Genomic DNA, 144,179 nt, shown 5'->3' on the forward strand with positions numbered 1-144,179 from the left:
GGTTGACCCACATGTCATCTTATCCCAATTGCGTAGATCAATGTTCATTTTGTTGATCCCTGGATTGTCTGGTCCAAACTCAATTATTTACAGACCGCCGCCTGGAATGCTGCTAAGTGCGGCGTAAAACTAAACTCACTCACTCGCTTAGATATTTAGTTGAATATAATAATTAACATATGATATTCTAGGTAGTATACAGACAAAATCTAAACACCGAATAAGTTAATCCCTTTAATGCATACTGATTAATTCCATGTTTTTAGATATAAACGTATGTGAGTGTGCGTATGTGACAGACAGAGAAACAGATAAACAGATAAACAGACAGACGGACAGACAGACATACTATAAATAGATTTGACAGACAGATAGATTATGCAATATTTTATCTGTGTATTTCCTTGAACTCATTATCTTATATATTTCAGATATAGCCTACATTATATTAGTCTGTCTCACAGTCCCTGAACCACATTATTTTCCTTCCACTTACAGTAAGTAATTTGTAAGTAACAATTTGAATTTTGTTTCTTTCTAAAATACTACACGTTGGTCTAATGTATATTTGTACAACCGAATAATTATGGTTTGTTCAAACTAAAATCAGGTGAGATACATTACACATCCTACAAATCAGTCGACTTGCGGGTAATGTTAATAAATGGCGCGGACTCGGTCGTTTACCCTGTTTCGCCTCAGGAAACATATTACGACCTTCGTCAACCTGTAATTTATCGTCACGGTGCTCGTCAAACTAGTCCTAACGGTCATATACGTTATATTTTGAGAATCCCTTTTCGTTTTAGCTGGAGGTCAAATGATAAGTTCACACCTACCGTGACGTGATGCTATATTCGTTATCGCAACAATCCATCTTTTGACTGTTAGTCTCTTTGACGTCATCACTTCATGTGGTTCAGTGACGGAAAAGGGCGTGTTACTCGCTTTTCACGTTAACGTTGATAATATCTGTGGGGTGTTCTAAATGCGCAATACATTGTCAGTGTCGTGCTCGCTAATAGGTGTGTTTGGTTAATCCAGCGAACAAATAGCGGAACTTCATACTCAAATGGGTCTTTTACTGTTGGTTTATGTCTTTGAAACTGTCAGTTTGAGCGACGTGCAACTTAACGCTGTTCTGTGATGCTTTGATGCGATTGTTGCTTGAAAAAAATATTTTCATTTACAAAATGAATTTATGAAATTATTTGTGAAATTGAAACATAAAAAGTCATTCAATAATAAAGAATGACGTTCGTGTTTCTGCAGCTTTTCGAATTGCACCGCACCCAGTCTGTTGTCATTAAACCAGAAATACGTATGTGTGGCGTAAACAAAGCGAACATCTGCAAGATGTTATGAACAAGAAGTGCAGTGCTTGGGTTATCATCCTGTAAAGATGTACAATAGTTTCCGGAATAAAATAATTGTAATTTTACAGCAAGGCCACACACCCAGATCATAAACATACACTGGAGAGCAAAACATGCTTTTCCTCTCAGTTCGTTTTATCATGTGTTTGATTTTCAAGATATCTCGAGTTACCAATATTATATTCCGAAACTAAACTGTAATGGCGCGTATTCGCCAGGGGCGGTGCGTTAGTCTAGTAGTTAAAGTGTTCACTCGTCACGTGGTAGACTTATACTAGGTTGATTCCCACATGGGTACAATGTGTGCAGCCCACTTTTGGTATGCAGCGGCGACTTTGCTGGAACATGCTGCTAAATGCGGCATAAACCTATAACCCGTGAAGATCCGGGTAAGAATATTGATCTTCAGTAACCCATGCTTGTCCTAAGAGGCGACTAACGGGATCGTGTGGCTATCCGCCGCCCTGGTTAAAGTGGAAGAAAAGTGCAGGTCTCAGACGTAAACCACATCAAGTGAATAGGTATGGTGTTGACAAACCCGGAAACCTAATAGGCGCCTACTGAGATTTCACCCCACAATCATAGCTTCCTGTTATGTCAAGGAAGCAGCTGTGCACTGACCAAGTTGGCTACCCTTCCTGCCTAAAAAAATATAATAATGTTTCTTTCTTGAAGAATGTTGTGTACTTCACATGAAGTATATACCCGTGAAGGTCCGGGTTAGAATTGATCTTCAGTAACCCATGCTTGTCGTAAGAGGCGACTAACGGGATCGGGTGGCTAGGCTCGCTGACTTGGTTGACACATGTCATCGGTTCCCAATTTCGCAGATCGATGCTCCTGCTGTTGATCACTGGATTCTCTGGCTGGTCCAGACTCGATTATTTACAGACCGCCGCCATATAGCTGGAATATTGCTGAGTGCGGCGTAAAACTAAACTCACTCACTCACACTCACCAGTATGACACGATTAAAATCAGGGTTGCCTGGTTCATACCTTCTGGATAATGCTGATTATGGCACAAGATTGTTTTTAACTTAGTCCCCCTTAGGCGAGTAGCAAGCCATTTTTTTTTTCGTGTAAGCCCATAGGTTGCAAAGCTTTATATTTAGATAGTATTGTGGGCTTGCTCAACCTTTTTTAGTAACAATGTGTAAGCCCGGGCCTTTTTCATAATGGTAGCTACGCCGCTGCCCTTCTTGATATAATGATTGCTGGGATATTGCTAAAAGCGACGTAAAACCACACTCACTCTTGAACAGTTTGAGAGGCATTCTAGAAGTTGTAAGCAATAGGATTGACACGTCTTTATGGATGATCAACTTCTTTAATTACAATACCGACGTTTCGGTATAGATCAAACGTCATTGTAAATACCGTGAATCAGTGCGGTTTCTCTACCACACAGGGGGCGGTTGGGTAGCCTAGTGGTTAAAGCGTTGGCTCGTCACGCCGAAGACCCGGGTTCGAATTCCCACATGGGCACAATGTGTGAAGCCCATTTCTGGTGTCCCCCCGCCGTGATGTTGCTGGAATATTGCTAAAAGCGGCGTAAAACCAAACTCATTCAGTCAGTCTACCACACAGACATTAGAGTCAAATAACTGAAATACTGTTCACTGCGGCGTAAAAGAACACTCATTCGATCCCATTGTCTCGTTTAGCGTCAAATGAAGAATAGTTCACTGAAGAAGTCCACAGTCCTCGCACTCCAGATATAGTTGAGTAAGTGAGTGAGTGTGGTTTTACGCGTCTTTCAACAATATTCCAGCACTATCACGGCGGACACACCATAAATGGGCTTCACACACTCTTGCCATTTTGGAATCGAACTCGAGCCTACGGCGTGACGCGCGAACGCTTTTACCACTAGGCTACCTCACCGCCCCTACAGGTGAGGTGAGGTGAAATCGGGTTTAACGTCGTGCTTGAGAATATTTCGCTCATATGACTGACTGAGTTTGGTTTTACGCCGCTTTTAGCAATATTCCAGCAACATCACGGCGGGGGACACCAGAAATGGGCTTTACACATTGTGCCCATGTGGGGATTCGAACCCGGGTCTTCGGCGTGACGAGCCAACGCTTTAACCATTAGGCTACCCCACCGCCCCTCGCTCATATGACGACGTGCATGCGTGTGTATATGTATGTGCGGCTGCTTGTACTAGCCCAGACTGAAGCTGGTTTTATAGTGCTAGCCCACTGAGATACCATGCCGCAGTGAAGCATGAATACCCCACTCAGACACATTACACTGACTCCGAGCCGACCAGTCCTTGTTGTACCCAGTAATGCCGAGCGCCAGGCAGGGACCAACAAGTACCATATTTTAACGTCTTTTGGTACGACGCGGTCGGGGATCGAACCCGCGACCTTCCGCTCTCCGGGCGGACGCTCTAACCACTACACCACGGAGGCGGTCCCACCGCCCCCACAAGATAGCTGAGGTTAAGCTGTTATAGCTGTGTACATCAGGTTAACTAGTCTGCCTTATCTTGTAATTTGCGGAGGTCCATCGATTTTTGGGAGCCAGGGTTTGGCTTTAACTGAAGACCGGCGCGCGGGTTGTGTAAAACATGCATCACGTCAAATGCAGATGTTGCATCGTGGCTCATATTACGTCACTGGTGCAGTCTGGTCAATTTCCCGGGCGTATTGTCCTGACAAAATGTTTGTAAAATGACTCACCGTGTCAACTGGGCAACAACAGTTCTGAAAGTAAGTGACTGAGTGAATATAGTTTGGTGCCGCAATCGTTTCATTTTTTCCTTTTATGCGTCTCTGTGGAAGGTCGAGTCTCGTGAACACTAAGTGAACTTTGACCGCCTAATCTAAAAGCATGTTGAGTGAGCTCTTGAGCCAATCAGCTGGCAGCTTTCATAGGCGACTTCACTTTTTGTACTTCGATTTCCGAAATTTCACTTTGTTGAAATGAAACCCCTTACTGAGCACGAATATCTCTTTGAGTGTTTCCATTTCTGGCCAGGCGTTGGTGAAAGGGTTGGTTTGTTGTTGAACGTCGCGCTCAGTAATATTCCAGCTATATGGAAGCAGTCTGTAAATGATCGAGTCTGGACCAGACAATCCAGTGATCAACAGGATGAGCATCGATCTGCGCAATTGGGATACGATGACATGTGTCAACCAAGTCAGCGAGTCTGACCACCCGATCCCGTCAGTCGCCTCTTACGACAAGCATGGGTTGCTGAAGATCAATTCTAACCCGGATCTTCACGGGTGGGGGTGAAAGGAAGAAGACACGACAGGTTGTATCAAAAATCCACAGCCACACAATACAATCTTAATGTAACTTTCCCCTCTCTTTTGTATTTATCGTTACGAGAAATATAAACTGAATTATTCTAGTGTGGGCGCTTCGCTCACTCGTACCGATTTTAGAAGCCTCGACGCTGATTGCTGTCCAACTGTCATCAAGGTTATATGAGACTATTTTTAATTCAAATTGTATTTCCAATTATTTTCAATACTTGCCATTTCATAAACAGCAAAGTGAATCTCAAATGCAATGCCGTCAGTCCTACCAGGCTTATTAACAAGCATGTATTCAAATGCCATTTAATCATATTAAGTACGATGCCTCGTGTGTCTGCTTGTCAGATGATTAATTATTAGCTGACAGACGGGATGGGTGTATTTTTTCATCATCTGAAACTGAATCCTTTCGAAACGGATTTTCTCAGAATAGGATAATATTCGAGATTAAGCAAATATAGTGTGTTATCACTTGGGATTAATTTGTAACAAGATCTATATTATCTGTGAAATGATGATGTGAATGTTGATATGAAGTTGCAGCTATTATTAACAAAGACAGATTGGTACTTTGAAGAACAAAAGGTTATTGCATCTCCAATGAGAGAGAGAGGGGGGGGGGGGGTTGTTAAAAGAGAGTGAGGCAGTAGGTTGTTAGGAGAGAGAGAGGGGGTAGGTTGTTAGGAGAGACAACGAGAGAGAGAAAGAGAGAGAGTATTGGTTGTAGCAGTGTGATAATGTTCAGAAAGGTGATACCCCAGAGAACGTGCACACTGTTTCAAGGGACCACAAAGCCCACTCGGATCGCGTCGCAAGTTATCTCGGAAACTATTGAAGGAATCCATTTTTGGACTCATGTGATTGTCACGTGACAAAACATGGCCGCAGCTGCATATCCATTCCTCACCACTCGCCCCTTTCCGTAACCTCCACGAAGGTATTCGGCTTGTCCCTGAATAACACGAGTTGGTCACGAATGTATCCATTTGTCACCACTCGCTCCTTTCCATAACCTCCAAGAAGGTATTCGGCTTGTCCCGGAATAACACGAGTTGGTCACGAATGCTGTATAACCTTATTTTGAACATTCTTCCCATGATACACACATTATACAGAAAAAATAAAAATGGCATTTTTATCAATCAGAAATTCACTTGCTAAGCTCTAATAATTATGAAATAGAAACACTTATGCCTGCTTGCACTACATCCAATTAGCATCAGCCGAGTGTGAATACAAATATTTTTAATACAGGTGACATCTGGTGCGGAATTGGGATTTCCGATTGCTAATAACCATTTTGTATCATATCTGCGTTTTCTGGTTTTTAATCATATTTCGTGTACTGCCGTCATGTTGAATATAAACAATGTACAACGGCTGAACTCTCCATAACCTGACCGATACAGTCAGATGGCGAACTGACGGATATAACGAACTGACGATTTGTCTCGACCAATTTCTGTACAGTTTAGTCGAAATGCGCATAAAACCTACGGATATAACGAACTAAATTAGTAGTCCCTTTGAGTTCGTTATAACCTTAGTTTACTATATAGTGCAGGTAGTCATTGTCAGTGATATTTCATGTGAAACAGCAAATCAGCTTTTACATGAACTAATAGGCAGTGCTAAATTATGAGCGTGAGTTTTGAGTATGGTTTTACGCTACTTTAAGCAATATTCCAGCAATATCACGGCGAGGGACACTAGAAATGGGCTTCACACATTGTACTCACGTGGGGAATCGAACCCGGGTCTTCGGCGTGACGAGCGGACGTTTTAACCACTAGGCTAGCCCACCGACCGGCTACATCTTGAAATAGTTTAGATGTTGTCGTCAGAACTATAAACTAAGAGTAATTTACTAATATGTTTTTTTAAAACAAGCAAGGTTATCCAAATACCATATCTTCAGGAAAAAGGACTTTGGACCTAAGGACTTTAAAACCGGGCCAAAAACCCAAATAGACATTTCAAAATTACATGGCTTGTGCCAGCAATCTGATGATGTATTCGAGCAAGCTCACAAAGTATCTCCTAACTCTCTTCTTCTGGCTCCAGATTGTGCAATTTGCGAGGAATAAAAAACAATATGTCGTGCATGGCGTCAGTAATGACCTCATCAGACTTGATAACGTCCATCTGCCTGCCCCTCCGTACTCTTAACTCCAGCGTTTGATAGATTGGTGTATCACCCAACAGCTCTTTGTTCATCCAGCAGTGTTAAAGATTTTGTCTGGTTTATCGTGTCAAATTTGTACCGAGTCGTGACAAAGACTGGTGTTATTTGCCTTGAAAACAGAATAATTCAATTTACTAGAATGAAGGTAACATTTTAAGATATAACCCTTTAAACTTTATGAAAGATTTCTAATTAAATTTATACATGAGTCAGTTTGATACACATGTTTTCGAATTTCTTTAAACAATAACTGCATATAACTGTCCATTTTCTTGCAAGGGAACAACTGTTGCCGAGTATATTTTATTTTAGGTGTCGTATATTGACACCTGCGCACTGTGAACATATTCTCGATGTTCATTTATTGCTTATCGCCACGTTCAGCAATATTCTGCAAATCATCGAGTCTGGACCAGGCAATCCAGTGATCGACATTATTAGCATTTATCTACGCAATTGGGTTACGACGGGTTGCATTAATCAAGTCAACGAGCTTTACCACCCGATACCGAAAGTCGCCTTTCGAAGATGGGTTGGGTTGATGACCAATTCTAACCCTGATATTCACAGATATCTACTCTTGGTGTTAATGAGTGAGTATGAGTGAGTATTGTGACATTCGTAGCAATATTCCAGCGGTATCACCAGAAATGGGCTTCACAATTTATTATTATTATTATTATTATTATTATTATTATTATTCACAATTTGTGGCCACGGGGAATCGAACCCAGGGTTAGGGCGTGACGAGCAAACAACTAGGCTAATCCGACCTCTTCCTCTCGATGTTATCTAGAAGGCTACGCTGGTTTGTTTGGGTTTTTCTAAGCCGCACTTGGCAGGATTCCAGTTAAATACTCGAGTCTGGGCCAGACAATTCAGTGACTGATATTATGATCATCGGTCTTCCCACCTGGGATAAGATGATCTGCATCAACCGAGTCAACAAGCCTCTGACGGTAAGCATGGATTGCTGAAGATCATCTCTAACCCGGATCTTCACGTGTACGCTGAGCTCTTTCTGGCGCCAATTCTTTCTGACGAACTGGAGGCGTTGAGGTAGACAAGTGGTTACAGTGTTCGCTTGTCACGCCGAAGATCCGGGTTCGATTCCCACATGGGTACAATGAGTGAAGCCCATTTCTGGTGTCCCTGGGCGGGATATTGGAGGAACATTGGTAAAAGCGGCGTAAAACTACACGCACTCACTTTGGGGAACTGAGTGAGAATACCACCACTTTGAACCCGCGCATGGTGCTGAGGGACAAACCATTGCAGTTAATGTGAATCTGTGATTCGGCCACCATTGGTTCCTGCTGCGCAAAAGGGTAAGAATTCTGCACGGGGAAATCGCGACCCTCTGGACCATAAATTAATGGTGAAACGAAGAGGTATAACCAGATTGGTGAAAACGGCGGAAACGAAGACCACGCAACACCATCAAGACTTCAGCAACGACGACGGAAGCGGTGTCTTCTAGTGATAAAACGTGCCTTTCGATTAATTTCCCTAGGATGGTCCAGCTTCCTCACAGAATACTTAACGCTATGACCATCGAAAACAAATGAAGCACAAAGAAGACATATTAAAGCTGTTAACAAGGTCGGATGTACTGTTGTAAAGTGACTGGCAATCTATAAATATGCCTTTGAAATATGTAACTCCGCATCCCAATGACTCTGATCGTTGCTCGTACTGCCATTGTCGATTATATACTGGCGACCTCGGTGAAGCTGGAATATTACTTACTTTGGCAAAACACAAAATTAATGTATTTTTGTCTAAAATGTTATCTTACAGAGCCAACTGCTATCTTGGTATGAACTTTTGCACAGCCATTAATAAATCTAATTCAATAGTTAATTCCCATTCTGTTGGTAAACAGGGGCGGTGGTGTAGCTTAGTGGTTAAAGCGTCCGCTCGTCACGCCGAAGACCCGGGTTCGATTCCCCACGTGGGTACAATGTGTGAAGCCATTTCTGTTGTCCCCCCTGCTGTGATATTGCTGGAATATTGCTAAAAGCGGCGTAAAAGCACTCACTCACTCTTGGTAAACGAAGCAAACTCTTATCAATCATGATTGAGCTTCCGGGATAGAACTGGTTACCGTCTACCTATCATTACTCGGTTTTGGGTAAACATAACAGTCTCAAATCTATGTGACTGAAACAATGCCAATGGGACTTTAAAATAAACTCACCCAATCACTCACTTTAAGCAGAATAGATGATCAATATTTGTGTCGCGGTCGATTACGGGTCATCGTGTGGGGAAGTGCTCATGATATCAACCCTTCTTTTTCTGGACGCTGTTATGAACACGCTGGGAGTGGATGAGTTTAGCTTTACGCCGCTTTTAGCTATATTCCAGCAATAGCACGGCGGGGACACCAGAAATGGTTTCACCCACGGAACCCATGTGGGGAATCGAACCCGGGTCCTCGGCGTGACATGCAAACGCTTTAACCACTAGGCTCCCTATTTACACACTGAGTGAGTGAGTGAGTTTGGTTTTACGCTGCTTTTAGCAATATTCCAGCAATATCACAGCAGGGGACACCAGAAATGGGCTTCACACATTGTACCCATGTGGGGAATCGAACCCGGGACATTGGCGTGACGAGCGGACGGTTTAACCACTAGGCTACCCCACCGCCCCCTATTTACACACTGTATCATGAAGAGGGAGTATGGCGTTAAACAACAAACAAACTCAGTAAACAAATCTATCACGGTATTGGGGTCCATCCTGTCAAGTGACAACTTTCCGGTTACGGAATGAACTCAGCGAAGCATTACAAGTGTCACCGAAAGTCCGGATGTGCAGTTTAGCTTTGTTAGCAATAAACGTGAGTAAATACATTGAAAATATGTTGTCTGTGACGGGTAACATGCGACAAGGAATGTCACGTACATGCACGAGCTGTGTCACGTGTTAACGTATGCTAATTAACTCGGGACATGACGTAGGTTGTGGTTTGTCAAGCATTTCCTGGTAGCTTCAACAACACATGGGATTATAGGAGAAAAACAACGGGAAGGAAATTGTAAGTATTCTCAATGTCCCATGTGTTTAGTTAATAATATTAACACGAAATACAATGGCTTGAACGGACAAAGACTTATGTACATCGCAAACATCAACATATTTGTTAGTGTTAGACGAGCACAGTGAACTTGCTCCCAACACCCGCACCCAACCGCTGTGAGTAGATTATATTACAACAGATGGCGCCCCTCGGCATTCAGGTTCTCATTGTCTTTACATCTCTTGGTTGAAATTTCGACACTATTACCTGGCTCGAAATATTCTCAATTCGAATTCGAGATACCGATACACCGTGTTCGTTGCCCACGATGTACTTTTATATCATTTTGGTCCTCGATATGAGGGGGCGGTACTATGTAAGAGGTGCGGCGAGGTAGCCTAGTGGTTAAAGCGTTCGCTCGTCACGCCGAAAACCCGAGTTCGATTCCCCACATGGGTACAACGTGTGAAGCCCATTTCTGTTGTCCCCCGTCGTCATGTTGCTGGAATATTCGTAAAAGCGGCGTAAAACTAAATTCACTCACGCACTCATTGGTATGTGCTCGTACTATATGTAAGCACAATAATATTCAGCTGACGTTAAACTCAACGTGCTATACTATAACTTACTCCTCGATAAGCCTACCCCAAGAATGAACTCGAGGCAGGTTTCTCAATCTACAACCTTGTGTGTAGGCTCGTCTAAATCACGGTGGCACGGTTGAGTCAGTGGTCTGAAGTACTGCTTTTCTCAGTGAAGGGTTGCGTCCCTCAGATCTACCAGGATCCTCTGAACTTTTGCGCGATCCCAATACCCAGACCGAAAATTAGTCTGTCGACAACTATCTATCACGAAGCTTACCTTACCTTAGTTGTATAATAACAATAATGTTTGGTCGTGGTTCGAATCTGAGAATCGCACTGACAATCCTTGCTTTGCTATCATCATGCCCTCCTCGAGGGTGTCAGGTGATAAGCACTGACAACTTGTGCCAGTCAAGGACCGTGATATATGTGGAAATATATTAAAAAAGGCGTTACCCCATCTACTCGAACAGTTACACTATTCGACTTTGCTTTTCAACACTATTTGAGAGTGGTTTGTAAACACATGCAGCACGATGAACATGAAATATAATCGACTCTGCTTTTAGCAAAGATTTCTTATGACTATGGAAATGTTTTTTGTCATACACATTTGTTAAGGTCATTCCCTAGATATAAGCAGTTCACACTTGTCACAAGTGTTGAGGATACTTCATACAGGCAAAATGACTATGTCCAACATATTATTGCTTTTGTTTTGCCTGCTTTTAGCGCAAATCCATCGGTCCTCCTGCTAGAGTAACTGATCATGACCTTCGTCAAAGGGAAGCTACTCTAAATCTAGTCGATAAAACGCCATGTTTGTTTCGGGTCTGCCTGTTCTGTTTATAACGTTACGAAGTACACTCAGTCATATGCTTACACATCGTCAAATGAAACAAGGTAAATTTCGGATATATTTCGCCCTCAAACAACTATTTTAAGTTGGAGAAAAATTTCAAGGCTGTAGAGCCCAAAGCACAGATATGGAAGCTTGTGTCCTCTCAAAATCGTTTCGCATAGCATATTATGTCCAAACCAGCCCATACTTGTAAAAAGTTGAAGCTACGTCCAAGATATTTTTTAGACTGCTGTTTTGATAATGGTAACACTTATTGCAGTGGTTTCTCTTGATTCAAGATGTCTAGATATTCTGACTCCGATTGACATGTTTGTAAACACTGAAAGTAGTCTACCTACCTTACCTTTCATATTTGCATCTTTATCCGTAGATGATCCCAACGGATGCCGTTTTCATCCGTTGGTTGCCGAGAAACCTAACCTTATAATATATCAGAGTATCCCGAAAGTCTCTGTATGATTATGTTATATCCAAACCGTATTGGGAGAACTGCCCAAGGCAAATCCGAACCCGAAACTTGGTGTGTAGAGTTGTGTACCTTGGTTTCGAGGATCCTGGGTTCGAATTCGCTAAGAGTATGACCTTTTGATTGTCATACACTGTAGCTGTAGTTCTCCAAAAATGGAAAATGTCTTCCACTTGCGACACTGTATGTTTCTTTCTTTTCAGTAACTGAAACACCGTCACAAATACCCGTGCAATAAAACACAACTTAGTCATCGATAATAGCAACGTATAAACCGACGGGTGCTTCCCCTCATCATGGCGTCAAATAGTCACAGCTTCAATGTTATCTGAAATGTTTAATGGTAGCAGAGGCCAAATCATGCAACTATTATTCACGGATCTCGTTATCAGATCTATTTGCGTAACGTTGTTGCTTCAGGAACGGGTAGACCTATCCAAATATTAGTGTACATATCTGTGTCTGACGATTATGTCGCCCCCGCTGATGTTGAGTTCGTTACCTGGGAACCGCGCGGGGCAAAGGACTTGTAGGCCGTAGTCGATCTCACAATAAGCTGAAGCTGCAACAGCGATTTAACTAAATCCTTTGTCATCAAGTCAGGAACAAACTGATGACGTTGCTGTCTGATTCAAGAACAATTTAGTGAGATGCTTCTGTCTCTCACATGCAGTTTTATGACGTTGCTGTTTACGACAATTCCAATGAGTTGACGTCACTGATTACGTCATAAACAAAAGTTGGTAGCGTAGCTCTCGAGTGAATTGTCTATTTTAGAATTGTCTTTCACTTTGTGTGTGTCGTATGTATTTTCAAAGTGTATACAGCATAATCTTTTGTGGTTTGGGTACAACGAATAGTTTAAAACAATATCATTATTAAATGAGAAAGGTGCGTAAAGAAATACACAACGAAAACGTGTCGAATTACGTTGACATCAAGTACATCAAAATGAGAGATTCCGAAGGTGTTAACGAACCTGTATCGATTTCAAAGATCAGTTGTAAGATCGATTAAAGATTATGTTAACGACATGTCTAATACAAATTAAGCAAACTGATAGATTGATATGTCTGTCCCCTTAGAGAATATTCTTGAACCGACATGCAGACATTTCCTTCTGTATTCTAAAGGGTTGGGTTCAAGATTAAGGGGCCTTAATAATCACTGTATTTATGAGTGTTTGGGTATTCCAAGGGTATCCCAGCCGTGTTAAAACGCCATTTCAGGAATACTGGTGAAAAACGTACAAATAGCTTTAAAATCATTCGGCTTCCACAGATATCAGTCGCTAAAACTGGACAGTTAGCTCCCTTCGTTCCATGATCCACTGAGTTCGAATCCCTGATCTTTGATTATGTGACCTTCAAACAAGAATCATAGGTTTCATGAAAACGATAAATGTTAGAGCTAAGAACTATTTTGCTTTGCCCATTTCTGATGTCACCCGCCGTGATATTGCTGGAGTATTTCTAAAAGCGGCGTAAAGCTAAACACACATCTCTCACAATTACGACAGCATGGAGCCATGTTATATAACTGTTGTGATACATCGGCCAAACCATATACTTGGCTCCTCGCTACCTATGCTTGTCATAAGAGGCAACCGTGGCAATTGTAGTCAGGCTGATTGGTTGATAGGATGTGTCACCGGACACTGGTCATAATATCAATCACTGGTTGGTTGGATTTTAAAAAATTTCAATCGTTTCAAAACAAACAAACAAACAAACAAAACACGTGAACAAGGCAGAAATTCTCGCTCCTTCCGCAGTATCCGACTGTATATCCAGTGTGTGCGATGTAACCGGGCCTATATGACGTATGCGACTGCACCTTACGCTGTTTTGGTAGACTGTTTTTATCCGGGTTCTAGGTTTACTGTAGCTCGCAGGAATTAAGCATCATTCCCAGTCAGCCTCTTGTCAACGGAGGCTGATACTGAGGAAGAGATAACGGAGACGAACACAGGATGTGGTTGGGCGTGACGCGGATACATTCTCGTGACATTTGATTTGTACTTCTGGTCCTTCTGAAAGTAACGTGGCCCTCGGTCTTACAGGGATGGAGATACGTACCATTTAAACAGCAACTCTACCAATAGACACATACATACATACATACATACATACATACATACATACATACATACATACATACATACATACATACATACATACATACATACATACATACAAATACATACATACATACATACATACATACATACATACATATACATACACGCAATACATACAACTTTTTGTCAAAATAACTAGGAGATAAAGGAATACATGACGCCACACTCTCTCACATACATACCTATCTACATCTTGTAAATATTTTATCAAAGATAAATTACGATACAAATTACATACATACAAAAATAACCAGATACATATGATGCATGCATAAGAATACGCAATGTCATTAAGAAAGTGGGAATATGTAACATAAGTAATTTTTGTGAAATACACTTTGAGAATATTTATTGCCTCACCTTGAGAGTGTAGGTTCGAATCCGGAATGGGACTCCAAAAGTACTACAATCTGAATTTACTGAGAAAGTGTAAACCCAAGTTTGGCCTAGGTTGGATACATAGATGACAGAGATGAAAGCCACATGGACAGGTACATGGATAGGTAGATGGGTAGGTAGATGGAAAGGTAGATGGGTAGGTAGATAGGTAGGTAGGAGAAACGTCCTCGCGCTTTAACTATGAATGGGGGTATAGAGAGATGCAGAATCTATTTGTCAGCTAATTTAGATATATGACTATTTTACAATTTCGCCAAGCAGGCAAACACCCATGACCTTCTACTGCATCCTTCAGGCGTAGACCCAAACTAACCCGAAACGACATAAGATATAGGATATAAGTGTTAAATGTGATCTTCAAGCCCAATCCATGAATATAACAAGCAGTCAGAATCGATTTCTGTCCATTGAGTGAGTGAGAGTGAGTATGGTTTTACGCCGCTCTATAGCAATATTCCAGCAATATCACGGCGGAGGACACCAGAAATGGGCTTCACACATAGTACCCATTTTGGGAATCGAACCAGGGTCTTCGGCGTGACGAGCGAACGCTTTAACCACTAGGCTACCCCATCACCCCTTCTGTCCATTGACTGTCCACTGTCTGTTTGTGGCATATATCGTGATAACCGTGCACATTATACATGTATTCTGTATGTGTGTCAATATATATGTGGGGCGGTGGGGTAGCCTAGTGTTTAAAGCGCTCGCTTGTCACGCCGCAGACACGGGTTCGATTCCCCACGTGAATACAATGTGTGAAGCCCATTTCTGGTGTCCCCCGCTGTGATATTGTTGGAAGACTGCTAAAAGCGGCGTAAAACCATACTCACTCAATATATATGTTCCAGTTAGTCTGACCATATGGTGTTATATACTTAACTTTTCTACAATGTTTATGTTGGTTCAAATCGACTTAGATACATCATATACTGAGAATCTCACCTGTATATATATTTTTCATTTTATAATTTCTTTATTTTTTTTGCATTTGTACATAGTTGCACATGTTTATAAATTGTCTATATAAACAAAAGGTGACAAGATGACCAGAATTTAGTTAATTGGTTTAGATGTCCGTACATTTTTGCTGTGTATTTCGTGAAGTAATAAAAGCATGTGAGTTCTTCCTGAATAATCAGAAAATTTATTGTTTTTTTATATGTTCTGTTTTTGAAAATAAATTGTTTGCATACAATTATTAAAATATTTATTGGTCCAAAAATTTGGTAGCATCTTTTGATGCATACTATATTCAACACGAGTCGATACAAGGTTAAAACTCCCAGGCTTACTCACAGGCTTACGCTTTCGATAAGTATGTTTAACATTCCGTTGAATGTCGAGTCGGAAATATATGCTTCCATTCTTCCACAAAGTTTTGGTTTCCAAGAAGTAACAAGACTCCAACTTCAGTAGTGATGTCATTGGATTCTGACGTAATGTAATCGATGACGTCACAGTGGCCTTCAATGTATCATTGGAGCGATCACTCTCCTACCCAGAGTTCCATGCGGCAAGCCAGCATTATGTTAAGTCATCGCTGTGCCGGAGTGTGTGATGAGCGATATCAGAGATAGCTTGGTCTGAAATACTCAAGTGAAGGAATGTGTAGGTTAAGTATTAAGATGATTTTAGCATTATTTCTGTCACATCACATTGTACCCATGCTATGATTCGAGTTCGTGTCTCCGGCGTGACGAGCCAAATACCGGCTACATGACCTGCGGGGCGGTGAGGTAGCCTAGTGGTTAAAGCGTTCGCCCGTCACGCCGAAGACCCAGGTCCGATTCTCCACATGGGTACAATGTGTGAAGCCCATTTCTGGTGTCCTCCGCCGTGATATTGCTGGAATGTTGCTTAAAGCGGCGTAAAACCATATTCACTCACATGACCTGCCCTAAATTACATGAGTGTTGTGGCGAATAAAGACTAGCAAAAATAGATTTGTCCAGGATGTTACCCCTATTTTCTTTTTCAACGTACATGAACGTCACATAAACACATTGTCATGACGTCATGGCTATATTAATAACAGCAACAAGATGTTTGGTCACGCCATAGACCCAATGATTGTAACTTTTATATGTCAACAATTAGTTCCACGAATGTAGGCTTTCATATTGAAATACATCGCGATTACATAAAACGAACAATGTGTATAATTTGTACGCATTTCCAGTCAATAAATCTTCAAATGAAATGTCATCTCCACGAGATCAATAGACGTGCCAACGTATTAATTGTAGAATCTGCCAAACACGATCGTTAATACGGAGTTATATGAAAGGAGATCTGCGACACATATATGACGAACCGGAGCCTACAGAATAATTCTATTATATATGTCCGATATATTATCATTAGCCACCTGGCAAAGATCGATATCAGTGACGGACCTGAGGAAGAAATACATATCATTTTACTGGGTTTATTCATCAATAAAATGCTTTATTGGCCTGTTGTGGACATGTGCTCGAGAATGCTCTTTATAGTGTGGGCAATATAGGTGTGGTTGATATGGGAATATACTTCACTGACAATAGTGTAGGGGCATGTGACAACAAGCTGTCGACTGACTGACGGATGACATTGGAAGTGTCTATTTCATACCGGGTCACGGCGAGCGGGCTGTCTGCTAGCTGGAGACAGAAGTAAATTGTCTTGGGGCCCCGTTGATGGGGGCGTACTTCTCAAATCGAGAGGGGTCTTAAACACTCACTAAACTTTTGTACTTTATTTATTCGTTTTCTTCCTATTGAGATTGTTTGTTCACTTTCCCATTCCAATTTGTTTGTTGACAAAATTGTATTTTATGTTCCTCTGGGGCTCTGGTCTTGGGCACCATGATTCAGTATAAATGTTTGTGTCCCTTAGCCGTTCCATAAACTATCTTGGTTCGAATCCAGACACATCCTGATTATGTTTCCAGGTTTCCCTGTACCACGCCAGTGCTCGTGGCTTTCGCTTAAGTGGTTGGGGTTTGCACCGCTTTTAGCAATATTCCAGCAATATCACGGCGGGGGACAACAGAAATGGGCTTCACACAATGTACCCATGTGGGAAATCGAACCCTGGTATTTGGTGTGACGAGCAAACGCTTTAACCACTAGGCTACCATACCGCCTCGCTAAAGTGGTAAAGTGCCGATATGTGTAAGACATCAAGTTTTTCTATCACATTGTTACATAATTGAAACACTGTTCTCTGTTCATTTTGGGGTAGCCTTGTGGTTAAGTCGTTCGTTCGTCTCGCCATAAGCTCGTGTTCGCATCCTGATGTTGAAATGTTGCGTGGCGTATCCTGTTGTAGCGCTAAAAGCAGCTCAAAACAACACTCACTTCATTTTATTCATTTTGTTTATTCACCTGCTCGCTCTCTCCATTCTCGTCGTGTGTTCACATTTATTCATCGGCCACGTGGGTGTTGTGCTTTACTGAGCTGAGACATATCTGAAATATTTGTAAGATGTGTAAATTCTTTCCCAAGAAGGGGCGGTGGGGTAGCCTAGTGGTTAAAGCGTCCGCTCGTCACGCCGAAGACCCGGGTTCGATTCCCGACATGGTTACAATGTGTGAATCCCATTTCTGGTGTCTCCCGCAGAGATATTGCTGGAATATTGCTAAAAGCGGTGTAAAACCATACTCACTCATTTTCGCCAAAAAGAACGAAGCCTTCACTTCGTTACGCATATTTTGTCGACAAACCGCACGTGACTGATACAAACGTCACTCTGTGTAATTAATATTCACTGCTCGCTCTAGACTCTGAGCAGAACATATCAATAAAGGTCGGTGTGGGCGACAAGACGTCTTCTATTCAAGCCAGTTAGCCTTTTCAAAAAGGGACACCCGCTGTCTCAATTCCATTTCTAATTAATTTTCGTTTTAGGACTGCGTTTGAGTAGGCCTACTCGGCATTGCGATGCCAGCATCAAATGTGCGTATTTTGACAAATGAAACTTCTCCAACATATTTGATGTGCTAACATTAATCTGCATTCGTCTGTGTGAATACATTGTTAAAGTGAAATTGTAATTATGCCGCATTTACCATTTACTCACAGCGGTTGCGGAATCAAACCCGGTCCTGGGACATGGCCACAGCGCTACCAGATCGTCGCCATTTAACTGCAGGGATGGTGGGGAAGCCAAGACGTTAAGCGGCTGCTCGTCTCGCCGAAGACCGGTTCGACTCCCCATGTGGGTACAATGTGTGAAGCAAATTTCCGTTGTCCCCCGCAGTGATATTGCTGGAATATTGCTGAAAGCGGCGTAAAACATACTCACTCACTCACTCACTCTGAATCAACTGGTGCCATTTTTCTTAAATGATTCGACTTCATTTCTTAACTACCTGGATAAGCCACATATGATTGACACAAACGACGCTTGACCATAGCAATTTGAATCGCTCGTGACTCTTGACACCCTCCATAGCAATCCATTTAAAGGTAAATCTGATAATTTGCGATGATTTTCCAATTTAAATAAAAACCTCGTCATACTGTAAGAGAAATTCAATAATATGTGTCGAAAGAAATTACTTCTTCTCTAAACTTTCAAAATAAAAAAAACAAACTTTTTATATCGTTAAAGGGAATTTAATCAATACCGACAGGCATGGCTTTCTCTTCCTCTGATCGCAAATTAACCTTTTTAGAGGACAAATTGCACATAATTATACCATGGTTGGCGGCAAGATCAAAGACGCCGACTGTTATCAATGACATAATCGATGATGATGTATATTACCTGGATGTCACCAACACTTCAACAAACTGTATGCAGGTGTAAACATGTTCCTGTTCTTATATTTGTTCCTGTGAGAAACCAAACCATGTAGATTCTGAATAATAGTGCTGATGTGTAGGAATTCTTTGGAATGCGTTTGGTATAATCGATCGCTCCTTTGAAATTCTTTTCAAATAGTACTACTTTTTTAACTGGATATAAATCAGACAAATATGATGTTGATTAATAGCACTTCTTTTAATTCCATATGTGTGTGAGTGAAGTTTTACGCCGCTTTTAGCAATATTCCAGCAATATCACGACGGTATACACCAGAAATGGGCTTCACACATTGGACCCATGTGGGGAATCGAACACGGTTCTTCAGCGTGTCGAGCAAACGCTTTAACCACTAGGCTACCTCGCCGCACCTCTTTTACTTGATAGTAGGATGGAGAGAATTAAAATGGAAGTATAACATCGTCCAAATGTTGTTGCCGAGTGTTAAACATCCGTGATCAGCAGTGTTAACCCTTGCCTGCTGAAGGTCTCAGCCCTCCCGATTGAGTTCATGTCAATCCCCTAGTTTGCTTTCAGGGCAGTTCCGCATAATTAACTCGAACTCCTCAAAGCGATTTTGTATCATGGGTTATAATAATCGCCCCAGATTAGTTCATGGCTCTAATTAGTTTTCATGTTTCTCACGCACGAACACACATGGAACTCTAAACACAAACAGACAAACGCGAGCGTCTTATCATACACATACGCGCATCTTAACTCACGCATTCGTGTCTATGAACACGCACGCACGAGTGAACCTTTATTTCACTCATTCTCAGCTAAATGCAAAATTTGAAAATTCAAATGTTAAAAAAAAGTATTCGGATATTGCAAGAAACTATTGATTTTAAAAAATACATCATCTAACGTTTTTGAATCCATCATTGGGGGACCCAAATCGTACCTCAAATTTAATCACTGAGTGCATAAATAATATGGGTAAACATCTTTGTAGTCAGATACGTTACGCGCCATATACCTGTTTAGTCTCAGATATGATACACTCGTCCAACTTCTGTATTAAAATAAGTCTTTTGTATGAAGAAGAGGTTCGTCCTTAATTTGGAAAAGTATACAGTCTATTAAAGACTGATCACAGAGGCTCATGCACAAATACAAACTTTTATTTTAAAAGACACCTTTTACAAATCTTAAAATAATAACAACACAACTGACTGAACTGTGATGAGCCGTTTAATCATAATGAGAACAGTATGAATCATACGTCAAAAGTATCACCCATGAAAACCAGTACAAGTTCTGGGTATATGAGAAATAATATACTCAAATTGCAATGAAATTCTGCAACTGTCAAAACGTAACGTATTTGATGAAATTTTAACTATAACTGAGTTTTTGTTGTTCGGAAACGAATGAGAAAATGCCTTTTCAATACATGTTACATCAGCTGATTTCCCAATGGCAATAGGGTCCTCAATGAAGCAAAGTACATCATCAAATGATCCAGATTTCATCAGAATGAGTTGGCCACTTGTATGTGTCAATGTTGCCCTTGCCTTGGGATTTCTCCAGGAAGGTTACTTTGGCATCACGGTTATCAGTGTCAACCTCAAGAACCTTCCCAACATACCATTTTCCATCGCAAGTAGCAGCAAGATATTTTCCAACAACTGGGATGGAAGGCAGTGAAGGTGACGAGACATCGGGTTCAGAAGCTGGTTGAAAAGTTTCCCCATGTCTCTGGGATACGGTCTGGGCACCATGGTGACAACGCCAACTTTTAAACAACTCGAGAGACTGACTGACTGAGTTTGGTTTTACGCCGCTTTTAGCAATATTCCAGCAACAGAACGGCAGGGGACACCAGAAATGGGCTTGACACATTGTACCCATGTGGGGATTCGAACCCGGGTCTTCGGCGTGACGAGCCAACGCTTTAACCACTAGGCTACCCCACCGCCCCACAACTCGGAGACATCCGGCACAGTAGCAAGAAACAATGTTTGAGAAGAGCACACCGTCTTTGATCAGAACTGCATGTTGTTTGCGTGTTCTTGGAACTACTTAGGCTTTCGACATTTTAGGAGCTGTGCAGTTTCCTCAATCTCAACCGTGGAATAGAATCTATACTGTATAGATGTTTTATTCGTATTGCCCAGTTATAAAAGCCTCGAGCATCCTGAATCGTCGCTTTGCCTTATTTCACTGCTTCTAACGCTTGTCGTTTACAAGAACCCCCCAGTCCAGAATATTTCTATGAGGTACTTGTGAATTTCATCAAATACGTGACGAAAATCATACGTTATGTGACCATGAACGCTTAGCTTGATATTGCATATTTAGAACATATGTTAGTCTTTACATGTTCTCTGATACAAATCAACATGAGACGAATTAAAATAAATATGATCACTGTTTATCAAACATTTTTACCCTGAATCATAGGTTCCTCAAATACGTTATGTTATCATCAAATACATTATGTTATCATCAAATACGTTATGCTGATAAAGTTGCTCATATGGTCAAAATGGATAACCCTAAATTACTTAACTTTTCATGATCCTTTAAAATAATATCACGTCATGTAATTTAACATCTAAATTTGAAATTTATGGTTAGATATCATTTAGAGTCAGATGACACTTGCTACTTACCAATTGTGAATGTAATGTTGCCAACATCAAAGCGAGTTTGATGCTGCCATCAGCGGAAATCGGAAGTAGAGCGACCAAGAAACACGTGACAACTCGTTGCATTCGGATTATATGAGCGAATGTTAATCACCGATGTTTTACTGATTGTGGTTTGGTAAGTGTAACGTAACTGACGAAAACGTATTTGACGATGATGTCAATGCTTTTACACAAATGTGAAGATTTTATTTACATGAAAGTTTACAACTGGTCTTTTCCTATGAGGGACACAATGTTCTATGGAAATACCATCTAGATTGGGATGCATTTGCGCTATCTGTGTTCTACGACCGTGAATGTGCATAACGTATATGACGAAAACCAGCGTACCCTATGGCAAGAATGTGTTATCTATTGTGGTCATCTTGCTATTAGTCGACTCTCAGAAAAATGTTAACAAGTTAAGGATTTTTTATTTTATTAACATAATCGTATGAGCCATTGTTTCAACCACTGTTGATAAAAGTCAAATGTGTCCAAACCACATGAAAATCTGTAACGCATCTGATGGTAAAAGTTGGGACAACTGAACTTTAAACCACAGTAATCTTTTACAGCACTGGAGGCTTCTAAACTACTAAATGTGATGGCACACGATTGTAATGTAAACGTAGAAATTCAACGGTTTAGACTATTGTTACTTAATAATGTTTTATTCATCTGTCAAACAATACACCCTGCAGAAGGACACAGTTTTTAACAAGTTGCTCTTTGATATTCCCTTCGTGTTTTTATAAAATCTGGCAAGAGTAATCTAAAATTGTTTTTTATTTTTTCCTCAACTCAAGGGACATCATATTAAACAAAATGGACATTTCAAAGTAAAGTATTAATGACGCTCTATCAACGGGACAGCGATTTTGTTAAATTTGATATTTATCTCAGAATGAGTGATTTGTAATAAAAGTGCTGTCCACTCCAAACCGGAAGTTGGGTGGTAGCCATCTTTTCGCTGGGCACAGAAACTGTATTTCCACTCAAGAGTGAATGAGTATGGCTTTACGCCGCTTTTAGCAACAACATAACAGCGGGGGACACCACGAATGGGCTTCACACATTATACCCATGTGGGGAATCGAAGTCTGTTCTTTGGCGTGACGATCGGACGCTTTAACCACTAGGCTACCCCACCGCCCCTCCTTCCAACAACATTGGACATGAAGTATTAAGTCCGTTTGAATTAATTATTTTGAACTGAATTTTAATGTATTGGTCTATTAGGATTTGATCAGTGTATAACTGTGTGATACATAGATCATGACACACATACTGCTGCCGTGCGTTGCCTATGACGTGATGTGAGGTGTGGTGGCCTCATGGATAAAGCCGATGCTCGTCACGCCGCAGGCCTGGGTTCGATTCCTGATATGGGTTTACGGCGAGGAGCCAATGTCTGCATGGTTTTCCCTGCTGTGGTATTGCTTGAATGTTGCTAAATGCGGTCCATTTCCGGTAAATCTAAAGGTTTATCTATACAATGTTAAACCTCTTGAAATTTATCTACAGACTGAAACGTTTCTCCGGTCGGCCATATGTGTCGTGTTATTCCGCCGTGATTTGTTTGTCTGTTGTTAAACGCCGTCCGATATATCATGACGTAAAAACAACATATTTACATGTAGAAACTTACGTGTATTTCAAAAACATGTGCGTATCCGCATGCACTGTGTGTACTTCACACGACACACGGTGAATTGGGACAGGATATTAAGACACGCGTAGACCTTTATATGTAACATCACAGATACGGGCTGTCCACTCCAAACCGGAAGTCGGTAGGTGCAGCCACCATCTCCTTGCTGGGCCGCACATGCTGTATTTTCCTCCAAGAACATAGGGCATGAAGTATAGAGCCCTTTTTTAATTAATTATTTTAAATTTAATTTTAACGTATTGAACTGTTTTAGTATATGTTATAATTTATGGTGATGATGATTTTAAGGGGGGTCACCCATTTTGTCCTAGGGAGGTAAGGTGGGGGGAGCAATTTTGTACATAAAATAGTAAAAAGCATGCTTAAAATTATAGGATGGGGGGATTGCTAAGGTTAATGGTCACATCCCACCGGGTGCCCATTTTCTGCTCAGTGAACAGGACAATTTTGACCAAAATCACATGCCTAAGGTGAGACCACATGTATCACATGCATGTGCTTCGTTGTGGCGCAGGACTGAAGTCCTCGAAACTCTCAGGAGTCAAGCTGCCAAACACGGTCACCCATCCAAGGACTCTCCACGCTCAACATTGCTTAACTTCAACTGAACTCTGGACCAGACAAACCCGATACTGATATGACCAACGCGAAACACATCGGAACACGAACTTTCATTCAGTATAGCAATCGGTCCTCACCATCCGAATCACTTAACCAGGAATCCCAAGGTGAAACATCTGAAAGAACATGACAGTCATTCATATCTGTAAGGTATATTTGAGACAAACTTGTTACTGACCTGACGGAGATTGGAAGTATAGTCCTACGAACTATATCAAGAAACTCTCAACCATGCATGTTACGTTTTTTCTCAAAGTTTACCATTGACAAACATCAAAGTGTAGCCATGCAAAGTTCGTGCTTACGAACAATCGATGTTCTGCTATTTCTGTAGACTGACAGTTAGTCTCAGAAATGAGCATATTTTACAAAAAATATAAGTTTTTAAATTAAAATTGTAAATACAATAAAAAGGAGCCCAGGGATTTTCTTCATCTAGACTTGCCACATTTTCTAGACTTGCGTGGGCTTTCTTGGGTATATTTGCTTCGGGGTCTGTACGACAGACTACTATTTCTGGTAAATCTAAAGATACGGGTTTTTTAACCCCCTTGAAAACTGACCGCCTCCGTGGTGTAGTGGTTAGAGCGTCAGCCAGGAGAGCGGAAGGTCGCGGGTTCAATCCCCGACCGCGTCATACCAAAAGACGTTAAAAAATGGTACTTGTTGGTCCCTGCCTGGCGCTCGGCATTAATGGGTACAACAAGGACTTGTCGGCTCGGATTCAGTATAATGTGTCTAAGTGGGGTATTCATGCTTCACTGCGGCATTGTATCTCAGTAGGCTAGCACTATAAACCAAGCTTAAGTCTGGGCTAGTACAAGCAGCCGCACATACATATACACACGCATGCACGTCGTCATATGAGCGACATATTCTCAAGCACGACATTAAACCCACTTTCATCTCACCTCACCCTTGCAAACTGCGATATGTTTTCGCACAGGAAAAATCCCGATATTCTTTAAAAACAGAATATTTATTCATACTTACAGAAAATCGCAGTGTTCTTTCATTCCATAGATGGCGATGTTTGTCTATTTCCGGTAGAAGGTTTATCTATGCGATGTTACTCATCTTGAATCTTATCTACACGTGGAAACATTTCTTCTGTCGCCCTTGTTTTTTCCGCCCTGATTTGTTTGTTTGTGTTTCAACGCCACCCTAGACACACAGACCGATGTATGACGATGTAGATAAACAACATGTTGTGTGTATTACAAAAGAATGTGTGTATCCGCATGTACTGTGTGTACCTCACACGGCGCACGGTGACTCGTGACAGGATGTACATGTACAACTTCTTTGAGTGGTATTTAAGAAGTTGGGAAGTACAATATAGAACAATCTTTATGGATAACAACTTCTATTCGTGAGTGCGACGTTTCGATACAGATTCTTGTACCGTTGTCAAGCATAATGGAACATGAAGAAGGGGGAAGTATATATATATACTGGATGTATATTCATTCCATCCGCTTATGATGCACTCATCCACCAAGCCCAATCTACTGTATAAACTCTGCTGTATAAACATCTTATTATTATTTGTACATCATTGGCTTCCACGCCTGTCCTTTGTCTACTCTCTGGCTTCATCAACTTTCTGCCTAGCCAATAATGTTAATTATGATTTGTTTTTTTGTTAAATTGTTACATTTTTATATACCAGGGGGTGTTATTTGTCAACAGCTTCCTTTAACAACTGGTTATTCAGTATTATTGCCAGGAACTACAGAAACGATTTATGTGTTTAAAACATCTACTGGAATCAAACCCGTTCCTCTAGGTATGAGATGAGCAAACACTGAGACCACTGGGCCACTCGGCTTTTGTTCTCGATGAGCAGTCTTGTATTTAATGGTGCTCTAATTTATTCCTATATATATTGTATACGTCTTCGGGAATCGAACTCGAAGTTATTACATAACATGTTTAACCTTGGAGTGAGTGAGCGAGTGAGTTTGGTTTTACGCCGCTTTTAGCAATATTCCAGCAATATGTTTAACCTTGGAATAACCTGTCGCTCTCATTAGAATTATATTTCATGAGATTCACATTCAGGGTGTTATCCCTGATTCTATAAGTGAGGGAGTGAGTTTAGTTTTACGCCGCATTCAGCAATATTCCAGCCATATGGCGGTGGTCTGTAAATAATCGAGTCTGAACCAGACAATCCAGTGATCAACAGCATGAGCATCGATCTACTCCACTGGGATACGATGACATTTGTCAAACAAGTCAGCGAGCCTGACCACCCGATCCCGTTAGTCGCCTCTTACGACAAGCATGGGTTACTGAAGATCAATATTCTAACCCGGACCTTCACGGGTTACCTGATTCTATAACGTATCATGCATGGTGGTTTACGTCGCGCTATTGTTGCTGTAGATGATTTTCTGCTAGCATTTCATGACCGTTCGAGACATACATTTTAAAAACGCGAAAAACTGATGCAATCGTAATTCTTTATGCAAAATTATAGAGACTTCATACATCAACCGTGGCAGGGGTGAAGTTAAAGAAATCACTCATAGAAATCACTCGAAGTTAGTGAATCCGGAAACAGAATCAAATCGGGTTTGGTTGGTTCGGGTTTCGCATTCAACAGATTCTCATGGTTTGTATATTACTAAATAGTAGTTAATACTATAGAATCGACCCTGTGTCACCAGGGTGAGGAGCGAACGCGTGTACCGCAAGGCCACGTCTCTACAAATCACCATCTAATAGTAATAACTAATACCGACAGAAAAATACATTTTCTCGATCATGTCCTGTTCAGTTCCTTGAAAACAGGATGACAGGAGACATTGATTCGAGATTTACAATACTCATTGTTGTGTTTCCCAGAACATTCAACCAGGAAGACAGCCGGATTACAAAAAAATCGATTAAAGTTGAAAGAATGTTTCCTTCACTAAATATCGATAGACGCTGTCCTCTCATTTTCGTTTGAAAGGGTTTTGGGGTTCTGGATAGCAGTATTATTGTTGTGATGATGATGATGATGATGATGATGATGATGATGATGATACAAATTCTGTTCACGTGGTTATGTTGAGTATATATTGGCAAGGTATTAGTATAATCTTTAAGGATAATCAACACTCATTACAACGATGTCAATAATTATTGTCCATGTCCAAAGCATACCGATGTACAAGCACTCCTTCTAGGAACCCGGTGAAAAATGGCCCTAGTTATAATCCATGCTTGTCGATACAAGGGTACCCGGTAGTCGGGCTTGGTGACTTGACTAGTATCACGTCATCGGTCCCCGACTGAGAGGTCCTTTTTCACTCTGATTTGCATGGTCTAAACTGTATTTACTGGCGATCGTGGTATATAACAGATGAGCGGCGTAAAATTGCATTTAATTACACGTTCTCGCGAAGCGGTGAAAAAGAAAATTAAAAGAGCTTTGAATTCATAGTTCGCCAAGCTTCCTTATTTTGAAGGTGTCGTGATATAACAGATGTGCGGCGTAAAACTGAATTTACTCACACGTTCTCGCAAAACGAGCAAACTAAAAGGACTTTGAATACAAAGCTTACAAAACTTCGCTCGATTATTTAGAGTGAGTGAGTGAGTGAGATTAGTTTTACGCCGCACTCAGCAATATTCCAGCTATATGGCGGCGGTCTGTAAATAATCGATCCTGGACCAGACAACCCAGTGATCAACAGCATGAACGTCGATCTACGCAATTGGGATACGATGACATGTGTCAACCAAGTCAGCGAGCCTGACCACCCGATCCCGTTAGTCGCCTCTTATAACCACAAGCATGGGTTACTGAAGATCAATTCTAACCCGGACCTTCACGGGTCTCAACCATTTAGAGGATGTTTTGATATATATATAGTTGACGTGCGTACTAAAACAATATTCACTTTCACTCTGCAATACAGTGGAAACAAGAAACTGATTGAAAACGCTTTGAATACAAACGTGTCGCTGAACACAACATACACTAGTAGTACCTTCGCTTTGATCTCAAAGATGGCGTCAATACACCATGAATGCGAAATGTCCTGAGATTTGCTTGACATGAAGATCGAGGTTGTTCAAAGGAAAACAGATACACACGTCACATTTCCCGTCAGGGGACTTTTAAATGTTGTATTACTTTCATTGATTTATGAATACAATTTTATCGTAAATGCTTTCAAAAAAGAAACAGATTCAAGTCCACTCTAAATCCTTTTAAGATCAGAATGGTAATAAAATTGTGAAAACACCATTACGTCGGAGGTAGGCCAAACAAACGTTTTGAAAACACAATACATGTGACATTTAAGCCGTATTCTATTGCATTGGGATAAAATCGCGTTCAAGTATTATAAAACACTTCCGATCAAGAAAAATAGGTGTGTTTGGTAGTGGCTTAAAATGAAACAAACAGAAAACAAATACTAGAGTGTGATGCATTTGATACAGCTATCTTTTAAACCTGGAGTTTACGTAGCATTTCGACGACTGTTTCAGGCTAGTAACGTTTTGATTATGTTTGTGATTTGAGATCAAATCACATTTTCAAGTTTACACTTTCTTTTGCCCGACAGTTTACATTTTTAAAGAACGGGAAATATAACGAAGAAAAATAACATCATAGCCATTTATACCACATTTAAAGCTTTAAGTGAGTGAATATTCCAGCTATATGGCGGCGTTTAAAGCTGTATTAAAGACAGTGTAGATACACTAGCCATGGTGGGCACTATTTGCGAAGCCCATTTCTGGTGTCCCCCGCCGTGATATTGCTGGAATATTGCAAAAAGCGGCGTAAAACCAAACTCACTCACTCACTAGCCATGGGATATTTCAGTTCAAACGGATAAAACCGGTTAATCTGAGTTCCCGAAAGAAGCGGTAAGGTAGGATAATAGTTGAAGCGTTCGCTCGAACACCCGGATTCTCATTTGGAGACAACGTGTAAAGCCCATTTCTGGTGTTCACTGCTGGAATGTTACTAAAAGTCGCGTAAAACCATACTGTCTGTCAAAATGACCGGACACAAGGGTGTGCTTGTTTATCGTGTTAAGCCATAATGCCCGAAGCGCTTGCCCATGTAACGGTGATCTGTATAATCGAGTCCAGGCCCCGATTTCTCAAAACAAACTTAAGTTTTTACTCAAATTTCAAACTGAGTTTGACAATTTGAAACAGATGAATTTTGAACTCAGCTGCATTTTTATAATAAAAAAGCCCAAACAACTTAAGTATTCTATTCACCAAACTCAAATTGTCTACTATGTTTGAGTTTAATATCGATTTCAGTTCATTCTAGGAAATGCGTTTTCTCAAATTTGAGTAAAAATTCGAACTTAAGTCAAAACTCAGACTTAAGTTTGTTTCGAGAAATCGGGGCCAGGCCAGACAAACCAGTGGTTGATATAATTACCAACGCTTCGCTGGGAATACTGTAACACACAGTGAACCAAGTCGTCGACAAAGAACTCCTGATCTAGTCGCCAATGGGACCATATACTGTTATTATTGGGGACCATTTTGAACCAGCATCTGGTAGGGACCGACATGGCGAAAAAAGCCCCATATCCTTAACGTTTTGAATTTTGTCTGTGATAAGAATTCAGTTGAAAAGATCACCGTCACTTTATATGTTGTAGTATATCAATTAGAGCTTTGAGAACATTTTTTAGAAACTGTATTAATTAAAATTGATCGTTATATATATTGAGAACATTTTGAAAAAGTGTAATGATGAAAAATTATCGGTATAAATGATACTGATTGTTCAATAAAGGTCCAGGAAATTGGACAGTTATTTGTTGTAGCAGTAATTTCTGAAAAATGAAAGCAACGTTCACAGATCGCAATACTTTCGTTGCTAAGCGATGCTAAACTGTTAGGCACTGTTTTAACAAGCGTTGACTTGAGATTCTCGACTGTGGACTAACAATTTCATAATGTTTACGAGCGGCTCGCGCCTTCCCTATTTGACGCGGAAACTAGGGTAAGTGTGTGGCTTACTGCACGAGATCCGTTGAACGCTCGTGGGGCTTCATGCGTGAAGCGAAATACGGCATACCACGTGATAACAGTCGCTCAACCAGGGCAAAAATTCCCTGCTAGCGATAGAATGTTTTAGTGGACTGTCATGGGCGATTCGCAGTTCAACGCGGACACGTTAATGTTCCTACCAAGCCTGGGTTTCTATGCCGATGTGTAGTGGATAGCAGTTCAACGCTGGATATGACAACAAGGATATACATCCAAATTATGTCGGTATTTTAACACAAAGGAGTTTGACAGAACGCGGAAATCTAGTTCAGCATATACCATGTGCTAGCAAGCGATCGTCAGTGGGCTTGTGTCATGTGGCTTACTACATAGGCCGATAAGAGGATTCGAGTCGAAGTATGACGACCAAAATTGTTTATTTTGTGGTTGACGGACGAAATGAACAAACAGAATTCCGCGGGAACGATGACACAGAAGATATGCGAGGTAAGTTTGTTCTGACTACGAAGCGCTGAGCAGTTCCGTACTCAACCAAGTGCCCTGCGAGCGTTGAACGTAACCCACTTAATAGAAGATGTACACTCTAACGTTTCGCTGTCGGTGCTAAAGAAATGTGGGGTCCTTTCAGTTTATGACGAACTTTATAGGATTTAAACCTGTCAAAGTGCCATGACGCTTTATAACGAGACACGTTGGGACATATATCAGCTGAATGAAAGAGCGGGTCGGTAAAACCCCCATTAGCTGGAATAGACTTTTAAAAAGTTTATGGTTTAAAGGGGTTTATTTGACAGTGAGGAAATTCCTTCATTTTAGAGATATCCTATCCAAATCAGCATTAGCGTGAATGTGAAACAAGTTACGATTAAACCGACAATGAATTGTCCATAGTGAATAAATTTCATCTCGCATATGTCTGTTCGATCGGTTAAACAATGACAGGTGTTCGTATTATCAGCTTGCAAAATATCTGATGTTATTTTCCGTGTGTTGTCGTTTCCTGAACAATACACGGGTTTGTTTCAGTTTTTAATTCTTCAAAGGGTTATTTAGAATTAACAACTGAAATATCCGCAATTTTCGACGCAAGATCACCTGTTTCATTTGACGGCGTTCCTGTATCGGGGGTAGCGGTAATCTCTTTCACCTGAACGGCGTGTTATGTAACTAGTTGTCAATTACATTCGTTAGCGACAGTAGTTGAGTTGCTCGAAATGATTGACAGCCGAGCCACACACTGTTGTCTATAGCTGGTATCGTGGTAGTATCAATCCGATGATGAGTTCACTGCACCGTGGATATTGCCACAACTGCATACCTTTGCTGAGAGTTTTGAGATGAATCGAACTTGGAGGCATTCACTACCCTTGTTGATGATGTGCTGTTCAGCTTCTTATAATTTTGTATTTGACAGAATAATAGGTTGTGATAATTTAGGAAATCACATTATCGTTGGGAAAATATACTCAGAGTTTTAACTGTCTATCAGCTGATGTTGAGGGAGAGAGAGAGAGAGAGAGAGAGAGCGAGCTGATGAGAGAGAGAGAGAGAGTATTTTAAGGTGGATCATTAAGTTATCTTTGATTAATATTTAGAAACTATGCAGAGAGAGAGACTCTGAGAGAGAGAGTATTTTAAGGTGGATCATTAAGTTATCTTTGATAAATATTTAGAAGCTATGCAGATATGTCCTTTGATTAACATACAACATTTGAGGCAACAAAATTCAAATGAAAGTTATTTTCTGGAAAGAGTTTCGATTGTATTAAAGATGACAGAATTTGTCTCCTGATATAATGTTTTCTACCATTAATTTGTTTTTTCCTTGACACTTATCCATCTTGGATTATTTACTGTTATGAATTATAAGATTATTGAATTAATTGTTGTTTTATGAGATATTTATTCCTTACCACAGATGTTGTCATTACTTTCGTATTAGTACAGGGCTGTTATGAGGCATGTGCATATTTGGTGGATTGAACTTCCATGTATACAGATTAATTGTTGAAGAATAAAACAAAATTTTAGACCAGTATTTAATATTATTTCCAAGTCATTTATAAACAAAATAAACCACTAGCATGAACCTATGTAACACACTGACTTCTTAAAAATTTCTTAATGTCTCTGCTTGCCAATTTGGACTTAGTAGGGATTGGATGGACAAAATGGCTGATGTCAGTGGAGGTTGCTTGCTGTTCTTGTGTCTAACATGAGCATGTCACATTCCTTCTGTACTTTTATGCATGTGCTTGGGTTCGCAAAATCAAAAACAAGGTAAGGCCAGACTAATTGTATTTTTAATTCACTGGCAGGGGTGGAAATAACCCATTGCCCTACGCCCCAGTCCAGTGTTTTTTTCTGTCGGGCAAGCAAATTTGTATATCGCAGTGTACCGGTGTCCAGTTGACTTTCCAATGTTAATTATGTTGTTTATTTAAAAAATTAACAAGAAAATCGGCTAGTATAGTGGAAAAATGATCAGGGCAAGTGATTTTACATGTGCCACTGTACCGGAGTACACTAGCAATTTTAAAGTTATTTCCACCCCTGACTGGACATATATATATATATAAAAGAATAAGAAAAAAATATAAATTAATTTTCCCCGCTCAAAAAATAAAATCCTTAGGTTTTTATTGGCCAAAAATGTAAACTTTCATAGGCTGTCAAAATTCCAAACACTGAAATCAGTTGATGTTGCTAACACTTTTTATATCCATATTTAATACCTCACCATCAAATGATACTTTTTGCACGTTTCGTGTATAGCTTCTATCAGATATAGCTGCATACATATTGGCCCAGGGCCTTATCTAATTACACATATTTTTAAAGAATTTAACAAGTTTATGCCAGAGACAAGCAGTACCTGAAATTAAAGGCCGAGGTTACTTTAATACTACAATGATACTAATTACAGGTAAACACAGGTATGCATTTATTGGAGGAAATATGGTACGAGCACTTACAGATTTGTAGTGGTGATATTAATTGTTACTTTAAGCCATGTCAGTGTCCACCACAAGTGCTGGCCTCCAGCTGAAGAGATGTTATCTAGTTGTGACACTGTTCTGGCCATTATAGTGGCCATTAGCTGACCACAAGCTGTCTGCCAGGGCTTAATGGCTTGCAGGTTGCAGCAAAGCTGGGAACAGGTTTAAGGTAGCATATTTTTTGTTTTATCGTTTAAAGAGACTTTTGCTTGCTATTTTGATTGGTAGATTGAAAAGACAAAATATGTAACTCAGTGGGTTAATATTTGTTTTGCTATAAGTTGTTTGGGTTGATTGTTTTAAGTATATGTAAAATAAAGGCAGATATTTTGGACGTCTCTTCAGGCCCTATGGGAATTTAGCTTATAAAAGGTACTTGGAAACCTTTGCTTGTCATAAGAGGTGACAGAGTGGATTGGATGTGTGGTCAGTTTTAGTGGTCAGTTTTAGTGACTCAGGTGATTCTGAGTCCGTGTACCCTGCATGTAATTGCTGGACACAATCACTGGATTATCTGATCTGAATATTTACAAGCTACCATCACATCACATTGCCAAATGAGGCTTAAAATGGCAAAACATAATTTTCACTTCGGACTTTCCCCAATCAAAGGCTGGTGAATAAAACTACTAGAAATGAAACACTGTTCAACGTTTTCAAAGTAATTGCAACAAATATATATTGTGTGGATATTGACACAGATTTTATACCATATTCAAGTCCTTATTCCAAGTCACCCACACTATGTCACTTATCATAAAGTTTCTTGAGGAAATTAGGAAAAAACTGCACCAAATGACTGACTGACTGACTGAGTTTGGTTTTATGCCGCTTTGAGCAATATTCCAGCAACATCACGGCTGGGTACACCAGAAATGGGCTTCACACATTGTGCCCATGTGGGGAATCGAATCCGGATCTTCGGCGTGAAGAGCCAACGCTTTAACCACTAGGCTACCTCACCGCCCCGCACCAAATGAAACAGGCTGTCTACATTCCATTTCTTAACTGACTCGCATATACACTCTGGCCATCAATCTTAACAAAAGTCATAAAAGCTGTGTGGACAACTTACTTGAGTAGACGTGATTAAGTTTGAGTCTCTGACGTTTGTGTAGCATCACCATAGTAGTCATTATTATTACACAGAAGTATGTTCAGTTTAACACAAATTATAGAAGCACAGGTTTGTATAATTAATCACCTTCTCTGGTAAGTGCTTTGACGTCACCTTATCATGTTCAATGACGTACAAGGATAAATCGCGATGGAAGTTTGTCAACGGCTTGGAGTCTGGCATTGATTCATGTAGAGCAACAGGAACTGAGTCCAACTTGTGATTGGGGGAAAATCCTGGATTTTAGGTAAAACCCCATTTAGTCTAGTTTTAAATGTGAGTTAATCAAACATTTATTTGACTGTTGTTAGTGCCCATTCTATAAAGTGATGTTAATGCTTCGACTGTTTTAAATCATGGTTGTTATACAATGCGATCTTAGAGCTAAGGTGGTTGTTATTCACATAGCTTACATCGACTTAGGACAGCTGTACCCAGATTGTTTTGAACAATGGCAAATGTACTCGGAGACAGGCTGTAATTTCAATGGAAAGACAACTTTATGGAATGTGTTCTGGATGTACAGACATGGCAGTTCTTTTTGGAAATGATTGTGTTTCTCGCAAGATGGGATTTTGTGATGAAATTATTGTTTCATTTCTGACATGTCTTCATCTGTCGAGATGCTTCCGATTCCTATAGATTAATGTTACACTAATGATTGTGTGATAGATAGCTCATTATTGTCTGAAGGAGTTGTTTCTGATGAACGTATAGTTGTTCCATATTAATAATAATTGCACCTTTTATTCTGTTTTTTATTTAAATTTTTTTTTAGTAGAGACAAAATTCTGGCCTTTAATGCCTTTTGGAGCACAGTTTGCCAAATCCTCTAAGTTGCAGAGTTCTCTACCTTGCTCATGCTAGGATAAGCTGATTTCTGGTGATGATGATTTTTGCGAGTGATGTATCTGTTTAGACAGCTACTAATGTACAAGTCCAGGTTGGAAATCATATGTAAAGTGGTTTTAAAAGCATTGTTTTATTTATCAGCGCATACCCTTATTGTGGCTAGTATCAAGCTCAAAATTAGACGGAAATTTAACAGATTTGAGCTTCAATTTTTAGGCCAAGGATGAGGATATCTCATGGAATTAATTAAATTTTTATCTTTTACATTTCAGCAGTTTTAACAATATTAATTATATACCATGGACTTATCAGTTTCCAAATTAAGTTCCCTTGCAGGTCAATTAGGAAAAAAATAGTGCATTCCAAATTTCGATTCTTTTATATTGTTCTAGTTTAGAGGTATTTTGAAATTGCTTTGAATTAATAATGTAAACTGGATGATAAAAACCTTGTCCTCTTATTAGGTCTTATCAGTGAAATGCAAATCACCTTCACCAGGCATAACATAGTTATGTATGCGACAGGAATTGGAAGTTTTATATTCCTTTTGGGGAGTTTTAACAGACATTGTTCCAATCTTGGGATTGAAAGTCAGTCTGAGAGAAGGTCGAGAAGAACTGTTATATGTGGGATCATCAATAATGTATCACACATATGCACTACTTGTATACTGTTCTCCATCAAACTAATGATATTAGACGTCAGATCCCTCAAACGTTCAAGTCATTCATAAGACGAAGGCATATTTAGCATGTTTATGGGGCTAGCTTATCAAAGCTGAACACTTTATAATGCTTATGAGGGTTATAAAGTTTGGTTTGTATAGCTTAATCTCACAATCACTTAATGTGTGAGGGGTTTAGGCTAGCAGACTCTAGTCTATATAAAGTTTTTAAATCTCCATTGTTGTACGAGCTCACGTGGTCAGAAAAGAGAGTTTTGATCTGTGCATGATAGATAGATTGGGCATGTTATTCAAGCTTATGTGAACCCATTGGCTAAGTTACAAAGTAACAGCCTTAAGAATCAAGGAAGTAATGTAGATCCTTGGTACAGTAGTGTTCAATTGCCTTAAGTAGTGTACAATGCAAATAGTTGTGTCTATTGAGGCTTCCGCAGTTTTATGGCTGTTTATAAAGGATCTTTTTCACACAGTGATGATCTAAAGTTTTGTTTATCAGCACTAAACACGTATCGATTTTGGACAGCATTTGAAAGGAAACAGTGTTGACATTTATTCATTTTGTAGATAAAAATAATACCTGTATCAACTTGTTCATGGTGATTATTTTGAAAGTGTTGTAGTTGTCAATATTATTATGTATGAACCACAAGTACACAATGTATGGTTCCCCTACAGAACCTGTAAGAAATAATGCTTGTCGTAAGAGGCAACTAACTGGATCAGGTGGTCAGGCTCGCTGACTTGGTTGACACACGTCATCGGTTCCCAATTGTGCTGATCGATGCTCATGTTGTTGATCTATGGATTGTCTGGTCCAGACCTGATTATTTACAGACCGCCGCCATATAGCTGGAATACGTTTTAGACATTTGTAAATCCAGGACTAGTGACAGCTTTTCTATCACGTTTTTTTCTGGTGTGAGACAAACATTTAGTCAAATGATTTTACAGAAAAAATAGTTGTTAAATTATCAAAATAAACTATTCAGTGAACAATGTTTATAACATTTATAACTAACTGACTCAGAGCTGTCAACCTCTGAGAGTTCCAATGAGTGAGAATCTGAGGTCCAGGGGGCGCACTCTCAGTCAGGCCTTGGTGGGAGGTTGTACCAAGATCGTTTTTTAGGTTATTTAAAGATAATTTTTATGTCATTTGGTGCTACTTTATAAAAGTTTTCAATAATGCGTGAGTTTAGGGAGGTAATGCATGAGTGTGTGACACTGAAGTAAAAGGCGTGAGTCTCACACAGGATGCGTGAGAGTTGACAGGTAGGACTGACGAATATAATAAATTGTATTTTGGGGCTGCAGCACTTTTATCATTTTTCAGTCAAAAAGAAGAAATTGAACTACAGTCATATAACTTATAACAAACTAAATTTAGTGGTCCCTTCGAGTTTGTTATAACTGAGCCTTACTGTAATTCACATAAGGCCAGACACTCTTCGTTCAGGGAACCAGGAGTATTCTGGACCAGCCAACCACTATAGACTTGCTTAGGCTGTACAGGATTTATTTCTTACAGTGAGTGAGTGAGTTTAGTTTTAAGCTGCACTCAGCAATATTTAGATTCAATGTTTTGAAAAGAAAGGGATTTAAATATCTGTATCTGTAAATAATGAGCACTTAATGTTGTACAGCGGTTATAATTCAGATAGAGAATAATGTGTTTCTCAGACATGTCATGGACAGTGTTACATGTGCAATATACTAATATTTAATGAGAAAATTAATGTACCGTAAAGATTTTAAAAAGATGTTCCCTAAGTTAAGGATTTGTTTAGTGACTGTTCTGGAAACTTAGTAAATATTTTCAGATCATTAAGGTTTCAGCGCCTCGAACATTTCTATACTATGGTTACATGAGTATGGTAGGTATATATGTTATGCCAAACAAACGCTGATTTTATACAACTCTTCATTTTGAACATATGTTTTAAAGCAATGCTCTGGTTATCAGAACGAATATGGTAGGCGACATGTTCTACAAACCAACATCCATTTAATACAACTCTTAACAAGTCTACAATCTGAACATTTGTTTCGAAGCCATGATGTGGTTATGAGAACGAATACGGTAGGTGTATAAGTTGTTCAAAACCCACACCAGTGTTATACAATGCTCTTCCCAAGTGTTAAAGTACTTGAGGCTTTTCCTAAGGCACATGGACGAAGGAGCCAGGAGAACAACCCAGTGGGAAGCCACCCGCTCAGCTGTGAAGGTTACTTGTCATTCATTCATACTCCTTTTCAGGGCTTTATCCCGTATCAATAGGTCATAAAATATAGGGATTACCGCCTTAGCAATCTTTACACACAGCATGACCACTGTCATTCACTATATTGAAATATACAGTCTGTATTTGTTTAACTTTGCACAGGCATGAATAGGTCTCATTTGCAGTCCAGTCTCGTTGAGGCTTACAATGCCCAGAAAAGGCTGTCAGTTCAGCTACTGTTGGTATACTCAGCTGTAAAATAAATGCTACAGTTATTATTCTCAAATAATGTGTGATGATATCAAGAAGTGGGTTTGTAAGTTCACAGTAGATAATAATATTGACACAAAAGTGTTGAAATGAATAGTTTTGTAATATTTTTAAGTGTTTTTAGACTATGAAATAAGGAAAGGACACCATTACTAATAGATGTGATCAGTGACATAAAATGGCTGAAACAAGGCGTCTCAAGTTTTACTTATAACATTTTTAATATATTCCTTGTTTGGTTTGTAAATTGTTTGAAATGCAGTTTGTAATAACGAAACTCAAAGGGATCAACACCCAATTTAGTTGTTTAGCTGCAGTTCTCGATACTCATATCGACTTTAAGGCCGAAAAAATGCTTTTTAAAAATAGTGTGGGTGGGTAGATTTGGAAAGGGTCGGTCGGGTAACCGAAAACGGACATATTTCTTTTTTTTGTCTAATGTACAACAAGTAACTGGGACTCCATTCTCTTCCCACAGGGGTTACTCGCATATCTTCCTGCGAACCTCTGTTCTAATACGGCCCTTTCATGGAGCGAGTGTTCAGGATTCGTGATTGGTTGCAATCAAATTTAGTTGGGCAATCAGCCGCGTTGTTTCAAAAGTGATCATTCGCACGGCCTCGGTAATTTTCGTATGCTTCTGGAAAACTAGAACCTCTTCCCCTGCGAGATGCGCAAACGTTTCTTCGAGACAGAACTCAGTCATGTAAATGCGGATCAATGGCGACTCCATCGCCCTCGTTGACAACGGACAAGCTTGCCATTAAATGTCGTGTGTGTCACATCAACACAAGTCCCCGGCAGAGAAGAGGGATATTTGTGGCCCCATTTTAGGATTTAAGTCGATGTAACACGCGTTCTGATTGGATAGAAAGAAGGGAGATAATTCTTGTTGTGACTTTTTGCTGCTAGGGGATTTTACGAGAACCGGGAAATATGTCCGTATTAGAACAGAGGTTCGTAGGAAGATATGACAAGTAACCTCTGTGGGAAGAGAATGCTGGGACTCAAACAAGTGTTCGTTATATCCAGGAGTTTGTTATGAGTGTTTACGGTATAAATACAGTTTATTGTAAACATACTTAAATAAAAATCAACATGTGTGAGTGTGATAGTACAATCCTAGAAACCTTATCTATAAAAACCTATGTCTTGAAGAAATAGACTTTTGTGGGTGTACATTATTGTCTTGACAATCAAGGGTTTTACCTGGGTCAGACGTTGTGTTTTGCTCCAAGCAACTTTGAGACGTGTCAGGTGTGAACAAGATGGGGGTCCAAACTGGTGACATGACGTAAACTTCACCATTAACTTTATAATAACTTTACTGATCTCATATCATTGCACATGCATTTAACATAAACAGGAATATCCTAACATAAACAGGAATATCTGTGTTATGAGGATTCCATTAATAAAAATCTGTGGGAATCTCCTGATTTGAGTGATTTCTCTGACATAAGCCGTGTTGCCATGCTTTGATGGATGTATAATTTCTTTTCGTCATTTAACTAAAACATTTTTCCTTGACATTAGCCTATGACAAGTATGTCATACCTCAAAGACATTAGACCCATGAAGATCCGGGTTAGAATTGATATTCAGTAACCCACGATGTCGTAAGAGGCGACTAACGGGATCGTGTGGTCAAGCTCGCTGACTGGGTTGACACATGTCATGGTATCCCAATTTGTGTAGATCGATGCTCCTGCTGTTGATCCCTGGATTGTCTGGTCCAGATTCGATTATTTACAGACCGCCATCATATAGCTGGAATATTGCTGAGTGGGGCGTAAAACTAAACTCACTCACTAGTATGCAAATTAGATAAGCTGAAGGGGACTTGTTTTAAGATTAGTATCAGTGAATTTATACCTGAGGTATAATCAGATGGATCAGAATTGTTGTTGAAACTGTTATAAAAGTTTGAACTATTCTGCAAAACTCTGTTCTAGTTTATTATTTTGTTAATAATCCATGGGACTTTTTTCTCAGTGAAGGAATATGCCAAAAAGGAGTTTAGAGATTGTACTTTTGGTTCACACAACAGTTGAAATCATGCATCACTACGCATGATACATATGTAATATATTGACAAGTTTCTGATGGTAACTTTAATGCATCTTTTTCTTAAAAGGGAAACAGTATCGTAAAAATAATAATTCATCATGGGTGTTTTTTAATATGGGAAATGTCAACCACGTCCCGTTAATTAGTATTTGCTGAGCCATAGGTTTCACAAGGTGGCAGGGTAGCCTAGCAGTTAGAGCCTTTGCTCGTCATGCTGAAGACCTGGGTTCTATTCCTCGTACGTGTACTGTGTGTGAAACCCAACCGTCATATAGCAGGAATATTGCTAAAACAGCATAAAACCTTACCCACTCACTCACACATATGTTTCCCCAAACTCGTAAATATCCACGCATGTATCTTTGGACTTCCGATGAAGATGGCAAGGCGTATGACTGAAATGTTTTCAACATGGCCCTAATCTATCTTAACTTACTAAAGTGGAAAATCCTTTAGGAACCTGAGTGTCCAATTTTTGCAATTCCTCAAAATTTCAACATCTTCAGGGGTGGAAATAACCCATTGCCCGACGCCCGAGTCCAGTGTATTTTTCTGTCGGGCAAGCAAATTTGTATATCACACTGTACCCGGTGTCCAGTTGATATTCCAATGTTAATTATGTTGTTTATTTAAAAAATCAACAAGAAAACGGCCAGTATAGTGGAAAAATGATCAGGGCAAGTGATTTTACATGTGCCACTGTACCGGTATAGTTATTTCCACCCCTGATCTTTTGTAAATCTCATGTAAAATAAAATTCCCTTGAAAAATGAAGCACAAAAAGAAATATAACCATCACTTGGTAACTCCAGTTCAACTGAATCACTAACGTGAAGGAAATGCTGATAAAATCTTTGTGGAACCTCAGTGTAAGCTACACCTACGCTCTGCGGTTTCTGTTACAAAGGTGTTATTAATTAATCACTTCAACAGAAATCTCTGAAAAATCAATTAGGACCAGGGGCTGCCATTTTGAAGTAAATGATGGAGAAGGGAGATAACTGCCTGATGTCTGAATCCTGATGTCGATGACATGTTTGATAACATGACCAAATCGGTTTCACGTGTTTAAATGTCACTGTTATTTTTGCTTCAGTAAAAGGATTAATGCTCAGGTAGATTGTCGTGCCATTCTTCATTCGCTTGTGGCACAAACTAGATGTCAGTGGTTTCGAAATCTTTTTCAAATGGCCACAACAGTGGCACCTGTGGACAATCCTCAGAAAAGTCTGTTTATAGAACTGTAGAACTTGGTTGGAGAATAATGGTTTTTAAAGGTCAATGTGTAGTAGTATGCAAGCTTTCATTAGAAATTGAGGAAATACGGTTGATTTTTTTTTAATGTTTATACTGCTCTGCAAGCTGTGACTTCATGTATTAAATTTCAATGAACTGTTGTTTGATTTTAAAGAATACAGGTTTTAGTCTAAATTTATTGTAAACAATAATGGTAGTAATGATAAAGGTCATTTGTATGGCGTATTACATAGTGTATATATAACAATAAGAAGATCATTATATACTACAATAAACTATGTTTATAACAAATAAATTAAAATGAACTGATGGATAACATGTAAAAGTTATTTTGTCACGGCCATTTGCTGCATATTTTGGTCGAAATGCATATGGTGAGTGAGTGAAGAGGGTTTTATGTGAATGAGTGAGTGAGGTTTTACGTCGCTTTTAGCAGTATTCCAACAATATCATGGCATGGGACACAAGAAATGGGCTTCACACATTGTATCCATGTGGGGAATCAAACCTGGACCTTTCGGCTCGAACGCTTTAACCACTAGACTACCCCACCACCTCTAGATCATTTGGAGAAAGTAGGTTGTAAGTTGTGAGCAGAAAGAACACAGTTCGCTGAAGTCACAGAGGTTTCCAAGACGGCTCCAGGCAATCATAAATGTAAAAAGTATGCACGCACACATGTACACGATCACAGAAGAATTAAACACAAAATCAACACACGACCAAGAAGGGATGTTTAAAAAATATTTTGAATGGTGTAAACAAGTTCATCCGAGGATTTATTTTCTGAAAGTTTGCCTTCAGTTAAGGGACAGATTTACAGTGCCACAGAAGTTGAGCAAACATGGTGTGTTTGTATAATTGCAGCCATACCCTTTTAATCCTCTCCAAGTTCTTTGTGAAGAGCTGTCAGTTTGGCTAATACACTCAAGCTTGTTTATCAGGTAGTATATCATGGTGTATATCATGTAGATTGGGATATACTACGCAGATGAGGGCGGAACTCAGTGCTGGCGTCTCATGAATTAATCATGATAATGACGATAACGCTTGACAAATATTGATCAATTAGGAATGACCAAGCATGTTTTGGCATGACAGAGATATTCTTGAGTAAAGTATTTCCCTAATGACAAGCGTATGTTGATGGTGACCTTCACAGATGCACCTGGTCTGCTGATTCTTCTCATTAGGTTCTGAAACACCTGTCGAAGTGAGAAGCTGATTGTATGTTACACTAATGCTTAGTCTCTGAATATTCCATTATAATTGAAAAGGAGCCCCAGCAAATTTGGAGATTGAGAACCTGAATCTGAGGAAATCTAGACTTGTTGGGTCGTAATTTATCTAATTTGTTTCTTGGCTCACAAACATAAATTTTTACACTTTCAGGTGAAACTATTGATGGGTATTGTTTCTCCAGTAGCTCCCCACATTCATATATATATATATATATATATATATATATATATATATATATATATAAAGAAAGTGATGAGAATACCGAGCATACAGTAGTACATATATAAGAAGAAGTTTCTGAAATAATCACACGACACGGATCTTCTCCAACATGTTTCACTTTTACTTCTCCCTGAAGATAAAAGTGAAACATGTTGGAGAAGATTCTTACACGCACGCACGCACGCACGCACACAGCAGTAAGAGAACGTTCTCAGGTATCACATTGTTAAATCTTTGAAAGCACAAAACTGAAATTTTCTTGTCAGGAATTGAACCCCGGCGACCCCTGACGCCAGCACTATAGTCATCCTAACCGTTTTAACAAGTTGTAAATGTCAATCTGTGTCTCTTCTTGCTTTCCTTCCGTCCTTAAGATCCGGATGTCACAGAATAGATCTTCACCAACCATGCTTGTGTTTAGAGGTGACCAATGGTCTTATGGATGGTCAGGGTCTCTGACCTGGTTGATGCCCCTGCCAGTCACTGGATTGTCTGGTGCTCCCGTTTATTTACACACCACTGTCATGCAGCTAGAAGATGGCTGAGTGCCGCGTTAAACAACAAATAAAATCTTGTGTTCTTCAGATGTTTAACTGAAACACTAATGATATAGGACTGAAACGTTGAGATATAATGGAAAAACTGATAAACTGAAACAGTGTGGGATAACTGAAACACTAGGATATACCTGAAGAACTGATATGACTGGACTGACTGATTTTAGTTTTACGTCGCTTTTAGCAATATTCCAGCAATATCACGGCGGGGGACACCAGAAATGGGCTTAACACATTGTACCCATGTGGGGAATCGAACCCGGGTCTGATATGACTGGAAGAGGGAAACAGATGAAACACTGTTCAACATAGATGTAAACCTGAACTGATATGACTGGAACACTGACATAAATGAAACACAAAGCTGTAAAAACTTCTCATCTGAAAGTGTACCTGCTTGACAGTTTCATGGAAGAACCTTTTTAAACACAGACATTCATTTCCGCTGGTCTGTTTCCTGTCAATGTACGTATTTATTGACAGCAAGGTGTTACTATGTTGACTGGGATGTTATTTCCCTTGACTTTGTGGAAATATTAAAAAGTATTCAATCACTTATATCTCCGCCATGCATGACAAAGCAAACAAGTTTATTGTTGTACTAAGCTACTGTATCAGGCACCTGAGCAGGACTTGAGAGATCACGGCTCCGATTTAATGGCGTACAAGTTACTTGCCTGGTGTATTCTTCAGCTGGGCTGTGTAAATATTTCTGTCTGTTGAGGGTTGTAAATCTGGGATTTGTGTGGATTAGGCAAAGACAGAACTACAGCTGGCACTGCTTCTTGAGATCTAACACAGATTCATTACCAGACACGCGTAGCTTCTTGGAGACCAATTCTAACTCAAAGGTGAGATGAAATAGGGTTTTACGTAGTGTTCACAGTTGTTGTGCTCATATACTACAGTGAGGTAGCCTAATGGTTAAAGTGTTTGCTCATCACGCTGAAGACCTGGGTTCGATTCCCCATATGGGTACAATGTGTGAAGTCCCTTTCTGGTTTCCCCTGCTGTGATATTAATGTTGCTAAAAGTGGCGTAAAACTAAACTCACTCATTATATACTACAATAAACTATGTTTATAACAAATAGATTAAAATGAACTGATGGATAAAATGTAAAAGTTATTTTGTCACGGCCATTTGCTGCATATTTTGGTCGAAATGCATATGGTGAGTGAGTGAGTTGGGTTTTATGTGAGTGAGTGAGTGAGGTTTTACGCCACTTTTAGCAATATTCCAGCAATATCACAGCGGGGGACACCAGAAATGGGCTTCACACATTGTACCCATGTGGGGAATCGGCATGACGAGCCAACGCTTTAACCACATTAACCCAATGTAGACAAGCATCAGCAGACATATTTTGTTGTATTTGTCATAGTTTAATGTTGAACATTATTCCATGTGTTGACAAGATTAACATTTGTACATCCCACCTTACTCTACAGGCAGTCGGTGACATAATGCAGACGTGATGTTAAATTTTGACTCGCACAGCAGGACGGTATTACTAGTGTACATGATTTGAATTTAATGAGCATGTATCACAATATGATTGGAAACTTTAGGGGTTTTGTGTTTTCAAATTCATGTATATTTAATCTCCTAATGGCAAGGTTTACTTAAGTGACAATGCTTATTTCTGAAACAAACTGAAATTTTTGTTTCAGAAATAAATCCATGATTCGTTTGATAAAACTTTTAAATATATTTTTTAATGTTTATGGTGTCTATTACCCATGCATTATAACCACAGCAACACCTAAGAGAATAATGGTCAGCCATTGTCAAAATGTAGGTTATCTTCAGTTAGATTAATACAAATTACTGATGAAAGAACACATTAGGACATTTGTATGTGTCATAATGAATCACAGCACCACCGAGGTCAGGCCTGTACCCGTCACAACCACCACAGATATTACCCCTAGTCTTAAAGGCACTATATCACTCCAAATTTCTCTTAAAGTATATACCGTATATTACCGTCTATAAGACGACCCCATGGATAAGACGACCCCCAAACTTGACCATAAAACTCAGTGTCAAAATGGTATAAGTCTATCCCCCCACTATGGGGTCCTAATTGCGGCAAACACAGACCACAGACAACTGGCAGTTACCAAAAATTATAACTTTGGTCGCCGGGAAACATGTGCACAGCTGATTGCTATTTCCGGCTCAGATACACACGGTAATCTTAATACCTGCAAATAATACAATGCCCAGCAAAAACAACTTATAACTTAAAAGGTAAATAATCTTGTCTAGTGATGTTTAATTGCAAATTTAACGTCTCTACTAACAAAGTCGTCTTCTGTTGTTTGTTCACGCGAAGTGATACGATGTTGTTTTCTTACCGCTGGAAAAAAGTTTGACTAAAGCGTAACCCATGGATAAGACGACCCCCTTCTACAGACTGCTTTTTTGGGTCCTCAAAATTCAGCTTATAGATGGTAATATACGGTAATGCATTTCTCTCAATAATACTATCAGCCCTCAGTGTAGCTACCATATCATTTATTCCCCCAAACTTTAAGTATTTAGATTACAATATTAAATTAAAAAGTTTGAATGAATTAATGCAAGGTTGCATTAAATCAACTCTCACGCCCCTACTGGCCGAACATTATTTCAAGCGAAGCCCATAGAGTTATGTCCCTTGGAGCGCTCTTAACGAATATCCTACGCACAGTTTGTGATTGAAACCAGAATATCCTACGCACAACTTGTGATTGAAACCAATTTGGCAAACACCGACAACACCACATGCGACAGTTTTCGATGTACGGAGCTATTGTTCACATTCCATATATGGCAAGTGTTCTCTGTTTGGAAGCTGTTCGTCTCAAAGTTTAAATTATCGATTTCAGGCAAGTCGTAAGGGATAATAAGTCTTTTATTGCATCAATAGGAAGCTAAAGTGAGTGCATATTATAAGCCACAAAATTGTCGAAAATGTGTGACATTGTGCCTTTAATCCTGAAAGAAATAAAAATGGAACTTGAAGGAAGGAGAATTGGACAGAAAAGAAGAATTCTTATAAAGAAATGTCATGTTAAGATTATATTGCTGCATCACAGATTATATCTGTGATGTGTATAACAAATATCATCTGTGATGCAAAATTTTAATCTCCACATGAAATGTCAGTTTTCATAAATATCCTTTTTATTCTACATCTTTATCCTTCAAATTTCATTTGTTTTTTTTCACTGCAGATTTAATGTGTCATACACAACAGATAGAATCTTTGATGGTGAAATAAGCAGGGGTGGTTTCTGACTCACTCCAACACGACTGTTAGTGTTGGAAACCTGCTGTTGGTGGTGGCGATGGGTTTTAAGTTTCCTAATAGGCTGTTGCAGCATTATAGCGCTCAAGGTTGCCAAGCGTTACCAGATGTGGGTGGTTCCTGAGGTTCTGTATTACAGGCATATGTTAAATTAGGTCAGTTATGAACCCAAACTCACAGTTTTAAAATGGGATTTGTTGCATGCATTGAAACGTTATTATGGGGTTGTTGGAAAAGTGAGGTTCCCTGGGAAGGATGAATTGGAGTGAGTGAGTGAGTGATATTTTGTTCTACATATTAGTGAGTGATATTTTGCTCTAAATATAATAATAAACAAAATTAGTAAACATTATTTGATCTGGGTTGCACATATATATATTGTCCAGTACTACCAATTACTAAATTTGACATTTATTTGTTTATTTATTTATTCGCCCACCTGCTCTCTTACTTGTTTAGGCTGAAGCTTAAAAACACATTAAAAGTACATACAGCCTAACTTCACAGAATGTGTTTTTAGAAATCTGTGTTGTAAGCACAACATATATATTGTCCAGTACATTTGTACTATAAGTGCAGACATACTCTTGTGATATAGGTAATCTTAAAGCATCAGAAGAAAAAAAGCAGCCTCCGTATCAGCTTCCTTGTCAGATACCAGTCCTGAGTGTGAATTTCCGATGAACACGGTTCCAGATCTCCCCGCTTATTTATCACCATACACCCCTCAGTGCCTTCTGCTATCAACACTCGTCCATTTCACTTCCTTGCATACCCATGTTTATTTACAAAAGCAAGCAAGAAACGTTGCTATGACGTCAGACAAGCATCACATGATAACGTGTAGTGTATACACTTATTTATTTAACGCAAAAAACATTCCTTGGCCTGTGACAGGAATCTAGTCTCATCTGAATAGGAAAGATTATGTATTTTAAAATCTGGGAAAATATTGGATCGAAGTCAACTGAATATTATTAATTTATTTAAGCTCAGAAATATTTGAAAAGAGATAATCTTATATGAAAGTCAATGTTTCTATTTTATTAACAAATCCATTTAAATAACATTTTAGATTATTTTTGTAATTTGTGATTATAAATTCAGGATGAATATGTTAATGCAAGAAATGATTTGGTTTGGCCTTACAAGGATATCAATTTACAGACATGACTTGTGAAAGTAATTAAACAGCTGTAATGAAATGAACATCAGATTTTAATGGTATGCTGTTATTGAGCTATTTAAAACATTCATCATTATGTCTGCTCACTTAGCATGCTTTTAACGAGAACATCGGTCTAATGGATATGTACATGTATGTCCATGTCGTGTAAACAGATAGATGATATGGTAAAAGGGGTGATGGCTGGGTAATGTAAGCATCTACTTGATGTACTGTACTGATTATCTGGAGACTTGATTATTGGGGAGTTCACTATATAGCTGGAATGTTTATGAATGATTATATTGTCCCATGTGTTGCTGGGGTGAATAGTTAACTTGTCTGTCAGTCCGAAAGTTAATCATTTTGTTTCCGGAGCATAACTCAAAAAAACGTTCAATATTTTCAACAAAACTTGGTAGATATATCAAACAGAACCTAAAGTGGTGCCTTTTGCTATTTACAGATTTTTGGCATTTTTATTTTTCTTGGTTTCCATGGAAATGTTTTGGACTCAAAAAGGAGGGATTGGTTTCATTTCCGGAGCACAACTCAACAACTGTTAAATATTTTTCAACAAAACTTGGTAGATATATCAAACAGAACCTAAAGTGGTGCCTTTTGCTATTTGTAGATTTTCGTCATTTTTAAAAAAAAAATTGGGGTTTCCATGGAAACGAGTTGAACTTAATCTCAAAAGGGAGGGGTGGAAACGTTTCTGGAGTTCGAAAACTTCTAAATATCTTTCAAAACTTGGCAGATAAAACTTGCCTTTTGCTATTTGCAGATATATTTTTCCGGTTTAAATGGAAACGATTCAGACTTAGTCCAAAAGGGAGAAAGTGGTGCCAATATTTTTGCTAGTTTTGACTTTTGGCTAACAGAGTGGTTTTTGCATTTTATATTTTTTTTCTTGGTTTTGGACTTATGGAAACGTTTTGGACATAGTCTCAACAAAGAGAATGGTGAAGCTTTGCTATTTCAGAGCACAACTTGGTTTCTATGGAAACGTTTTGGTCAATATTTGTTCACAACTTCGGAAACCGGACTTGGTAGATATAATTTTTATCAAACATAACCTAAAGTGGTGCCTTTTGCTATTTACAGATTTCTGGCATTTTAATTTTTCTCGGTTTCCATGGAAATGATTCTGACTTAGTCTCAAAAGGGAGGGGTGGGTTACGTTCCGGATCACAACTCGAAAACTGTTCAATATCTGTCTACAAGACTTGACAGATATATCAAATAGATCTTGACATTTTTATTTTTCATGATTTCCATGGTAATAGTTTGGACTTAGGCTAAAAAAATCAAGTTGGACTTTAAGTAACAGTCAGTTGATTTATTCTTTCAAATTCATGGGGGCCGGGGGGATTCTGATGACTTTTGTTTTAGATTGTCGGAATATTGCTGAGTGTGGCATAAAATTTGATTAATTTAGATTGTCATATTGGTGGAATATTGCTGAGTGCGACATAATATTTGATTATTTTAGACTGTTGTCATGAAGCTGGAATATTGCGGAGTGCAGCAATAAACTTGATTATTCACAGGACGCAGTCATACAATATGAATAATGCTGATTGGATGTAAGTCATGATAATTTATAGACTGCTGTCATAAAAGAAATTTTGCTTAGTGAGTGTAAGCAGCAAACAAACAAAGTCTAGCCTCTTTCTGTAAATGTTTGTGAATGTTTGTGAATGTTTGAGGTGATCTGGGACGCTGCCAATCCTTGGAGTTCCTATACAGTAGTGATCAGGTCTGATATTCTGATTTAGTGTCAATCCACCCACGAATCCTGCTGCTACCAGACACTGGCCTCTGTCATATACTTTGTTTACAATCATCACATTTCACCAGAGAGCCTTTGTTTACCTATCACCAGCTTAATATATGGCCTGTTTTTTTGTCTGAAATTGGGTTGTGTTTCCAAACTGGTGTAATTGACGACGGAAGTAATAAGGCGTCAATGCGAATGGGACATGACTGAGCATGAGGTATTTGATGGACAATAATATGGATACGGTGTAGGAGCCGGTCGTCCATGCTTCGTGATGTTTGTCCCCAGATTAATTGTTCAGATGACTAAGGTAGATGGTTGTGTATTAGCATAGCAGCTGACAGATGGATCTATGTAAGTGATAAACACTGATAGCTGAGTGTGTTGTTACACAAACGACAAACAAGCTAAAAAACCAAACAAACAAACTATGTGACCGTGTTTGGCAGCTTGTACCCCGCCGTGATATTGCTGGCATATTGCTAAAAACAGCATAAAGCCATACTCACTCACTCACCCATTACATAAAAATAATTACATGCTGCTGTATATTGTGTATACCAGCTGGTAGGGATGTCACAGTTATGTTTCATGAATCATTACATATTACGATACCCATGTCACGATTCGATACGTATTACGATACCTATTTTCGTGGCATTATTGCGTAAATTTAGTTACATTTTGAAGATTAATATTTCATATTATAATTGTCCATGAAATGATCAACATTTTTTATTTTCAGAGATTAAAAAGTTCTAATTTCCCATCTTTGTGCATGAAAAATAATCATTTATGATTCTGCTAAAATAAAAAAAACATGATACAAGCTGCAATATGTAAACGATACATAAGCATATTTAAACCGATACTTTAAGAAAAAATATCGATACAGTTTGAATGTATCGATAATTGTGTCATCTTAGAAAAAGTATCGATGTATCGTGGCATCCCTACCAGCTGGCACAACCAAATAACGGGTAATAAATGGATGGCTACAATTTTTTTACGATGTTTGTTAAAATTGTTAGTTTAGGAGCCAGTTTTCCCAGATTATCTTAATGGGCACTCAGGTCTGTGTAAATAAGCATAGCTCTTAACTTCACCTATCAGTAATGAACAGCTGTTGCAGCATTGAATGAGTGATGGTAGATGTTTACAGGTGGGTTTTGGACCATGTGATGATGTTCAGTGTCGATTTTCCCCATGCGATCACAATCACACGATAGGTGAATCAGCTTTAAAATGTAATACCACTCGTTGCATGTCTCATCCGTGAAACAGGAAACTGGCTATCGACTGAATCCAGTCACTTTATAAAACAAGTATCGGTGTAGATCAAGGAAGTAAAGACGCACTATTGATTGTTGTTTGTCTAACATGAAGCGTTAAAGCTGTACAGTTTGTTTGATGTCATTTAACATATCGGCTGTTATGGAATGTGGTTTTAATGGTCATTGATTTTTGTTTGGTTGTTTGTCGGTTCGTTTGCTGTTAAGATGCCACAATCAGCGGACCAGACATGAATCTGGACCAGACAATCCAGTGATCAACAGTATGAGCATGGATCTAAGCAATTGGGATATGATGACATGAGAGCAGGACAATTGTCACCCTAGGACAATTACCACCTAGGACAATTGTCACCTCGGACAATTGGTACAATTGCGACCCACGATAATTGCCACCCAGTTATAGTTACTATAAGTTCGAGGACAATTGCCACCAAGAATTTTGGTGTAATTTTATTTGAGAAAATCAATGCAGGTTGTCAATAAACTTTTGATGATGAAAAGTCAATATTTTCTTGGCATATTCATTTTCTGAATTTGATCAACTTTTAACCTTGAAGTAATTTTGACTTTGATGAAATATTGACTTTTGTCCAGGTGGCTAGTATCCGGTGGCAATTGTCCGGTGGCAATTGTCCTAAACCCCGATGACACATGTCAACCAAGTCAGCAAGGCTACCAACCCATTCCTGTTAGTCGCCTAGGTAGCTGAAGTCAAATTCTAACCCAGATCTTCACAGATTAATGGTGATTGGTCGCAGTGCAATGTCTTTCTTTCTCACGTGAAGTCTTTCTCATTGAGACCCGATGAAGATCCGGGGTAGAATAGGTCTTCAGCAACCCATGCTTGCCACAAAAGGCGACTATGCTTGTGGTAAGAGGCGACTAATGGAATCGGGTGGTCAGACTCGCTGACTTGATTGACATATGTCCCGGTTCCCTGCGCAGATTGATGCTCATGCTGTTGATCACTGGATTGTCTGGTCCAGATTCGATTATTTACAGACCGCCGCCATATAGCTGGAATATTGCTGAGTGCGGTGTAAAACTAAAACTCACTCACTCTTGAATAGAATCTTGTATGCTTGTATCATGACTTCTGTTATGACACCAATCAAGTATTTCTGTGTCATGACACCTATCAAATAGGTTTTTGTGATGACACCTTCCATAACAAAATCTGACTCTGATATTTTGTATTTCTAACAATGTTCTTGGACTCATCCCACCACCACCATCAAGTTAAAACACTCACGTGTTCTACTTATTGACATTAACCGATCTTGCTTCCAAGCACAACAGAGCACAAATATGAGAGGTGAGGTGAGGTGAAATTGGGTTTAACGTCGTGCTTGAGAATATTTCGCTCATATGACGACGTGCATGCGTGTGTATGTGTATGTGCAGCTGCTTGTACTAGCCCAGACTGAAGCTGGTTTTATAGTGCTAGCTCACTGAGATGCCGTGCCGCAGTGAAGCATGAATACCCCACTCAGACACATTATACTGACTCCGAGCCGACCAGTCCTTGTTGTACCCATTAATACCGAGTGTCAGGCAGGGACCAACAAGTACCATTTTTTAACGTCTTTTGGTATGACGCGGTCGGGGATTGAACCCGCGACCTTCCGCGCTGTCTGGCTGATGCTCTAACCACTACACCACGGAGGCGGTCAGTACAAATATGACACTTGAGCATAAACATTGAACTAGGGTGGTGGGGTAGCCTATTGGTTAAAGCGTTTGCTCTTCACACCGAAGACCCAGGTTCGATTCCCCACGTGGGTACAATATGTGAAGCGCATTTCTGGTGTCCCCCGGCGTGATATTACTGGAATATTCCTAAAAGCAACGGAGAACCATACTCACTCACTCACTGCAAGAGCAAGAGAGTACAAGCATGACCCTTGAGCATAAACATTAGGGCAGTGACCTTTCTGGACTCATTGAAGGTCGTACCAAATAACTCTCACCAAGTGTATTGTGCTTATGTTGAGGTGAAGTTACAGAATGGACTTGTCAATCTCATTAGGAGTTCCAGAAACCTGTTAACTTTGACGTTGGATGCTGTGAGAATTTAATTAGGGTCAAGTACAGGTAACTGGTGGCAGGTGGACTGTAGAGTAGCCAACAGGTTGAGGTGATTGTTGTTCACACCTTAGATCTGGTTTTAATTATCTTCTGTCCTAGTTGACTCATTCTCTCACTCACTCACTCACTGGATATCTGAATAACGAGATAAAATAACTAAAACAGTAGCTCCCAGTGTGTGTGTGTGTGTGTGTGTGTGCGTGCGTGCGTGCGTGCACGCGTGCGTGCGTGCGTGCGTGTGCATGCGTACTCAAACACTGTAGTAAAAATATTGTAAGGTATCACTTTGCCAATTCTTTGAAAGCACAAAACTGGAAATGACCGTTTTAGTCATATCATGTGTACTGATGTTTCATTGGGGAAAATATGTCCCAATGGCATTCTAAGGAAAATTAATTGGTTGGCATTCCAAGACTTATGGAGTATTCAGTAACCCATGCTTGTTGGAGCCATGTTGAGAAACCATAGTGTTCTGGTAATTATGACAACTTCAGCATTTATCACATGAGAATCCACCATTTTGATTTGGTGGGAATCAGATATGTTGCGCCACCTTCTGCCAATACAGTAAGGTGTAATATGTCATGATATTTGTCCAAAAATGCTGAACAAAACAGTTAAGGATCATAATATCATGAAGATCCGGGTTAGAATTGATCTTCAGTATCCCATGCTTGTCGTAAGAGGCGACGGGTAGCCTTGTGGTTAAAGCTTTCCCTTGTCACCTGAAGACCTGAGTTCGATTCCCCACATGGTCACAATGTGTGAAGCCCATTTCTGGTGTCCCCCACCGTGATGTTGCTGGAATATTGTTAAAAGTGGCATATAACTACACTCACTCATTCACTCATTAAAATTTTGTGTCTGCATTTTCTGAGCACGATTTTGATAAGGAAATAGCAGGTCCGTCAAGAGGGAAGAAGGAGGGTTTCTCAAATGTTAGACATTCACACTTTCAAGGCACCCGTGAATCACTATCAGGTGAAAATTACGCTATCTGTAGCTTGTTCAGTTTGAAAAACTGTCAAGATGTTAAGAATGAATATAATAAAACACATTTCTAGCATGATTAATAATTTATTGTGACATTACCGATTTTACACCCAATTTACCTAGATAAGTCTGTTTGTCACAGTTTGTGATTGCCATCCAAAGATGCATGGAAGTTTTGGAATAAAAGACATGGGATGAGGCTTAACTTGTGTTTGAACGCATGTAGTAAATAGGTTTGTAAGGAGCCTTTAAATGATGGATGTGACAATGTTTGTTCGTTCCCTGTCGCTTGCTGAATATTTTAGTTGAAATTTGTATAACAAACAATTTGTAACAAACAAGTATTAGTCATCCTTTGAGTTCGCTGTAACCGTATTAAACTGTATGTACAATAATTCAGCAGCAACGTTTCTGAGTCAGTGTCAGATGGCCATGAACCCACATAATTACTACCCAGCTGAGAGGGATATAGCTTCTGTTCTGATAGTGATTACCTTGCTACTGATTTTGTATACGGCTAGACTTAGTTAGTCAAGCTTGATTAAAGCACACTGTTGTCGCATTGGTGTCTTATATGAGAGCACTGGATTGATACACCTGTTTTTGTTAGAATAATGATAGAACCATTCAAATCCATGCGCTATATACGACTGGTTGACTTGTCCGGCAGTAGGATTAGTGGTGTGTTAAATAGTATTATGTGTCTGGATTGTTTATTTATTCCAAAGCTATCATAAGCCTATTGTATGCTTGTTATTCTATCTTGATTATGTAAGTGTCTTTGTTGTGTCTTTGGGTTTAGCCTTACTGAGGTCAAATATTTCCTGATCAGTGACATTGAGATTTGGCAAGGTTAGATGACTTCTGAATGATTAACCTTATCGGATCTGTAACCTGTGTCAGAAAAAGAACTCGATATGCTGAGTGGCAGGATTTTTTAGTCTCTGAGTGTATTTCAGTTTTGCTAAAACTACAAAATGAGTTTTAATGATGGTTGAACGTCTTTTTTAACATCATTTGTGTCTGGTTTTGTCAAGATTTTTGTTTCAAGATATGTGTTATATTTTCGTGTCAAGATCTATTTTAAATCTTTTTTTTAAAGTTTATTTCAGATTTTGGTTTCAATATCTTTTATAGACTTTGTTTAAGATCTCTTTGAGACTTATATTTCATTCTGAGATATATCCCGGTGTCAGGGGTTTTCAACGATGTAAGACAAAAGTGTATTTTTTTATCTTAATATCATTTAAAGTTTTTATTTTACTGACCTTGAGTTATAAACGATATATTCATCTATATCACGAATGAGCATCGATCTGAGCAATTGGGAACCGATGCCATGTGTTAACCAAGTCAGCGAGCCTGACCACCTGATCCCATTAGTCGCCTCTTACCGACAAGCATAGTAGCCTTTTGTAGCAAGCATGGGTTGCTGAAGACCTATTCTATCCTGGCATGGGTCCAAAATCAATGAAGATCCCTATTCTACAAAATTCCTGGATCTTCATGGGTCCAAAATCAATGCACATGCTTTTGATCACTGGATTGTCTGGTCCAGACTCGATTATTTACAGACCGCCACCATATAGCTGGAATATTGCTGAGTGCGGCTTTAAACAATAAACCAACCAGCCCAGCCAAGAACACTAAACCGTTTAGGTTGCTAGCTGAGACACGTTGATTGCTGTATATCAGAAGCATTTTAAGAATACACCTGTCAATAGCCACTTTGTACATAATTGTGACTCCCCCCTTGCTAATATGGGTGATAGCCATGTCTGCCACTTACTACCATGCAGTTTAGGGTCAGGATCCAAGCTGTGTGGGGTAATACGATATCAACAATCTCTGTACTCTGGCTTCTTGCTGTTCTGGTGTGGTTAGCTGCAAATTTTGTAGGATTTCTTCAAATTTTGTTAAGATGGCAAATTTCCAGTTTACAATTAGTATGTCATGTACACCATACAGTTTAGAGGCTTTACTGTTACATACATTAAAAAGATTCGGGGATGGGAGAGCAGGAGTGATGAGGGACTCCCTTGTCCTTGTTTAATTATTTTGTAGGCAAATTTGTGACTCTTTTTCTGTCTATATTTTCCTTAACTTGGTCTGTATGAAGATGTGGTTGGTTTGTTGTCTAACACCACTAAAACATCTAAAACCAGTGTCACTTTTGGCTTATTAAACATGTTAAACCAACCTTGCTTGATCTTAACCTCAATTTTAGGCAATCATTAAGAATGTCTGTTTATGAAAACAACGCTTGTTTATTCTTTTATTTTTATCATCATCTGTACATGGTCAGTTGGAGGATCAGACCTGTGAAGGTCCAGGTTAGAATGTGTCTTCAGTAACCCATGCTTGTTGTAAGAGGCGACTAACGGGATCGGTGGTCAGGCTCGCTGACTTGGTTGACACGTCATTGGTTCCCAATTGTGAAAATCGATTCTCATGCTGTTGATTACTGGATTGTGTGGTCCAGATTCGATTATTTACAGATTATTTGCCATATAGCTGGAATATTGCAGAGTGCAACGTAAAACTAAACTCACTCACTTACTCACTCAGTTGGAGGATCAAGTGATGTTTAGGGTTACACCAAACCGTTTTGTTTGTTGTTTTATGCTGCACACAGCAATATTCCATCTATATGGTGGTGGTCTGTAGATAATCGAGTCTGGACCAGACAATCCAGTGATCAGTAGCTTCGATCTACTCAACTTGGATATGATAACATGTGTCATCCAGGTCAGCGAGCCTGACAACCCGATCATATTAGTCAGCACTTACGACACGACACAGTTATACATGTAGCTTAGTGGTTAGAGCTACTCATCACGCTGAAGACCTGGGTTCGATTCCCCACATGGGCACAATTATAATGTGAAGCCCATTTCTGGTGTCCCCCACCATGATGTTGCTTGAATATCCCCACCATGATGTTGTTGAATATTCACTCACTCAGAATGCCAATTAAAACCCAAAGATTTTAAGTGTGAATAGTTGACCATACTCACTCACTCACTCAGAATGCCAATCAAACAACCCATAAATAAGGATTTTAATTAGTGAATAGTTGATGTATTTTAATGGAAACTTTATTTCATCACAATATGTTATGTACTCTATTATCAATGACACTATTTTCGTTAATAATTCTTCCCAGCAATGATATTTCCGATTATTGATCTTCTGTCCCTGCCCTGCTAGATGCACGTTTCAGAGAAATAAAAAAATGCTGCAATGGTATGACAAGTTTGGCATGTTTGCATACATCTCCAGATATTGTTGTTATTTTCTTTCCGAGAGCAATAAACACCCATACATTCATGCACTTGTTAGACCAGGAATCTCGTAATCAGATCATATTATGTTTCATTCATTGTATATTATGGATGATTGTAATCAGTTTCGGTCATCAAGTACTATTTGTGTCCATAAGACTACCACAGGACTTTCCTTGATCATATACACTGCTTCATTATGACATCAAAGAACCTGTTATGGCATGGTTATAAATTTGTAATTGACGACTTTGTCGTTAATATCAAAATTGTGTGACTGGCCCTTTGATCGTGTTGGTGGTGTGATCTATCAGTTCGGCATCACGTAAAGACAATCCGTAAGTATATGTCTCCCCCCGGGGGTACATAACCCCCAATTAGCTGCGATCTTGCTGGTTGTCCGAAATGAGCATGATATTGACGAAATTTGGAAATTAATGGACGCTGCGGCTGTGAAGGATTAATATGCCCGAGGCGATGCACATATGCCTCTTCCTATCGGCTGGATTAATTGACACAAGGTCGGTTACCTACCGGTCGCAAATGAGGCTCCATGCAATATCATGTTAAGACTATTTGGGCGTAATGTGTCGCCTTGGGCTTTCTGTATGTGATAAATGTACATATTGGCATGTATTGACATCATCACATATTTAAACTCGCTTGGTGATATTAATGATTGTGCAATGGACTGTGTTGCACATTTCAGTGTTAATCATGTTGATCTCAATGTGTGCTTGTTCTTTTTGTCATATATTCTGAACAAAAAAGATCATAAAATGTTGTAACATTCCATACACATTTAGAAATGGTCTTCAGTTAAAAAGCATATCACAAATGTATTCATGATCAATAATTGTAATTCTGGGATATTGTCTATGAACGAAGGAAGTTAAACCCAACTCACGTTTTTGCCCACAAACCCACACACCCACAAATCCACACACCCACTCACTCACAAACCCACACTCACTCACACACCCTGACACACTCACTCACTCACAAACCCACACACTCACTCCCTCACACACCCTCACACACCCTCACACACATTCACCCACTCACTCACTCACTCACAAACCCACACACTCACTCACTCACAAACCCACACACTCACTCACTCACAAACCCACACACCCACACACACACACACTCACTCACTCACACACCCACACACTCACTCACTCACTCACTCACTTTTAATTCATCCTGGTTATATTTCCGGGTTCGTCAGCACCATACTCACAGTAGTTGGTCCAACAGTTGTCGCCATCTTGCATTGTCTGGTGTCATGCTGCCATGTCATGCTAGACCTAAGACCTGTACAACTTCTGGCCTCTTCCAACATCTAGGTGACACAGTCAGGGTGTTACCTCAACTCACAAACATGGGGTCCCTAATTATTAGTTTTAAGGGTCCTTGCAGGCACTATGGGGGTCCGGGGCGGTGGGGTAGCCTAATGGTTAAAGCATCCGCTCGTCACGCGGAAGACCCGGGTTCGAATCCCCACGTGGGTACAATGTGTGAAGCCCATTTCTGGTGTCCCCCGCCGTGATGTTGCTGGAATATTGCTAAAAGTGGCGTAAAACCAAAACTCAATCAGTCAGTCAGACTATGGGGGTCCTGGGAAGTAACAGTGTGGAGAACTGTACGTTTTGATAATTTCTGTAGAGCCTGGAATATCACTGATCATGTGGACTGATGGATGAAATGATGCAAGTAGCTGCTCTGAAAGAAACAACCAAACACAAAGCAAAGTCATATATGTGTTGCAGGTACAGTGAATAATATTGAGTGCCCCTCTGGACACAGGGAAGTATTTTGAAATTATCTACATTTGTGTGTATCACGTAAAACCTGCTCACTGTATATCTAAGATCTGTACCACTTCTTGCCTCCTCCCACATCTTGGTGAAACACTGAATATCATTCAAACAAGTGTAAAATGCAGCTCATTCTGAAATACTGTTCAAGACAGTTCATCGTTTACCCCATGATTCCTGGGATACAAGCTATTAATTTACCTTGACTTAAGTATCTGTAATTTGAACCCATGTAGTGCTGTCATTATATGTAGTGAAGTCTTTCCAAATTAACCAACCCTGTCATACATTAAATGTGCCAAGTTCTACTAATCTAGTGGCTAATTCCTATCATTGAAGACCAATTTTCTAAATCCGTTCCTTGAGAAGAAAGCATGCAGGTTACATTGGCCCAATTGGCATTGAATAAATGAGAGGATAAGAATCATTCTCCACGAATCGTCTACAATCACATGCCCTTGTCTGGGATTCTACCACTTAATGGTTCTACTTCCAGCATATTGACAAGAAATTCCTGGACACCTACCGATGGAACCTTCATAAAATTGATGACTGAATCAATGAGCCTTAGTCATGAGCTTTAACATTTCACATAACAAGTCTTCATTTGGCAGAGTAGATCAGAAAGAATCAACCTTTCCTCTGAAACAATATCAAATAATTTGTGCAATTGTTGAGAGGGGGAAAGAGCTATTTTAAGCTGGTACAAATTCTGAGGAGGTTGCGAGAGATAAGGGGATCTTGCTAATGAATTATTTGTCAAAGGTTTGCGATTTGTTCCTGGTTGGTTAGTTCTTTAAGATTGCACTCAACAATATTCCAGCTATATGGTGGCTGTCAGTAAATAAGGACCAGACAATCCTGTGATCGGCATCATGAGCATTGACAGGGGTTAAAAATCCCATTCGCCCGATGCCCGGGACAAGACAGTTTTCATTTCGGGCAATCAAATAATGGTATCTTACTTGTCCGTGAGCTACTAGATAATTTCCACTTATGGTTTCAAACTGCAAATAAACTTTGATTTAATTTCATATCTGCTCAAAACGTAGCTATTAAATTTTGCAATGATAATAAAGTAGAGTTATCTTTCTTTGCTATTTATCACTTTTTAATAAATAGTCCAGTAAACATTAACATCAAATACCATGTTGATTTCTTCTTTCATAATTATATCATCATAATTATGTCATAAAAATCAGGGCAAGTGGATAATTAGTCAGGACAAGTTACTTTCTTAAAGTCACTTGCCCTGTGGCAAGTGGCTTTTTAAAAAAAATTTGAACCCCTGATTGATCTACACAATTGGGGTACAATGACATTTGTCAACCAAGTCAGCGAGCCTGACCACCCGATCCTGTTAGTCGCTTACGACAAGCATGGGTTGGTTAAGGCCATTTCTAACCCGGATTGCTGAGTGTGGTGTTAAACAACAAACAAACAAACAAACAAACAAACAAAATCAGCCAACTTAAGAACTTCTTGCCATGTCATATCAATGTATAAGGAAATTTTAAGCATTTTACTCTGAATTATTTTCGTTTTTGTTTCGAATACTCTTACTCAATGGTGGGCAATATTCTGAACATTAATTCAGAAAATGTCTGTACTTTGCATCCAGTGCAAGTCCTAATGGTCCAATAACAAATTCTTGTCCTGAAAGATGTGGAATAGAGTCTAAGACTAATTTCCAATATCAGACAACGACGTTCTTCTTTGACAAGCATTAGGACAAGCTGCAGGAGCAATTTTAGGTTGTCAAGGAGATTTTTTGTCTAGTAACAGGGTTGTTTCGTTATGTGTTTAGGGATGTGTCGTAGCGTAGTATTTAACATGAACGCTTTTAGGTGCAGATTAATCCGTCTCTGTTCATGCCGTTCACAAGGTGCTCTAAGTCCAAACACTTAACAGCTGATTTTAAATGCTTGCTTAAACAATGTTTCAATATTATAATTAGTTAAGTTTTGAAAGTCATCAAAATTATTGGTTAGCAATGTTCTGTGGCATTTATGATAGGAATATTATTTGTGAGGTCACATATTGATACAAAATGGTACAAGTATGTATCAGAATCAGATACTTAATCATATGAACATAAATTTTATAAACATTAAGATTACCTGTCTGCCCAAGATGTGTGTAGGGTATTACCGGTATTGAATAGTCCAATACATTTTTAAACAATATGTGTTGCATAACCTTCTCTTTGTTCTGGTAGTGGGTACACTTAGACCGCCCCCGTGGTGTAGTGGTTAGAGCGTCCGCCTGGAAGCGGAAGGTCGCGGGTTCGATCCCCGACCGCGTCATACCAAAAGAAGTTAAAATATGGTACTTGTTGGTCCTGCCTGGCGCTTGGCATTAATGGGTACAACAAGGACTGGTCGGCTCGGAGTCAGTATAATGTGTCTGAGTGGGGTATTCATACTTCACTGTGGCATGGTATCTGAGTGGGCTAGCACGATAAAACCATCTTCAGTCTGGGCTAGTACAAGCAGCCGCACATACACATACACGCGCATGCACGTTGTCATATGAGAGAAATATTCTCCAGCGCGACGTTAAACCCAATTTCACCTCACCTCACTTAGTGTGATCTGTTTTGTGATTATATGTATAGTTTAACCTGAAATTTCTATAGAAATTCGTTCACAAATGAGGTTTTCCGCTATTTGTTGACAAGACAGCAGAAACATTGAGGAGATTGTGTTCTCACTCTGCTGTTACGCCTTGTATCCATGACTACAAAATGGTGGTGACTGGCGATGATGTATTTGATGTCTGTTCAAATTAGAGAGGAAACTCGTAGTTTTGGTGCCACATTGTTCTGAATAGATGACAATATCTCCCAGTATATCACAATACATATTTATGTTTTCAAATATATTGCAGTATTATTTGGGGGTCACTAATCAGCACAACAGATCTACAAAAAATGTTTCATTAGGGATGTTACTTATTCCATTTGTTGATGGAATCACGTATCTTTGAATGTTTCAAGGTTTAATGCATCATTTTGGAGTCTAGTTCTACTATCCTGATGCACATCATATCCTCAAAGTGGATTGATACAGATCTAATTTCTTAAATTATTATGCCTGAGTGGCTCTTGAGTTTGGCAACTGACAAGAAAAATCACCCTTGGCAATAGTAAGGATCCGCTGGTCATGAGGTTGAATATGATTGCCCACATTGACTGCTGTCTTTGATGTTTACCACCTTGATGAAACTCACGGATATGAATATGGTGCTTATGAATATAAAAACTAGGGATGCAACGATTCACCAAGACCTCGATTCGATTCGATTGTCGATATTGGACCCTCGATTCGATCATTTTCGTTTTATTTCTTCATACAAATAAAAACATCAGATTTAATTTAGCTTTCAGAGTCGGCTTTTATATCATGAAATCCATCGTCAACTTGGCGATGTCTACTAACAACAAATGTCATTTTATCATTAGTCCGGCGTCAACCAATGAAGTTTCGCCTTATTTCAGCGTTCGAAACTGCTCGAGTTGGAGTCAAAATTACGTTCTTGCTGTGTGGAAATAATTTAAATAGGTATTCAAATATTGAATTGAAACACTGATAATGGTTATTGAAAATCGTAACTAAGGTGTGAGATTCGATTTTCGATGAATTGAACCAAATCATTGCAGCCCTAGTAAAAACACAAATAGGTTGAACCAGGATTTATACCACCATCATGGGTTTCTTGCCTGAAGGATCCAAAGCTGCACTGCCAACTTTGTTAGCGCTATATTTATCTGTGTGGTAATCTTCTGCACCTTCTATACCCGTGAAGATCCGGGTTAGAATGTGCCTTCAGTAACCCATGCTTGTCATGCCGTCTAATGGGATTGGGTGGCCAGGCTTGCTGACTTCATAGACGCATCATCGATTCCCAATTGCGTAAATCGATGCTCATGATGTTTATCTGTGGATTGTCTGGTCCAGATTTGATTATTTAGACCACCACTCTATAGCTGGAATATTGCTGAGTGCGGCATAAAACTAAACCCGCTCACTCACTCACTCACTCACTCACTCACTCACTCACTCTCACTCACTCACTCACTCACTCACTCACTCACTCACTCACTCACTCACTCACGCACTCACTCACTCTGGCCTCCAGCCACAACTACGTGACACACATGATATTGTTAGATTAATGCTGTACATGGTGTAACCACTCACTCACTCACTCTTGTAAATCCTGCTCACTCCTGTAAGTCAGTCTCATGTAAACAGTAAAGTCCAAAGACTTAAAGTGTCGATGGTAAAGTGTGTTGTGTTAAAGACTGTAGATGGCAGCGTTTACTGTGATCATTATACTTACATGACCCTATACAGTACATATTGACATATAAATGGATTGATGTCATGAATCATAGCTCTGTCAACAACGCTTGGGTTCAATGTCCAGGCCATTTTTTTAATAGCTGAATTGCTGATTCACCTAAACATCATCAAATATTTTCTTAAAAAACACATAATATGCTTATTTTGTAAATGCTTATGAATAATTATTTCAGTTTGCAGTCATCAAAATGAATTTATTTATATAATGAGTTTTGTTAAAGTGTTCATGTTGATTTACAAATATAAAGAATATAGCAAAATACAAACAAATTAAACTTTTTTCACTAAGAAACTTTTTTCAGTAAGAATCGTTTCAGTTTAAAACAGCATTGAACTGTTACATTCAAAATGTTTTGCAGAACTTGCGTTGAAATGGGTAGACTAATGCTTAGTCTCTAAATATATATAATGTTGACTGTAACGCATAAACCCATTTACAAAAACAAAAATTGAAAATGAGCCGCAGTCAGATGGGAGATGAACCTGGGAAAATGTAGACTTGCTTCACTTAGCGTTTTTTGGGGCAGTGGGGTAGCCTTTAAGTGGTTAAAGCGTTCGCTTTTCACGCTGAAGACCCGGGTTCAATTCCCCACATGGGTACAATGTGTGAAGCCCATTTCTGGTGTCCTCCGCTAATATTGCTGGAATATTGTTAAAAGCGGCGTAAAACTAAAACTCACTCACTCATTTAGGGCTTTAGCCTCACAGGGAAGGCTGGCAGTAAGCAAAATAATGTGGTTCAGGGACTGTGAGACAGACTATGGAACATGTTCAAATTTGTATGGCCTTTATAATAAGCTCTGTAGATTATTGACGTGTTCCTTGGACAACCATGGGTTCAGTTTGAGGGTAACACTCCAGCACCTCATTATCTTACATCATAAATCTCCCCGAAGTTCAATCAGGGTGTTAACATCACCGTGTGTGCTCCAGCGTTTATCCCATGCTATGTTATCTCTGCTATCGCTGCCGTTCTGTTGGCGAGGCTCGTGTTTGTGTGCTGTATTTCTTAATATAACATAACGTGAGGTAAGATAGTGTTTGATGGGCTGAGTCTGCATGATGTGTATCGTTTTTGTTATAATAGCGGGTAGTGATTTAATGAGGATTGATGAGGGTGGTGTGATTTATGTAATTTCTCCTTGGGTGTAGCTCTTGGCATAAGATATTAATTCCTAAGGGTATGATGGTAGAGGAAGTTGATAATTGAGTAGTATTTGTTAACGATTTGTGCTGAGGATTGTGATAATTAATTTCAAATTAAATTATTTTCATATTTTATTCATGTAATTGAATATCGATACAGCTTTTATATGTTATTCTGTGGCCAAATCAGAGGTGCGCGTGCGTGTGTGTGTGCATGTGTAAGTGCATGTTTGTGTGTTGGAGCACTTTTAGGGAAGGAGGATATGAATGACTTTGATATCACTTACTTATTTGAAGTAGCCGTTTATTTCTTTTGAAATAATATTGTTGATTATCTCCCTTTTGTTGTAAATAAGACCCATGAAGATCCAGGGTAGAACAGGTCTTCTGCAACCCATGCTTGCCACAAAAGGCGACTATGCTTGTCTTAAGAGGCGACTTACGGGATCGGTAGGTCAGGCTTGCTGACTTGGTTGACACATGTCATCGGTTCCCAATTACGCAGATCGATGCTCATGCTGTTGATCACTGGATTGTCTGATCAAGACTCGATTATTTACAGACCGCGCCGCCATATTGCTGGAATATTGCTGAGTGCGGCGTAAAACTAAACTCACTCACTCAATCATTGTTGTAAATAAATAGATGGGAACGTTCTTTTATTACGAAAATAGATAAAGTATGCTACCTAAATGACCAGGTATGTATGATAATTATGTATAGGCACATGTACAAATGTTAGTTCTAACTAAAGAGATCTAACTAAACACTGCTATTCGTGTGTCATGAATCGAAACCAATATTTCCACATCCTCTCCTCAACAACGGCATAAAACGCAACTCACTCACTCACGCACTCAAAAGTGAAAAAAAATGCCCCCTCAATAGGGCATGGATGAGAGCACAGAAAGTTCTTCCTTGAAAGATACCCTTGTTAGATTGTGTTCCTTCTTTTGTACCAGAGCCACAGATAACTTTGTAGGTCATTGAGTTATGTACTCGCTTGCAATTATGTTCTCAATTGGGTATCCTAATTTTCCGTTGAGTAACCAAATAAATTGTACCCACCTCACTCAAACTTAATTGGGTATTTTGCCATTTTCCATTAATTTTAAAAATATAGTAAATTTTAAATGTCGGTTTACGTGTTTGTTATAATATTTGATCAGTAATATGAGGAATGATAAGAAAGACTGCAAGTTGTTAAGTTCATGTGCTGAAATAAAACCTCTCAATATACCTGTTATTTTATCTATACTCTGTACCACATGGGTACAATGTGTGAAGCTCATTTCTGGTGTCCCTCGCCGTGATATTGCTGGAATATTGCTTAAAGCGCCATAAAACTAAACTGACTCACTCACTCACTATACTCTGTAACCTCCAGTAAATTCTAGGAGGTTTGGTGACAGGGATTTTTACTGGTATGCGAGCTAACATTTGACATTTTTGTATGTACGCATGTAAGATCCAATTTATTGAGTATTTACAAAATTTCAAGTGTACTTGTATGCAATAGACTTAATAGGAATTGACTTGACTTTTCACATAATTATTTGTGTAATTTACGCAGATACGCAGCTTATCTGTACCTCTGAGTACCTAACCACAGATACAAATGAGAAAGTGGCATCCTAACACTGAAGTACGGTTTTATCAGTTTAAACAGTCGTGCTGAAGCTCAACTTAACCCCTTCTTTCTCATCGCTCACTTCTAAAGTTAAATAGGTTTTAGATGCTATTACGTCAGGGAAACACATTGCATGGCAGTTTTTAATTTCTGTAGGAAGACAAATGATGATCCTATCTCCATGCATTTTTAACACTGAAATGAATGTCTGCCCACCTGTTCTAATAGTTCCATATGTTTGGCATCACAACCAGTTTGCATTTAGTACGTGTGTGTGCATGCATGTGTGTGTGTGTGTGCATGTGTGTGTGAGAGTCTGTGTGTGTGCGTGCGTGCCTGTGCACAGAAAAAGTAAAGAAAAAGGTCAGATTTGATTTATTTAATTTGTCTTTAATACTCCATTATCCTTAACAAAGAAAAATATATTTGAAATAAGCACATTTTCAACCATGTGCAAGATGTAAGCAGTTTTCATTTTTCACCTATAGTGTACAGAAGATTCATTGTGCCTGTAATTGTATTTTGAAATATTTTTTTATCCTAAGCTGACAAATGTTGCGTTTTTTAGTCATGACAGCTAAATACAATTTTATCATATACTATTGTTTTGCACACAGTGGGTTACACTATAAGACAAATCTTATTAACATTGCAATATATTCAGATAGCATGCTTTTTTACTGAATAAATCCTTAAACAAGCCACTGAATAAAATGAGACCTAAAATATTTGATGGGTTACTTAAGAATTACAGCTTACCAACCAAGTGGTTAAAATATTTCCCATGCCACAACTAACACCATGGAGGTCTGGCTAGAGGTGGGGAAGATCAGAATGGGTTATTCCTTTACATGGGAAGATTTGGCCAAAGCTATTTGTTCATAGGGAAGAGCTGTCCTTTGTGCAAACCTTCCCCAGGGAAGAGCTGTCCTTTGTGCAAACCTTCCCCAGGGAGGAGCTGTGTCCAGGGGAAGGTTAAGCCTGGTGATGACTCCTGGTCTCAAATCCTCCACAATGGTACACATGTCTGCTGTCCTGTCCTGTCCTGATACAGCTGGAATAATAGTATAAATAGCATAAAATGCTCTCACTCACTCACTCACTCACTCACTCACTCACTCACTCACTCACCCACTCACTCACTCACTCACTCACTCACTCACACACTCACTCACCCATTCAACCATTCAACCATTTCAACCTACTCATCTACTCACTCAATCACTCCATCCCTCACTCACTCACTCAACCAACCACTCCATCCATCCATCCCTCCCTCTCTCACTCACTCACTCACTAACTCAACCATTCAACCACTCAACCATTCAACCACTCAACCATTGATCTACTCACTCAACCACTCCTTCTTGCCCTCACTCAACCACCACTCACTCAAACTCAACCAGCCACTCACTTGTGATCCCACTCACTCTAGTACTGGATCTGCCATGGAACAAGAAAATAAGTTAATCTCGCCTAACATACATAAGCCATATCTATCATACCTGTTCCTTATGATCTTTTGGTGTGAAGTAAGGACTAGCGGGTATTTAATGAGATATTCTTGGCAATAGGGATGAGGCATGACCTCCAGCCGTCTGTCATTAATGGACGCTCTAGATGAAAGGAAGTAGGTTTGATAACACTGATCGTAGTTACATGTATGCTGGTGTCAGTAAGTGCGCTGCTCTATTGCTGACACAATCATGCAATTTAAGGAGCTTCCTGATGACGTTCCTATTTAAACAGTTTTTCAATTTGAAGTGCAGCTAAATGATTCTGTCATCGTATGCATGATACATAGAGAATACTACACGAGGTCTCATTACATACGAATTATACGAAACGAGTGTCCTTCCCATAGGAAGGACACTTGTTTCCTATAATTTGTATGTAATGAGACCTCTGTGTAGTAAGAAGGTAGTAGGAAGGTCACAATTTTGATATAATTCGTATGTAATGAGACTGAGTGTGGTATTTTATTTATTACCCATGTCTTACATCGTGTACATCTTACTCGTATGACGTACCGAGATTAGTATGCAACTACCCATACGTTGACAATTTGGGTAATAAAATCTGATTTTGAAGAGGAAGTGTTTTGTGCCTGTTGTGTTTTGGGTCTGTTAAACTAAAAAATATCACTCATGCAGACCCTGAAACAAAAATGTTCAAAAACCAAAATAATGATGTGAGGCCCTACCCACAAAAGGTTCATAGCACTATGCCATTTGTTCGATCGCGTCATACCAAAAGAAGTTAAAATATGGTACTTGTTGGTCCCTGCCTGGCGCTCGGCATTAATGGGTACAACAAGGACTGGTCGACTCGGAGTCAGTATAATGTGTCTGAGTGGGGTATTCATGCTTCACTGTGGCATGGTATCTGAGTGGGCTAGCACTATAAAACCAGCTTCAGTCTGGGGAAGTACAAGCAGCCGCACATACACATACACACGCATGCGTCGTCATATGAGCAAAATATTCTCAAGCACGACGTTAAACCCCATATCACCTCACCTCACCTAAGCCATTTGTTAGCTTACAATAAAGTATAGAGTTCCAGTAGGTAGTAATGTTACGAACGCTTTGTGGATTGGGACCCAGTTCTACAATTAAAGAAGAATCTCTTATTCTGTTTATTATTTAATACAAAACAATTGCTGAAAGAAAATAATGAGGTAGTTTTATAACAGAGATGGAACATGTTTTTAAAACAAAAGTTACTTGAATTTCACTTGACCTCAAAGTATTTGTACATTTTGTTTAAAGAAAATTATTCACTTCTTTCATGGGCAGTTTAGAATGCTTTAGAATGCTTCAGTTCAGCATGCTTTGATATATGGTATGTATATTTCAGGGCAAGTAAGTCAAAGTGCACAATATGTATCACAAAATATGAATCATATTTGTGATATGTATCAAAGCATGTATTTCTTTTTCAAATTTTGTCTGTATTTTTTAGTTTCTTTTTTAAATTAAAAAAAATCATTTTAGAAAAATGCTACAGTTCAGCTTTATTAGAATTTGTTAGAATGTGATTGTTGGATACAGTCAAAGTGCACATTGTGTATGAAGCAAACTAATATTTAAATTTCATGTGAGAGAGTTAAAATTAAACGTCACATCGGCAATATTTCACCCATTTCGTAATGTTACTGACAGGTAATGAAGCATGTTCACATGGTTGGGGTGCACAAAGTAGTTTTACTTAAACACATCAGTAAATGTTTTTTTAAGATTGAAAGCCAATCTAATTCGACTGCTAAACAGTCTATAATAATGTTGTAAGTATCTTTGAAATGAAGACTGACAGCGTTTAATTTCTCAGAAACCTCGTGCATGCTGAAAAAACAATTCCCGCCATTGATGGAAAACGAGACCATTCTGTGTAGGTGAATGGGCAGGAGAGTCTATAAATACAGGTTTTTGTCTGGAGAAAATCAGTTTTCCATTAATAAGAGGGTTGTACATCAAACATGGCTTATCTGCCGGAGACCCAAGTGGCCAGGCTCATGGACGTATCTCGTCAGTGGTTGCCATGCGGACATGCTGAGCTATAAATCAGAGGAATCTTGCTGGACATTTGGTTACTAATCTAGGTAATAGGTCTGTGGGTGATTAGAGTCGAAATTAGCCTGCCAAGGCCACAAAGTTATATGTTTGGTTTACAGATTCAGTCTGGCCAATTTAGTATAATGTGTACAAAGGGCAGCGGGGTAGCCCGGTGGGTAGGGTAGTCGCTAGTTATGCTGAAGTCCTGTGTTGATTTTGTATCACACATGGGTACAATGTGAAGCCCTCTCACTCACTCACTCACTCACTCACTCACTCACTCACTCACTCACTCACTCACTCAACCACTCACTCACCAAACCATTTACTCTCGCTGTAATGTAAATATATTACAAAAAGAAGTGAAAGAACCTTGATTCATTTAATGCAAGTGGCTCTGTTACATCCAAGGGTATGGTGGGGTAGCCTAGTGGTTAAAGCGTTTGCTCATCATGCCAAAAACCCAGGTTTGATTCCCAACATGGGTACAATGTGTGAAGCCCATTTCTGATGTTCCCCAACGTAATATTGCTGGAATATTGCTAAAACCGGCGTAAACCTACTCCTACTCACTCTTACATCCAATCTGTTTTTGTGTAGGGGGCGGTGAGATAACATATCAGTTAAAGCCGTGCAAAGAAAAACATCAAGAACCAAGCAAATCTTATGATCTAAAAAGGTGAATTTATTTTCAGGTTTCACAGTAATGAAAGTAACCACTTTACTCAAATGCTATATAGAGTTTTTGCAGCCTACCTCTCTGGTAAATTAAACAGTTTGGTGTGTTTTTATTTTGTCAAATAATCTGTTACAGAAATTAAAGGACAAAATAATTTGTCCTCTGTTTTAAAAAAAAAATGAATACGGATCTTCAGATGTTCTGGAAAATTGTCTGTTGTGGGAAAAACAAAACGACTGTTGGATTCTTTCTTCAGAGAAAAAAATGTTATGTTTTGAAGCAGCGACATTTAAAGACTGTGTGTCTAGCAGAAATCATAGCCCCCTCCGCTGAAAATTAAATGGTCAGTCCGAAAATTAAATGGTATTCCCTCACGGAAAACCAGTGCATCCCAGCAGGCATATTGGTTGGCATTTCTTGGCTGCAGAGTTCCAAGTCTTCCCACTCATATTGTCAGAATGCCTGGAGCCACTCACCCAGGTTATTACAGACACAGTTTGCCATTGATAATATAACACACCCCTCCCCAGGCTGTGATGACCAGAGCGTAACTGTACCTACAGGTCACTGCCTGGCATCAATGTGGTCAGATTTATAACTTGATTAGGTGTGTATCCAGTGTATGTGGGACCTGTTTGGTCTTGGCTCTTGGCAATGTTAGCAGTGCAATAGTTGTGAATCTCATTGGCTGTTGAGGGGCGGTGTGTAGCCTCGTAGTTAAACTGTTTGCTCATCACAGCAAAGGTCTAGGGTTCTAGGAAAATGAGCCGCAGTCAGATGGGAGATGAACCTTGGAAAATGTAGACTTGCTTCACTTAGGGTTTTGGGCAGTGGGGTAGCCTAGAGGTTAAAGCGTTCGCTTTTCACCCTGAAGACCCTGGTTCAATTCCCCACATGGGTACAGTGAGTGAAGCCCAACTCACTCAGTCACTCATTTGCTGTTGACCATGTGATGGTCATGATGGTTGTATATTCATTATCGCATGTTAAAGGCATACTATCACGCCACAGTTCTCTAAAAATGAATATTGCCTTTCTCTAATTGATACTAACTATCAGCCCCCAGTGAAGCTACCATTTAATTTATTCCCAAAAAAATTTTGCATTAAGATTATGATATGAAATTAAAAAGTTCGAATGAATTAAGGCAATGTTGCATTAAATCTACTCTCATGCCCTCTACCGGCTGAACTTTATATCAAGCGAACCCCTTGTCCCTCTTTTGGAATATCGTGACATTGTGCCTTTAATAAATGAAGGGACATTGCAATAAGCCATGTACTCATATTATTTCATCTTGTTGGAAATGTGAAATGTTCATATATCTGTTGAGTGAGTTTAGTTTTACGCCACACTCAGCAATATTTCAGTTGTATGGCAGTGGTCTGTAAATAATCAAGCCTGGACCAGACAATCCAGTGCTCAACTGCATGAGCATCGATCTATGCAATTTGGATTCCATGACATGTGGATCCGGGTTAGAATAAGACTTCGGAAGAGGCGAGTAACAGGATCGTGTGGTCAGACTCGCTGACTTAGTAGAGACATGTCATCATATCCCATTTGCGTAGATTGATGCTCATGCTGTTGATCACTGGATTGTCTGGTCCAGACTTGATTATTTACAGACCGCCACCATATAGCTCGAATACTGCGGCATTAAACAACAACCAAACAAAACAAAACCTAAAATAGTTTTGCCCTATGGGTATATTTGTCTCTGTGGATAAATTGAAGTATTTGCGGCCTATCACAAGTGTATGTGACAGGATACACTACCCTTGCAGGGTCAAATCCTGCATGTCTCCAGCGGCCGGTATTCAATTTAAGGTTGTCCTATTTCCTTGTGACAAGCAAACTGTAGTTGCTTATGGATAAAGCTGAAAGAACGCAATAAATCATGTAAACACTAGTCGTGTAATTCTTTTAACGAGACATGATGCTCCATTGTTAATTGTATATGTCACTAGAAGAGGCAATCCATGTCCATGTTTGTTTGTTAAGCACGATGTACTTTAAGGGTTTTGATTTATGTCCATTTTTTTTGTCAAAATGAGTTTGTGCTTATTTATCAAACCGCTAAAGCAATGAAAGTCACTCAACTCTAAGTGTTCGTTTTTATGAGCATTTGTTCAAGTACTGTAGTCGCTGTTTCAAGCCTCCTGATTCAGTAAATGCCCACTGTTACATTTTCTTCATTCTCTTCCACAGAGGTTACTTGTCATATCTTCCTACGAACCTCTGTTCTAATATGGCCCTTTCATGGTGCGAGTGTTCAGGATTCGTATTGGTTTGCAATCACATATAGTTATGCAATCAGCGACATTGTTTCAAAAGTGATCATTCGCAAGGCCTTGGTAGTTTCCGTATGCTTCTGGAAAACTAGAACCTCTTCCCGCGATGAGCAAAGGTTTCTGTAAAAGACAGAACTCAGTCATGTAAATGGCGTCTCCATTGCCCTCGTTGACAACGGACAAGCTAGCCATTAAATGTCACATCAACACAAGTCCCCGGCTGAGGAGGGATATTGGTGGCCCCACATTTGCTTGTATTAGTCAAGGTGGATCTAAGTCGATGTAACATGTGCTCTGTTTAGATAGAATCACGATTAATGCTTTTCTGCGTTTTTCTGCACAGTGGGAAAGTTTTCTTTAGTAGGCCTGGAATGGCATAGCGCTATGATGGTGTTGTGGATAGTCTCTGGAGGTCAGGCTCACTGATACTGGTTGTTGTGTATGATCTTATCCAAATCGCGTAGATTGATGGCGTGACGTCATTCACTGGATTGTCTGATCCAGCGTCGATTACAGACTGCTGTCAAATAGTTTGAATATTGTAGAGTATGGCATTTAACAACAAACAAACAATCAATCATCTCCCATTGACCAAAGACATGAATAAACCAAGCCTGTCACCACTCTTCTCAGTTTGACATTTACACAGACATAATATGTTTTCGTAGATTGCTGCGTACACGAAATATTTCCCCTCGTTGTAACTTCAGTTGTCATAATGTATGGAGATGTTGTGTCAGACAGTTCCTGTGAGAGCCAAGTAGTGTTGCCTTACCTAATGCCTTGTATTGGAGTCACAGCACAAGCCATTTCATATGTAATGTCACCTGCAAATGTCCTTGCTGTGAATGACAGGGGATATACTATTTCCCTGCAAAATGTCAAGAAGAGTATCACAGTCATCTATTGCAGTGATCATTTTACAAAGGTCAAAGCACAATCACATTCAGGCTATCGTATACTATTTGTGCTGGATAGTCTTTCAGTTATTGCTCTTTGTGTTTTGTGCTAGAGCTCATATTTTCTCTGTGCGAGTAGTAAAGGAAGAAGTAAGATTCAAGGATGTTTCCCAAAAATATTTTTGGCTTCATGTTGAGCGATATTCTAGCAGCTCTGCCTTTATAGTCTGTTTGCAGTGAAAACGTACAGGTGAATTTCACTTTAAACAAAAATGTAAATCGAATAAAGTGAATTTAAGATTGCGAATCCTCATAATTCTACCTTGCCAATTGAAAATTTAAGTCTTAGATTTTTATTCTACGTCATGTTTCAAATCGCTTATATTGGTTTGTATTACAAGGGGGTAAGCGTAGTAGTTGGAACAGTGAAACAAATGCATGTGCAGTACGTGATGAGTGTTAACTTAGACCAACTCTCCTTGTTCTTGGGGTTTGATTTAATGTGCATACCATACCCCCTTATAATACAAACCAATAATACCGATTTGAAACTATGATCGTTTGTTAAACAACTTTTATCCTAAGCTGAATAAAATTCTGAGATTTAAATTTTTATATGGCAAGGTAAAATTATGAGGATTCGCAATTTTAATTTCACTTTATTTGATTTAATTTTTTGTTTAGAGTGAAATTCATCGGTACGTTTTCACCGCAAACAAACTATAGTGTCAACAATGTGCTACATGTGAGGTACAACCGAGCCTGCACTTACTGTGAGAGATTCTTCTTTGTCTCTTGTTTAAAAGGTGCTTGGTGAGGATTACAACAACAGTCTGGGAGGACTTTGATGTGGTTTGCTGTGAAGAGTTGTGTCCCTTAGTTGTGCCAGAATCCTATAACTGGCCCGCCCTGATTGTTTCTGGTATTCAGACATTCCTATTTTTCTGAATCCAATAATATCAGCCGCTTATTGATTGTTATGGTACACAAGTTATCAGTAGTTGTCATGAAAGCATCCTGATTGTAATTAATGGAAGTAGTCTTGAGGGTAATAGAACATTACTGTCTACAATTTAGATAGATGATGCCATTATATATTAGTCAACAGTGTTTATGATTATTCATAGCTATAACTATGGAACATTTGCAGCATATTTCCAATAATAAGAATTCCGATAATGGTACTGATGGTATTTAGTGACAGCAATGTTGTACTCTGCGATATGATATGGCCACGCATTGTGAACAAAGTTATGATGATTGAATCAAGGTGTTGTATTTGAATCAGCATTATCTTCCTACAGCTTATCAATTTGAACAAGTCACACCGAAGGCCTGGGTTCGATTCCCCACATGGGTACAATGTGTGAAGCCCATTTCTGGTGTCCCCCACCGTGATATTGCTGGAATATTGCTAAAAGCGGCGTTAAACCATACTCACTCACTCCCTCATTTAAACAAACCTCCGCAATTGATTTAAAGAACTAATAATATTCTTTCCAAGAAAAATATGTATTTTTTTAATTTGTGTCACAAGAAATTCCTATTGATGTTTCTGTATCAACTTTGAAATTAAAGTGTGCAGATTGAATCATTTTGATCTATCTTACAATTAAGTTAATTTTAACAAGCCTGGCTAACTTTTATGCAGTTGTTATTTTCAATACATGCAATATCAATATCCCCTGGAACCAACACACATGCACCCCACCCCCACCCCACCCCACAATACATATGTTGTATGTTACAATACAATGTAATAGCTCGTACAATACAGAATGCGATGTGTCTTAAACGTGAATGTCAATTCCAATTTCCTCTCACCTCGGCTGTCAGCTTCGTCATTTTTGAGGTGGCCGATTTTGTCTCTGGCATCTCTGGTATGGATTAATAGTTAGAGACATGATGGCTCAGCATTTGTCTGGTCCAATTAGCCCAATTAGACATTGCAGTCTGTCGCAATTAAGTCATTTTCCTGACATATCACAACGTAGATTCAGTCTTCAACTGCATGCGTTGCTGTGGCCTCGAGCACTCGATCAGTTCCTGGGTTTCGCTGAAGTAGTGAATATTGCTACCATGGTGTAGTGGGAAGAGTAGCTGTCCAGAGTGAGTGAGTGAGCCTCACTCGGCAATATTTCAGCTATGTGGCAGCGGCCTGTAAATAATTGAGTCTGGACCAGACAACCCAGTGATCAACAGCATGAGCATCATTCTACCCAGTTTGGATACGATATGTGTCAAGCAAGCCAGCGAGCCTGACCACCGATTCCGTTTGTCGCCTCTTATAATAAGCATGGGTTGCAGGAGATCAATTCTAACCCAGTTCTTTACGGGGCAGCTGTCCAAGAGTTGAATATCAGTGTGTCATGTCTTGCTTGATATGAAATGTTAAGGTACTTGTTGTTTCCCTGCCTTGTTTTAGCATCAATGTTCTGGTTGGCTGATTGGTATACCGTGTCCTGAGTGAGGTATCTGTATTAACATGTAAAGTGACAGCTCAACGTGCTAGTTCAGCAGGGGCGGATGCAGCTTTTTGAGAATGGGGGGTGCACACTTCATTTTCACGAGAGTTTCCATGGTCATTTAATAAACTTTCAGGACAAAAATGGGTGTGTGCACCCCTGTACCCCCCATCTGGATCTCCCTATGGTCAGACAAGTACATGAAAACACAAACTGATACTTTTTATCCCCCTCGGCATGTAATGCCGATGCCTCAACGCCTCGTCTGTCCGTCCATAATCATTTTGTTTCCAGAGCTTAACTCAAAAACTGTTCAATATTTTTCAACAAAAATTGGTAGATATATCAAACAGATCCTTAAGTGGTGCCTTTTGCTATTTGCAGATTTTTGGCATTTTTATTTTTCCCGGTTTCCATGGAAACGATTCAGACTTAGTCTCAAAAAAGAGAGATTGGTTTCATTTCCGGAGCACAACTCGAAAACCGTTCAATATCTTTCAACAAAACGTGGTAGATATATCAAACAGAACCTAAAGTGGTGCCTTTTGCTATTTGCAGGTTTTTGTCAATTTAATTTTTTCTGGTTTCCATGGAAACCTTTTTGACTTAGTTTCAAAAGGGAGGGGTGGGTTTCGTTTCCGGAGCACAACTGGAAAACTTCGTAATATCTTTCAGCAAAACTTGGCAGATTTATGAGTCAAATCTTGAAGTGGTGCCTTTTGCTATTTACACATTTTGGGCATTTATATTTTTCATGATTTCCATGGAAACAATTTGGACTTAGTCTAAAAAGACATCAAGCTGGACTTTAATTAACTGTCAGATGATGATTTGTTCTTTCAAATATGTGGGGGCCGGGGGGATATGTCATCTTCTGATGACTCTTGTTTAAAATGGCTGCCATGGCTACAAAAGTTACAGCACTATCTGATGTCTGTGTTTCTATTCCAGAAACTTTCCGAGCTGCAGCAGAAGCAGGTCCAAACGACATCCTGAAGTTATACAATACGCGTGGAAACCTCATCAACATTTCACCGGCACTGGCGGAAAATACGCCGGACACGCGGTACAAGCTGGAAGTAGTTGCGTCACACTGTACGGGTAAATGGACTTCTCCTTGTTAAACTTCGTTCTTCCTACGTGGCACGATCGGATTCATTGCATGCTACTAGAATGTTTTGAAAAACATATTATTTCCTCATTTTCTTTGTCTCTGTTTCTAAGGATGCTTTGTGAGATGTTTAATTAGGTTATATTTCTTAGAGGTGGTACGAGTTTATTGGTGCTGAAGTGAGAGTGTATTGATGCTGAAGTATTAGGTGTTTTATATTTTGGCCCTTGGTTCAATGTTCTTCTGACCGGTAATGTGGAAAAAACTTAGATACCAGTTACAAGGTTTCTTCTAATGACTATTTGCTTGATTATCCCACTGTTTAAGAAGCATGACGAAGCTTGACCCTGATTGGCCCAGATTATGCTCTATTGATCACTTCATCATCGGGTGGGGTAGCCCAATAGTCATGCTGAAGACCCGGGTTCGACTCCCCACATGGGTACAATGTGTGAAGACCATTTCTGATGTCACCTGCTGTGATATAGCTGGAATATTGATACAAGTGGCGTAAAGTTATGCTCACTCACTCACTCAGTGAACCTTCACTGGTCTCTTTCAGTATCTGTGAATTCAGACTGACCAACTTCTGTGGTTAAATGTATAGAGTGGTGTGACTAGAGTGTGGATGGGTGCTTGTAAGACCTTCTGGCTGCATCATACAAGACATGTTGAAAGATGGTATGTGTCACAAATGTTGTTTTGCCAGATTTTCTGTAATGAAATAAAACGATGACTCTGCGGTATACTGTGTCCAAATTGTAGTGGTGTTCCGATGATCGAAAATAATCGAAAATCGATCGAAAGAAGGATTAAAAATGATTATCGATTGTAAAAAAACATATTTTCGATTAAACTGAATTTTGTCGTTTTAGTATTACACACCTGAATGAAGTAAACTAAGCAATAAATTTGACAAATATTCACGAACAAACATGCGCAAGAAGATTATGCTATCATGTTTTTGTTTGAATGACTGTGCCTTTTTTCGTCAGTGTTTGAATCTGTTATCTAGTATGTAATTAATGTTTTCTGAATCTATAGCCATACTGAATACTGATGTTTGAAGGTGGTTGTGGGATAGCCTAGTGGTCACAATGTTCACTTGTCACACCGAAGACCCGGGTTTGATTCCCCACATGGGTACAGTGTGTGAAGCCCATTCCTGCTGTCCCCGGCTGTGATATTGCTGGAATATTGCTAAAAGCAGTGTAAAACCAACCTCACTCACTCACTTATGTTTGAAGCCCCATATTGGTGTCCATTGGTATGATATTTCTCCACTGTGTCTTCAGGGGCGGTGGGGTAGCCTAGTGGTTAAAGCTCTGGCTCGTCAAGCCGAAGATCCGGGTTCAATTCGCCACATGGGCACAATGTGTGAAGCCCATTTCTGGTTGCCCCTGCTGTGATATTGCTGGAATATTGCTAAAAGCGGCGTAAAACTAAACTCAGTCAGTCCATCAGTCACTGTGTCTTCAAGCAGTGTAGAACCATTCTCTCATCTATCCAACGTTGCTTGTGGTAAGGGGTGACTATTCTTATCATATGTGGGGACTAACAGGATCAATTTCTCTGACTTGCTGACTTGGTTGATTTGTGTCATTGTATCCAAAATATCACTGGTTTCATTATCACTCCCTTGATTATGTACGGAACACCTATTATATGACTAAAATGTCAATGACTGCAGCAGCAAACGAACAAATAAACAAACAAACAAACAAATCCAAATAATCCCAGTGATCTCTCCAGCCAGCTATGAATTATTTTTGGAAACCTTGCATTGATTGTCTCAGCAATGAGTTTTCTCAGTTGTCACATTTTCAACATGGCAACCACGGCGGCCATCTTGAAAAGCCTTTGAAACCATTTCCTGTCTATTTCTTCATGTATCACATGTGTTTATCACCTGATGCTAAACTGTTTAAGCAGAGGATGGTGTAATAAACAGCTTCAGGACTCCACACTCTAGCTGTTGCCATGGCGGCTATACCTATACAGCGAACTTGACCCTTTAATACTCAAGCTCTTGTATTCTGTTCAAATTTTACACAGTGATATTGTTGTGTAGTGTTCACTTCTGTCTTTTTTAAGTGCATGACTTTAATTTCAACCTTGATATCCTTATCCTTCTGAACTGGCATTTTTCCCAGGTCAGCGTGTTGTTTTTGAGTTTGAAATTTGGAAAATATATTTTGTATCTAAGTGAAAATGCAGTTTGTCGAATGACGAGGAACATGTATTCCGAGATCGTTCTTTTATCAGCGATCGTTGTGTGCTTTATCATTTTGCATACATCATGGCTGTCGGGGGGATGTTGACAGATGGCTGCAACTAAGGAAATGGGGCAATTTATCTGTGTTTAATTTTCACTGGTTTCTTGGCTTTTACAAAACATCATTCAGGTGTTTTTCATTCAGGTGTTTTTCATTCAGAATTGATCTAATTCCAAAATGACGGTCCTGATCAGTGGAATAAATCTAAGTTGACATTCCTGATAACAGACAATTTTTGGGTGACATTATGAATCAAATATTTTTATGAGGTGTCTGGTTGTACTGACATGCACAAACACTGCTGATAAGTCTGTTTAATTCCTGCTTTATGGATACAAAATATTTACAAAAATATTAGTCATTCAAAATGCAGTTTCAGTATGAGAAGAGTGGAAAAATACAGATTGGTCTTCTTTCCTGATGTTGGTTTTGAATTTGTTGAAACGAGACTAATGTTTTTGTTGTCTCCAGGTTAAAATTGGTCTTCAGCAACCCATGCTTGTCATAAGATGCTACAAGCAAGGTCAGGTGGTTAGGCTCGCTGACTTGGTTGACACGTGTATGTCATTGTATCCGAACTACTTAGATCAAGGCTCACGGTCTTTGAATGGCATTTAGAAGTGATACACATGAGGATTAGAGAGTTTTTTGGGATGTCATCATCATTCACCTGATGAAGGAGTAAATATATACTCCGAAATGTTGCGTTCCTCATAATAAAGAAGTTCACATCCATAAAAGCTCTCTTTCGCTTAGACCGCCTCCGTGGTGTAGTGGTTAGAGCGTCCGCCCGGAGAGCGGAAGGTCGCTGGTTCGATCCCCGACCGCGTCATACCAAAAGACGTTTAAATATGGTACTTGTTGGTCCCTGTCTGGCGCTCGGCATTAATGGGTACAACAAGGACTGGTTGGCTCGGAGTCAGTATAATGTGTCTGAGTGGGGTATTCATGCTTCACTGCGGCATGGTATCTCAGTGAGCTAGCACTATAAACCCAGCTTCAGTCTGGGCTAGTACAAGCAGCCGCACATACGCATACACACGCATGCACGTGCGTCGTCATATGAGCGAAATATTCTCAAGCACGACGTTAAACCCAATTTCACCTCACCTCTTTCTATTATGCTCATGGTATTGATAACTGGATTGTCTGGTCCAGACTTGATTATTTACAGACTGCTGCCATATAGCTGGAATATTGCTGAGTGTGGCGTTAAACACCAAACAAACAAAGCATTGATGAGATTATGGCAGTAGATGTGTCTCTGGTTGTGACAATGATCGAATGTGCAAGACTGAAAACTTATGGTAAAATGACATGCATTTGTGTCATGTTTTTATTGGTCACAGCAAATGATAACCCTGGGACCACCCACAGCATCGTGACTCAACAAGCATCCTGTGTGTTTTTATCATGAAAAATCTAAACATGTGTTTTCAAACTTCCATATCCTGAAACAACATGATACGTTACAAAATGTTTGATAGCCTTTTAGAATTTACGATTGATTAAAGCAAAATATTTACAGTTGATAGGTTAATGCTGGACAAAATTATTTACTTTACCCTGACTTAATGATAAAATAAAAAATATGTAACAGTTTCCCTTAGAACACACTATTCAGAAAATTTGAATTGTAAAATTATATTTACTTCATGAGTAAATTTTTTATCTTTTTAATTTTTATTCAAATTAACTTAAGATCAACATAAAGCATTTCAGAAACAATTCCACCCACATCTTAGAATATTATTATGAAAGGGGTTATCTGAATATAAAATTCAAAAGTGAATGTAGTTTTATGTAACTGTAAATGTTTTTGATATCTCAAACAAACCGTAGTAAACAGCATATAAAATATGTAAAATAACTACACTAAAATTGGTCTGGCCTAAAATAGGAACGGTAAGCTGTTAACACAATTTGATCTGTCCAACAAATATGGCATGATTGGTCAGTAGTATAAGATGTAAAACTATGTAAAAAATACACTGAAATTGGCCCGGCCTAAAATAAGAATAGTAAGCCATCAACACAAACTTGGTGTGAGTTGTCAGTAGTAAAAAAGCTATGAAAAAATACAGTAAAATTGGCCCGGCCTAAAATAAGAACGGTAAGCCGTCAACACAAACTTGACGTGAGTGGTCAGTCTACCTTTGATGGTCCCCGGGGAAGTTGTCTCGACCGGTGAGGTGATGAGAAAACAGTAGATGACAGAATGTGAAATATCTCCGTTAATCCTGTCTGAGCAGCATGCTAGCTGAGGCCATTAATCTTCCACCGCCTTTCAATGAACAATCCATAAGCAATTCCTGCTATAGCGCCAGACATTGGTCTCTGTACCAAGATGGATGTTTATGGTAAGACCCTGTTAAAACCAGAGGCTCTAATTTCATCACTACTGGCTGGATAGATGGTTTTTTTTGCCAACCTGGAATAACATAAATATTCATTTTGGGAATGTGTCGACTTCAAATGCCTTACCTGAGTTCTTAATTATTTTTGTGGTCATGAGTGTTATTGATTTTCAAATTAAAACTTCCAGATGTATTAGGCGCGGTGGGGTGGCCTAGTGGTTGAAGCGTTCGCTTGTCATGCTGAAGATTCAATTCCTGTTTTCGATTCCCAACATGGGTACAATGTGTGAAGCCCATTTCTGGTGTACCCCGTGATATTGCTGGAGCATTGCCAAAAGCAGCGCAAAACCACACTCACTCACTCTCTCTCATTCATTCACTCACTCACTCACTCACTCACTCACTCACTCACTCACTCACTCACTCACTCCTCACTCACTCACTCACTCACTCACTCACTCACTCACTCACTCACTCACTCACCTCACTCACTCACTCACTCACTCACTCACTCACTCACTCTCCTCCTCCTCACTCCTCACTCACTCACTCACTCACTCACTCACTCACTCACTCACTCACTCACTCACTCACTCACTCACTCACTCACTCACTCACTCACTCACTCACTCACTCACTCACTCACTCCATGCCTACCAATGAAACATTCTCAACCAACCTGACTACTGGAATCAGGAATTTGGCAAAAAATGTCTGCTTTCTACAGCACTCCATTATGCTGTTAGAACATTAAACTCCAAGCAAATTGAAGGTCAATGGTTATTGTAAATAAAGAATGTTTCCATTTGCTTAGTCTCTTTGGAAGAAAACTTTTGCTGTCTTTATCTAGCAAGATTGGAACGTTTCAACTGTTTGATCAAACTGGGTCTAATGAAGAAGATAAATGTCTGAAAATAGTCTGCAAGATGTTCATGATCAAAGCCTGCTTTAAAAGCAGATGAAGGTTTAATGTGTGAAACGTGTGTATGGCGAAAAAGATTTGATGATCGGAAGCATCATCGTTTGGATGAAATATTCATGATTATCGATATGAAAGTTGTGTCTTCAATAGGGAATTATTCTGATGAAGTAAAGTTTCAATATGCCTCAACAGACTTTTAATTGTTGTTGCTGCAGACCAAAAGTGAATGTATTTGTGAAACAAAATGTCCGTAAAATAATCCATGCATAAATGTGTCCCACTTGCCAATGCTGGAAATATGTTGCTTTTTTTAACTCCTTGGGTATTTTCTCAAAGTTATTGTATTTATCGATGGTTGATTGATATTTAGTAACTGATTATCGATCTCTGTGATCAGACTATATCATCAGTTAGCCAGGTATATATGGATTTGAAAGCACTTTTTCTGCGATTATTGACATCACATGGTGGTGTCCTCCCATTTGTGAGAACTCCCATTTGTGAGACACATTAATTAATGGTTCAGTGCACACAGGTGGTGCTTCCCCATCCCTACGATGAAAGTGGGAACAGCCCTGTTGCTGAAGAGTACCCGCAGGAGGCATAGTTCATTAATGTGTTAATTAACACAGAAGACATTGTTCGTTGAAGAGCTAGATTTTTCAAACACGTAAATCTGAGTAGGTAAATTAATTTCTCTTTCAAATGATCACGAAGTTACCTACACAAAGTGTTATTTTTTAAAGCCATTTATCTGAGTAGGTTAATTACTTTATCTTTTAGAGTTTCATTAAGTTACCTCCACAAGATTCAGTTAAATAGCTAATCCATAATTAGCTGGGGTTAATCCATTCTATCAGACAGGGGAGTATGGTGTGTTTTCTTTGGTAATTACCTACTCCACTGTCTCATAACTGGGAGTCTCACAACTGGGAGTTCTCACAAATGGGAGTAGACCCACATGGTTGTCCAGGTGCATATGCCCTTGAAGTTCCATTATTCAGGTCAGTGAACATCACCTGCAGGGCATTTGTCGACAGGTAAACGCTATTTTTCTACGAGATCGGTAGATTCTATTGTTTCCGTTATGTTATAGTAATCTACTGGGGTGAAAACTGTCCACTTAGTGGTTTTGATGTCCGTGAATTAGTGGGGGTGTGATATTGATTTAGCGTGTTGGTCGACAATGATCATATTTCAGCGTTTATTGTTCACGTATGAATGACCAGTGTGTTTTCTGGAGCAGAATGAGGTCTGACGCAAATTGTATTGTGTGTGAGAATGTGTGACCTTGATTGTGGGTAATTCTACCCTGACTTTGTGGATCGTTGTCAATGCTTTGTAGCTGCTGGTACTGATCAAGTGTCATTTAGGATATTTTCCATTCTTCTCAAAATAGATGGTTATAATACTGAGTTATGTGATGCACATAATCTTTTGATGAGATGCATGAGATGCATGAGATGTATTTACTTCGTACTGTGGTGTCATAGATAGAGCGTAAGTCTTAAGTATCATCCCTGACTGTCATATCGAAGTAGATGGGGTAGCCTAGTGGTTGAAGCGTTTGCTCGTCATGCTGAAGCCCTGGGTTTGATTCCCCACATGCATACAATGTGCAAAGAACAGTTCTGGTGTTCCCACCATGATATTGCTGGGATATAGCTAAAAGTTATGTAAAACCTCACTTACTCACTCAACCTATGACTCTCACTCATTCACTCACTCACTCGTTGACTCACTCACTCATTCTCTCACTCACTTGTTGACTCACTCATTGACTCAATCACTCGTAGACTTACTCACTCGTTGAAACAATCACTTGTAGACTCTCAAGTTGAAACAATCACGTGTAGACTCACTCACTCACTTACTCATTGAAACAATCACTTGTAGACTCACTCACTCACTCGTTGAAACAATCACTCGTAGACTCACTCACTGACTCGTTGAAACAATCACTTGTAGACTCGATCACGTATACCAAATGACGTTAAAATGTGGAACTTCTTATTACCCACCTTAGTACTTGCCATTAAGGGGACACACCTGGCCCTGATATCTCAAAGTCTGAGTTTTAACTTAAGTTAGAGTTTTTACTCAAATTTGAAAAAGCGCAGGTAAATGCATTTCCCAGAATAAACTTAAATCAATATTAAACTCAAATTTAGCAGACATTTTGAGTTTGATGGATAGATTACTTAAGTTGTTTGGGCTTTTTTTATTTAAAAAATGCAGTTGAGTTAAAAATTCAGCTGTTTCAAATTGTCAAACTCAGTTTGAAATTTGAGTAAAAACTTAAGTTTGCTTCGAGAAATCGGGGCCTGGACTCTGTATACTGTGTTTAATGATAGGTATCCTTCTTTAACTGTGACATGATGTCTCAGCGGGATATCACGTTTAGGGCAGCTTAGGTCTGGATCAGTACAATCTCCCCCTAACACACAAAGATAACATAAACGTACACGATGCTTTATCAGTGCAGTAATCTTGAAACGTTAACCCCTATTTCACCACACATACGAGCAATCATTATCTTACTCTAAAAAACATAGTCCCACTGAGACAGACTGAAAGTAGTTCCTGCATGAAGTCCTGTTTCACTGCACATGTTTTTTTCTTCTTCTTTTTTACAGAGAATTACAGTGTTTCACCCAGCATAATAAACTGTCATTTTATCATTTCACTGACTCGCTCTGTTTGGAAAGGTATCAGCTTGATAGGGTCGTGGGTATTCAGCTGCTTGTAGTTTCTACACAGCAGTTAAAGTCTGCTGTATGTGGGCCACTTCAGGCTGACCTCCAATATTAAGGTGTAATGCTGTTATGTGACTTAATACCATTCTAAACCTCACTCACTCACACATTTACTTTATATCATTCAATTTGTTTGCAATATATCCCAGCGACACATGGAAATGGTGTGTCTTTTGTCATGATAAGACGTGATGATGATGATGATGATGATGATGATGATGATGATGATGATGATGATGAAGGTGATGAATGTGATGACAATGACAGTGAAGCTGACGATGATAATATGGATTGTTTATGGAAAAGTTGATGAAGGATATGATGAATGTGATGATGAATGTGATGATGATGAAGGTGATGAATGTGATGACAATGACAGTGAAGCTGATGATGATAATATGGATTGGTTTATGGAAAAGTTGATGAAGGATATGATGAATGTGAGGATGATGATGATGATGATGATGATGATGATGATGATGGTGAAGGTGAAGGTGATGAATGTGATGACAATGACAGTGAAGCTGATGATGATATTATGGATTGGTTTATGGAAAAGTTGAAGGATATGATGAATGTGATGATGATGATGATGATGATGATGATGATGATGATGATGAAGGTGAATGTGATGACAATGACAGTGAAGCTGACGATGATAATATGGATTGGTTTATGGAAAAGTTGATGAAGGATATGATGAATGTGATGATGATGATGATGACAATGATGGTATGGAATGGATGATAACGATGATGAAGAATGTGATGATAATAATATTGATGAAGGAATGATGATGATGATGGTGGTGGTGGTGATAGAAACAGTCACTTATATCATATCTCTATCTTTCTATCCCTTTCTCTCCTGTTATGTCTGTTAAATGTTTCTTCTGTTCTTCATATTTTTTGTTTCTTTTTTTGTGTTTATCTTGGAACATGCTGTTTTCATGTTTGCAGGTAAACAAACAACTTTAGTCTCTCACCTTGGTTTTGACATGAACTCGTTAGAGCAAAGGTAAGACAATCTTAATTACTTCTAACCTGTTGGGTAAAAGAAAGTGAACTCTTGAAAACTGCATTTGATAAAACATTTGTAAAAGTTATCCAAAAAGTACCGGGATGGCAACAGTAGCTGAAACAGTGTAACTTAATGTCCAAAACAGACTTATTCCACCAGTATCAAATACACAATATTTTGTTTGTTTCCTTTAAGTCACCATTCAACACATATGTATACTTTCTTTTGTCCTTCAGTATATATGTGCATGCAAAAAACAAAAAGAGATTTCTGTGACAGGATACTTTTAATGCTGTAAATACTGTTATGTACGTTATATAGCTGCCATTACAAAGGATATTTCTCTAACAGATCAGCTCCATGAAAGTTGGACTTTAGTAGTGAGAACTTAACCTGCACACACACTGTAGAAATAATCACCGATTGGGATATTAATATTTCCTACTTGTTTCACTTGAAAGCCTGAAAGTCTTAAACAACATTGATATTTTAAATATTTAAGTTAAGTTTAATATAAGTTAAGTTAAGTTAAGGGTGTCATTGCTTTAAGCATTGGCGTATCTGTGTATATCTTCAACAACTGGAATTTCACATGTTTGCTCCAAAACCGTGACATGCAAATTTGTCTGATGTTTTTGTGGATCCTTGCTTGTTCTCTCAACAGCTTGTTTTCAGGCTGTCATGTTAACAGTGTGTCATAAAGTGACATTCACTCAAGATACAGCATTGAATCCTATTTTCACAACACATACACACGCATGCACGTCGTCATATGAGCGAAATATTCTCCAGCGCCGCGTTCAACCCAATTTCACCTCACCTCACCTATTTTCAGATGCTGTAACTCTAACAAAATGCCAGCAAGTAGTTGACAGGGCGTGAAACGTTTTGAAATTGAATTAACATAAAAACTTGAATTGTAAGAATTTTTGAGTCCCGTAATATGTTTTGTCCTGTATATTCAGTTACTATAGTATGTAGCATGGACTCGTTCACCACCAAGATGTGGAAGAAAAGACATCACCATCATCTCCTCTACAAGATTTTAATTTCAAGAATAATATTGTACAGACACAAACATGAGCATTAGTGAAGATCTGGGTTAGAATAAGTCTTCAGTGACCTATGCTTGCTGTAAGTTGCAATAAATGGAATTGGGTGGTCCGACTCACCGGCTTGGTTGATGTCATTGTATCCCGATTATAATGATTGATGCTTTTAATATCAATCACTGGATTGTCTGGTCCTGACTTGCTTATTTACAGACCATCATCATATAGCAGTGTTAAACAACAAAAAGGAAAACAGGTCAGACATGTTTACCATGATAGAATGGAGTGGATTTGTGCTGCTGTTAGCAATATTGCAGAACAACAAACATGGGCTTCACACATTTTACCAATGTGGAAAATCAAACCTGGGCCTTCGGTGTGATGAGCCAATGCTTTACCACAAGGCTACCCCACCGCTCCAGATATTATGGGATGGAGGATGGAATGGAGGATGACCCAGGATGACCCAGGATGACCAGGGATGACCAGGGATAAGGGCAAACAGACAAGTGATTTCTCAGATGAAACTTCCTGTATTTTTCAACAATGTCATTCATATCAGAACTTATGAACACAAGTGGTATCTCCCAGCTGGAACATGTAAGGTGGTTGTGTTACCCAATGATTTGGCTTCATCTTTTTCTGCCTGGATTTCTAAAGGAAAGAAAACCCACAGAAAACACAAACATACCCTTAATAGTAGACATTTGTGGATGTAGCTGCCTTTGCACTTTGAAGTGACTGTGAAGTACTCATAGCAATATGGCTTCTTTATTTTGGTTTCAGAATATATTCATTTTCTTTTTCCTTTTAAAGTTACGGAAATCAACATGCTTATAAGGACAAACTTTATGGATGAATGACTTCTTTATTCGTTGATGCGATGTTTCGATACAGATTCTTGTATCGTTGCCACTCAAGGAAGTTATCAACATGCTTGTCCAAATGCTTTGCTCACTCTTGCATGGGATTTAAATATCTGGAGGCTGATTATCTGATTATCTGATTAGAATGTTCCCCTATGCAAGCTCCTATCCTTCAATCTCTCTGTGTATTTCAGTAAAATATATGATCTTCATCCGATAACGTTTTCTTATTGCCCTTGTTGACATCCACGTACGAAATAACCCCGCCGATCTGTAGCGACAATTCCCATGTGAATGTATTAACATTTATTTTGATAGAAGTATATAGAAGTAAAGGAATGAGAAGAATGGGGGATTATATTTCTGCATTGATGTTGCCAGGTACACTGACTTTCATCAATAGCAATCTTCCCGATAACTGTATCTCTCCTCTATCGAGTATTGTAATGAAACTCAGGTATCAGTTTCGCTGTGTAGATCTCCATTAATCACTGTGTGATTGTCTCGTGGGGGGTCACTCAAGTACAGATTGGATGGCAAGCTTAAATTCGTCCTTGGTGGAGTTATATATGTTTATTGTTGATGTGTAGGAAATTATTTTGACATCGATCTCTAGTTGATTAATCTTCTGATTTGGGATGATTTTTCAGTAGTGAATGATTCAGACATGAGAATTTTCTGCAGATCCGCCGATTTTCCGGGATTTTTTTTCATTTTGAACGATTTTGAGATCGATGTAAATCTGCAACTAAAGACCCCCAAGACCCCCGGCTAAATTTTCAGTGTTTTCTGTGCTTTGCCATTCTCATGTCTTATGAAATTGTTTTTGTATGAAGTATTTGTCAATCTGTATTATTAGGATCTGTAAAAATGGTGCCCGTGTAGGTGGACCAGTGAGTGATAGCCTGCCATTGAAGTATGATGATACACGATCATCCTGTTTGTACTTTGTGTGAAAGGGCTGCCACTGTGATAAAATGGATACAGTGTGTGCCAAGAGGGTGGAAGATCAGTGGCTCAGTCCCCTGGCCACATCACAGACACACCACAGACACACCACACATGTACCACACCGTTATGCCACACCATGCTAAACCACAAAGACATAACAGGGACAACTGTGGGGTTGAACTGAGGCTATGTTTCTAGTGCTGGTGATTTCATCTCAGTAAATCTGCTTCACCTTAAGCTTTACTCCATTTTTAATCCCTCACTCACTCACTCAGTCACTCACTGCTTTACCTTAGCTTTCCTCCATCTAAAATCCCTTGCTTGTTCCCTCCTTCCTTCACTCACTCACTTGGCCACTAACTCACTCATTCACTCACTTATGCACCAGGGGCGGTGGGGTAGCCTAATGGTTAAAGCGTTGACTCGTCACGCTGAAGACCCGGGTTCGAATCCCCACATGGGCACAATGTGTGAAGCCCATTTCTGGTGTCCCCCGCCGTGATGTTGCTGGAATATTGCTAAAAGCGGCTTAAAACCAAACTCACACACACACTTATGCACCAAAGCCCACTCACTCACTCACTTAACCACTCAACCAACCAACCACTCACCTACTCACACTATCACTCACCCACTCACTCACTTAACCACTCAACCAACCAATCACTCACCTACTCACCCATGTAAACCACTCACTCTATCACCCACTCACCCATCACTCACCCACTCACTCACCCATCCACCATCCACCCACTCACCCACCTACCCACCCAACCCACTCACTCACTTACTCACTCACTCGCCCACCCATCCACCCACCCACTCACTCACTCAGTCACCTAAAAAACTCACCCACCCACTCACTCACTCACTCACTCACCCAACCCACATTCACATGGCAACATGTATGGTAGGCAATGGAGCAACCATTATTTTACCCCGAACTCAGTGGGGCATAGGAGGTACAAGAGCATTGCACTAAGAATCTTTGAAAATGAATTTAATAAACAAATTCCCGTACAATTTTGTTGATGGAGCATCAAAATTGTGCAGACACTGAACCTGCTTGATTGATTAGAAAATTATGATAAAAGAATGGCCTAAAAAAAAAAAGAATCGTCTCTTTTTCAGGTGAGAGATAAATGTAATTTGTTTCCTGCAATTAATCAGTGAGGAGATTGATGGTAGTGTTTATGTGATTATTACTGATAGTGGCTGCTTTTCATCAGATATAATTACTGTTATTAGTTAACTGGCTCTTGCAGCATGGTCAGAAAAGCCATTAATTACAGCATGGGTGTGAAAGGTACAACATGAGATCATCTTTAAGCGCTGTTAATTCAATATATACCGCATCATACATAGTTATAACGACTTGTGAATTAGATGTGATGTTATCATTAAGTCATAACTCAGGCATGTGGTTGTGAGATAATTTGCTAATGGTGTCTTGGGGAATTCAATGCCGAAGAAAGTAACTTTTGTTTCTGTTGTCATATGATGTAAGGATGCAGTGTGAATCTAGTGATTATTGTAATTAGGCCAGACCAATGTTATTTCTTGTTTTACGGATCTGCCGGTCATATTTTTTCAAGAATAAGAAAAAAATAATAAAAATTCCCCGCTCAAAAATAAAATCCAAATGTACATGTGATATAAGTGAAATACTCTTGAAATCATTGTGAAGCTTAAACTCACTCAACTTCCTTTTAGTTGATACAAACAAACCGAAAGAGTTAACATGGAAACTCTTGTGGGTTTTTTCTTTGACTGGTGATTTTTTTATTTTTGCTTTTCCCTCCTGCCTTTAGGTTTTCTGAGGACAAAAACCTGTAAAACAAGAAATGAAATTGGTCAGGGCCCCGTTTCAAAAAGGTCTAGTAAGCCTAAGATCTCGTAACTTTTCTTGTAGCAGTCGTATATCCTGTGAGATATAACCCATGCTTGTCGTAAGAAGCAACTAACGGGATCGGGTGGACAGGCTCGCTGACTTGGTTGACACATGTCATCGGTGAGCATGTGAAATTTTGTACTAGTATTCCAGATAGAAGTGACATGTGCAGTGGATACTCTTTAAAATATACCCGTGAAGATTTGGGATAGAATGAACCTTCAGTAACCCATGCTTGTCGTAAGAAGCAACTAACGGGATCGGGTGGTCAGGCTCGCTGACTTGGTTGACACATGTCATCGGTTCCCAATTGCTCAGATCGATGCTCATACTGTTGATCACTGGGTTGTCTAGTCCAGACTCGATTATTTACAGACCGCCGCCATATAGCTGGAATATTGCTGAGTGCGGCGTAAAACTAAACTCACTCACTCACTCACTGAGTGTTGGACCTTGTTGGAGGATGAAGGTGATGTGTATTTTGCACTGTTGATGATGGGAATGATCCATTTGGGAGGTGTTGTACAGTTATTTGAAGTATTGCCCCTGTGGCATGCATAATATGGGTTCTTCTTGAACCCCATTTGAGATTCTGGATGGAATGGGTGCTCAGGACCTCATGCTTGTCTTCCTGTTAAACCTGGAATCACCAAGGGGAGACCAGCATGGGGTACAGGGTCACTGTTCCACCTAGAATCACCAAGGGGAGACCAGCATGGGGTACAGGGTCACTGTTCCACCTAGAATCACCAAGGGGAGACCACCATGGGGTACTGGATGGAATGGGTGCTCAGGACATCATGCTTGTATTCCTGTTAAACTTGGAATCACCAATGGGACACCAGCATGGGGCACAGGGTCACTGTTCCACCAAGAATCACCAATGGGAGACCAGCATGGGGTACTGGGTCTCTGTTCCACCTACAATCACCAAGGGGAGACCAACAAGGGGTACTGGGTCACTGTTCCACCAAGAATCACCAATGGGAGACCACCATGGGGTACTGGGTCTCTGTTCCACCTACAATCACCAATGGGAGACCAGCATGGGGTACTGGGTCACTGTTCCACCTAGAATCACCAATGGGAGACCACCATGGGGTACTGGGTCTCTGTTCCACCTACAATCACCAAGGGGAGACCAGCATGGGGTACTGGGTCACTGTTCCGCCTAGAATCACCAATGGGAGACCACCATGGGGTACAGGGTCTCTGTTCCACCTAGAATCACGAAGGGGAGACCAGCATGGGGTACAGGGTCTCTGTTCCACCTAGAATCACCAATGGGAGACCAGCATGGGGTACAGGGTCACTGTTCCACCTAGAATCACCAAGGGGAGACCAGCATGGGGTACAGGGTCTCTGTTCCACCTAGAATCACCAATGGGAGACCAGCATGGGGTACTGGGTCACTGTTCCACCTAGAATCACCAATGGGAGACCACCATGGGGTACTGGGTCTCTGTTCCACCTACAATCACCAAGGGAGACCAGCATGGGGTACTGGGTCACTGTTCCGCCTAGAATCACCAATGGGAGACCACCATGGGGTACAGGGTCTCTGTTCCACCTAGAATCACGAAGGGGAGACCAGCATGGGGTACAGGGTCTCTGTTCCACCTAGAATCACCAATGGGAGACCAGCATGGGGTACAGGGTCACTGTTCCACCTAGAATCACCAAGGGGAGACCAGCATGGGGTACTGGATCACTGTTCCACCTAGAATCACCAAGGGGAGACCAGCATGGGGTACAGGATCACTGTTCCACCTAGAATCACGAAGGGGAGACCAGCATGGGGTACAGGGTCTCTGTTCCACCTAGAATCACCAATGGGAGACCAGCATGGGGTACTGGGTCACTGTTCCACCTAGAATCACCAAGGGGAGACCAGCATGGGGTACAGGATCACTGTTCCACCTAGAATCACCAAGGGGAGACCAGCATGGGGTACTGGGTCACTGTTCCACCTATAATCACCAATGGGAGACCAGCATGGGGTACAGGGTCACTGTTCCACCTAGAATCACCAATGGGAGACCAGCATGGGGTACTGGGTCACTGTTCCACCTAGAATCACCAATGGGAGACATTTAGCACCTGTTCTTCTGAGAAGAATGTGGGTGGATAATCATTTTAATGATAGTCTTGAGAGCCAAACATTGTGTATCACCTGGTAATGAATCAATCACCAATTCAGACCCAGATCAATAAATTCCTGTCATTATCCACAGAAGAACTTTCTACTTTGATTAATGTAAGAGTTCAGAAAAAACAACAGCCCAACAAATAATATTATATTTATTTTGTCATTATGTTTGAAGAGGTTATATGTTGAAGTCACGTTAACTTGAACATCATTTATGATGTAATATTTGTTGTGAGCAACTGCGGAATCTATCCCAGATAGAGTGAGAACCGACGCCTGCTCATTAAGCCGAGGAATGTCCAGGAGCAGTGTGTGCCAAGACTCATCATACCTGGATAGAATTGATCGATCTTACATCAGCCAGTCTGGACTGATTACTTACATCCCGGAGATGATATTGCTGACATCTTAAAATAACATTCACTCAGACGGCTGTAAAAGAGTGTGATGGTTAGTCTGGGTTAATGGATGGGTGGGCTGAGGAGGTTGGTCGTTGCTTGAGGAGGTTGGTTATTGCTTTTCAGAGTTCATCATTGCTCGTGGAAGTTCATCATTGCTCGTGGAAGTTCATCATTGCTCGTGGAAGTTCATCATTGCTTGTGTAGGTTGATCACTTCCCACAGATGTTGGTCATTGTACGTTGAGGCTGGATATTATGCTCTAATGTCAGCCATTGCATTGTGAGATTGAACATTACGTGCAAGGTTGATAATGGCCCATTAAGGTTCGTTGTTGTAGTTGAAGTTTGTCATTGCTTCTTGAGATTTATCATTGCACTTGAAGTTTATCCTTGCACCGAGGTTAATCATTCTACTTGAATTGATCATTGAATGTTGAGGTTGGTCATTGCACTTGAAGTTTATTGTTGACATGTAGGATGATCATTCTCTTGAATGTGAACTTGGAGGTTGATCTTTTGCACTTAAAGTTCTTGCTGCACATGGAAGATGATCAATGCAAGTGAAGTTTATCATTCCACATTGAGGACGATCATTGCTCTTGAAGTTTATCATTCCACATTGAGGACGATCATTGCTCTTGAAGTTTATTGTTGAACCTTGGAGGTTGATCTTTGCAGTTAAAGTTTCTTGCTGCACAAGGACGTTGATCATTGCTCTTGAAGTTAATCCTTACACAAGTAGGATGATCATTGCATGTGACATTTATCATTGCACGTGAAGTTTATCATTGCACAAGTAGGGTGACCATTGCTCTTGAAGTTTATCATTGAACTTGGAGGTTGATCATTTCACTTTTCTGCACAAGGAGGTTGATAATTTCTTTTGAAGTTAATCATTGCACATGGAGGATTATCACTGCACTTGAAGCTTATCATTGCACATGGAATTTGATCATTGCACTTGAAGTTTATCATTGCACATTGAGGGTGATCATTGTTCTTGAAGTTTATTGTTGAACCTTGGAGGTTGATCTTTGCAGTTAAGGTTTCTTGCTGCACAAGGAGGTTGATCGTTGCTCTTGAAGTTAATCCTTGCACAAGTAGGATGATCACTGCATGTGAAGTTTATCATTGCACGTGAAGTTTATCATTGCACAAGTAGGGTGACCATTGCTCTTGAAGTTTATCATTGAACTTGGAGGTTGATCATTGCACTTGAAGTTTCTTTCTGCACAAGGAGGTTGATAATTTCTTTTGAAGTTTGGAATTTGATCATTGCACTTGAAGTTTATCATTGCACATTGAGGGTGATCATTGCTCTTGAAGTTTCTTGCTGCACATGGAAAATGATCACTCAACATTAGATATGGATGTAATTCATTGAACATTTTGAGTTGCAAGATTTGATTTGTCAGCATTGTGGTGAATGCTTCTACATCTATCAAATCTTTTCCAATAGCCATTAAAGTTCTTCCTTTGACCATTTTCCCTGTCTATCACAAACATCAAGTTATTGATGTGTTGCAAGACATGTTCCTCTGGGGCCTGGCGGCATATGTTTCTACATTCCTCCCAGACAACTTGGTGACATCTACACCAGCTTTTAGTGTCAGTATCCCAGTCACAAAGACATCATCGGTATTGATGTACTTTGCATCTTCTGAGGAATCTAATATTTTGGCCACTACGTCGGTGGTAACAAAGTACCCAAACCCTAGGCATGACTTCGGCCATCTGTAAAATGGATACACATGTTCTGGAACATATACACGTGCTCTTGGGTTGCGAGACGGAATTGATAATGACTCTAATTGGTAACACTGAAAAAGATTTTTAGTTGACTTTTCTTTCAGGTAGTCGACTATTTTGTAAATATTCACCAATGTGTCATCATCAATTTTCAGGATGAAGTCAGCATCATGACAGTGTGTATTGATCCAGTGATAGGCCATAATGTGTTTGTAGGTTAGATTTCTGTAAGAATCTATAAAGTTACCTTGTACAATGTCCTGAAAAAGTCCTGATTCTGTTTCTATAGATTCCTGTTTTGTAGAATTAAGTGTCAGTCCAAGCATGAAAACAATCCTTATTGATTTACTGTCAATTCTTTTGATGGAGCCCAAGGTTTTTCGGATTTCCTGCCGATGTTCAATGTGATCTGGCGCTGAATGAACAAAACCAACAAGAAACGGACTTCCTTCACAGGTCCCAGGATCCAAGTTCAATGAAAATTCATGTAAATTCAAAAATACGTCTTTGGGTGAACTCGGAGACAGGGATATAAATGTTTTTATTCTTTTATTAAGTTGATCAGAATCTGCTTCAGTGCTTATGAAATGACTTAGGGTCTTAAGAATCAGCTTTGACTCTTCCAAACTGCTGAGATCTGCAAATTCTTGCTTTGAGTCATGGGCTCGTGCCAGCTCTTCCTGAACAAATGCTTCTATTTCGTTCTTAAATTCAATTTGAGTTTTTCCAGGTGATGAGGTTATGTTCATTCTTGATAAACGGTTTATCATTTTTTCAAGCTTGTTTGTAGCTGTAGGCTGGGTTGGATGTGATTGTTTCCAACAGCTAACTGGCCCCGCATTAACTCTAGCTAAGGTTGTGTTTGATCTTGAAGTTGCTGGTTGGTCTGAAGTTTCTTTGAAGAGCATACTGTGGCTGGCCAGATATGGAAGTCTTATCATATACACTTGAATAAGAATTACACCAAGACTTCCTATGACAAGAAATGCCCACAGAGTGATTAGTGTTTCAAGTCCTGGTAAAACATTTTTTCTAACATGTCTCATTGTTCCTTTGGTTGTAGCTCTGCAACAAAGACATCACAATGTTTAGAAATGCTATAGGTTTTTCAATGGTGTACATGGTTAGTTATTGAGAATAAAAGTTTGTGTTTTTCCCACCTTTTATAAGCAGTATTCTAAGAATATGGTGGAGACACCAGAAATGGTTTCATGGGTTGTACCCATGGTGGAATTGAACCCTGGGCAAGGAAAACTTTGATCATCAGGTAAACACTAGTCAAACCCTGAGTCAACAAGGGGCGGTGGGGCAGCCTCATGGTTAAAGTGTTTGCTCGTCATGCCGAAAACCTAGGTTCGATTCCCCACATGGGTACAATGTGTCAAGCCCATTTCTGGTGTCCCCCGTCGTGATATTGCTCGAAAATTGATAAAAGCGGCGTAAAACCAATCTCAATCACTAACTAACTGAGTCAAAAAAACTGTTTTCTAATCCCAATCAAATGATGCTGAAGGTGCTGCTGTTGGAAGTAGTATTTCAAACAGTATTTCACCCACAACACGATTCAGGCAAAAAAAACATAACAAGCAATAGATTCAGAGGAAAACATTCAACAAGGTTTTCTTCCAACTAGTTCCGACCACTTCATGACAAGTATCCAGGTTATCTTGGTCCAGTTCCACGTTCAGCATCTGGTTTAGTTTTCACCGTGGTATTCACCTCATCAATATTAGATACAATAACAAACTCTTGTGAATACAGCATTTGTGGGGAGAGTCGGTGGCAGCATGTGATATGGCATGATAGCGCTGGGTGAGACAGCATGATAGCGCTCTGTGATACGGCATGATAAATGAAAATGTAGCACACAACATATGTGTGGTGTCTTGTTCCTCAATTTATTCCTGAAATTTTCATGTCAGGTTTTGGAACGTTTTTTCGTAGTCATGTCTGAAGGCATTTTTTATTAAAAGATCATGAATTTATTTTGATTTTGGACCACCCAAGTAAAGTTTCGGTTTGTAGAAAGCCAAAGTAAATTTTAATTAAACTGAATTGAAATGTGATTTATTCATGCATTTATACAGAATTTCACCATGGCTCCCATCATTTTGATTGGTCTGCCACTTTTATCAAGTCTATTTCAGAAAAAATCATGTTAAAGATTTTAGGATGTCATCACCACATGTTTTTCTCCCCAATATGGCTGGTAATGAATGCTTTGACTAAATACATTTTAAAAACACCATAGGTGGTTTCTTCTGTTGTAGAAAAAAGTGACATTTTTTAACAGAAAACCTGACAAACATTGACAAAAGGAATTCCTGTAATTTTTGTAACTAATTGTGAACAAACAAAATATTTTTGCTCATTCAAGACTATTGAGAATGCTGTGGTCGTAAAGGTTCAAGTAAATTACATATGCAGATTGGATAATTCTTTAGCATCAATAAGTTGTATGTGAAAGTAGTATTCAATAAGTAATAATTGTACAACGTCCTACCTCCTGTCCATGGAATGTCTTTCTTTGGTAGCTTGTTAACCTACATCTGGAGACTCTTGGTTCTGGCACCAGCTGTCTCCCAGCAGTCAATTTCACTGTGATGTTATCTACAGTCTAATACATTTCATCTGATATTGACGACAACACATCAGCTGTATTCCTTGATGAAGAAGTGAACTTTATTAAGGCCAGACCAATTTTATTTCTTGTTTTACGGATTTTTGTCCTCAGAAAACCTAAAAGCAGGAGGGAAAAAAAATAAAAATAAAAATCACCAGTCACAGTAATATTTCTTTTAAATACTAAAAGTGTTTTACTTTTGGCAATTTATGGGGCAAAAAACAATCACAAATTTTTGTTGTTGTAAGTTTACATATTTGGCCAATAAATATGTGAGGATTTTATTTTTTGAGCCTGGAAAATTAATTTATATTTTCTTCTTATTCTTGAAAAAATACGACCGAAGGATCCGTAAAACAAGAAATCAAAGTGGTCTGGCCTAAGTTGAAGTTATTTTTAGACTCGTCCCACATGCCTTTGTTATGACGCGGATCGTGATCAAATCAAATATTTCGGCTAAATGATCACGGTATAGACTGCACGGTATTACCGGTATACCGGTATACTGCAATGTGCTTTTCAAACGATACGTATTGTAATATTTTTTCTGAGAACTGGTATATTGGGTAATTAACATATATGGAGCTTTTGTGATTATCTTTGTGGTTTAAAACAACAGATGTTTTCCTTTGTTATTCAATGACAAAACGGAAAGCTGTAAAACTATAAATTTATGAAAAATGAAAACAGAATCCCTGACTATGCAACCTTGGTGCATAGAGACTGCTGTTATTGCTGAACCATAAAATATATTAGGGACATAAAAATTTTAGGGACTCATTAGACCAGACCAATTTTATTTCTTGTTTTTCGGATTTTTGTCCGGCAGGAGGGAAAAAAATAAAAAATAACAATCACTCGTCAAAATAATTTTCCTTTTAAATACTAAAAGTATTTTATTTTTGGCAATTTATGAAGTTTATATGGGGCAAAAAACAATTAAAAAATGGGGTTTTTTTTAGTTTAAAACATGAGGTTTTATTTTTTGAGCGTGGAAAATTCATTTTTATTTTTTTCCTTATTCTTGAATAAATACGACCGGCGGATCCGTAAAACAAGAAATAAAATTGGTCTGGCCCAATGTAGAATATTGGATCAACATGTACAATAACTGTCACCTACTGTCAAACACCTAAGTTCAGAATATATAAATCAATACGTATCGAAATACACGTACCTGAATCGCAATATATTGCAATACAATTCATTTGCCAATACACAGCCCTAGGTATCGAGCAATATGTAATACATGGAATGCAGTTTGTACAAATATAAATTTCTCTCAGTTATTCAGCTTGTACTTTGTGGAGTGAGTGAATTTAGTTTTATGCCGATTTTCGCAATATTCCAGGAAGATCACTACGGGAGACGCCAGAAAATGGCTTCACACATTGTACCCATGTGGGGAATCGAATCCAGATCTTCATCATAATGAGTGGGTTGGTAGTGTCCCATTTTTGACAGCGTCTTGGTCACTGATTCGTTAAGGTGTGAAGTTTCGCTGTCAAAACTGGGATAACTAGCTATACCAATTGAGGGTAATTTTGTAAATGCAATCACCTGAGAGAAGTACGGAACAAGTAACATTCTTGAACACTAATACAATAATCAACTGAGAGAAAGGACGCGAGAAGCAGCATAATCCGTTGAGATGTTGGAATGCAATACTAGTATTTAAAAAAGGTTATGTCATGAGCAGGATGGGAGAAGTAGCTTTACCTGGTGAATTACTTGCAAAGTATATATACCCACATATGCATCACATTTTCTCATGAGTGAATGCTTGAACCACTAGCTATGGGCTACCCACCTGCCCGCATGTACTCTGTAGCTGTACTTTATGACTGCCTGACTGACTGAGTTTGGTTTTACGCCGCTTTTAGCAATATTCCAGCAACATCACGGCAGGGGACACCAGAAATGAGCTTCACACATTGAACCCATGTGGGGATTCAACTCGGGTCTTCGGCGTGACGAGCCAATGCTTTAACCACAAGGCTACCCCACCGCCCTGTACTTTATGAAGTCTATTGTTCAGTCTGATTCTCATATTTGTTGATTTCATTGAAGGGGTTAACGTCTAGAACCTGCATCACCTCAGGCCATCCTTCCACGTGAAGCTGACATGCTCAAAGCAGCATTACACACAACTCACTCCGCCCTGTTCAGTTTAAGGCTGTATTGCTAGTTTTTGAAATATTATTTAATTTTTTGACTTGCCAATTTTTTTTCAATTTTGTCTGAAATTATTGATCGTCAGAGTGCATGGGTAGCCTGGAATGTCCAAAGAAGTGCAGATCGATCGCTGTGTAGAGTTTTCTTCCTTACATGTGGCAGTTACCTAACATGCTTATATACCTTTGGGATTTTGCTTTAATCATTGTGATTTATATTCTACAAATTATGGGGATTATCGTACATTAATGAACTATAACAGAAACAATATTTATAATTCATTTGTTCAAACACTGCTTTGCATTTTGTAGTTTACTCCTTGCACTGCATGTAAACAACGTGTAGATTAGCATGGTATCCAATTTGGTTTGGTATTGTAGGGAGCTTGTAATTTAGGTTACACTTAATACCATATTATTTTCGGAATTCTGTCGAATAACTGATGGGTGAGCATGTGAAATTTTGTACTAGTATTCCAGATAGAAGTGACATGTGCAGTGGATACTCTTTAAAATATACCCGTGAAGATACGGGATAGAATGAACCTTCAGTAACCCATGCTTGTCGTAAGAGGCGACTAACGGGATCGGGTGGTCAGGCTCGCTGACTTGGTTGACATATGTCATCGGTTCCCAATTGCGCAGGTCGATGTTCATGCTGTTGATCACTGGATTGTCTGGTCCAGACTCGATTATTTACAGACTGCTGCCATATAGCTGGAATATTGCTCAGTGTGGCGTAAAACTAAACTCACTCACTCACTTTTGAAAATAGCATTGATGTCCTTGTATTGATGGAGAGCGATAACAATTTGAAACAACATACAAACTACGCTGGGTAGCTAAGGTTATTACTGTCACTACCGTAAAATTACTGAAAGTTACTCCTTTATTGAGATATCACTGGTAGGGTATTACTTGGGTAGACACATGCCAATGATGGTTGGTTAAGAGCTTGATTTCCCCTGATAATGCAGAGCTGTATAGCTAAGGTCATTTCTGTCATTACCGTAAAATTACAGGATGTTACTCCATTAAAATATTACTGATCGGGTATTACTAGGGTAGACACCTGCAAGTGCTTGTGGGCTGAAATCCCGGTTTCCATGATAATGTATCAATGTGTGTCATCACCATACCTAAGCACGTGCTTACGGTGCATATCTCTCAGATCACAAATCAACTGAAGTTAAGCAACGTTGAGCGCAGAGAGTCCTTGGATGGTGATCGTGTTTGGCAGCCTGACTCCTGAGAGTTTCTAGGACTTCAGTTCTGCCCCACAACGAAACACATGTGACACATGTGGTCTCACCTTTGGCAAGTGAGTTTGTTCAAAATTGCCTCTGTTCACCCAGCAGAAAAATGGGTACCCGGTGGGATAAGTCATGTGACTATAACCTTCTAGCGCCTCACAGGCAGCTTGGGTTACCCCGGGGTAATAATAATCAGATTGTAACAAATTTGTAGCGCTTTGAGCATGCACTAGTGCATTGAGTTTAGCGCTCTACAAATACACTGTATTATAATTATAATGAAAAGTTGTAAACATCCGAGACCTGTGTGACATTATGCCGACAAATTGTGACAACTGACACAAAGTGGTATTGAAGTAGACTCACAGTATGTGATGATACAGATCATAGCCGCCATTAGTGTATTGTTCCAGCCTGTGAATGTATGGCCATAAAAACCATGTGCTTCTAAGTATATTGTTATTGTATGCTGATAGAAAGGAAATCAGCGGGATTAATATTGAAGTGGGTTTACTCCACGGAGATGGCAAAACAAACACTCGCGCTATAACCTGACATATCAGTGCAGATGTATTGCACTCTATGTGAGATAAAGTGCGCTGTGTTTGGGTTAAAATAATATGCCTAAGTGCCTTTAAGTGGCATTTATATTCTCCTAAGGCCACAATGAATATTGTTTTTATTTACATCCTTTTCAGAAATAAAGGCAGCTGATATTTTGGTTATTATATTTTTATATTTGTCATCTTTTTCATTTTTATAATAAAATATCAATGGTATATCTGTACATTATTTGTTGATATACATCGTTCATAAAAACACTGATGTATGGGTGAACTATCGTGTTGTGTATTGATAGTTCACCCATAGAAACAAGGCAACAAATTTGCAGATTTTCTTCTTCTTTGGGTGCTGGGGCACCTTGCCCCTCAAACATTTTCTCTGAGGAGCTCTGGTACTCTGAGGGATTTGTGTTTGGTAGTGAGGTAGATATTTGGTAGTAAGGTGGATGATTGACAGTGAGGTAGATATTTGGTAGTAAGGTGGATGATTGGTAGTGAGGTAGATATTTGGTAGTGAGGTAGAGAGGTAGATATTTGGTAGTGAGGTGGATGTTTGTAGTGAGGTGGATGTTTGACAGTGAGGTAGATATTTGGTAGTGAGGTAGATATTTGGTAGTGAGACTATGTTTGGTTGTGAGACTATGTTTAGTAGTGAGGTAGATATTTGGTAGTAAGGTAGATATTTGGTAGTGAGACTATGTTTGGTAGTGAGGTAGATATTGGTAGTAAGGTGGATGTTTGGCAGTGAGGTAGATGTTCGGTAGTGATCAGTTACATCATATTGTGCAATAGTGAAATATTGGTCTTTCTCTTCCTCTCAAGCTTCATTGATGCAGCAGAAATCAAATACGTTTCTTAAACTGGGCACCAAGGTCTGGACATTATTAGTTGGTCCCACAGGGGCTTGTAATGCTAAAAACTGCCATCAAGGTATATACTGTCACTGACGGGGTTTTAGTACTATATAAAAGGAAAGGGATGTAACGAGGTCAACACACCAAGTTTGTTTCAGGGCGAATTCAACAATGCTCACTGTATTTATCCCATTTAAAGTATGCGCACATTTCAAGCCAATAGATTTACCTTCACAATGAGACATACAGCACAAAAATCGAAGCAGTACTTTGGGAGCTGGGGTCTTTGGAAGCTCGAAAAATCGTGATTTCTCAATTCCGAGCCAAAATCCGTGCTCAGAATTTGTAGCGGTAACTCACCCATTTTTTTTGTTTATTTCACAGTATACACATACAACATTCACCAAAACATGTTGAACTGATGGCGCCCGTCAGCGTGCTTAGTAAGTCGCCATTCTTTCAGAGACACTTACACCTCACTGTCATAATGAGTTTACGTACATTTATTCATTGCGAACAGAATTGTGTCGTGCCTGTTTGCCATTGACGACCTTGGCCTTAACCTGCCCCGCACTTAATAGGGCAAGGGAGCTCATTGGCTAAAAATAAATATGTCCCATCAAATCGCTGACTCTTTTCGTTACATCCCTTTCCTTTCATATGGTACTAAGACCCCGTTAGTGACAGTATATACCTTGATGGCACTTTCTAGCGTTACAAGCCCCTGTGGTTGGTCCAGTATAAACTAGACCTCTTAATAATATCAGCTGTTTCAGACCCCTCAGTTTTACAGGCTGATTCTCAGAAGTCGACTCTGAGATTGACTCTATTTCTTTCCACATGTGATGAGAGGGCGGGTCTTAGTCTAGGAAACTCTATGGTATTTTAATCTAATAGAGAGGAAGCACTTGCTCATGTAGTGTATTTTGATATGTTGACTTGGTGAACAGAACTGATTATGTGAAAGGGGCGGTGGGGTAGCCTAATGGTTAAAGCGTTGGCTCGTCACGCCGAAGACCCGGGTTCGAATCCCCACATGGGCACAATGTGTGAAGCCCATTTCTGGTGTCCCCCGCCGTGATGTTGCTGGAATATTGCTAAAAGCGGCGTAAAACCAAACTCAGTCGGTCAGTCAGATTATGTGAAGTGCTGTTGTCAACATTGACAGCTAAATGGGAAGATTTTACAGTCTCTTCAAACACCTGGGTTATTATCCAATTCACTGTTGTATTCACGACTGTTGTATTCACGATTGTTGTCTAGCAATGTTCCAGCCCTATGTTTGTGGTCTTTAAATAATTGAATCTGGACCAGACAATCCAGTGACTGACATCATGAGCATCGATTTTCGCAATCACATCAACCAAATCTGACCACCTGATTCTGTTTCCCATACAACAAGCATTGTTGCTTCTTACAGAAAGCATGGGTTGCTGAAGAAAACATCAGGCTCCATTCTTCACAGGTTTAAACCAAAGAGGAGATGTATGAAGTAGAGATGGCGGAAAATATTGAAAATTGGAAATATAGTTGATGGGAAGATGATGGTTAGTCAGGCATTTGCAGATGTATTTGTTTCCTATGCACTGATGTATTGAAGGTGTGTCACGCATTCACGGATGTGTTTGTTTCCAGGTTACAGAGGCTAGAGAAGCGGGTGTTTGTGGACAACGGTGACATCCCCTCCATCGTCCACGACATGAAGGAGAAGGTGGAAGACTTTAAGGAAAAACTAGAGGTATGTTTAGGAACATGTAGAGATATGTCTTGGATCAGAAGTGTCCCATGTGCACCATGAATTCTAGCAACTCCATCAACGTGGTTCGGTGGCCCTGTCATTGATGTGATTGCCTGTGAGGGTCAAGGTCAGGTTGCATCCCCACATGACTGTGAAGCCAACTCCCTGTTTCTGTATTGATATTGTTGCAGAAATCTAGTCTTGATTACTGTGTGTATATTAGCAAAGTGACACTTGCTTGAAACCAGTGTTAGTATCTAAACTGAAACATTGCATATAGTGTAGTAAAGATGTTGTATTTCTGGGGAACTATCCCGTGTGGCGTGTGGTCCTGTGCACAGAGCTCAGGTCACGAATCAGTTGAAGTTAAGCAACGTCGAGCTCGGACAGTCCTTGGATGGGTGACCGTGTTTGGCAGCTTGACTCCTGAGAGTTTCTAGGACTTCAGTTCTGCCCCACAACGAAGCACATGTGATACATGTGGTCTCACCTTAGTTAGTTTGTTCAAAATTGCCTCTGTTCACCCAGCAGAAAATGGGTACCCGGTTGGATAAAGTCATGTGACTATAACCTTCTAGCGCCTCACAGGCAGCTTGGGTTATCCGGGGTAATAATAATCAGATTCTGATTAAGAGCCGCGAGCAATCACTTGGTGTTTGGAGACTGTGCGCTATAGAAGATGACTTATTATGATTATAATTATTATTGTTCACCACACCAACTTCTAAATGCCAATCAAAGAAGTACTTAGATGACCATAACACTCAACTTTAACAAAAAACCTACGATATAGATATCAATAGTGCTATGATCGCTTTATAGGACTGGGTCTTTTTTTTTTTTTTAATTTTGTATTTGTTGCATTTTTCAACATTTTATACAAACAGTTAACAATGATATTCCAGTATACATGATGAACAGTCAAATTGTTTTAGCAGAATAAATCATGACATGACGACCAGAACTTGTAGAAAGCATTGATATCACAACTAATTATTGACGAACACTTTGTTAGCATATAATATTCGAACAGTTTATGTTGAAAAAGATGGCATAGTGTTGTTAAACTTATTTCGAAAAATTAGTTCTTTGAAAAGAATTAAGATGATATTTATTGGATTATTGTTTTTATTTGGATAACCAAGCAATACATGTTTCTTTTCAATTTTCAGTTTTATTTGTGCTTTAGCATGTAGCCAGTTCTCAAGTTGTTTCCATATATGGTTTACCTTGCTGCAAGACCAGAAGAAGTGGATAGTTGTTTCTATATCTTCGGAGCAAAAACTGCAATTACTAGTGTCTTTATATCGTATCTTTTCTAAAAAAATGTTTGTTGGTAAGATATGGTGTAAAAGTCTGTATTGGAACCATTGTAGTCTAGTATCTTTCGTACATCTAAAGGGAATAATATTGTAAAGACTGGGTCTTAGTGTTTTTAGTTTTATACCACTTTTAGCATTACTCCAGCAAAATAACATCGACGGACACCAGAAATAGACTTCAGTCATTGTATCCATGTGTGGAATCGAACTCGGGTCTTTGGTGTTACAAGCTAATACTTTACCCATTATGCTACTCCACTGCCCTGAAAATATGGTATGAAATGGATACAGATACTGGTATGACGTAACTACAGATACATGTGTGAGTTGGTATTGGAGGAAAGATGTGCCGTCAGTTCCTCTGTAGTATGGAAACTTCACTTTCACTGGATATCTTGTTTCAGGGTGTTGAACATTTAAGCTGGCTAGGTCTGTTCAAGGATATCTCAAGTGGTACATCATTACAGCCATTTTGGGACAAACAGAAATCTCTCAAAAAGAGTGAGCAGCATAACCGACGGGTTTTTGAAAAGTTTATGAAAATGAGGTGAGTATATCTTTAACCATCATCTTAATTATGCATGTGTGCTTTGTTAGGGTTTGCTTTGGTGATGAGAAAATATGGTTCCATGACATGTGTTGATGAATAATGTGTTTATGTGCACAGTAAAATGATGGTGTTCAGTGGTGTCAGGGAATTGATTTTACGTGAGTAAATAGGTTTATGATCATGTACGTCAGGCTTGATGACATGTTTGGTGCTTGTCGTTGTATCCCTTTTGTGTAGATGTATGTTCATAATGCTAGCTACAGATTTGTCTGGACCAGATTCAAATCCTGCTTCTTGAAATTCCAAGAAAAATACATTGGAAAATAATATTTGTCATGAAGACTGTTAATATTCTGTAGCCTTCAGGATAATTACAAATGACAACTTTTTGCAGTCAAGTCCAGATGACAGATGAAGTTCGTGACTATTTACGGAAGCCTACATTTGACAACTGGCAGTGGGACGACTCTGAAATGCTCATCCTTCTCCGCCAGATGTACATAGATCTCGGCTTTGTCACAAAGTTCAATATCGAAGTAAGTCATTGCAAAGAATCTTCCATAATACTGCATAATTCTAGTTTACATGTATTCTCACCAATGTTTGCACAAGAAGGGCATGCAAACGTGTCTGTGTACCAGGCTTTGATGTACCAGGTTGTGATTATGAAATATTACAGATTGTTGTGATGTCGTAAGTCGATGAAATATTGAGGAACGGGACCCTTGGCTAGAATTGGTCTTCAGCAAACCATGCTTGTTATAAGTAGCAACTTATGGAATCGGGAGGTCAGGCTCATTGATTTGTTTGATGTATATCATGATGGTGGTAATCAAACAATCACATTCTGCCTTCCATATAAAACAACATTCATTTTTTCATGAAAGGGTTCGCTCCCAGCCATGATGGTATTCGGTGTAATCGTATGTAAGAAGCGACTAACGGGATTGAGTGGTCAGTCTCTCTGACATGGTTGACACATGTCATCGTATCCCAATTGCACAGATCAATGAATATCACTGGATTGTCTGGTCCAAACAGCCTTGATCTAGCTGGAACATTGCTGAGGGCAGCTTTAAACAACAAACAAAATAATCATGATGATGCACAATGAAATGGCACGTCCTAATTGCTTTGAACAAACGATGATTTAATGATGTTGCCCTAATCATTAAGTGGCTTTATATCACGTGTAGGTTCCTGGTGCATATTATATGATGTGATGGTATGTTACAGATGCTTGTATTATGATATATTACCTGTTACAGATGCTTGTATCGTGATATATTACCTGTTACAGATGCTTGTATCGTGATATATTACCTGTTACAGATGCCTGTGTTACATCAGTGGTTGTATGAGATCTACAAGAACTACAATCAAGTGCCTTTCCACAACTTCAAGCATTGTTTCATGGTTGCACAAATGGTAAGTTGGCAACGATAGGAGGTGGCTAAGTGGCACAAGCATTTGCTTGTCATGACTAAGATCCAGGTTTGAGTCTTGACATGGGTTCAATATATGGAGCATATTTCTAGTGTCCCTCACCATGATAGTGCTGCAGTATTGCTAACATTGCATAAAACAGTACACTCTCACTCCCATACTCCCGGAAGGTCGAGGGGTTGATCCCCGACCGCGTCATACCAAAAGACGTTAAAATATGGTACTTGTTCGTCCCTGCCTGGCGCTCGGCATTAATGGGTACAACAAGGACTGGTCGGCTCTGAGTCAGTATAATGTGTCTGAGTGGGGTATTCATGCTTCACTGCGGCATGGTATCTCAGTGGGCTAGCACTATAAAACCAGCTTAAGTCTGGGCTAGTACAAGCAGCCGCACATACACATGCACACGCATGCACGTCGTCATATGAGCGAAATATTTTCAAGCACGACGTTAAACCCAAATTCACCTCACCTCACCCCATACTGACAAAGGGGTGGTTGGATAGCCTTGTGGTTAATCACAACAAATACCCATATTTGATTCCCTGAGGGTATTCAATGTGTGGAAGCCAATACTGGTGTACCCAGCTGTCATTTTGCTGGAATTTTCAGGGCTCGATTTAAGAGATGTTAACCTACTTGCACCAGGTGCAACCTAAGGTAAAATCTTGCACAGCCAAATTCCTGTTGCACTGCAATATGTAATGAAAGAAATATGCTGTTGAATTATTTAGATGTTTTATTCAGAAGTTTACCCACTCAAAAGTTGACTTGCACCTGGTGCAAGTTAAACTAATAACTAGGTTGCAGTTTGTAATATTGGGATGCACCAGTGCAAGTAACAGAGCCCTAAATAAAGCCCTGATATTGCTAAATGGGGCATCAAACCATGGTCAAGGCCTCTCATACTGATAGAGTGGCGTAGGTAGCCTAGTGATTAATACGTTTGTTGGGCAAAGGGTGTAGGTTCTGATTGTCCACATGGGTACAGTGTGTGAAGTAATTTCTGGAGTCAACGCCATGATATTGCTGAATTATTGCTAAAACCATTTTCACTCACTTCCATACTAAAAGCTGCACAGTCTAGCTGCAGCATTGTTTTAGGTAAGCTGATATTTAGTGGCTTCATTGTTTTGAGTTTCAGGTATATCAACATATATTCTAATGTGCTTGCAGACTGGCTTGTTATCCCCCGCAACACGTTTTGCGGGGGGTATTAAAATGGACTCCGTCTGTCCGTCCGTGCACATTTGTCTTTTCCGGAGCATAACTCTAAAACTGTTCAATATTTCTTCACCAAACTTTGCACATACTTGGATCTGGTGGTGTACTGGTGCCTTTTGGTAGTTTTGGAATTCTGAATTAAATATTTTTGGCGTTTCCATGGCAACAAGTTTGACTTTGCCTGAAATTGGTGGTAGTGCTCTTTTCCGGAGCAGAACTCTAAAACCGTTCGCTATTTCTTCACCAAACTTGGTACATGGATAGATCTGGTGGTGTACTGGTGCCTTTTGTTAGTTTTGGAATTCTGAATTAAATATTTTTGGCGTTTCCATGGCAACAAGTTCGACTTGGACTGAAATTGGTGGTAGTGCTCTTTTCCGGAGCAGAACTCTAAAACCGTTCACTATTTCTTCACCAAACTTGGCACATAGATAGATCTGGTGGTGTACTGGTGCCTTTTGTTAGTTTTGGAATTCTGAATAAAATATTCTTGGCATTTCCATGGCAACATGTTTGACTTAGCCTGAAATTGGTGGTAGTGCTCTTTTCCGGAGCAGAACTCTAAAACCGTTCACTATTTCTTCACCAAACTTGGCACATAGATTGGTCTGGTGGTGTACTGGTGCCTTTTGTTAGTTTTGGAATTCTGAATAAAATATTTTTGGCATTTCCATGGCAACAAGTTTGACTGAAATTAGTGATAGTGCTGCTTTCTGGAGCAGAACTTTAAAAACCTTTCAATACTCTCCTTCCACTTTTCTATATACACTACTAAATATTTGACATAATCATAACTCGTAGACATAATCATGAAGAGTATTTTGCCATTGCGGGGGATATTGATGACTTTGTCTTCTTGTTCTGTATTTCAGCTGAATGTATGATCCATCGCTGTTCTGTGTTTCAGCTGAATGTATGATCCATCACTGTTCTGAGTTTCAGGTATATCAACATATATTCTCAGGTGCTTACAGACTGGCTTGTTCTGTATTTCAGCTGAATGTATGATCCATCGCTGTTCTGTATTTCAGCTGAATGTATGATCCATCGCTGTTCTGTATTTCAGCTGAATGTATGATCCAACACTGTTCTGTATTTCAGCTGAATGTATGATCCATCGCTGTTCTGTATTTCAGCTGAATGTATGATCATCGCTGTTCGCTGTTCTGTGTTTCAGCTGAATGTATGATCCATCGCTGTTCTGTATTTCAGCTGAATGTATGATCCAACACTGTTCTGTGTTTCAGCTGAATGTATGATCCATCGCTGTTCTGTATTTCAGCTGAATGTATGATCCATCGCTGTTCTGTGTTTCAGCTGAATGTATGATCCATCGCTGTTCTGTATTTCAGCTGAATGTATGATCCATCGCTGTTCTGTATTTCAGCTGAATGTATGATCCATCGCTGTTCTGTATTTCAGCTGAATGTATGATCCATCGCTGTTCTGTGTTTCAGCTGAATGTATGATCCATCGCTGTTCTGTGTTTCAGCTGAATGTATGATTCAACGCTGTTCTGTGTTTCAGATGTATGGCCTTACATGGCTCATTGATCTGCCGTCCATGTTAGACGATGTCGACATACTCACTCTCATCACATCCGCCATCTGTCACGACCTTGACCACCCGGGCTATAACAACGCGTATCAGGTAGGTGAATAAATGGCATGTCAACACTAACATTTACTTTCTGAAATGATGATCTTTATGATGCGGGTTTTTTAATTATCTTTTAACATATAATAGGAATGCATATGAACATGGAGAAGGTGTCTTCATTTTGAAAAAACGAAGCTGGAGAAATCTTGACTTGCTATAGTGGTTGACACATACTCGTGAACTTCCTGTATTGAGTATGTAACATGTAAAACTTGTTGAATGACATGATGTTTGCTTGTTATTTGGTACTGCACTCAGCAATATTCCAGCTATATGGCGGCGGTCTGTAAATAATCGAGTCTGGACCAGACAATCCAGTTATCAACAGCATGCATATCGATCTACACAATTTTGATACAATGACATGTGTCAACCAAGCCAGCGAACCTGACCACCTGAACCCGTTAGTCGCCTCTTTCGACAAGCAAAGGGTTACTGCAAGCCAATTCTAACCCGGATCTTTAGGGGTTGAAGGACATGAAAAAATGTAATCAACCAGGAAGAATAAGTAGATACTCAGTAGCTAAACAATTATCAGGAGCACTGAATCAAATGATTTGCCAGAAATTTGGTAATTGAAACTAATGTAAAACTGCCATTGATCTGTGTCTTATACAGTAAAGTATTTTCCACAAGTACGTGCTTGGTGGAAAAGATCCAAACCATTAGCTGAGCATTGTGTAACAACTGGAACTGCAAATGTTTTCGAATTTTACTTTTATGTTGAGCTAGCAAGGAATTTTATTTAATGTCAAACACTACAGCCACTTCAAGATGAAGGGTGTGCTTTGTTCTGTACAGTGATTCTGGAATCTTTTCATTTCAATTAAGGACCTTCATCTAAGGTGCTGAGCTGTAAATATGATCATGCTTAAAGTATATTTGATATTGCTGACTAATTTGATCTGTGCCTTTTTTGTTTGCAGATAAATGCTCGTACCGAGCTGGCACTTCGGTATAATGACATCTCTCCACTAGAGAACCATCACTGTGCAGAAGGATTTAAAATATTGGAGAAGAAACAGTGTAACATTCTACGTAATCTTCCCCGAGATGAGTACCGCAGGGTACGAGAGGGTATGATCAAGTACGTAGCCACAGTTGTCTCCCTTTGACGTATCATGCATCACCTTTATTTAAACTGATATGAGAAATCACACTCAGCCTCAGAGTTGCTGGCAATATGTACTCTAAGTCAGTGTAGAAATCAACAAAATCAACCCTGAGAATTCAACCATTGTAGTTATATTACATTAAAGATATAAATGATGCCATTATTGTGTTGGTATATCCAAGATGGCTGATGTTTCTGAGAGACAACGTACAGAACAAACAGCATACATTCATCCAGTCCCTGGTAGCTTCCTATCTTCATGTTCTACTCTTCTTCTGCTTTTGAGGTTTAACATTTATGAGAGAGATGAGGAGATTTGAAAATCATATCTGTTTGTTTGTTGCATTGATTTTGTAAATGAAGAATGTTTTCTACAAAAGAGCGTTTTGTGTTTCAGGTGTATTCTAGCAACAGACATGGCAAAACACAATGAGATTCTACACTCGTTCAAATCCATTGTACCTGCGTTTGACTTTAAGGACAAAGAACATAGATCTGTGGTATGTATGAAACAGGACAAATATTTCTTTAAAAAGAAAAACAATATTTTAAAAAAAATAAATAAATGAAAACCATCAAAATATAATGTGTGAATAAGGTGGATTTTTAATATTTTTGTTTATTAATTATGTTATTTGAAACATGCTGTATTTCTGACAAATTGATTAATTGAAACCAAAACAGGCAAGATCTTAACATCTTGTTTTGAGGATGAACACAATGTTATGTAAATAGTTGGGTACGACGTTCTACAAAATCAGTTTCTTATGAGACTCTTTTTATCGAATGTTCTGTGACTTAAGGAATTACAAGGTGTTGCTATGGTTACACTGACCTTGTATTCTCAGGCTTTATTGATGGAGATATGTTTTTTACCCTGATTGTTTATCTACAGGCCAACAACAAATCATCATAACTGCAGCTATGGTTGTTCAGGCTAAAAAAACATTGCTTCTCAGACAGTGGTCCATATGCACAGAAAATCTCAAGAACATTTTTTTCAAGTCAAGTTTTAATTTTAAAATATTTTAAATATTTTTTTCAAAATTTTACTTTAAAATATATATTTTTCCTTTACTGTTCATTTCTATTTGAAATATTTTATATTTTCCTTTACTGTTCATTTTCAGCACTTTATAAAAAAATGAAAGAATATCACTCCATTGGCAAATTGTATGCACTTGCCTGAGAGACAATATTTTTTACCTATATGGATATTCTTTAAAAATATCATGTTTTGTAAACTTGATATGTGTGCTCCTCTCTCAGCTGATGATGATACTAATGAAAGTATCGGACATTTCTAATGAAGCTCGGCCTCTTGATGTTGCTTGCGCCATGGTCGCATTGTTTACTGCAAGAATTCTTTAATCAGGTTTGCAGACTGTAACAGTGTTTCAGTTTTGTCCCTTTCAGCTTCCACCATGGTGCAGCTGGTTTTATGTTTTCTATGCATGACTTTTGTATCCATCCACAACTGGGAAATGGCGGAAATACTTGTCAGGTGGAACTGTTAAACCGGGTACACTAGATTTGTGGATACGTGGGAAGTGTCAATTTTGGAAAATCTTGCTTCGTTTTAGGCTATTGTTTTGTAGACACACGTGACGATCCGAGTTAGAATTGATCGTCAGTAACCAACGCTTGTCGTAAGAGGCGACTAACGGGATCAGGTGGTCAGGCTCGCTGACTTGGTTGACACATGTCATCATATCCCAATTGCGTTGATCATGATTTTGATCACTGGATTATCTGGTCCAGACGGCGTTAAACAACAAACCATGCAAACAAGAATTGTAGACAGGGCTGTGAGGATGGGAAAAAAACATGGTTCAGGGACTTTGGGACCAACAAGAAAACTCCGAGGAGAGATGGATTACAATTAAGGATCTTATATCAGTTCAAACTGACAAGTATTTTCCTTTCTTTGTTTGACCAGACAAATTTAAATTCTTTCCTTTGACATTATGCTTTGAATTACAAACATGCTTATTACAAAATAATTTTCTGTGACATCGTATGATGCATTTCTTAACCTTCCAATGTTTGGTTGTGACTTGTAAGTAAAATAAAAATTCAAATTTGTCTGGTCTGGAGTATTTGTATTTTATTTCACAGCACAGCATGCATGATGTTCCTACGTGTTCCATTTCGACCTTTGACTTATACTTTTTGCTTGCAGTGAATGTATTCTACAGATTGTACTCTGTTGTTTTTGCCAAAAGAGTCATTAAATTTTGAGTTCAAAGTGTTGGGATTTTTGGGTCTTAATTAAAAGTTTTTGGCCATATTTTAGCAATATGACAGGAATATCACTCACTCGGACACCAAGAATCAACTTCACAAAATTTGCCTGTAAATCTTTGTCTCGGTACAACTTGACCGTTGTACCGAACCGATGTCCTACAGGTACCCTTTCTGCAGCTTTGGGTTAGAAGGGTAGCCTAGTGGTTAAAGCGTTCACTCGTCACGCTGAAGGCCCAGGTTCAGTTCCCCACATGGGTACAATGTGTGAAGCTCATTTCTGGTGTCCCGGCTGGATATTGCTAAAAGCGGCATAAAACTAAACTCACTCATTCTACATCATGTCAGATTGACACATTTGGGTATATTTATTGTCATTCCTGAAAATTGATAACTATGAACATTCCGCCATCTGATCCCTGAATAGCAGATTCTATAAAAGTTTGCAAAACTTAAAAGGAATTTTGTACTCCAGGGTTAATGGTTCTCTGGGCAATATCGGTGGCAGTATCTTTCCAATTTTTGTGTTTTCTGTTTCCACTTGTTTTATTTATTTTTCTGTTTTTTTCCCTTACCTCTCAGCTGTTGATGATATTAATAAAAGTGGCTGACATTTCAAATGAAGTTAGACCCATGGAAGTTGCTGAACCATGGTTGGATTGTTTGTTACAAGAATTTTTCAACCAGGTAAATTCATGAGTTTTAAGACTTTACAATAATATTTTACTGATTATCATATCAATAAATAAATTGAATACCGTTTAAAAAAATAAAATTCAGAAATTATTAAACGATCTATTTATTCATTTCCTTAGATGTTTGGGGAGCAGTTCAAAAATTTCATATCAGTTAAGAAAAGTGTATCTTCCTTTAGTTTTTAAACCAAGCTCCCTAACATTATATTCTGGTTGATTTTATTTGGAAGTCAAGCACAACAAAAGTGTGAGGACCAACAGCAGCACTCTTTTCATCTGGCGCCCCGTGAAGGTCCGGGTTAGAATTGATCTTCAGAAACCCATGTTTGTCGTAAGAAGAGGCGACTAACGGGATCCGGTGGTCACACTCACTGACTTGGTTGACACATGTCATCGGTTCCCAATTGCGCAGATTGATGCTCATGCTGTTGATCACTGGATTGTCTGGTCTAGACTCGATTATTTACAGACCGCCGCCATATAGCTGGAATATTGCTGATTGCGGTGTAAAACTAAACCACTTCTCACTCACTGTCTAGTGTTTCATGTTATTTTGTGTGTTAGTGATATAACTGGAGCTGTACTGAGTTGAACCTTAAAAACCTTGAAACACAAAGTACAAAGTTTACCTGACATTTAAGTTTTGAGATGCTCCCTTGTGGTCTGAAAAGTAAACATTTTGTGTAGAAATAGATTATTTTTAATTGGATCATATGATCTCCTGTAATTGTTATTTTTGTTTTCATTTTTGCAGAGTGACCTTGAAAAGTTAGAGGGGTTACCTGTCGCACCCTTCATGGATCGTGACAAGGTCACGAAGCCATCGTCTCAAGTTGGTTTCATCAAGTTTGTTTTGCTGCCATTGTTTGAAGCTCTTGGGAGTCTCTTTCCCAAAGTAGAGGTAACAGTCTTGTTTGGGTCACTTTATTTTTGGTGAATAGGTGAGGGTGAATTTTAGCCTGGGGGGCCCGCCTCCGTGGTGTAGTGGTTACAGCGTCCGCCCGGAGAGCAGAAGGTCGCGGGTTCGATCCCCGGCCGCATCATACCAAAAGACATTAAAATATGGTACTTGTTGGTCCCTGCCTGGTGCTCGGCATTAATGGGTACAACAAGGACTGGTCGGCTCAGGGTCAGTATAATGTGTCTGAGTGGGGTATTCAGGCTTCACTGCGGCATGGTATCTCAGTAGGCTAGCACTATAAAACCAGCTTGAGTCTGAGCTAGTACAAGCACGACGTTAAACGCAATTTCACCTCACCTTTAGCCTGGGGGAAAAAAGGAATGTTTTTAGCTCAACACATGTTTTTAGGAATATTTTTAGCTCAACACATACCTTTAACATTTTATGATGTTTTGGCCTCATAGTTGTCTTGAATATTTTGATATTTTTGGGGCTCAGAATGTTTGCTAGAGACAGGACATTTTCTCAGCTTCAGTTTGGAGAAACAGTTTTTTCTTTGATAAGTTGAGCGAAACATTTTTTTTGAGAGGATATTCTGCAAATAAAAACCCTGATGAACCAATTCATATTCCTAGTTTTTCTGGAACAAATCAATTTTGTTAAGAAATCCTAGCCAACTTATAGTCCGTTTGGCTCAAAAGCGGACCGATGAATTGCAATCTAACTCGAAAACTAATAAACATAACATACTCAATGAAACGCTGATCATAATCAAAACATCATACCCACTCTGTGAGGTGTTTTGCAGAATTTTTGTCCTAAAAATAAAAAAGTTGTTTAAGAAACTATCATTAAAATATTGACACAGTTCACTGTTTGTTACGAGGGAGGAGTGCAGAGAAAGGGACAACCAGGTGTTCGAAAAGCACGTTCACAGACAAAGTTATTTATTCATTAACCTGTGCTGTGCCATCTCCATCCGTTCTCGAACATCTGGCTGTCCCTTTCTCTAAGAAGTTTGTAGCGTTACAAACAGTTCGAGAATAGCTAGCCTGGCAATTAGGTGCCTGTCTCTGAGAGTGTGGGTTTAAATCCTAGATCCTGATTCAGTATACGTACTTATGTTACATTTGACCATATTCTAAATGGCATTGGGGCGGTGGGGTAGCCTAGTGGTTAAAGCGTTGGCTCGTCGCGCCGAAGACCCGGGTTCGATTCCCCACATGGGCACAATGTGTGAAGCCCATTTCTGGTGTCCCCCGCCGTGATGTTGCTGGAATATTGCTAAAAGCGGCGTAAAACTAAACTCAGTCAGTCAGTCTAAGTGGCATTGTGTATTCACATCTTTAAATACTTACCTACTTACCTAATTCCACTTGCAGCCCGAAATCATCGAGCCTGTGCGGAAAGCGCTGGAATACTACACAGAGATGCAGAAGGCATTGGAAGAAGAAAAGAAGAAGAAAGAGAGCACTCATGGACTAACAAAACAAAATGGCATCACACCTGCTCAAGTCAGTAAAGGGAAGGTGCAAACATAGTACCCAACTGAATTAGGATCAAACACAAGACCATAAGCAGACGCAGAGGAAGGGAGGTAACTCCCATTTCAACATTTCAATGGACAAACCTCTACACTTTAAGGTGCTGCAAATATTGGACCAAGTGTTGAAATGGAAATGATTACAGGCTTTGAAGGATTGTAATGGGAGGAGCCTGACTGTTTTCATTCAAGGTTTCTAACACTGACAGATTGTGATTTTAATGATCAAACTTTAAGAAAACAATGTGCAAGTTGCAATTCTCAGAGTTACGCCATATCATGACTTCCAACGAAAAACATGTTCTGAGGATGAAAATAGCTCTTTTGTGGATTAAGTTAAAGTTCAAAATGAGTTATTTTTAACAATTATGTTGAAGGTCCTATGACAGACCTAGGTATATACATATATATATATATATATGTGTGGGTGTGTAAATACATATATATATATGTTTTAGAGATCCTCAGTCGAAGATATAGCTTGTTATAAATATCAAAACTGGTGCAAACTGTTGAGTGTGATTCAAGATCAGTTTGATGACATCTCTGTGCTGAAGATGGAATTTTGAACGGAAAATTCTTCTGGAGGATTTTGACAGCTGACATGTCCGCTTCTGTTGAAACGTGGAGTCAATATTGAGGAGAAAATCAACAGGGTTATGTTCTAATCTGTGTTCACATGTGACTCAAGCTGCCATGTGTTGTTTGATTCAGTGTTTCGCCACCTTCAAGTCACGTGTCAGCGTGTGATATTGACAAGTTTGTGATAGAAGTTGTCATGCGTGCATGCTGTTTGGAATCTGGTTCGTCGTTAAAGATAATTGCTTCATTGAAGCAACGTTTCAGTGTTACCATTTAACGTGGATTCAGTGACTGTCATTTTTAGGTTTTTCTCCATATTCAGGGATTTTTGGTTACTTTGACAAAGAACTTTGTATATTTTATCATTTGGAGAGGTACCTCATTGTCTGATTCTGTTTTCCTTCATGATAAACTTCTATGATATTAGTGTGGACATAACGGTGGAATTTATCCTAACAAGTGCATGTTGAACAAACCAAGACCAAGCTCCCCTTGAAGTAATCATTGTGAATATTTAACTTGTACATGTTAAATAGTACTGGAGGTAGTGGGGGTAGCATAATGGTTAAAGCGTTCGCTCATCACGCCGAAGACCCGGGTTCAATTCCCCTCATGGGTACAATGCGTGAAGCTGTTTTTCTGGTGTCCCCTGCTGTGATATTGCTGGAAGATTGCTGAAGCTGCCATATAACCTCACTCACTCTCTTTTAAACATAAAGCCCTTGGGCAGATTCACTGCCATACAAATGATTGGTTATTAAATAGGATTTAAATTTACTTTGTTAAAATTACAAAATGATTATTTCTCATGAACAAAGATACAGAGAAAGTGAGGCAATATTCTTGTTTTTTAGATTAGCCTATTTCTTTTTTTTCAAATACAGTGGAAGCCCTCTAAACCAGCAGCCCTCCAATCCAGCATGCTCTCAATATCGGTCCCCGCAGAAGCTAGTTAACTTATGATCATTTACACGCCCTATAATCCGGCGTCAGTCTATTCCGTATTTCGGCACAGCAAAGACCGCCCAAATGAGTGTTTGTACAGTAATTAACGCTCTCTAAATCTGCATCCGGTATCTCGGCCTATTTCTGGCCCTATTTTGAAAGAGAAAGCAATTCAGTTTGCTTCAGAATTAAATGTCAACGATCTAAGGCATCAGATGGGTGGCTGGCACGCTGGAAGACACGATACGACATGACACAGTTCAATGTGAGCGGTGAAAGGGTCACTGTAGGTCAGAGTGAACTTGACAAGAATATGATGACTATCAACATTTTGTTCAGTCGTATTTTACGACACACGGATCATTCTCAGGTTGAAAAGGGAAAAAGTTGTCTATACCGGCACGCCCTCTATACCATCATTTTTGACGGTCCCAACGCATGCCGATTTAGAGGACTTCCACTGTAATTAGAAATTATTTTTTTGTGTCCTTTAGTTTCAGTTTTTCTCACAACTATATTTTGGTGCTTTTATAGAAAATTGATGTCAGTCTAATCCGGGCATTTTCCTTCTGAGCCTTTTTGGTTGTGTTACATTCTGTTGTTTGACTGTAAACAAGAAAGGAATGTGGTGTAACCTTTTGAGATCAAATCAATGAAGTAGTCCTGAGTTGATATTACATGCTAGATATGGCGTTTTGCACATGACTTTCAGATTTTGTTGAACACATTGTAATGCCGATAAATAACTAAAACTCATTCAGTTATTTTCTGTGGTTGTCATCTGAAACAGTTTATACAGATATGAAATTTGTGTTTAGAATTCAAGGTGCAAGTTTGGGTAGGCTTTGGTAGTATTTCCACTCACTGAAACAAAAGAACAGGCTTTGTGAAAGGATACATTTCAGTTTGAGTGTTTTGGGGTCAGTGGATCCCTAGATGAAGCCCTTAATTACATTCTGGCCAAATCTTAATGAAATACTGAGTAATAGTATTTGCACAGCTTTCTGCTATGCTTGTTATACCAATGTTAAGTATTAGATTCTCGAGTGTCACTTTCTGCAATACTTGTTATGATATTGGAATGTAACTTTCAAGAAATGTCACAGTGAGCAAATTTGTTTTGTTCCTGTTTTTGTTTTCTATGTTACTTTTCTATTATTATTTTATTGTTCAGGCCAGACCAATATTATTACTTGTTTTACCGATTTTTGTCCGAAGAAAGCCTAAAGGCAATGGGAAAAAAAACAAAAAAACAAAACAACAACAACAACAAAACAGTCACCAGTCAAAGAGAAAACCCACATGAGTTTTTCAAAGGCATTTTTATCAAGTTTTTTGCTGAGGTGCCTGAAGCACTGATTTCAAACACAAAGTCTCTGGAAACAGATACCGGCGTTTAGAGTCCAACAAATGACCTTGCATAGTCGATGTGTCGCTCCTGTATAACTTAACATTAGAATTTTATTTTTCAAGTGGGGAAAATTAATTTTTTCATTTTTCTTAAAAAATAATGACAAAAACAAGAAATAAAATTGGTCTGGCCTTAGTTTAGTTTACAAGATTAAGGAATTGACATCAGGGGTCTGTTCAATAAAATAATCGTGTAGTGTTAAGGTGATCGTAACTGTCCAACTTTAACATAGACTTACGACTGACATTGCGCTTGAAGGCTTTGTTGGACAGAAGCCTGGTTCCATTTATAGGAATTTAAACACTAGACTGCCAACACTTCAGTTCAGATATTTTTACATTAGAATCATCTATTTATGTGAATGTCTCTCCCTCCTAATCAGTAACATGACAATAACTCTTCACAAATAGAAATTATTATGAGATTTAAAAAATAATTTTTGGTGTTTTGATGATTATGGTATGTATTTCATGCTTAATTTCTGCAATATTAGTTATAACTTGAGAATTTTATACTATTTGTTTAACCATGTAATTTTACTGTGTGAATATGATTTTGAAAATCTCAGTAGTTTTACTCTCCAGTTGATACATATGGTATATATATTGTTTTCTTTAATCTTGTAAGTTTTTATAAGCAACATATTTTAATGGCAATGTTTACAATATATTTCTTATTGTGGAAGAACTATTTTACTCTTTGATTTTATACTTTTAATTTAAATGTTAATGTAAAAATTCAGAACTGGTCTCTATATAGCATCTGGGAAAATATTTAAAATCTCATCAATTTAAAAAATAACATAACTGACTTGCTAAAGTTGTTGTTAGGTTGCTAGTATTAGTTCAAGTATTAGCCTAAAGCCTGAAGAATTAAGAATTCAGAACTTTTAATTCATATGAACATGTAATCTCCTTTGACCAAATGACTGTTATTAGCTGAAGATGTAAGACAACCACATTAAATTCAGATCTTCGGTTATCAGGTACCTCTGCTGAAGAGGTAATGTCAGGTTAACTTTGTGCTAAGGTCTCAGAATGCAATCAGGACAGAACATCTGATTTCTGTACTTTTAAAACTAAAATGACAAGTTCAAATGGTTGTAAAAAGAGACAGTGTCTTGATATGTCAGGGTGTATAAAATACCGAACAAATTTCTGTGCCCCAAGGATTCTACAGTCCAAAGGGAGTGCTATCAGAGGTATATTTGTGGTTTGTATAAGTTTCTGTAGTACTAATAAACATTTCTAACATCAAGTGACAAAAAAGTAAAGCTGCATCATTGCAGAAAGTTGATTCATGCATTCTTCACATAGATGGGTCGTCACGCCAAAGACCCGGGTTCGAATCCCCACATGGGTACAATGTGTGAAGCCCATTTCTGGAGTCCCCTGCCGTGATGTTGCTGAAATATTGCTAAAAGCGGCGTAAAACCAAACTCAGATAGTCAGTCTTCACATAGATGGGGTAGTCAAAGTTCACTAATTGTTCACCTTATACAACTCATTATGTCACGACGTTAAACCCAATTTCACCTCACCTCATTATGTTTTTATTTCCTCGATCAGAAGTGTTGTATCTGAGTGAATGATCTGAATTTAATTACATTGGATGTAATCAGGAAACAGTCTTTTCTTTAAGTGAAATGAATGTTTTAAGTGAAAACGTCCAGAACAAGTTGACCATTTTGTGCAAGTCATTACCTAGAACAAGCCTCTCATTGGTGGAGTCTTTCAAGTGTGCACAAGGGCAGGTAACTCTAAAGTCATAGCTTTACTGTTTTGTACCATAGGAAGATAATGAAGGAACAGGATGAAGGAACAAGATTTTCTATGTTATGAAAGAAGTTGGTGCATTGAATTAGGTATTTAAGTATTTCATATATGTGAATGAAAGTGTGAATGTGTGTCAAGGTTCTATGGCAACGGGTAAGTGTGATCCTTCTGTTTGTCTGCCCAAACCTGTTGAGTTCAGTGTACACAGGTACTGAGCAATTATACATTTGAATATCTTCAACAAACATATCCATCTTTCAGCTGCTCTGAGGTTTCAAACTGTATTAATAACCTTTTGTAGATTTTATTTCAGTACAAGAAAATTATGATTTGCACGATTGTTTAAGAGGTCGGATGAAAAATAGAATATATTTTGAAACATTGTTGAATATCTAGATCAACGTTAACAGAGGGGTTGCACTCACATGGGAAATGTATATTTTCCCATTAGGGACTGGTAATTTTTTATAGGGGATGGAAAGAAGGAGGGAGGGAGGGAGGATGAGGAGAATGACATAGCAAATGGGGGTGGCCAAGATTGTAGGGTGTGTGTTTGTGGAGGGGGAAGGGGGTGGATAATGAGATTCAGTCCAACCCCATCTTAATCATCCCCTGTAGGGGTGATGGGGTATCCTAGTGGTTAAAGCGTTCTCTCATCACGCAGAAGGCCAGAGTTCGATTCTCCACATGGGTACAATGTGTGAAGCCCATTTCTGGTTCCCTCACGTGATATAGCTGGAAGCGTCTAAAATCTGCGCAAAACCAAACTCACTCACTCATCCCCAGTATTACAAAAAATGACCAGTCTCTAAAGATGGACAATATTAAGGAAGTGTAAATCCCTAAGAAAATAGATATGTTGTGGTCATAATATTAGGCTCCTCTCAGAGAATGAAACTGAATGGCGTGAGAGAAGAAAATCTCGAACCAAAATGCCAGCATCCCTCCACCTCCAGAAATGGTCAGTCTTGAAGTGAACAATCCCTTCAATGTTTTTAATGTCTTATTGAGATTTTTGTTATATCATCATTGTTCTTTCATATTGTTAAATATATATTTATTAGTTTCATTTTCCATCATTTTAAGCCCAGAAGTAGACATTATTGAGGACAAAAATGTAATACTTTTATATTTACAGACAGATTTTGTACCACTGGTCTGATAAACTCACTTGAAGACAACCTGGTATATAATAGATTTTATCATATACAAACTTCATTAAGAAGTTAGAAATGTGGAAATGCTGACTGGTCAAGGTCTTGTAAGGTCAAGGTGACCTGATTGGCAGTTGATAGCAGAAATAAAGTTTTGAAAAGAACTCAAATCTTCTGTCAATAAATGTGTATTTCATGTTTGAATGTTAACTGAAACGTCTCATTGTGTGGCAGTTGATCTCATGGACTCCGCAGCTCAATGATGAAGTTTCTGGAGCAGAACTGAAAACCGTTCAATATTTCTCAAACTTGGCACATACATGGATCATTTGTGCCTTTGGTAGTTTCAAAATTCCTGAATTAAATATTTTGGCGTTTCCATGGCAACAAGTTTGACTTACACTGAAATTGGTGATAGTGCTCCTTTCTGGAGCAGAGCTTTCAAAACCTTTTCTATATACACACCTAAATATTTGACATAATCATAACTCGTAGACATAATCATGAAGATCATTTTGCATCTGATCAAAGTCAGTCACCTGAGGAAAGAGGAAAGCCTAGAGGTTAAAGCATTTCAGCTCGTCCACGTGAAGACCGGGTAGTTCCCCACATAGGTACCATGTGTGAAGCCCACTTCTGGTGTGTCGCCATAATATTGCTGGAATATTGCTAAAAGTGGCGTAAAGCCTTATTCACTCACCTGACTCAACATGTGCATGGACAAATTGTTTGGAAGACTTGATGACCCCATAGGACTGACTGACTGAGTTTAGTTTTTACGCTTTAGCAATATTCCAGCAATATCAATGCAAGGGGACACCAGAAATGGCCTTAACACATTGTGCCCATGTGGGGAATCAACTCGGTCTTCGGCGTGACGAGCCAACGCTTTAACCACTAGGCTACCCCGACGCCCTGACCCCATAGGAAGGAGAGACACAAAACACAGTAGAAGATGTCGTAACATCTCACCGTCTCCAAAACACATAATCATCTCCATGTCATGAGGTGAAGCTGCTCCAGCACATTCTGAAACCTACTATAAGTGATTGCATGGTTCATGCTTCCCTCAGCTGTATTCCAGCCATATAACAGGGGAATGTCAATAAATAACGACCACCAGATCCATCTTAACTCCAGCAGAGGCTTATCATCATCATCATCATCATTGGATATTTATATAGCGCACATATCCACGCACTAGTGCATGCTCAAGGCGTGGGAATTTTTTCCCCTCGATCATTGGATGTCAATCTCAACGGCATATCTTATTATCAATCTCAACTCCCTGGGCAGTGTACAACTCTTGCTGCCACAAGGCGCACCAAGTTATTGTGGCTTTCTCATCCTAACGAGGTACCCATTCACAGCTGGGTGGACTGGGACACATAGTCTCAGTACTTTGTCCAAGTTTACTGCATGTTGCAGTACCCGCAACTAGGTGTTTGCACGTATTCATGTGGCCACCATCTGGTCATATACCAACAGATTCGTGGGTTCTTTTAAGTGCACAGGGTTGTGTACTGTACACTAGGGGTTGTGACAACACTGAAAGAGTCTGCACATAAAGTTGACTCCAAGGTCACAGGTGGGCTCAATCCCAGCACCTCATGCCCGCTGGATCACTAGCCTGGCTTACTAGCCAGCTCACACACCACGCCCCACGAGGATATCCTTACTCCATGTAAGCAAACATGAAAAGTACACAATCACACACTGGTCTGGGGTGAATTTGAATTTACTTTTTGTTCCACAAGCAATTATTACATTGGTAAATGTTCCCTTGAAAATGCCTTTTTATCTCCCACAAAATCACTCTTGACAATAGCCAAATGGATGATAGGCAACAAATGGGAGTTGCCAATCAGATCTCCACACCGGGACAAGGCAGAAATATCATTCCCAGCTTGTTGGTGGCAGTCTGTTGTTCCAGTGCAATAAATGCCATAGGCAAACCAAGGATTATGACAATGGGAGTCAGGTAAAGAATTTCTCACTTCAGGCAATAAACAGTTCCAGTGCCTTAGTGTTGGCTCCAAATGCACAATGTGCAGCTTTGAATACATTTCAGATATCATGCAGCAGATGACTTCCTGTGGGAGGAAAACAATGAGGAACGGACATATGGCACAGGCCATCATGCTTACTGTTTAAATTTGTTGTATTATAGTCAGGGATGAGAATGAAGTTTTGAGAAAAACTCTGAAAACTAGCCAAAGCTCTTGATATTTAGGCATTTAAGACCTTTAAAACTGGCTCAGAAATGACAATATGAACACAGCAACCATTAAAAAACTTTAAATCTGCTGAAGCACATTCATACAATTGTCAAAGGATTTAGATAATTCACAAAAATGACCCTTGGAATTCCGAAGAAAAATCTCATCCCTGTATATTATACTGGAAAAGTAAAGAAAGACACAAATCCAATGCATCATACAAATATATCCAAATATTCCCTTGCACGTCTACAGTACTGTTCTTCAAGTTCATTTTAGGTAACCCAAGACATTCTCTTCCTATTAACAGACAATTAAACAAAACAACAAATCTTAAAATATTTTAATTTCAGACAATTTCTACTTTCTCTCACATGAAGCACTCTTTAATGGACATACTTAAATCATATATTCATTTCCATTTGGATTATCCCACAACAAACAAGACAGCGTTATTCACAGGTTCCACAATACCTGGAGTTAAATCAACACACGTTTCTGTACAAGTAAGTTTCAGTAAAAACTACAACATGTTTGTTGTTTAACGCCGTACTCAGCAATATTCCAGCTATATGGCGGTGGTCTGTCAACAATCGTGTACAGACAATCCAGTGATCAACAGCATGAGCATCGATCTACACAATTGGGATATGATGACATGTCAACCAAGTCAACGAGCCTGACCACCCGATCTTACAACAAGCATGGGTATCAACTGTATATTCTGAAATACAACAATCAAACCATTCATCTAAGAAGTAATTTGAAGAAAAAGAATGGAAAGATTTCCATCACCCAGAACTTAATTCACTTCAATTGTATATCAGAAAAAAATAATCCTTCAAATTTATTAGCAATTATTTTTCGTAATATTTCCAAAAGTAAATGTAACAAAAGAACAACCTGAAAAGTTGGTGTATAATCTTTACACTGGAACATTTGTCAAATACATATAAATTCCGACAATAATGACACCTACACTCTTAAAGTAGCGATTCCAAGGATGTAGGTGTCATCACGACTTTTATTCACTCACATAATTGATGGAAAAAAACATTGTCCTGCAGAGATTCTTTGGTTTAAGAGGAAATACTATTCAAAATCTGTTAAGGACCATCTGATTCTTTTATATTACACTACAGTCAATCTGTCGTGACATGCATGTTGGCTTTAAAGCTGCATATATCAGATTACAGCAGGAAAGTCTGAGGTGCCTGTCTTAGACAATTTGATGACAAACCTAGAAACAGACTAGAATCCACAATCATAGTTTCCTGCCACACCCAAGGGAAGAAACCTTACTGTATAGGACTGTAGATAAGCCGATCTCAGATAGGGGCCGTGGGGTAGCCTTGTGGTTAAAGTGTTGGCTCATCACACCAAACACCTGGGTTCGATTCTCTACATGGGTACAAATCCCCGGATGTGACTCCACCCCAAAAAGTACTAGAATTTGTACTTTACTAAGAAAGTGCAATCCCAAATATAACATGTTACATTTGACCACTTTCTAAAATGGCATTGTGTTATCACACTTTCTACAAAGTCCTTTTTGTGGTCCTCAAAATTCAGCTTGCCTATGGTCATGTATGGCAGATAATTGCACCACCTCAGCCTCCTTATAGTGATATGAAAGATATGGATGATCCTTAACATCTTTTGAGTCGTATATTTCACAGAGAACTAAGGACCGGAATGAACACATGTTGGTATAAGTAAGACAAGTCACACACTGGATAAACAGGCTGTAGAACACATCCTGGTGCACAGACATCATATACAGTGGCGGATCCAGAGGGGTCAAATTAAAGATTTTTTTTTTGCATTGGCAGAGCCAATGGGGGGTGGTGGGGGTGGTGTTTCAGGGTTTGTTTTTTTTCGAACCCCCTCCTTTAAAAATTCCTGCATCCGCCCATGATATAACTTAAAAGGGGATTACGATTCGTGTACCTTCCCAATCAGAAATCTATTAAGAAAACGTGCAACAACAACCCATAGCTCTGCTTTTGACAAGTCAGTATTAAAATTGATAATAGGCACTTTCACAGAGATACAGTTTCCACAGTTACATGTTTGAATCCATTTCCCTAAAACCAATGCCCGTGGACCAAAGGCTTTTCTCACAAACTTACAACATCAATAGCTGCTCTTGATGAAATAATTAAACTGAACAGTAGTCAGAGGCCAGGACCTAGATTTTCGAAACGTTTGTAGCCCTAAGAATTCTTAACTTTGATTGTAGCCAATGTGTTAAGAATGGGCTTAAGAAGTTTGTAGGGCTACGAACGTTTAAAAATCTGGCCCAGATTTTCATATCAGTATATTTTCCTAGACACTGACTTCCAAAGTGTTCGATGAGTTTAATCAATTTTGGCATTGCTACAGAGGATGTCATCAAACTTTAATGTATAACATCATGAAAACACCTATATTCTCCATCAATATTATGGACATTATGAAGTCATTGGTCACATATCATGAACACATTTGAACACTCATACAATCTTTAGATATACATGTACCTTCTTCTTAACCAACTTTACAAACACAGACCCAGAAATACAGTTGTTATTTCCAGTTCTTGTATATTTCACCATAACACAATGGATAGTAGGTAGATATAAATCCTGACAGAGTTGAGTGAACCAAATAACAATAATATTCTGCCACTATTTGTGTGGTGATCTGTTTGTTTGTTTGTTTGTTGTTTAATGCCACACTTAGCAATTTTCCAGCTATATGATGGCAGTCTGGACCAAACAATCCTGTGATCAACAGCATGAGCATCGACCTCACGCATTTGGGATCACGATGACATGTGTCAACCAAGTCAGCGAGCCTGACCACCTGATCCCATTAGTTACGCCTCTTCGAGAAGCAAGGGTTGCTGAAGATCAATTCTACCCCAGGACTTCATGGGTACATGGTGTTCTGTTATGAAATGCTCCACCTAGGAGTGACGTCACAGACCGAACTCAAGGACTGTGTTGTAATGACCTTGTATCACTATGTATAACTACAGCAACTGTCTCAATATCAAACCAAACATACACACTATTGATCAAGTCAAATACGTCCAAGGTATAAAACTGACTGACTGAGTTTGGTTTTACGCCGCTTTTAGCAATATTCCAGCAACATCACGGCAGGGGACACCAGAAATGGGCTTCACACATTGTGCCCATGTGGGGATTCGAACCCGGGTCTTCGGCGTGACGAGCCAAGGCTTTAACCATTAGGCTACCCCACCGTCCCCCAAGGTATAAAATGTAACATAGGATGCACAAACCATTGATGGATAATACTACATATCATAATGCTGTCAGATTTAAATCAACTGAATTTTTTTTAAACATGTTTTGTTCATATTCTTTATTTCAACTTTTGAAATATAACAATGAGGAATTAACCTAAAAAATCAACACTTTTTCCCTCCTGGATCTCTACCAAGAAAATCTGTGAGACAAAATACTCAGTTGTTCTAGCTCACACAATCTATTAATATACACTTAACATGATTCGATGCATTCTCTTCCCACAGAAGTGACTCCTGTCATATCTTCCTACGTAACCTCTGTTCTAATACGGCCCTTTCATGGTGTGAGCGTTCAAGACTCGTGATTGGAGGCAATCAGATTTAGTTGTGCAATCAGCGACGTTGTTTCAAAAGTGATCATTCGCAAGGCCTCGGTAATTTCCGTATGCTTCGAGAAAACTAAACTTCTTCCCCTGTGCGATGCGCAAACGTTTCTTCCAGACAGAACTGAGTCATGTTATGGCGGATCAGTGGCATCTCCATCGCCCTCGTTGACAACGGACAAGCTAGCCATTAAACGTCTTGTGTGTAACATCAACACAAGTCCCCGGCAGATGGGGGATATTTGTGGCCCCACATTTGCTTGTGTTAGTCAAGTTGAATCTAAGTCGATGTAACACGTGTTCTGATTGGATAGAAAGAAGGGAGATAATTCGTGTTGCGATCTTTTGCCGCTAGGGGATTTTACGAGAACTGGGAAATATGTCCGTATTAGAACAGAGGTTCGTAGGAAGATATGACAAGTAACCTCTGTGGGAAGTGAATGGATTCGATGTTGAAACAATAACAATGTGATCTCCATCATCAATGTTGCACAAAACGACAAAATGTTGATACAGACGATTATCTCTAACTTACAATACTGAGTATATGAGGCACTGTTCGATGCTCAAACAATTAAATTATTAAAAGTTCACAGTTGACAATTTCTGAAAACAGCTCCTTTCTTTTTATTAGCACCATATAAAGAAATCAACATTCTTGGAAGCGCTATGTTCCAATGGTTGGGCAAAGTTTCAAACCAGTGGAAATATTCACATCACTCCCTTATTCCTGATTGTGAGGAGTACCTGAGTGGTCGCTTTTATACATTAACAGTTCCAGTTACAACAAAAACAAGATTACTGGGGTGGAAATAACTTTAAAATTGCTAGTGTACTCCGGTACAGTGGCACATGTTTGAAAATAAACAACATAATTAGCATTGGAAAGTCAACTGGACACCGGTACAGTGTGATATACAAATTTGCTTGCCCGACAGAAAAAAGCACTGGACTCAGACGTCTGGCAATGGATTATTTCCACCCCTGGATTATCCCCAGCTTTTACTTCACTCCCACCATGATTGATTCCATTTCTATATATCCTGAATATCAATCATTTTACTTAATGTCATTCAGAAACATTTGGGCGATAATTGATTAAGGAACATCCTGTATTGTCGTGTAATAAGATCCCTTCAACAATAAACATGATTCAAATGTGGAATCTTACACAAAACAAATATAATTACCGATAAGGGAATTGAAAACATACAGAAATGAATGTTTATTCTATTTGGGGGATGATAGAGGGTCTTAAACATAATTTACAATATAAACGTATAGAAACAAATAAAGGAACACAGGAAAATTCAAGCGTTCCTTTATTATTTTCCCGTTTTCATCACCTCAGTGCTATTCAACTGACTGACTGACTGAGTTTGGTTTTACGCCGCTTTTAGCAATATTCCAGCAACATCACGGCGGGGGACACCAGAAATGGGCTTCACACATTGTACCCGGGTCTTCGGCGTGACGAGACAACGCTTTAACCATTAGGATACCCCACCGCCCCCAGTGCTATTCAAAGCTTGTGATGAAAACTAGAAACTATTAAAGGAATGCTTGAATTGTCAAGTGTTCCTTTATTTGTTTCTGTACGTATAGAATAAAAATTGTAAAAACTTGTTCTATATATATTTGTGGCGAACAGCTCAAACAGACATAAGAAGAGTGTGAGTCTACGTCCTGAAGTGTCGATGGCAGTATTCTTGTCCAGTCATTGACTGCATGCGGCAGGGGGCACCTGTCCTGGTGATGGCCAGACAACGTGACGCTAGAGATGGAGTGGATGCCCTGTAACAAACAAATAGAATACACAATACATGGAATAGTCATTGATAATTGTTGCAGTTTCAAACTTTAGCTGTTCAGTTATGGATTTAAGAACATATGTTTTAATTGTAGCAATAGCAGAACCGCTGGTCTGATGACTTGCCTTGTCTGCACAGGGGAGCTAACTCCTGAATGACTAATTTGGTTACAGCATCCAAGCATCAGATCTAACTGTATCATGGCTGCCACCAGTGAGCAAGCAGCTATAAAATAATCTTGAAAAATTGTAGCCATAATGAGAACTTCTGGTCTGACGACTTGCCTTGTCTACAACAGGGAGATAACCCACGTATGAGTAATGGGCTTACAGTGAGATCTTTCAAACAATGTGCAAGTAGCATAATAATCTGGAAACCCCCAATGTAGTGAAATGGTCTAAATGCCCTACCTTGACTACTATGGCAACACGGCCCCTCTCCCATGTACACCTACCTTGATGACTGTGGTGTGCCCGATATTGGGGTGCGGGAACCTGATGAGAATCTGGCTGGTGAGGACCTGTTTGGTGTCTCCCCTCCAAGCTGGTTCAGCAACACCCTGCGCACCTGGTTCACTTCCTGTGCACATAGAACCCCTTGTGTAAACAATGCTAAACACAGAACCCCTTGTGTGAAACAATGCTAAACACAGAACCCCTTGTGTAAAACAATGCTAAACACAGAACCCCTTGTGTAAAACAATGCTGAACACAGAACCCCTTGTGTAAAACAATGCTAAACACAGAACCCCTTGTGTAAAACAATGCTGAACACAGAACCCCTTGTGTAAAACAATGCTAAACACAGAACCCCTTGTGTAAAACAATGCTAAACACAGAACCCCTTGTGTAAAACAATGCTAAACACAGAACCCCTTGTGTAAAACAATGCTAAACACAGAACCCCTTGTGTAAAACAATGCTGAACACAGAACCCCTTGTGTAAAACAATGCTGAACACAGAACCCCTTGTGTAAAACAATGCTGAACACAGAACCCCTTGTGTAAAACAATGCTAAACACAGAACCCCTTGTGTAAAACAATGCTAAACACAGAACCCCTTGTGTAAAACAATGCTGAACACAGAACCCCTTGTGTAAAAACAATGCTAAACACAGAACCCCTTGTGTAAAACAATGCTGAACACAGAACCCTTGTGTAAAACAATGCTGAACACAGAACCCCTTGTGTAAAACAATGCTGAACACAGAACCCCTTGTGTAAAACAATGCTGAACACAGAACCCCTTGTGTAAAACAATGCTAAACACAGAACCCCTTGTGTAAAACAATGCTGAACACAGAACCCCTTGTGTAAAACAATGCTAAACACAGATGCTTGTGTGTAAAACAATGCTGAACACAGAACCCCTTGTGTAAAACAATGCTGAACACAGAACCCTTGTGTAAAACAATGCTGAACCCCTTGTAAAACAATGCTAAACACAGAACCCCTTGTGTAAAACAATGCTAAACACAGAACCCCTTGTGTAAAACAATGCTGACAACATAGAACATCTTGTGGGAAACTTGTGTAAAACAATGCTAAACACAGAACCCCTTGTGTAAAACAATGCTGAACATAGAACCCCTTGTGAACATCTTGTAAAACAATGCTGAACATAGAACCCCTTGAGTAAAACAATGCTAAACACAGAACCCCTTGTGTAAAACAATGCTGAACACAGAACCCCTTGTGTAAAACAATGCTAAACACAGAACCCCTTGTGTAAAACAATGCTAAACACAGAACCCCTTGTGTAAAACAATGCTAAACACAGAACCCCTTGTGTAAAACAATGCTAAACACAGAACCCCTTGTGTAAAACAATGCTGAACACAGAACCCCTTGTGTAAAACAATGCTGAACACAGAACCTCTTGTGTAAAACAATGCTAAACACAGAACCCCTAGTGTAAAACAATGCTGAACACAGAACCCCTTGTGTAAAACAATGCTGAACACAGAACCCCTGGTTATTGCACATACATAGTGCACACGTATCTTGACACACACTTCTGTGTAGAAGCATGTACTTGTTCGGACAAACAGCATGCTCATAGTGGTATTCCATGGAGACACAACAAAGCAGATTAACATGGATACCGAACCCTGACACATCATGCTGACTGCAAGCTGACCAGTCCTTTTATCTTCATAATCCTCTGGGCAGTGGGGTAGCCTAGTGGTTAAAGCATTCGAACCATCATCATGCGACTGCGAGCTGACCAGGATTTGATCTTCCTACACGGGTACAAAGTGTAAAGCCCATTTCTGGTGTCCCCCGCCGTAATATTGCTGGAATGTTTCTAAAAGCGGTGTAAAACTAAACTCACTCACTCACTAATAATGCTGAATGTTAGGCAGGGTAACAACTACCATCATTCAGCATAGTAAGACCTAGCCAGGGAATCGACCCACTGACCTTACACTATCTGAGCACACGCTCTATCCATTAAACCAGGGCAGGAATCTACATCTTGTGTTACATCTTGTGGAGATGTACAACACACTGCACCTACCTCAATAGTACTGTCTGGCTGCTGGACATTGTTCCTGGGGACTTCTTGGGGGGTCCGGACATCCGGGATGGCGTCCCCAGCACATGGCTGGGAGGTGCTCTGGTTCAGACTGTCAGTCACTGCAAAGTCACACTGGACACTCAGCTGGAGAGGCAACTACAGCGATAACCTACAGTACGAGGCTATCATCAAAGAGTCCATCATTAGAGTTTGAGCAAAGACAATTTTACATACTTTAGTTGGAAAATCATGCATGAAAATTGTTTCTGTACCCTTGCAAGACGATACACTTGCTAAAGTACTTACTACTAATTTAATGACACTCCCTACCAAAGCGTTTGGTCAGCTAAATATCTCAAAATGAATTGTAATAACCGCTAAGAACATCTGTCTACAGAAAGCATTTCCTTTTGAAGCTGCTCTGAAATATTTATATCTTAAATGTTTCCACTCGATTTGACTTGAATATACGTATCTTGATAGAAATCATATCATGGGACTAGACTTTTCGAAACATTCATGGCCCTACAAACTTCTTAAGCCCATTCTTAACACACTGGCTATGACCAAAGTTAAGAATTCTTAGGCTATTAACGTTTCGAAAATCTAGGCCATGACCTGTGGCCTTCCTGTATAGTTTCACTCCTATAACATGCATGGAAATATTTATATCCAAAAGGTTTCCACTCAAAGTGAATATGTGTATCGTGATACATATCGTGAGCTATGTATCGCGATACCTTGCTGCATAACATGCAATGCAGACAATACTCACTGGTATTGTACAGCCTGCCTAGTGTGCTGGTCAGCTCCCTCAGCTCGTCAGAGGACAATGGTGCCGACTGACCAGACGAAGATGGAGAGAATGTGATTGCTGATGACGATGACCCTGGTGAGCTGTTGTACTGCAGGTTGCTGCGGATCCAAGTCAGGGCCCAGTAGGCTGAGTATGAAAGAATATGTGAGCTGGGTTTTATGCACTTTTAGCAATATTCCAGAATTCCAGTGATCAACAGCATGAGCAGCGATCTACGCAACTGGGATATGATGACATGTGCCAACCAAGTCAGCGAGTCTGACCATGCGATTCCGTTAGTCAAGTAGCTGAAGACCAATTCTAACCTGTATCTTCACGGGTATGATGTTAGGAATACCTTCACATTATCATAGGCCATCATTTTGATTACTCTGCAAAATTAATTCTTTAATCCATATATCAAACAACAACATTCTTATTCTGAAAATGTCAAATGTTGTACAGGGCGGGTGGGGTAGCCTAGTGGTTAAAGTATTGGCTCGTCACGCCGAAGACCCGGATTCGAATCCCCTCATCAGTACAATGTGAGAAGCCCATTTCTGGTGTCCCCTGCCGTGATGTTGCTGGACTATTGCTAAAAGCGGCGTACAACCAAACTCAGTCAGTCAAATGTTGTACAAGACAAAGGTATAGTTACCCATAGATGTCGAGAAGATGAAGGCTGTCATGCCGGCGAAGTCTAGGCTGGTGCTGTAGCTGATCTCTGCAGCAGCATTGGAGACGATGACAATCAGGAGGAGGAAGCGAGAGAAGAGCGGGGAGATGGAGGAATGCAGCAGCCACTACCATCAGCAGGAAGTACGCAATGTGAAACACGCAGCTGGTCAACAGCTGCAGTTTGTCATCTGTGAAACACAAAACTCAGAAATGTGTCAAGTCAAATATCACAACTCCTTTGTTTATAGAGTATTAAAGTACTGCACCTACTCCAATGAAATTTAAAAATGTCAAAATTGTACCCATGCAATACTGTATAATTTTCTTCAGAAAGTGAATAACAATGATAATTATGATAATTGCATGTACTCAAAACATACTCAAGACCTAGGTCGGGTTCACAAAGCAATCCTCAATATTATGACTTGTAAATCAGTTGTGTCTCTCAATATATGGAACCTTGTTGGAGAGTAAACACTGTTTAAAGGGCTACAGTTGCTTAGTGGAATGGTTTCCAGAGTGACACACCTTTCTAAACAGTATTTCAGAGATCAAAATTATATCACCTTGTGCCAGCTTAACGTGGGAAGAAAACAAGTTGTGTAGGGATTGAAATTTTCCACTTCAGTACAATAACAAGCATGGTTCAGACAAACCAACAAACACAATCAAGGCAAACTGGAATTCAAACCCAGGATCTTAGGTCTCTGATATTCCTAAGAGATTCATTTCAGGCCAGAAAATTGCTATGCCTCGAATCACTAGACTCCCAAACCAAATCATACACTTGCACACTGACAAACCTTTTTTTTTTTTGTCATGGACAAGTGTAAACATTATTTCATTGGTCCTTATTTTTAAGTTAGTCCAGATTGAACATGAAAGAGATGTTTACTGTGTTTGTATATTCATAAGTTTTATTGAGTTCTAATTTGGGGCCAAACTGAATCATTGAGAACTGGTTCAGAATTACAGCTTTCAAATACTACTGACTGACTGACTGAGTTTGGTTTTACACCGCTTTTAGCAATATTCCAGCAACATCACGGCAGGGGACACCAGAAATGGGCTTCACATATTGTACCCATGTGGGGATTCGAACCCAGGTCTTCGGCATGACGAGCCAACGCTTTAACCATTAGGCTACCCGCCGCCCCCCTTCAAATACTAGTTGTCAATGACTACATCATTGGATTTTCGCTTGTCCTCAGCACAACTTAGTAGTCTGTGGCTGGCAGACAAGGGTGTTTTTTCCAGGCTGGCCTGGGAGGTATGGACAACAACTGACCTGCTCCCCCCAACAGCTGGGAGATCCAGCCTATCTTCCTTTCCATGTTCTCCTGCATCTCTGCCACGGCTCCCAGCAAGCTGGTCACTGTCGTGTTGATCTTCTGCAGATTGGAGAACATCTCCTCATAGTTGGCTGTCATTTTGTTGTGGCTCGTCAGCAGGTGCTTGGTGCTGGAGTCTGTAACCATGGCAACATGATACATAACAGGCAAGACTGACATTAGGTGCTTAGTGCTGCAGATCTGTAACAATGGCAACATGACAGATAATAGTCAAAACTGGGCTGTGGACACTTAGTGCGGGTGTTTGTAACCATGGCAACATGAGACATGACAGGCAAGTCTGGGCAATAAGTGCTGGGGATCAGTAACCATGGCTAGAGAGTAACTGCTTAGTGCTTGACTCAGTTACCATGACAACATAACATATTGCAGACAAGGCTGGACAGTAGGGTCTTGATTCTGACCTCTGTAACCATGGTAACAAGTGCATAATTTGTCACAGACCTATACAACACTGGGAAGACATCTGTATCATGTCAGAGATCTCGATATAATTTATTTGTGACTGTTTATGATAAACCCTTGTATGTACTGTGTTATTAGAGATGACATTGTTGTGATTGTAGGGTTAGAAAATCATCTTAGGAAATGCAGTGTTTGTCAGCCGTAAGACTCTTGTACGGAATATGACAGTACCAAGTTTATCAAAGGCATCCTTGGCTCTGCTGTGGATGTTCTTGAGATCCTCTAGGATAGTCTGATGGTTCTGTCTCTGGGCAGACTCCTGGTCCTGCAGCTGTTCTCGGGTCAGATCTGTCACATCATCATCATCATCATCATCAAAGTATCATTGAATAAAGTTTTCAATAACAAGGATTTTAGGTGCTCATTTCCACAGCCAAAGCGTGGCAAGACAAGATCAAGGTTTATAACCCTGATTTTGTCTTGGAATGTTTGAACACCTCTTTATCTCCTCAACCTCAAACTTGAGGAAATATTTAGTATCTAACATCAAACATTTGAAAAGTCACAGTCTCTTGTGGATCAGGGCTGGAAATAACTTTAAAATTGCTAGTGTACTCCGGTACAGTGGCACAAGTAAAATCACTTGCCCTGATAATTTTTCCACTATACTGGCCGATTTGCTTGTTGATTTTTTAAATAAACAACATAATTAACATTGGAAAGTCAACTGGACACCTGTACAGTGTGATATACAAATTTGCTTGCCCGACAGAAAAAAACACTGGACTCGGGCGTCGGGCAATGGGTTATTTCCACCCCTGGTGGATACATTCTTACTTGTATATTTACCATATTATAAGCACCCTGCCAGTATGTACCGGTAAGTTAATTGTGTGAGTACATTCCTTGTCAATTTGTGGAGTGCTTATTTCAGTGAATAGAGCAATTAAAAACAGATGGCATACAAACTTTTTCATTCAAGGTTTTACAGGTGAATCGGCCAAGGTCTTTTTAGCAGATTAAAGGGAAAAAGTAAATTCAATTATGTAGTAGACAGCCGTGGCCATCAACAATTGAGAGCTTCATTCCTGAGATAGTTCTGATGTTTCTGTAACTATAGTTCACTCCGGTAGATCACGGGACAATTAGAGCTGAATACTGGAGCGAACTATAACTGTTAAATATTACAATGATACATTTAATTGATCTTACAACTACAATGCACTTGGTTTTTACACACAAGACATGTACATAATAATATATAATCATGTCTTGAACAGGTATATAAACATCAGAATGATCTCGGGAACATACTCGAAAAACGAAGCTCTCGATCGGTTACGAGCGAAGCTGTTTAATACAAAGGACTTTTCAAGCCTGTAGAAATCAGATCCTACCAAGCTCCTGTTTAATCTTCTGTGTCATGCTGGCAAGTTCCTTGTTCCCTGTGGCAATGAGGGACTTCTCCTTGGTCAGCTCCTGGATGTTGTCCTTGATGTGTGTGAACACACCCTCCTGGGCTGATTGTAGACTCTGATGGGTGATCAGCAGTTCCTGCTGGCTCTCAAACAGCTTCCGTATCGTCTCGGTGGTCATCAGATGAAGCTGCTCTTGCCCATCCTGACACACACCACAGTGACGTCAATATGACAGGGAAGTGTATGTATATAATATATCTAATTTAGAAAAATGTATTCCGAGGTAAACGTTGGAACAAAACAGAAATTTAGATGGATGACTCCAATTGTAGCACAGTGAAAATACCAAACATGCACAGTTGGTGAAAATGGAAAATGTGACAGTCAACTGGCTTGGTGATGTGGTTTTGATGTGCCGGCACGGGTCAAGGGTGAGATGCATTTTTTGTTTCAAGGCTAGAACAGTACAGGGATTGTCAACCACACTTGATGGCAGAATGAAGAGTAAACCAATTAGTATGAGTGAGGATAAGGAATAATTATCAGTATTGTGCTATATTGCAACACACTTATCTTCATTGCCATACTTAGCAACATACCAGGATAGTCATAAATTCAAGGGAGATTACTATGTGAGTGAGTGAGTGACTTTGGTTTTATGCCACTTTTAGAAATATTCCAGCAATATCACGGCGGGGGACACCAGAAATGGGCTTCACATATAGTACCCATGTGGGGAATCGAACCCGGGTCTTCAGTGTGATGAGCGGACGCTTTAACCATTAAGCTACCCCACTGCCCCCTACTATGTGAAACAAAAACTACTTTGTCTTTCTGCCATCTTGTCAATCAGTTTTGGAGGAAAATATCCTCATGATCATTTTGAATGGATTTCAGCGTAGACTAAAGTAAAATGATACAAATAATAAAAAAATCAAAATGCCACATGGGATCCCCATGTGGTACAATATTTGTTGACATGCTTACCTTCAGTTCTTTCATGACCTCGGTCTGACCGTGGGCACTGGTCATCAGGTTGTTGACTGTGGCCTCTGTGAGACGATGGAATTGCGTCTGCTGTGCCTCGTAACACATGGCACGTGCTCGGTTACTCACGATCTGGTAGGTGTTCCATGTGGTAGTGTCCATGGGCTTTGTACACGACGCCAGAGTCTGAAAGGAGATTACCATACAATATGATAAACATCCCTGCATCTAACAGAGCTCAGATAAGATTTAGCTCATGTGGGTACTGTACCCACTGCATTTTTTTAGAGTGGGTATTATGAATGTTGAGTGGGTATTTCATTTTCCGTTACCCACTGCTTTCAAATATGTGCGTATTTCAGTCATTTTACTCACCTAAGTATTATGTCATTGAGTAAGTTTACTAAGCAGGTATGTTCTGCCTTATGTCATACCTAATCAAAACCAACTTAAATATAATGGAAATGATTTCATAAAAAATCACTCATCCTATACTGACAGAACACTTGCCCTATACTAACAGTACAACTTGATAGCAATCGATGTCTGTTTCATTACGCAAGCGATTTTTATAAATATATTTCGTACGCATTTGTTTTAAATTTTTGCCTATCTAGCATCTAAATACGTAATTGGTACGCAACAATTATTTTTCAATGTGTAATTGGAAATTTTCTATGCGTATTTTACCCGGATACGCAGCTTATCTGGGCCTCTGTCTAATCTAGCTTATGAATACAGTTCAACTTGATCAACAGAATGCATTGTCTTCAGCACATGTCTGTGTTTGCATATATAACTATATTTCATCACAAATGTTAAATGTAAGATATTATCAATGATACAATTTTCATATCGATAGTCAGGAATAATTCTTCCAACTGCAATAGTTCTGATTCTCAGTCTTCTTAGGTAGCAGTATCAATATCCAACATGAATGAAAACATGTGAGTACTGTGTGGCTTCGGTGATTACTATAATAAGTACAAATCTCACCATAGAGCTTGTGCAGGGGAAGACAGGTCTGTGCTCGGCCTCGGACTGACAGTTGAGAAGCTGCACGGCTAGTTTACCCAGCTCCTCTTCAGACAGATCACCACATTTTTTCCTCAAGTTGAAAACAACCTGTGTGATTGAATAAAAATGCTTGAAACAACATGTAAATGGTACAGCAGATTAGTATACTAGGATTCTGACTAGTGGATATAGTCGCAGAAGGGGCAACAAGAAGTTAACAAGAAGCAACCATGAAAAAAACCTCAAGAAAATATTATGTGTATTGCAGATTTGACATTATGATCAACATAAATTAACTCCTGCAATATTACAGAGTGCACGATTCTAAAGTGGAAATACTTTGAGAAAATTATCTTCTTATTATATGTTTTCACATGTTATACATTTTACTCTTGCTATACTGAGCTCGTTTGTGCCCAAAAGACATAGTACACACTCGGATGATAGTTTGTGTTCAAAGCTATCTTTAATAAGTTAGTGGCATGTAATACAGTTGTTCATGTGATAATCAAGAAAACACCAGATGTTCCAGATCGAGTGGTCGGGTTTGCAGAGTAATCATGATGATGGCCTATGATAATGTGAAGGTATTCCTAACATATTATAACCGTGACGATCCGTGTTAGAATTAGTCCTCAGCAACCCATTCTTGTCGTAGATGGCAACTAACGTAATTTGGTGGTCAGGCTCGCTGACCTGGTTGACACATGTCATCACATCCCAATTGTGTAGACTGATGCTCAGGCTGTTGATCACTGGATTGTCTGTTCCAGACACGATTATTTACAGACCGCCGCCATAAAGCTGGAATATTGCAGACTGTGGCATAAAACTAACTCACTCACTCACTGGGATAATAGTTCATCCAAGTGTTGGAGGTTATTCATGCGATCAACCACTGGTTTTACGGGTCGAACACAAACTTTTAGCAGTACTTATAGTAACACAAACTATACAGTCGTCTGAGCATAAGACTGACTGACTGACTGACTGACTGAGTTTGGTTTTACGCCGCTTTTAGCAATATTCCAGCAATATCACGGCGGGGGACACCAGAAATGGGCTTCACTCATTGTACCCATGTGGGGATTCGAACCCGGGTCTTCGTTGTGACGAGCCAACGCTTTAACCACTAGACTACCCCACCGCCCCCTGAGCATAAGACTGAGTGAAAGTAATATATTCATATCTCCACGTGCTTGTTTTCGTCACTACTGAAGATCTAAGGAGAGAAACGCAACATGCAGGAATCTTTGATTATTGACTGCAATTAAATACTTGTACATTCTCGCAGGACTAGGAAAGTTTGGAAAAAAACACGCCCAAGGGCTACAACACTAAAATCAAGTATGTGCAGCTTTATATTTCGACTTTGCCCAACATTTAAATCTATGACACATGCCTAAATCATTCATATCTACATGACACGTATCTGGATATTTAAGTTTTAACGGTTCACCATGATCGTGTTTTGATGTACCTAGGCTTTAGAATATTACCAAAATAAACATCTAGAAGAAGTGTAATACCCTGTCAACTGTGTGCAGACAAATAAGGTGACGATACTGTACTCACTATCTGATTACATGCATCCAATGTAGATAAATCCTTCAATGTTTTGGCAAATTCAAGAAAATGTTCGTCTGTCGAGATGACTTCAAACCTGGCGCCTGACCCCTGTTTCACGTCACCATTTTCTTTCTGCTGTGAATCGGATCCAAACAACCATTCCAGAACTGACTGGGATGGATAAATTGTAAAATATAGCGTTAACACGAAATAAATCTGATTTACAGGTCGCCACATATTCACATTCTGTTCGAACAGCCGACGAATCTAAAGCCGGAAGTAGAATTAGAAAGGTCCTCACTTGAGAGGTTGGCAACTGTTGATTGGTTAAAAAATCGTTAATGACAACTGATACTTTTTCGCGCTTGTTTTAAAAAAGTAAACAAATGCCACGTGTTTCATACTTATTTATACACACCAAAGTCTGATTGTTATGCCAATCGTTTGAGTTGTATTCGCTTAAACAAATCCTGATTATCTTCAACGTTTATGTACAACGTCAGCTGAACAAATATTTATACCTAGACATGAGATATGTTAGACACACACGGTCATGTACGCACGCACACAATATATCAGGGTCGGATCTAAAATTTTGGAGAAGGAGGGGGGAAGGGAGGGGGCTGGTGCACGCAACAATCATGAAGTCCAAAGGTTAGGGGCCCCCGGGAATTGTTTCTCAGGGGGAAAACATTCGGGGGAGGAGGAGGGGTGCGCGCACACACACCCTCCCTCCCCCCCCCAAATCTGGATCCACCCCTGAATATATACACTAGACACCTGCATCAGTCCATTTGTAATTAAGAATTACTTGTATTGTCAACGCACGAGCAACACTTAAACATTGTTATTTTTTCTTCCCTCAGTTTAAATGAATAATTTTGGTAATGTGTTGAAGTTCGGCAAGAAACGATCATAAATGCCGCACAAAGCAGGGAACCTAAACCAATAATAGAAAGTTTCATGTGTAAATAAACTTCTTTAATACGTTGAACAGACCATTCCGAAGAATATGCTTACTCCTTAGTCATTCATAAATTCTCTCTGTGTATCACTTCTAACTGTCATTCAAAGACTTACCCTAAGAAGTATCATCCTATGTCTTTTGGTACCAGGGAGCCAGTGGATCGAACCATCGACCTTCTGTTCTCTGGGCAGATGCCCTACCCGTTAGACCACGGACGCAGAGGACAGGGCAGAACAGTGGAAGCTTCTTACAAGGAACGTTAAGTACTGTTTTCATTCAATAATACGTGTGACTCCTGTCTGGCCAAACGTCTTATTCCCATCGATCCTGAATCGGTCTCAGCTGGGGGTTGTTCTATTTGTTTTTTCTCTTAAGTCGCACTCAGTGATTATCAAACTACATGTATATTACTCGTGCCTAAAGATTATCGACAATCAAGTGACATCATGAACATTGATCTTTGCCACTGAGATACGATGACATGCATCAACCAAGTCAACGAGATTGACCACCCGACCCCGTTAGTCTTCTCTAACGACATGCATCGGTTGTGAAGGCCAGTTCTACCCTGTATCATCTCAGGTACTTTAATATTTAAAAAATGAAATATGCCATACAGTATATTTGTCTGTGTTTCAATTCTACCGCCCTCCCTGAAATATTACTTCACCCCTTACCCACAACAAAAAAAACCCCCAAAACTCCAAACAAAACAAAACAACAATAAGAAAAAACCCAACCAGCCAACAATTTAAAAAAAAATAAATAAATAAACAAATAAATAAATAAATAAATTAAAAAAAAACACACAGCAAAAAACAAGCCACAAAAACATTACAAACAATAAAACAAACACCTAACAAAACAACACAAAACCAACGAAAAAAACCAACAGCTTTGTCTCACTGATTTTCATGGTTGTAGGTGAGAAACGGATAGCAATACGGATGACCTTTAACATTGTCTAACACATCACGGAGTTGTGAGTTTACATACGTAGGTAAGAGCCATCTGTAAAAAAAAATCCACCCTTTTGGCATTATAAGCCGATTGTTAAAGCTGGTCCACTTTGGCTGGGAGCAGCAGCCCTGCGTTCACTAGGCAAAACGTTACGGAACCAAAGGGAGACAACTACGAAAAGCAAATTGTACCACGCTGATGTGGAGAAAATCAAAGATGCGGACGTAAAATCCATGGCGCATTCCCACTGTAACATTCAGCCAAAGACATGTATACATATTT

General features: G+C 39.4%; 2 protein-coding genes and 1 long non-coding RNA gene across 5 annotated transcripts; 1 reads left to right on the forward strand and 2 right to left on the reverse strand.

Annotated features, from left to right (window-relative positions):
• Positions 1-9,726: 9,726 nt before the first annotated feature.
• Positions 9,727-119,220, forward strand: LOC124290289 (high affinity cGMP-specific 3',5'-cyclic phosphodiesterase 9A-like). 3 transcript variants are annotated; one of them, XM_046727003.1, is made up of 13 exons: positions 9,727-9,884; positions 77,240-77,389; positions 86,670-86,727; positions 104,891-104,993; positions 106,720-106,862; positions 107,260-107,401; positions 108,198-108,293; positions 111,063-111,185; positions 112,121-112,281; positions 112,706-112,808; positions 115,135-115,239; positions 116,002-116,148; positions 117,531-119,220. In XM_046727003.1, the coding sequence occupies exons 3-13, from the start codon at positions 86,708-86,710 to the stop codon at positions 117,687-117,689; spliced, it is 1,302 nt and encodes a 433-aa protein (XP_046582959.1). In that variant the 5' UTR covers positions 9,727-9,884; positions 77,240-77,389; positions 86,670-86,707; the 3' UTR covers positions 117,690-119,220. The 3 variants fall into 3 exon arrangements, with proteins under 3 accessions (XP_046582959.1, XP_046582957.1, XP_046582958.1); XM_046727001.1 differs by lacking the exon at positions 9,727-9,884 and adding an exon at positions 30,111-30,518; XM_046727002.1 differs by lacking the exon at positions 9,727-9,884 and adding an exon at positions 30,111-30,518 and having other exon boundaries at positions 86,688-86,727.
• LOC124290291 lies at positions 40,289-60,282 on the reverse strand. Its single transcript, XR_006901880.1, has 3 exons — positions 60,142-60,282; positions 47,316-47,318; positions 40,289-40,300 (listed from the first exon to the last, which is right to left on the reverse strand). It is a non-coding gene; the product is annotated as an uncharacterized LOC124290291 (long non-coding RNA).
• An 11,703-nt stretch (positions 119,221-130,923) lies between the features above and the next one.
• Positions 130,924-142,238, reverse strand: LOC124290282 (protein brambleberry-like). Its single transcript, XM_046726993.1, is given in 12 exon segments — positions 130,924-131,210; positions 131,682-131,806; positions 133,749-133,867; positions 134,524-134,691; positions 135,203-135,323; positions 135,325-135,410; positions 136,511-136,690; positions 137,211-137,327; positions 138,377-138,599; positions 139,385-139,570; positions 140,381-140,509; positions 141,977-142,238. Coding segments are annotated over 12 exon segments (1,800 nt in total). The 5' UTR covers positions 142,208-142,238; the 3' UTR covers positions 130,924-131,095.
• Between the last annotated feature and the right edge of the window lie 1,941 nt (positions 142,239-144,179).

The sequence above is a fragment of the Haliotis rubra genome, unplaced genomic scaffold (assembly GCF_003918875.1).
Source record: "Haliotis rubra isolate DU_JTF1 unplaced genomic scaffold, ASM391887v1 Scf460, whole genome shotgun sequence".
NCBI classification, from domain to species: domain Eukaryota; kingdom Metazoa; phylum Mollusca; class Gastropoda; order Lepetellida; family Haliotidae; genus Haliotis; species Haliotis rubra.

Bases quoted from the DNA above. Each gene is read 5' to 3' on its own strand.
- LOC124290289 (XM_046727001.1), top strand. From the start codon at position 30,431: ATGACGACCAAAATTGTTTATTTTGTGGTTGACGGACGAAATGAACAA. The intron at 111,186-112,120 runs GTAGGTGAATAA...TTTTGTTTGCAG, and splicing joins GCTATAACAACGCGTATCAG to ATAAATGCTCGTACCGAGCT. The intron at 115,240-116,001 runs GTAAATTCATGA...TCATTTTTGCAG, and splicing joins TACAAGAATTTTTCAACCAG to AGTGACCTTGAAAAGTTAGA.